Raw genomic sequence first — 129,267 nt, forward strand, 5'->3', positions numbered from 1 at the left:
GGCTACATTAGCTGCTAACATCAAACACTGGTGTCGTAGGATGTGGCTATATTCGCTGCTAACATCAAACACTGGTGTCGTAGGATGTGGCTACATTAGCTGCTAACATCAAACACTGGTGTTGTAGGATGTGGCTACATTAGCTGCTAACATCAAACACTGGTGTCGTAGCATGTGGCTACATTAGCTGCTAACATCGAACACTGGTGCTGTAGCATGTGGCTACATTAGCTGCTAAAATCAAACACTGGCGTGGTAGCATGTGGCTACATTAGCTGTCACATGCACTCAACAACACATAAGAAGATGTGACCTATAAACACACACTGCCAGGATGTCCATATAAGGAGTTGTGTATAAGTAGTCAGCACTAAGGGTTAATGTCACTACAGTTTCACTGTGTGAACATTTGTAACACATAATGATGTTAAAATGTTGATTTCTTCTTTTTACACAAACATTTTCTGCTTCACAATCGTTCGTCCTTCAGTGGTTTTTGAGAATATGAAAGGCAGTGTCTTCAGGAGAGTGTCAGGTGTTTGTGTTTCCCTCAGGGCAACACACGACAACAACAGCAGAAACAGAAACGGTGATTCTCTGTCACCCTCTCACCAAAAAAAACCAGGTCAACGACAACGTGAAACATCATGAAAACCACCGTCTGATACTGTTTCTGCACGACCACAGATCAAACGATGCCTTCAGTGTTTGACTTAAATACAAGAAAGATGTTTTTGGCCTGAACTACAGCAGCGAGAAGACTGATGTGAACCTGCTGGAGATCATCGGTCTCACCCTGTCAACTGTCAGAGACATTCTTTACTGTCTTCAATGTATGACTTTGTTCTGAGGACAAATGTCCTCAGTCTTCTGCCATTATTTATTTATTTATTTGACCTCTTTAGAACATTTTACAGAGACCAAAAACCTGGTCCTCAATGTTGCAGAACCCCCCTAGTTGTTTGATGTTAGCAGCTAATATAGCCACATCCTATGACACCAGTGTTTGATGTTAGCAGCTAATGTAGCACATGCTACAAAACCAGTGTTTGATGTTAGCAGCTAGTGTAGCCACATGCTACGACACCAGTGTTTAATTTGAGCAGCTAATGTAGCCACATGCTATGGCACAAGTGTTTGATGTTAGCAGCTAATGTAGCACATGCTACGAAACCAGTGTTTGATGTTAGCAGCTAATGTAGCTACATGTTATAGCACCAGTGTGTGATTTTTAGCAGCTAATATAGCCACATCCTATGACACCAGTGTTTGATGTTAGCAGCTAATGTAGCACATGCTACGAAAACCAGTGTTTGATGTTAGCAGCTAATGTAGCCACATGCTACGACACCAGTGTTTAATTTGAGCAGCTAATGTAGCCACATGCTACGGCACCAGTGTTTTATATTAGCGGCTAATATAGCCACATGCTGTGGCGTCATCATGTGACATTAGCAGCTACGCTTGTGGCTAGATTAGATGGCATTGGCGGTTGACGTTAGCAGCGAATGGCCTCTGGCCATAGCATAACATTACAGTAAATGCCACAGCATGTGGTTAAACTAGCAGCTAATGGCTACATTTTTCTTTCTCTTTTATTTTTTCCTCCAAAATATATGAAAATTAAATTAATTAATTAAAGAATTTATACTGAAGAAAGAGCCTGATCATTGTTGTGATGTGACCAGGTTAACTGTGACTGCCCCCTAGTGGTAAGGAGGTGAACTACAGCGATAGTTTGTTGTTTTTGAAAATCTAAAAGGATATGAAGATAAATAAATGTTATCTGAGATTAAAAATATAATCACTTTCAGTCATGTGATCCAGTGTGTGTGTGTGTGCCTGGTATTTCTTATGTTGTGGGGACATCTGTTAATACAGTCACATTATGGGGACTTGTCTTCCTCATGGGGACAAAAATCATGTCTTCATCTTAACGTAAATAATTACTTTTTAAGATGAAGACATGTTTTAAAGTTTGTTTGTTCAATGTTTAAATGTCAGGATTAGGATTAGGCACAGTAGTGATTATGGTAAGTCTCCAGGAAATGAATGTAAATCAATGTAATGTCCTATGGAGACATGGAGACCAGTGTGTGTGTGTGTGTGTGTGTGTGGATAATATGGATGTTTTTCTTACTCGTTCTCTCAAAATTATGATTATGGACAAAAGATTCCTGGAAGTCAACATCGTCTGAGCTTCAGTGAGACAGTAATGAGACAGAAATGACGTCCACACGAGTCTTTACTGTGTAAATGTCTGGACGTGTCCCTGTGTGAGGACGAGTCCTCGAGAACACAACACTCACACACACACTCACAATCCAGTAAATGGAACAATTGTGACTGTTAGCGGGGGGCGGGGGTGGGGGGGTCAGAGGTCGACAAAACCTATTTCCCAGCCAGACTACGAAAATACGTATAAAAAAAAAAAACCTGCACATGTAACAAACGGGGATTTACTGCAACATGAAAGACACATGAGAGCAGGTCATGGAAGGGACATACGTTTAGATTTATAAGACACTCGCTGTGTGTGTGTGTGTGTGTGTTTGCAGATTTTAAAAGCCAAATAACATTTTTGTCTTCCATTAACGGACTTTTAAAGCTCTGTGAGTGCTTGTTACTTATATAAGAAGCGCAATATCAGGAATAGTTGGTTTCCATCGTCCTCGTTGACCAAGCGTCCGCTCACTCTACACACACTAAAGTCAAGTAAAAGTATTTTCACTACTTCATCTCGTCGTTTCCCGACACTTTTGGTTTGAGAACCGTTTCTGCTCCTGCACCAAATTCCATAGAAAATATCAGCGTTTTTAGCTCATGGTGAAACACAACATTTTTATGACTCAACTGCAGCCATCCACTCGAAAGTGACGTCACTCCCAGTGCTGACCTCTGACTTCCCGTGTATCAGGTAGTTCAGGTATTCATCATTAAGTTAATAGAATTCTTATTTTTGAAATAAATAAGTTAATTTTGTTAGAAGACGCGTGAGATTCCACTCGTGCGTGAGAAGAATATGAACACGGGCATGAACATCTGGAGGAGGCGATAAGAAGCAGCGCGAGATGTGGAATCACAGCTGGATCAAATGAAACCGTTTTGTGCGCGAGTGGGAAAAAAACTGAAGAAGAAGAAAAAACCTGGAGATGAAAAGATGAAGAAGAAGAAACGGAAATGAAGGGAGAGAGAGAGAGCATCAGTAGGTGATGAGCGTGGAGCAGAGACACGGGGGGGTGGGTGAGGTGAGGGGCGCGTGTTGGATGTTATAAGGCGCGTGAATCTGCTCCACTGTCGCTCAGACCAAGTTGGAGTCGCGCGCGGCGGAGCGTGAATGAAGAGGGAAGCGGGATTTGTGAATGAATGAATCACCGAAGTTGATTCACAGAATGAGGCGCGTGACCTGACGATCCACTGACCGGGAACAGACACCGGGAAACCGCGCGCGGCACCAGTTTGTGCGCATTTTCAGCGCGCGCCTCTCTGAAGATACTCTTATGTCGAGTCTCTACAGGACTCATCCTATTATAATAACAACAATAATAATAATAATAATTAAAGTCACGTGTCCAGCAGCAGCGGGATGCCGGTCACTCCAGCGCCAGTCGCTCCGGTGCCGTCGCGCGCAGCCGTGCGTCCTGGCCGCGGCGCGTAATCCTGGAGAGTGGACAGACGCTCCGCGCCAACGCGACCCGATGAGACTCGTCGACGCGCGGCATCTCCCGCAGCTGATGTCGCTGGAGGACCAGGAGCCCACGATGGTGGGAGGAACCAGCATGGGCGCGCGGAACTCCACGCCCGCGGCGACGGCGGCGGCGGCGGAGGAAAGCGCGGGCGGCGCCGGGCAGCAGCCGCAGTCTTTCCCCTGGGTGGTGACGCTGTTGGCCGGCGTCCTCATCACCACCATCGTGGTCGATGTTATCGGGAACCTGCTGGTTATCGTGTCCGTGTTCAGGAACAAGAAGCTCAGGAAAGCAGGTAAAGTAAAAATTAAAAAGTAAAAATAAAGTAAAAAATAACAATATATCGTTTCGAATATTGTTTCTTACATTTGACAGTTTATGACTGTAAAAAAAGTATCAAATCACCAGAAAATCGATAAAATGTCATAATTACACTGTAAAAAATAACTTTACTTATTCACTGAATTTACTTAAACACAAAATAATGATTATGAAATTTAAAACTTAAATATTGTGAATTATCAGTGTTTCAGTTTTACTTTGTTAGTTGAAAGAAAATCTTTGTAATTTTATAACTTAAAGTTTTAGTGTAATTATTTTTCATTTAGTGTAAAAAGGTTTTTCTGAGTAAAAAGTTGAAACATTTTCAATTTATTTAAACAAAAAAAACACTTGTTAAACAAACATTTTGCAAAAACTTAAATCGAGATTATGTCACAAACTGTGTTTTTAACAGTGCAAAATAATTTTACAGTGATAAAGTCAACTGTTAATTTATTTGATGTAAAATTATTGAATCATTTAGGGACGAGGAAGTCCTGTGAAGTTGAAGTTCGAGCACAGACAGGTTTAAGTTTTATTTTATAATTATCATAATTTTGCAGTGGTCAGAAAACATTAGTTTTCTGAAAAAGTCCATTCACACAGAAACTGAAGAGGAAACATTGAGTTTTATCTTTCATGTGATTTTTCTGGCTGACCTTGTGACCATGTGACTTTTCGCTCTCAATACAAAACTTCAAAAATATAAAAAATATTACGAGAAAAAAGTTGTAATATTAAGAGAATAAAGTCGGAATATGAGAAAAAAGTCGCAATATTATAAGAAAAAACTTTAACATTACGAGGAAAATTCAATTAAGAGAAAAAAGTCGCAATATTATAAAAATAAAGTATAGGAATATGAGAAAAAAGTCACTATATTATAAGAAAAAACTAAAATACTGTATTACGAGAAAAAGTCAATTATGAGAAAAAGTCGTAATATGTTTTCACATTAAACTTGGAGTACGAGATTCTTCCACGTTACACATCTAGGGGGTAGAGTGGCTCAGTGGTTAAGACCAGTACCTGTGTGCAATAGACATCATGGTCGCAATGGTCGCAAGTCCGACTCCACGCCTGGCTGATTGTACTCAATTCCATTGTAAATCGCTTTGGATAACAGCGTCTGCTAAATGACATGTAATGTAATGTAAAATCAAAACACACTCACACAGCGCCCCCTGGTGGCTAAAGTCAGTAAAGCAAGGTTTTTTCCTTTGCAAATGATAAAAAAAACCTTTTTCTCTTCTTGTTTTTATTCTCAGTGAAAACAAACAGCAGATGTTTTTAAGTCAATAATAATAATAAAAAAATTCCGTCTTAATCTGCAGCGTGTGCTCGTAGTCGTCATGGTGACAAATTAACAAACAACCACAGCCTGTTTTTTTCTTTTCTTTTTGTTTCCTGACAGTCGTTCACTCTCCTTCACTCCATCCTAACCTTCATCTCCTTCCCTCCATCCTAAACTTCATCTCCTTCCCTCCATCCTAACCTTCTTCTCCTCTTATTTCCTTCAGACTCTTCTCCTCTTAATTACTCTTCCCTCACCTCCTGTGTGACCTTGTCATCTAATCTTGTTTCCTCTTCCCTTCTCAATTATCCTCCTGTTTTCCCATCCGCCCTCACCATTCATCCATTCATCCACTCATCCATTCACCAGTAAACGGTACTGTATATGTCGGAACCTGGAAGTCGTTAAAACAATAAACTCAGTGTACGACTGAGTTACTGTGAAACAAAGACGACACAAGTGTCGCCCCCTACTGTTCCATTTCTGTATCTAACGTATGAATTAGCATTTCAGTGAGAAGAGAGAGGTTAAAAAAAAGAAGAAAGAAAGTGCGGCGTTGTTTTCCACGCGTTGGAAGGTCAATGTCTCGCAGGCAGATAATTAATTCATCGTTTGTCTTAATGAACAGGTCAATTAGCATAACAGGCAAGGTTCCATTTATCACGAGTGACCTTGGTAACGGTGCCTAACAACGTCCGACTGTGTTCACCCTTTACTTTACTGTAAAGTCACAGTGTGACTGTGTCACAGTGTGTGTAATGTAAGTGTTTATTAATGATCAACCACTCCTGTGTGTTGTGATGTTAAAACGTGGATTTTCTCTATGGGGTTTGGTGTGGGAGGGTGACACAAAGAAGAAAAACAGATTTTGGCCACTTAACCAAAGACTTGTGTTCTAAAATCTACCTCAGCTTAAGTTTACGATATCTTAAGACCATGTTAACATCTGTATCTCACTGTTGGACACACATTTCCAACAGGAAACAGAAGTTTATAAACCACTCCCTCTCCCAAACCAAACCCCATAGAGAATATCAGTGATTTTAGCTCACTGGGACACAGGAGCTGTTGGTCCACTGCTGCCTCCATCAGTGACTTTAAATGTCTTATATTGTGACATCGGCATTTAAAATCCTTTGTTCAGATTTACCTCAGGGACACAAACTGACCACACGAGGCAGCAGTAGACCAGCAGCTCCTGTGTCCCTGCGAGCTAAAATCGCAGATTTTCTCTCTGGGGTTTGGTGTGGGAGAGTGAGTGGTTTATAAACATCAGTTTCCTGTTGGAAAAGTGTGTTTTACATTAAGAAAAAGTGGAATACAGTTGACATTCAGTTGCTGTAGTTTGTATGTGGAGTTAATATGTTATTTGTGTTCTAGAACAAAGCGTAGGGCAGTAAAAACATGAGCGGAGCCTCGATATTTTTTTGTATTTTACGTTGTTATACCTGAAGGTGCATTCACACAAATGAAATATGCACAGAGGCCACGTCTGAGTGTGCAGAATGATTTATGCCTCTAATGAGAGCATCTTTTTTCTTCAGTCAGTGAAGCACTCTGGGAATTGAACCTCTAATCCTGGCAGCCACTCACACTCACTCATTAACATACGGAGAGAGTCGGAGAGTATTTGCAAAGGCCAAACGCGGTAATAAAGACAGAAGCGCGGACTAATACGTGCTGACTGACAGTTGTGTGTGTTTGTGTGTGTGTGATGAACCACAGACAAAAAGACGTCAAAGTTTAACGACGAAGCTTCTTCTTCATGATGAAGAGGGTGATAAATACTGAACTGTAACTCTCTTTGTTACTACCAAATACAATCAGAAGAAGAGTTAGTATTATGGTCTGTATTTCTATAGAGCTTCTCTAGTCTCGATGAGCTGCTTTACACTACGGTTTTCACACATTCACTCACTGCAACGTGGGCTTAAGTGTCTTTGCAGCCGTGATATCGTGACTCCGCCCCCGTTGAGGACGAGCTATGAAGTCATAGAGAACGACGTGAATGATACCAAACCGAGTAGAGCTAGAACCATACAATGAAAAAGCGTCATTAGACTCACCGACTTGCAGAATTAAAGCAGAATAACTTCTCTCTTTCCTCCTCGCTTCCACAGGAAACGCCTTCGTGGTGAGCCTGGCGCTCGCCGACCTGGTGGTGGCCATCTATCCCTACCCGCTGGTCCTGACCGCCATCTTCCACGACGGCTGGATCGCCGGCTACATCCACTGTCAGATCAGCGGCTTCCTCATGGGCCTCAGCGTCATCGGCTCCATCTTCAACATCACCGGCATCGCCGTCAACCGCTACTGCTACATCTGCCACAGCCTCAAGTACGACAAGCTCTTCTCCAACAGCAACACCATGTGCTACGTGGTGCTGGTGTGGGCGCTCACCATCCTCGCCATCGTGCCCAACTGGTTCGTGGAGTCGCTGCAGTACGACCCGCGCGTGTACTCATGCACCTTCGCGCAGTCGGTCAGCTCGCTGTACACCATCACCGTGGTGGTGGTGCACTTCATCCTGCCCATCGGCATCGTCACGTACTGCTACCTGCGCATCTGGATCCTCGTCATCCAGGTGAGGAGGAGGGTCAAGCCGGACTCGCGGCCCAAAATCAAGCCGCACGACCTCCGCAACTTCCTCACCATGTTCGTGGTGTTCGTGCTCTTCGCCGTGTGCTGGGCGCCGCTGAACTTGATCGGCCTGGCGGTGGCGCTGGACTCGCGGCTGGGCCGCTCCATTCCGGAGTGGCTGTTCACGGCCAGCTACTTCATGGCGTACTTCAACAGCTGCCTCAACGCCGTCGTCTACGGCGTCCTGAACCACAACTTCAGGAAGGAGTACAAGAGGATCGTCCTCATCGTCTTCAATTTACGCTGCTGAGACGTTTGTGACTTTTAACGAACAAGGAAAAACAGCCGCGAATGGAAGAGAGTGGACTTGGCAGAAAGGAATAAATGAGGCTTCACAACAGAGAAAGATTTCCTGGACGTTGGATTATCCAAACACTGTGACGCACCAACTCCTCCATTAACTCAAGTCGAGGCAGAAACACAAACATTGACGCTGTTCCTGTCGCCTCCATCGAGGTTCACGGAGGAGAAAAAGTGACTCGTAATAAATTACTTTTTTCTTTCTACGTTAACGAGAAAAAACTAAAATTGTGCTGTGGGGAAAAATGGTTGATTTACATCTGAACGTCAAAGTTTAACACGAGGCTCTGTTTCTTTACACAAACTATTTCCATCATAATAGAAATTGAAATTTTTTGGTACGGTGGCCCTGAGAGTTCAAAATATGTCAGAAAAGACACAAAATGACACGACAAATATTAATTTAGCTCATTTTTCAACACAAACCGATGAGTAGTGATTTCATATTTATTGTGTTTTGATTATTTTCATTGGCAGCAGTTGAGTTGAGCTCTCAGGGCCACCGTAGATCTGAGGAAGAAGCCAAACTCTCAAAGAAAGAACTAAAGAAAAGTGGAGGTTGGACAGAGAGGCCACAATTAAACTCAATCCATCTTAATCCAGCGTAATTTCCCCTCGACAAACTTTCTCAAACTGTGTTCGAAATCCACCAAAAAAGGTCCTCAAAATCATACAAATAAAACCAATTGACATTGTTGGTCTTGCTCATGCAAGAGCCATGTAGAGACAACTTCCTCTTACTCCCAGATTTCAAAATAAAAGCACTTGTGCCATATTTGGGCTCCCACAAATCTTAGTGCCAGAAGAACTTTCTGAGCTTCACCATTTTTACATAAATGTGACAAAATTCATCCTAATATGTCCAGATGTCGCTGAGATAAACACATATGAAGTCGTCCTGTGGGACTGAACCATGTTTTGCTCAATAGGACGTCATCGGTGGGTCGATTCTTACCAAAATTCAATGGGAACATACTTCCTGTGATCACCTACCCATCACAAAAAAAAATCACATTGATCTGTCAATAAAATGCAGACAGGGAGTTGCTAAAAGAAGGACAAACTTTCAGAAAACAGTCTTAATCATTTCCCGTCGTTTCGAGTATGATTTTATTCTTAAATCTGTAATAAAGCCATGTTCCTGATGCAAAAAGACGACCTCAACACCATCGTTCACAAACAACTGCACCTCGGTTATTGACGAGTGAATTTACCTTGTAACGTTGAGCGGTGTAGCATCTACCTCATCATCAGGACTCATGCGGGACACAGGACAGAGCGTTGGACGGGGTGAAGACAGTTTGTTTGTGTCCCAGTTTCTTCTCCTGAGAGCGACAGAAAAAAACAAAGTGAGTTTGAAGAGATCTCAGGTTTCACACGTTTAACACATGATAACAGGATTGTCAAAGACGCAACACTGTGAATCCTTTATTTTTGTAAGTCCGTCATATTTACTTTACTTTAAGTTCCTACCTCCAGTTTTAGTCTAATTCAGTGGTTCCCAAAGTCTGGGTGGGGACCCACAGATGGGTCGCGGGAGATTCTTTTTGGGTCCCCACACAAATCCTCAAACTTTCCGTGAATATTTATGTGAATGTGTCATACATACATAACATACAATGAAGTTTTAAGTCATTTCCACAACACATCTTGGAAGTTATTTGTTTAGCGATGCTTAGCGAGTCTTTCCGTTCACATCACACCTCCACCGTTTCTGCTGCTCAGGCCCCGACAACGTGTTTCCACAGCGACGCTACGCTGAGACACTGAAGCCGAGGAAGAGACGGGAGGAATCTGTCAAACTGTCACAAATTACATTTACACCTGTCACAGTTCAGGAGTCTGACAGTGGAGACAGTGATGGACAAGCACATGTTAATGTCACTGCGTCTGACAGATTTACCACGTCTGAGGGAAAGGGTCACAGCAGCAGACTCCATTTACACCTGACGGAGAGATAGATGGATGGATGGATGGATGGATGGGTAGATACCCTGAAACAACACCTTGTGTTTTCACTGGCCATTGGCCGCTAGCAGTTACAGCTACCTCACTGATTTAGAACGTGAATTCACTGTGGTCACGATGTGTCTAAAGACTGTCCTTTAGCTTCCAATTGTTAAAATTCGGGTTTTAGACGAGCGTAATCGGCCGTTCTCAACCGTCGTCTTCGTCTACTGGACTTTAAATGGGTCAGTGAAGCTGGTCTGTAGTTAGGCCCACTGGATCGCGATCCATTGCCGGTTTATCTACAATAGTTTCGCATGGTCGAGCTAAATCTGATTTCGAAATGACAGACGTTAATGTAAATAAAAATGTTATCGTCTTGTTATTGGGTTTATCTTGCACCAGCTTCTTAATCGAACCCAATCCGTTTGCTCGGAAAGTCTGGTTCGTTTGGGGAGGTGGGAACACGCAAACAAACTCTGAAACGTAGGTCTCGGATTTGATGCAGCGCCATGCCACAAAAAAGCCAAAAAATGCCTGGTAAATGAAAACCTGGAAGTGTCGCACAAACGTCTACTTACTTGTTTTTGCCGAAAGTAAGCTCAGTGACCTCCTTCTTTCTTTCTTTGTACCGTCAAACACAGAGGACGTCGTCTGTGACCACCTGAAACTCCACAAACACGTGTAGAACTCAAGAAAACAAAAGGCTTTGTTATGTTGCTGCTTGAAGCGTGGACTTGTTTATCTCACCCCAGACTCTTTCACCTCCTCACATCTTCGGGTTTCTTCCTCCCAGGGACACGAGCAGCACAGGTGCGAGGGCAGGACTCTCCAGATCCCGTGATAATCCGATGTGAAGGCATTTCTGTCACACTCCCACAAACGCGTCCGTGTGTGACTCTAACGGCATAAAACCAGACGGGACCCGGCGTCTCTGCCGCTCAGAAGCAATACTGTGTTTGATCGCTGCTGCACACCCGCTCTCGATCTGAATATTCGACATGAGAATGAGCCAAATGATGGTTGTTATGAGCAGGATTCTGACCACATCACTGTGTTTCACACTCCGAATGTTGCGTGTGTGTGTGTGTGTGTGAATCAGCAATCCCATTTCAATGACCTCGCTCTGTGTGTGAGACTTGTTCTTCCTGAATATAAAAAAATGGGTAAATTAGGACCTTTAAAACAGCAGCAGGTTTGGTTAATGAAGGGACACTGAGTGTAAACAATATATTGTCTTATCCTAAAACCAGGACATTTAATCTGAGGGGGGGATTTTGACTATAAATGCTTTTTTTGGTCTGATATTTGGAGAAGGTACAGTCACTTCCTGCCCGGCCATTTCCAGTAAAGTGTCGGCCAAAGATGTAGAGATGTTCAGCGGAATTTAATGTTGAATCCCTCAGTGCTAACTGCTTAAAGACAACATAAACATATGAAATCTATATTGGATGTTTTAACAGCTAATGTTAACCTTAAAAAGTCCCAAATTTCCACTCAACAAAAACCAAGGAGCTAGCTTAAATTTTGACAGGAAGTGTTAAGTGATTCGTAGGGTCAAGCGTGAGCTTATAGTTGTTACTTTTGGGGACAGCCAGGCTAGCAGTTTCATCATGTATCTAGAATTTATGCTAAACTAAGCTGCTACTTGCATATTTTTGGAATACTTTTATTTTATTAAGAGGGTTTTTTTGAGATTAAGGACAACACAGAGCTACAGATAGCAGCTGGTTAAATTAGCTTAGCATAAACAAAAATAATTTCATTATATAATGAAATTTATAATTTCACGTTGTGATTTACACTTTATTGTGAAACATCTGCTAAATCTATACCCGCCCAGAGGATTTGATCATTTGTTTCATTGTTGGCAGTTTTTCTTCAATTTTAATCCATTTTTATTTGTTTAAATAAAACAAAAATAAAACAGAAAGCAAACATTTCTGGGGGGTTTTCTGGACACTGCGTTGCTACGTTGACTTGCTAGTTAGCAAACAAGGTTATAATGATAAAAATGTACCTCAAAATCACTTCTAAACTTAACTGCTCGCCTTGCTTTTTTCGACATTCAAAAAACAAACAAACACTGTGTACTGACTTAACTGTCGTGATTGTAAACACTATTGTTTAAATGAAGAGGAAGCAGCCATTATCTAAGCCTCCTGTATCCAGTGTTTCTGCTATGCTAGGCTAATGGATTTCCCAATGTACCAAATGTTTGTCTACCAACATTTGCTCATAAATGTACTATCTCCTCTTTGAAAATACTATGAAAATAATCAGTAATAATTATCATAATAATAAGTCCACTTAGCATAGCTGTGTTCTAACTAGGGATGGGACGATATCACCGATAACGATATCACAAACTCCAGTATCTACAGGTACCGAGATTATTTTGATAGTCATTTTAGACCATTTATGAACGTGTGAAGCTGTTAACAACCAATTTCAAAGACATAATTCTACAAATGTGTAACGTAATAAGAAGAAATAAACAGCCCTAACATGCATACTGAAGCATGTGACATATAGGCTTTTTGAATTGCATCGGATTTTACGATGTCCAATCCAGTGATTTTTGACCAGTATCGGACAAATACCGATTCCCATCCCTGGTTTTAACTGGACTAAAATGAACCATATTCTCATAGAATAGACCACTTTCACCTGCAAATGACCAAAACCACTCGTACAGGGTAACAACAGCATGCAAAATGTGTCGTGTGGGGAAAAATAAAACAATTTCTTTAAGTAATTTGCTTCCTCGTGTGTGGGGACATGGAATAAAACACTGAGCCTAAAGGAGTAAAACCAACAGTCTCAGAGCTGAAAAGTGTACATTTACATTCACAGCTGCTGCTGTTAGAGAACAGACTCCAGGAGAAGGCTGATTTAAACAGTAGTAGAGATAATTGGTCCGCTGAGGGTTTGAAAAATTCAGGATACGGACGTTTTACCTGCGGCCGTGCAAATCCAGATCCTTTTTTCTTTCATTCTTTCTTTAAATTCAATGCAAGTAACTGTTGTCAAGTGAGTTGAAACAGTTCACGAGAAGATGTTTGTGAAGAATGAAGCGAGTAAACAGTAAACAGAGAAGGTACCTGTTTTTTGTTTTTTTTCTTTCATACGCCGTTTTGCACATCGTCGTGGAGAATGTTTCCTCTGAATGTCTGGACAAAACCAACCGAGCCCTGGTCAACATGTCTTAATAAAGGAGCGTTCACTGTGAGACACTGCCTCCTGTCTGTCACTTCACACACACACACACACACACAAGTCCCCAATCTGATTACATTAGTTGATTAAGGTCCAACATTTCTGGCTTACTGTGGGGATTGAGTCGGTGATCTTATGGTTACAAGCCCAATTCCTTTCCGCTTGGCCATTGGCTGCCAAAAACCTTATGTTTGCAGCTACAGATACAGTAAAAATACAGTGTAACAAATGTATTAGAGAGTTGGTAATTATCAAAATCAATGAATACACCAATGTATCACCAAAAATGATGTTTCTAATACACAAATACAATTACTATTGTTATCTGTGAATTTTCAAATGATTATTTCATGATTACGATGTAAAACTATAGTTATTTTCTTGCATTCCTGAAGAGAAAAAAATTAGTGTTAGTGGTTGAATGTTATGTTTGATTTCATTTCGGACTCAAATTTGCAAATAAAAAGGTGAATTCATTTCTTGTATTTATGACAGGTGGTCTAAATACATTTGTTAAACACTGTATATATTTGGACAGAGACACGCACATATACATATATTTAGTATGTACAGTACCCAACTGTATATGAACAGGTATTTCTATACTGTTTCTATACCTTTTTTAAGGATTACCTGTTAATTTCCAGTGGACTCCATTCGTTTTCGGTTTTCAGTTTCCGGTTTTGAGTAAAAGATGCAGAGAAGTTAATCAGGAAGTTGCCGCTCTGGAATAATGTCTCCTCTCCACCTGTTTATAAACTTGTAAAAAGCATCAGATAAATTCAGTCTGTCGAGTTTCGTGACATAGCGGTCGATCTCCGTGGATTTAAAGTTGAATCCGGCACCACTCCCATTCATTTTTGCCACACTCTTGCCTGCCAACATGGCGGTTCACAGAAACCTCAACCGGATTTGCATCAAACCTTCAGGAACAGAAAATTGTTGCTGTAGATTCACTGAAATTTAAATTAACGGTGTAAAATATCTACAAAGACTAAATAAAGGACTAGAAAGAGAACAAGTGGAGAGCAGATGTGTGGTGGTGAGGGAAGACGACAGAACAGAGGTGACAGTCGTGGAGCGATTGTGATGAAAAAAAGATGAGACTAAGGAAGAACTGAAGAAAGAGGGAAGAGAAGGTCGGAGATTAAATGGATAGAGACGAGAGGAGGGGAAGAGTCAGGAGAAATCATTTATTACATGAAAATAGTCTAAACGGGAGACACAGGACCATCATGAATTCATCTCCTCGGTTTTTCATCTCCTTCATCTCTTCTCTGTATAAACAAGAACAAATCATTCAAGTTCAATTTACTGGGAATAAATAAATATAAAAGAGAGGAAGTGCGGCCGCATGTGTGACATCTGTCACGTACCATTCTGCTCACATTATAATCACGTCGTCAGCGGTGAGATTCAATTCTGCGGAGATGAACACATTATTATAGAAGAGATGTAAACTCATTCTAAAGGAAATCGGTAAACGTTGCATCGAATATCGTTCCTGCCAATTCAGACGCTCATTTAGCTGAGAGAATTTTCACTGTCACTGTGTTCCTGGAAGTATGTCGTGTTGACATTGAACGTGTCGTCTTGAGATCGTCTTGCCTGCCAACATGGCGGTTCATAGAAACTGAGCCACGTTAAGTCATGTGCAGTTCATTGTGATGGTTAAATGTCTTGTTGTGGGGAGATTGGGGGCTGTCTCCACTGCCCCCTACTGTCTGTCAGTGGAAAACCAGCCTTGCAAGATTAGAGCCGTCAACCCAGAGTCCTCAGGATCAGGAGTTGTTGCCAAGTCTTGGGTCTCTTATATGTGAGACAAAGGAACTTGACCTTGACCCAACAGGAAGTCGGCCTTTTTAAAACAGGAAGTTCACTGTAACTTTGCTGCACATTTACCGATCTGCGTGAAATTTGGTACGGGAGACCAGGGACCTGCTCTGTCAGTGGTGAGTTTTTTAGGATAAAGACATGGATTTATTTTTACGGTGGTGTCGTACTTGAAACTGTAGGGGGAGCTCCGTTGAGAGAAAGATAAAAACAAAGTGACAAAATGGTCCCAAAGATGCCTTTGTTCAACCCACCACCGTAACTTTCACTCACTCTCACTTATAAATGTAAAAGCTGCTGCTGCTGCTGCTGCTGCTGCTGCTGCTGCTGCAAAAGACCGTGTCAATTAGCGCATGATTGGCCTCGCCGCTCCGGGGCGAGAAACCATCGTCCTCTCAAAGAGAAAAATACACATTGATTATTTTCCGCTTGGTTTTGAAGTGGAAGAGAGCTTTCTGAAAGATGGGGGGGAGGGGAGTCCTTTAAAGCCAAGTATCCACACAGAGGCTCCTCCTTATCTTCACGTTCTCAGTTAAAGGTGGTGAAGAAGCTGCTCACAAGCGTCTGTTCAGTCGTGTTAAACAACCGCAACTGAGGCTGGAGAAGGTGTGATGGTCTACATTTTAATTCTGTAACTGCATTAAATATTATTAAAAAAAGGTAGAGGAGTTCAAACGCTGCAGCTTGAGGACTTCTTTTCTCGATTCAGATAAAACATCAGAAAATGTTGAGTGTTTTCCAAACCTTGGAGATCATGTCTTGTTTTTGTCCACAAACCAAAAGTGATCAGTTTTAATGGTCTCATAGTTTAAAATGGAGCAAAGAAACCAGATACTAATCACTTTTATGAAGCTGGAAATCTTAAATGCACGGTGCTGTTGTCCGAATACATCGGGGTTAATGAGACTCCCGTCTTTGGCTGAATGTAAAAGTGCAGCTTCACGCAAAAGAAAATTAACCCCAGTGGACCTTTAGCCCATCCCATCGGCTTCCGTCTCATTTGTATCAATTAGGCAGCGAGCGAGATCACTCAAGAGTGCTTACGTGGCAAATGTCGGAGAGTGTTAGCACTTCAGGGAATGTAAAGAAGAAGAAGAACAAAAGGTGAGATGTCCACAAAAGCAGCTCCGACCCGCAGGGCTCCAAGGTCCTTCATTTATTCAGAGTTACGCTCTTTTCCACGCTGACACAAAGAAGTGAAAGTGTGAGTAAAGCAAAACGCAGAGTTTAATGCTCTTTACACAGTAAATATGTTAGAAAACTGTAGTGGTGTCACCATTCGATTTGATCGGATTAGGACTTTTTCAGAAGGTGACGACATTTTTCGTTTGGATTGACGTTTGATTTACAATCGTAAATCAAACGTCGTAACAACACTGGAAAACAGTGGCTGAAAACATGACAACTGTGGAATAAATAATTATTTACCTTACCTCGAAGGAAATGACGTAGACTCCTGCTGGGATGTTGCAGTACCACTGATGGAGGGATAGAGGGCGACAGAGAGCAGGACTGTAGCTAAACCTAATCTCATTTTAATCTGATTTTCTGGGGAACGTCATCGTTTTGACGTTGGATGAATATTTCTCTACATTTTCAGATTTTTTTTGGGACTAAACAACTAAAATAATGGATTTTGAAAATGATCTTTAGTTGCAGCCCCATCTCTCGCCAAAACGTGACCTGTTCTGCTCAAGAATTACAGTCGTACGTGTAATTTACCATAAATAAATAGACTTATATATGTGATTGTATGTGTGACATGAAGAATAAAAACAAATGTGACAAAAAGACATTGTTTTGGCATTAAAATACATGTGGCCATGTTTAATGTTATATAATCTGAGCAGGGAATGAAAGAGATTATTATCTGTTTTAAGTCACAATTGAGCAACACTTGAAGTCATTTAAATCTGACTTTTCTTTTTTTAACTGTCAGCCTTTGTGATTTTTATCAATTTCACAACTTAATTCAAGAAAAAAAATCAATTTAATAATGGAAGTTGGTTTTCTTTGGATAGCTACACAAACATTACGTTTTTGTGCGCGTGAAACAAATGTGCATTTTCACGGAAAAACAACCTCCTTCACACGAGATTTCTTTTAAACCGATTGCAGCGGGTAAACATTTTGTCACATAAACACTGACGACAAACAACGGCACGGACGATTTATGGCGTATTCATCACCTGTTTGTGACGCAGACGTAGCTCGTCCTTCATTATACATATAATCTTACACTATAGTACATGCAGAGTCTCTCTGGTTAAACTGTCAATCAGTGTTAAGTCCTAAAATATTGCATGCTGTTGGAATTAAAAAAAACAACAAAAAAAACCTATTAAATATACAGAAATTGCTGATTTAGTAAATATTTGAAAACATAAAAACACATAAAAATAACAAGTGTTTTTTTTATAATAAAATAAAAGTTTTAAAGACGATGACAACACTGTGTTAGTAGAGGAAGAAAAGGTCCCACATAAAGACAGTAACTGAATCTGAAATGTATTTTTGTGTTTTCTTGGTTTGTGTGCTATAGAAAAAAACACTTTTAAAAGCAAACATGATTGACATGTTAGTTTTCCTCAAATGTCATTAAGAATAGACTTTCTTTTTTTTTTACTATGAATTCGGATGAAAAACAAACTAACTTTGCTTTTTTTCTACATGATTTGGTCTGAAGGTTAAATGTTTTTTTTTTCTCCAAATCGACACCGGTGAGTGAGGTAGTTCGACTTTTCCAACTGCGATATTAAATACGTGAACGTTAAAATGACAAAGTACCCTTCAATTTCTTTCGAGGGAATCTCCTTCGTAAAGGAATCATTTAGCTTTTTCATCATAGCCACGCTAACACGTTTAACGATTGCACAAATCTCTTGGACTTGATGAAATGCGAGTACAGTAGAGCGATGAAATAACGACGACAAGCAACCTTTCACGCCTTCATACTGCCGAGACGTTTGACAGATAAATCCTAAAATGGCTGCCAACCGTATCCAACAGCAGCGAGTCAGAGACTAAAACATTAAAATGTGTCCTAGAATTGTTCGTAAGTGTCCCCGGGTGAGTCAGTCCCACCTGCCAAAGAGTCTCTGCGTCGCCATCACTGCACCAGGTACGACGAGGACGCGTCCCCGTGTTTGAGCGTGTTGCGGGCGATGATCTCCACGATGGCGATGTACGTCCCCGTGAGGAAGCCGACCAGCCCCACCACGCTGATGACCACGTTCTTGATGGTCACCAGCGGCGACAGGCCCTCTGCGTGGAAGGCGACGAGCTCGAGGAGCGGCGGGAAGATCAGCGCCAGGAAACTGCTGCTGACCGAGCCCACCAACGAGATGACGAGGTCTAGCTCCGGTATCAGGATGGCGAGGCCACCTGGTGGACGAAAGGCACACACACACACACAGACAGAGAGAGAGAGAGGACACGGTGAGAGGCAGCGGAAACTCGATTGTCCCAAATTTAAAAAGATTGATAGAATTGTTGGCGTTTTAAGTCAGGTTTGATAGAAATATGGGTGAAAAAGTCGGGTTTAATTGAAATGTTGGCGTTTAAATTCAGGTTTGGTAGAATTGTCTGCGTTTAAAGTCAGGTTTGATAGAAATGTCTGCGTTTAAAGTCAGATTTGATAGAAATGTCTGCGTTTAAAGTCAGGTTTGATAGAATTGTCTGCGTTTAAAGTCAGGTTTGATAGAAATGTTAGTGTTTAAATTCAGGTTTGATAGAATATTCTGCGTTTAAAGTCAGCTTTGATAGAAATGTCTGCATTTAAGGTCAGGTTTGATAGAAATGTCTGCGTTTAAAGTCAGGTTTGATAGAATTGTCTGCGTTTAAAGTCAGGTTTGATAGAAATGTCTGCGTTTAAAGTCAGGTTTGATAGAATTGTCTGTGTTTAAAGTCAGGTTTGATAGAAATGTTAGTGTTTAAATTCAGGTTTGATAGAATATTCTGCGTTTAAAGTCAGCTTTGATAGAAATGTCTGCATTTAAGGTCAGGTTTGATAGAAATGTCTGCGTTTAAAGTCAGGTTTGATAGAAATATCAGTGAAATAGTCAGATTTAATAGAATTGTTGGTGTTTAAAATTGGGGCTGATACAATTGGTGTATTATGTTAGGATTTTAATTTGTAGGAAAGATTTTACCTGAAAAACAAAAAACAAAACCTCATAAAAAACATTTAAGACTCAACGTGCGAGGTTACCGAGGCGATGGACGGCTTCAAAACCCCTGAACTCAGTGACCCTCACCCATGTTACTGCTGGTTCCTTTTCATGTTGGTGATTTACTATTTCAATCATATTCCACCTCTTGTCACCTACCTGTCACACCTGAGCGATCATGTGTGATAGAATAGCGAGGATATGGAAAAGCAAGTGGAGAAGAAGTGGAGGGGAGACAATTTTTCATCTTCTCCGCTGTGCGGGAGTGAAAGGAAATTCGGAACCGTGGTAGATAAAAGGTTTAAAGACCGAAAAAAGAGAAATAATGTGAATCACACATAAGGCCACAGAGATGGCAATTTGATGGGAAGAGGAGGAGGAGAGAGAAAAGTGACAGGGAGGGCAGAGACTGTGGCTGTGAGAAATAAAGCTGTGATTGAGGGGCCTGTTTTTCACATGTTGGAACTGGTGACCGTGCAGTTGAAGCCGCCAGGGACAAGAGTCACCTTCATTTGTTTCTTGGAGATGGACATAAACTGTGTGAGGCAGCTGTGATTGTGAACTGAGGTGTGCTTCATTTCTGTGTTTGCTGACAACGAACGCTATAGATGGGTATTTAGAGCGCGAACTCAAGCAGTGACGGTCCCTCACTGGTCAAATGCATCTGGACAAATGGTGTTATTATCAATATTTATGTGACATTTGAAGCTGCACTACAACTCAGGTCATCATGGTAAGAGATGGGTGTTAAATTTCTTAAAAATGACTAATCATGAAGTGAAAATGTCATTAAGTGATTCCCAAAGTCTGGGTCAAATCTGCCGAATTTTCCCAAACTTTATTTATTTAAGTTTCATGTGTGAATGTTTTAAATAATATTAGTTTAAGTTTTAATTATTTTACCAAAAATCTACTCGAAATGATTTGTTCTACCAATTCAAAATAATGTTATGTGTTTCAGATATGGCCGTAAATGTGTTGCTACATAATGCAAACCTAAACAAATCAGTCAAGTAGCAGCCACTAAAGTCAGTACAAATTCCACCACCTACATCTGCCTTCAGGCCATCCATCTTCAGCCCCCGAATTACAGCGCAGGATCAATAGGAGTCGATATCACTAAGCAGTACCTGCATCAGTGTTGGTTCTGATAAAATCCTGAAAACTGTGTGGTTTGATTTCTTACACACTGACCCAGAGCGGACGCGTCGGAGGCTCCGTTTCTCCCTGCATGTCGGACACCTGTAACTACCTGCTGATGAAACACAATCAATCGCTTTTCACTCACTCAAGTCAATCAAATTAACCTAAGGGGGCGACGGCAAGGTTGAGCTTTCATGTGACAGGAAACCCGAGAGAGCGCCTCCCCACCGCACTCCCAGTGTGTAAACCCTCTTCACCTCTGAGAAAACTCTCTTGTTATTGAAGGATGCTCTTCAAACTGCATCTGAGGCATCAAACAAGGCCATGTAGGAGGAAGGTGGTGGTGGAGGAGCCAAGCCGAGCCGAGCCGCTAACGCACAGAGAACGCTGAGCTTTCATAGCAAACGAACCACAGGGCTTGAGCTAAAAGCCCCGGCTGCCGTCCCCTCGAGAGGACGGCAGAATGTGCACAATAAGGCTCCTTCAAAGGGCCGGGGATGGAACGCGGAGAGCACACTGATTTGGCCTTACCATCTCCAACTGTCAAAAACAAAGGCAAAGAAAATACTGGGCTCTCCTCCTCTATTAAACCTGATAGGAATGCCAGAGAGCACTTCACACGGCCAGATGCTCCTTCAGAGAACGACAGAGATGTTGAAGAGGTAGAAAAATGTGAGGGGAATCATGACGATGACGGTTTTATCATGCAAACTTGAAAATTTAGAGTGCTTTTTGCAATCCCCGCCGAGTGACGCGAAGGTCAGACAAAGGCATCGGCAGAGTTTTAAGTGTTTGTGAAATGACAAAAGCCATGAAAACAATATTCATCTTGATTATAGTATAGTTCACAGCACATTTGAAAACATGAATGAACAAAGAACCTTGGTCCCGACATCCTCTGGAATTTGCTGTTCACGTACTCTATGACCAATTAGGTGTACTTATATTGGCTGATATTTGTTGAACGTCAGAGTTTAATAGAAACCCAATGTAACCTCTTTATAGATTCTAAATGAAAATGAAAATCAAAGTGCACCTGAGCTCATGGTCAAGCTTGTAGGCCACTAAACTGTACAGATTGTTAATTTAACTCATGTTCTACAGCTACAGGTGTTGCTCAACTTTAATTTCATTTAATTTAACTACTTTACCCAAAGTAAGCGGTGAAACTTGCCACGTTGTGTTGTGAAACCACACAAGACGACGGTTTCTTCTCTGCAAACGTTGCATACAGCTCAGAGGGTCCATACACAATAATATCTGGCTAGAATCTGGCTGCTGGCAAGTACGTGACATCATCTGGAGAATCTCTACGCTGATTGGCCATCGCGTCAGCACGTTTTTGTCGCTAAAAGTTGAACATTTTGAGCGTGCGATAGACGGGATGAGCACAATTTGAAGCACGCCTTTCGCACAAGTATCGCATCTGAGAAAATGAGAGAAGTGGGAAGCTTGGGAACCTAAAAATAAACTTTTATATCTGCTGGGAGAAACAGCTTCTCAGCTGGGTGGAGTCAAACATGGAAGCAGGGACTGCTCTGAGGAGGCATCAAAGACTGGAACAGATCATCCACAGTCAACTGGGATGTACCAAACACTGCCTTCACCTTGCCGCGAGCAAACACCACAGAGGAATGGACCACAGGACCCGGCTGCTTCCAGCTCCTGCAACTGGAGGCCAACGTTCATCTGTTGCACCCAAAGCTGCCTGATCTGCTGCTCATTAAAGACGATGGGAAGCTCAGTCCCGTTGGCGCGCTCCCAAGACGCCATCACCAAGACCAACAACAAGTAAGGGTCTGCATCATATGCTAATGTTAATTAGCAAGGAATGGAGCTGATCAGCGTGGAGCCAAGAACAACTTCCCCAACACTCTCAAATAAAACAATCAGACTGACATTATTATATAAACGTCAATGTCTGAAGCCGCGGCACCACAGCAGAACGAGAGCTCACACCAGTTCTGACAACCTCTCCCCTCAGGAAACGGAGCCTAAACGCAATAAATTATAAAGGTCAGGGATTCACCAACGTCATGTGCAGCAACAGGGATCCCAACACATCACGCTCTGTGGTCAATTTAACCAGAAGACAAGTCACGACCATTTAATGAATGTCACTCGCGTGCAGGGAGGGAGAATTTGACAAAGTGACACAACCGTCAGTTTCCCGTCAGAAAATTATTATTTTTTGTCTTTATTTGTGTCTTTACCTTTTAGCTTTAACTTTTTACCCTTCAATTGGAATAGGGAAATAACTGCAATTAAAGATCTAACGCTGCTCAGCAGACTTTGCCCGAGGATAACTTTTCATAGAGGTGATTATTTTCCTCTTGTATGCATCCTGTAATAATGAAGCTGTGGACTAAATGCCTCTTACAAAGAACTTATTTCATTTCCTTGGACAAGGTGCTTTGCAGAATTATTGGCGAAGCTTGTGGGATGAAGCGTTGGGGTTTAGAGGTGGTCAAGTGCAGCCTATTTGTCAGTCTAACCTGCGGTCAATGATGAAACTATAAACCACAATGCTGAAAAGAAAAGATAATAAACCTCTGAAACACGGTGATTTACATTTATCGGATACAACATAATTATTGCGAGCAAGAAATACCATTGAGCTCAGCAGTCATTATCTCTAATGATAATTAATTTGGCATCAAACGAGCCTCCTCTGCCATTTTGTCTAAAATGACTCCAATGTTTTATTTGCTTTGGCACTGCCATAAAAACCCCCACCTCATTTCCCTCATGAGTTCAAAAAAGGTGGACTGTTCTGGGTTAATGACTTTCACTCACACTCTTTCTTTGAATAACTGCATTTCAGAAGCACTTGACACTTCTCTGTGCACAGGCCACACGCGTCCAAAAAATTCCAAACTTTCCTGTCAGACCTCCTTCAAAGCTCCACCCCTAAAGATCTGGAAGATCTAAAATGCCTAGACTGCAGTCAAAGACATTTGTACAACTTTTCCCTCCACCAGTCCACCTCAGTCCACCAAAAAAACATTCACTCTCAGACTCACACATACTGCCAATTTCAAGTGCAATCAACTTAATCCCCAGTTTTGCATGTTTTTGGACTGTGGGAGGAAGCAGGAGAACCCTGAACATGCAAACTCCTCACAGAAAGGCCCTGGGTGGATCACACCCATGTCCCCTAAGTGCAACTAAACTCTAAGCCTTGGACAAAAGCATATAAACATGAGATGACAGGCCCTGTCATTACAAGCAACAATAAAACTTCAGTGAGCTCTCTACTGGTTGGGTGAGTGGGTGAGTGCCGGCAATCGAAGTTAAAGGGGAAAAAAAACCAAATCCTCTAAAACAACGGTTTCTTGTCGGAGTGATCCGTCCTCTCTAATCTCTTCCTTCTCTATCCTCTAACACAAATAGTGAGAATTTCTTGGGGAGGCCAAATTGATTTATTCCAGCCCTTGGGATAAATTGTGAGCGCAATCAAACGCCTTTCGCCAAGCGGAAACAGGATGTGCCTTGATCACATTTACCAATTCAATTAATCATAGCTGATGGTTGTTTAAAAATACAAAAATAATCAGGTTGCACAAGCTGTCGTTATAACTCTCTCCAAGGAACAAATGAAGAGAATAAAAAAGGAAAAAACAAGGTGAAATGAGCTTGTGTTAGTATTCTATTGAAGGAGCTGTAATCTGGTATTTTTAAGTTCCATTTGACCTTTATTGAACTGACTGGGATATAAAATCTGTTTTCAGGTACAGAAAACACAAAATATGGGTTAATATGTCAGCTATGTAATCACTTATAGCTGTAGTGAGTCCGTTTAAGTCTCCTCACAAAACTGTAACTAGTTTAAAACTCTATTTAATTCACTTCAGGGCCTCGTCACTGCTCCTGACATCCCTCAGGATCTGGTTCATCCTCACTGTACGTAATTAAAACTGTCAAAAATGACACGGATTTCAACTAAACGCTAATAATGTTTGAATCTCTTTGTGATGTATACTTCCTGCTTCTTGCCTCGGTTGTGTTATTTTGTCTTTTATATATACTGTATATATGCATATATATATATATATATATATATATATATATATATACATATATATATACATATAATGTACGTGAAAGTACATAAAGTTAAAGATAAGGTTGTATATGCTTAAAGTTGCTTTTTACAATGCGTTTAGTTCCATTTGTACGGCGTGTTTATTTAAGATAAATAATACTTGCTGTAATATAAAATTAATAATTTTTCATGTTAAATTCAAAAGGTAGCAGTATAAGTAGGAGAGAGAAACCATTTTGTTTCATCTTTCTTTCTCCTGTTCTTAAGTTAGGAGTTTGGTAATTTTTTCTATCATTTATTTTCTTTTTGGGAGGTAATATCAGGTTTATAGCCAAGCCAATGATACATCATAACATCTACATTAACATCGACTCCCCATCCCCTAGTAGAGGCTCTGGTCTTCTATCTAGTGGAGTTCTTTCGGAGACTACTTCTATGTAGCTTATTCCTCTTTTGTAAGCCTCTTTGGATAAAAAGCTAAATACTTAAATGTCAATGTTATAAAGACAAATTTTGGCATTTGTTCCTCTACGAAGTCAATAAACGTGCCACACCTGGTCACGCAGACTTTTGACTTATTTGGCTTTCTTTGGAAAGAGGAGTTGAAAGACACACACATATACATTACACCTGGTTTCCCCTTCGAAAATACGTCCGAAAATCACAAACGAGGATTCAACTCCGGGTGACAAGAGGACAAACTATACACAGCAGCATGATGAGCTGCCATTCTTTCTTTGTTGTGCATTGTGCAGCGGTGGGGAGGGGGGAAATGTCATTATAGACCTTTTTAGTCTGCCATTTCTGTGGTGGACATGTAACATTTCATTGTGTGATACATGCATATTGTTAAAAAAAGAATAAAAGAGAAGAAACAAACAGAAAAGGACAAGCTTGGGTCTTTCAAAAGGTAACAAGTAAACATGGATGGACTCCAGTGTTCATAACTGAAGAGAAAGAAAGCAAAAGTAAGGGAAAGGGAGGAGTTGGAGGGAGAGGATGACCTTCCCTGTCCAGTGGGAGTTCCCTGTTAAAGACAGAAATCCTCAGGCTGACCTGTCTTCATCACACTCACACTCACAGGCTGTGCTGCTTTTAGATCAGCTTGAAAAATGTCAAGCGCTGTTTTCCCAAATGTCTTTATTTGGCCCCAAATCTAAATAAACTTAATATGTTTTTCATTTGTTACGTGGAGCAAAGAAAATAGAAAACATTCACGTATAAGAAAAATTAGAAAGCTTGTTTTAAAAAAGAACAATTGATAAACAAAATAGTTAAGAAGGGAACCAAAATAATCAATGTAATTGTGTTTCTTGTTGTGATAGCATGTCGCCACCTGGCCCACTCACAGGGATCAGGGTTTACTGTTCATAATCACACCGTGGTGAGCTGAACTGCCCTGTGAAAACACAAGCTTTTGTTCCTATAAATAAACATATTAACCCTAGTGTCAGTAAGTGTAGCATTTTGCAGGCCCAAAAGTCCAAAGAAGTCATTGTCTGAAGTAGAAAATGGGATTTGTGGCCGCACTTTCTCCTCTTAATACTCACACTCATGTAAAAATGATGATTTAAAAAGGAAATTCATTTTAAGTTGCCTGTAATAGATAAATATCATCACATCATCATCGTAAGCAGGGCGGTAAGTGACAGAGCCGCCATAATGTGGTCAGAATGAAGTTATTGTAGAGATGCAATGACTATTTTGATGGTCGATTCGTCATCCTCTCAGATTTTTCAGCTACTTTAATGTGAATATTTTTCCTGTCTATCTGCCCATTTTTGGTTTGTGGACCACACACGACATTACAGAAAATCATAATTTCCAGGTTTGGGAAACAACAAATCAATCTTTTTCTACATTGTCATTCACTGTGAAGATTTCAGATAAGAGCTTTAGGAATCTACTCGTCTATTATCAAGCTGCTTCAGATGAGGTTGAAATTGCTGTAATTTAACGTTTCACTCCTATAATTTTATAAGGTTTTTTGTGTCTGAATGGGAGCAGGTTCAAACAGACAAATTGTTTTCGCCAATATGGAGTATTTTATATACTAACTACAACAGGAGTTTCTTGAGGGTAAAAATCTGTATCTGTATTTATTTATTTTTTTGTTATTATCATTCCAGAAACTGATGATGTACTCTCTAAAATATATCTTTAGACTCATCACGGTCTGATCTTGGATTCACTGCTGAAACGGGCACAGAAAACAAAGGCCACAGGACATAAAGGTGAACGTGGTGCATGTTTCTCAAAGGGTAAAAAAAAATGACAACAGTGAAGTTCGACAACATGCAGCACTCATCCCCCAGTGGCACGCCACCTTTGAGCCACAGGTCTCCAGGATGAAGTAGAAAAGACTCACACGATGTCGTCACGTCCTCTCTCGTTCCCATCAACAGCTTAAAAAAACCACATGCAAGCTGCTCAGTTCCAGCCTGTGGCAAAGTGGCTCAGACAAAGAAAGCACTTCCAGAGAGGAAATTAAATGGCCAGGGCCGGCAATATCGCTGCTATACAGGCTGGAACAAAACACTGAATACTTTTCATGGTCTATTTCGCAGCCACTATGGGAACAAGTGTAGAGAAATATCTGGTGTACTTTGGAAAGGAAAAAACTGCCTGGAGGTGTCTGATTCATAACCATTTTTATTTCAAAGATAAATGTAATTTCAGCACAAATCACACAGCTCCCTCTGCTGGACAACTTGTCAATTAATCTCTAAGCATCTCTTTTTAAGCATCTCTTTTTTTTTTTTTAACACTGGATATTTTGAACTTAAACAGGTAGGGGGTTTTTGTTGAGTTAAGGTCTTTGCACACCAGAGGCAATGCAAATATACGGGACGAAAGTACGGATAGTTATCCGTCCGCTACCTGTACAGGTCATGTCAATTAAACATTGCTCCGAAGTACTGCGTTTGTAGTTTTATTTGTGGATAAAAAACGGACAATTCAGTACGCAGCGATGTCTAAGAGTGTAGTCCAAGTGTGTAGAATAAGAGTGTTGTCTAGGCATGTAGGATAAGTGTGTAGTCTAAGCGTGCAGGAATAGGTGTGTAGTCTAAGTGTGCAGTCGAAGTGTGTAGAATAAGTGTGTAGTCTAAGCGTGTAGTCTAGGCATGTTTGAATAAGTGTTTCATCTAAGTGTGTAGTCTAAGCGTGTAGAATAAATGTGTAGTCTAAGCGTGTAGAAAAAGTGTGTAGTCTAAGTGTGTAGTATAAGCGTGTAGTCTAGGCATGTTTGAATAAGTGTTTCATGTAAGTGTGTAGTCTAAGCGTGTAGAATAAGTGTGTAGTCTAAGCGTGTAGAAAAAGTGTGTAGTATAAGCGTGTAGTCTAGGCATGTTTGAATAAGTGTTTCATCTAAGTGTGTAGAATAAATGTGTAGTCTAAGCGTGTAGAAAAAGTGTGTAGTCTAAGTGTGTAGTATAAGCGTGTAGTCTAGGCATGTTTGAATAAGTGTTTCATGTAAGTGTGTAGTCTAAGCGTGTAGAATAAGTGTGTAGTCTAAGCGTGTAGTCTATTTTCATACAAAGTTTGACGTCTTGTTGAAACAAACAGCCATAATCAGGGGAAAAAAGAGCTGCTGGATGTCCTCCACTGTCGTCAGCGCTCACCCCGTCCACCAAGTGAAGGTACTGTTCCCAGTCGAAACACAAGCTTGACACAGGGCTTTACCATTCCAAACTGCACCATACTTTACTAAACCAAACTGTACCATGATGGAAAAATAGCATTACTGTCAGAGCGTAAGACTAAAGCACTCAAACACTCTAGAATAATAGTAATATAGAACTGTTTAAGACAGACTTTAAATCAAGTCTTTCACTGATGACAGCTTTAACTGATCAAGCAACAACTGAAGGACTCGGCCTTGAAGACATCCTCATTAAACCCTGCAAAATAATGTTGATCTGGAAAGAAACAAAGCAAAGCTCCACAGCATACGTTCAACTGCCACTCAGAGACTCTCTAATCCAACGGTAATAGAAACCGTAAGCTTCTCCAACCCAGCGAATTACAATACAGTTCACTTCAAAAGAAATCTCTCTGCATTGAAATGAACTGACCTTTCGAGTGGGACTATAAGTCACATGGCACAGTATAGAAGAGGGGGAGAGTTAGCTCAAGGCTGTCCTCTCTTTTAACTCTTATACGACTGACGCGGGAAAAAGATGAGGGCGCTGCTGTTGCAGCAATCGGAGGAAAAAACAGATGAACATCAAGGTTTGTGGAAAATCAGTCACTACTGCAGTTCCTGTGACATTTCCCCATCATTTCAAAGACATTTGAAAATGGTTAAAGAGGACATTTCCATTAAATGATTTCAATTTTTTGCCTATGTTTTACTTTAACATTTCTCATTTCTTCTCAAAGTAGACATTTCTGAGATTAAATATTCTTCACACAAACATTAACCCTGAGTGCTCATGCGGCACAGATCTGTCAGAGGTGTACTCCTGGTAAATTGCAAGAATACACAACTCCTAATATAATATATATATTATACAAACTAGGGTTCGATTAAGAAGGGCTGGTGTGAATGCACCCTAAAATGATATTTGTGCATATTAAATTTAGAAAATTCTCTATTGGATAATCACAATCCAAATTAAAACCCAGTTCTTGGTCCACCAACACCTCTGACCAGACCAGTACAGGTCATGGAAGTTCAGAGGTCACAAATACTTTTGTCCATATAGGACTGTATATCTATACTATATATGTGCTTTATCTGGAAATCTAAATCTCTCCCTTGTCAGAGTTGCACATTCACACCTCCCCACACAAACCGGACTTCCCAAGCAAACAACCCAGGGTTCGATTAAGAAGGGCTTAGACGCAGCAATTCTCCCTCCAGCCAATTATGATTTGGTCTCTATTCAAAGACTAAACCTCTCAGAGGTTTTCTCTACAAGATTTACTCAACACATACGCAGATGATGTACTCTTCTTTTTGAATTTTCATCCTCCATTTGGGCTCCAGACTAAAAATGAATCATTGATATGTACACAGGAGTGGTAACGCAATTAAGCGGAACCCAATTCCTCTTCTTATTCATCTAAACGTGCATCAGTGTCTGTTCTTGTTGCTGCACACACTCCTGCTCAGCACCAGCGAGACCAGAGGCTGCTTTGCAAATGACCCGCGGGCATGAAGTGGCCGCATGTATGCATATATTCCCTTTTATTGGCTTATCAACATGCATGTGTGGAAACCTGTGCGGTGTACCAAACGTCATCTGCATAAATTCTCTATAGGTACCAATCACGGCTAATAAAGGAAATGAAGATCCTGGGGCTAACAAGGGCCGTCCGTGGTCCTGTAACTGAATAACTCCGGCGTGACTTGAGATATTATTCCAAATGAAATGGTGTGAACAGAATGGCAATGAACTGAAGCTGGACCTTTCCTCGGCGCGAATAAGATTTACATATTTTCCATCTAATTGTTTATCAGGAGCCACAACTGACAATATCTGTATTATTAGCAGTTTGAAACCACTAATTGCTGTTTCCCAGGCCTTTAGGAACCAGGACGTGTTAACATTGAAGAAATCAGATTTTTCTTGTGTGTTTAATTGCTACAATCTGATTAATCAAGCCTCAAAATAGCAGGCAAGTCATTCATTCTGACAGTGGCTTCTTGGTTACACTTGGAATAAAATCTGGAGCTCGCAAATGTACTTTTGTAAGATTCTGTACAAATCTTACCCTGATGAGTTACAGTCTGCAAATACTATACTATACTTTTAAATATAAGCTTAAAAAAAAAAAAAACATTCCTGTTTTCATTAGCGTGTGAGCTGAGTTAGAGTGGGTGTGTCTCCAATAGACTGCGAGGACACATTTTGATTTAAACCTATCTTAATGAGGTTATTATGTCTGGTCCTTGTGACTTTAAGGGGCTTTCTGAGAGTTAAGACTTGGTTTTAGGGTTAGAACTGGGTTTATGTTTAAGTGTTGGGGGTTAGATATTTATCTGTCATGGTTGAAGTTAGTGTAATGTGGGGATAATTGTTTTTTTTATCTGTGAAACTTTGTATTTTGCTTTGGAATTTGGCTTTCAGAATACTGTTGTTTTATTTTTTGTATTTACAATTAATGTAGTGTTAAATAAAATTAAAAATCGAATATCAGAGTAGTAACTAAGTAATCTAGGAGGCAGTAACTCAAGTAATGGATGATAAAATACAGAGGACGGCAGTAATGCAACACAACAGATTCCAATTGCTGTAAAACACCACCATCAGCCAACCGACAGACCAAAGTCTCCACAAAAGTCTCTACATGGACTGGTGCAGTTCAGGCTCTGTATTTTTTAAACTCTAGAATATTGGGTTGGGGATTTTTGGAGAAATGTATGTCAGGACATTTGTCCACTTGCTTGTGAATTATCTTCGGCTTTGCCTGCTGTGTCCCCAACTCATCACCTGGAACTGGCTTGAGAATTTCTGAAAGTTACCCGAGGTGTGTCTTCTTTTGGACAGTTGCAGTCTCACAAGCAGTCCCTCGCGGGCAATTTCTGGAGAAAGTCCAAACTTCAGTGCAGGCCTGAAAGCAGATTTAGTTAGTGTTCCATCCAGTCGACATGGTCCCGGTGGCCTCAGAGGAGACAAATCTTTGTGGCTTGTGGGGTGGAAACCCGACACTCCTCATATAAATGGAGCCAGAGTGTTTGTGTTTCTGGCAGAGGGTCAAGCATATTTATTTGTTGGGCAGTGGACTCTGCCAAGTGTGGTCCTTGTGACCAATTATTTATGGTCAGAAACTCGAGATGCAGCTCAACAGTGGAGTGTGTCCACTCTTTTGACCCTGGGATCAAATCACTGCTTTCTCTGATGATGTATTCTTGTTGGCATCCTCTGACCGTGGCCTTTAGCAGATGCAGTAGTAATGTGTGCAAACCTCTGTTTGTTTTTTTCAGACACAGAACAGGCTTCTGGGTTTGTCTGTCTGCTACAGTGATTTCTAACATTCAGAAGAAACAGGGACAATTGTGTCCCACTCCCACTGTCTGGACAATTTCAATTGGAAACAATTCAATTACAAAATGACAAAGGCTGCAATTTATTGTTCTATTTTGGATTGTTCTGTGCCAATCACCACCTTTTTATTTTCATTATCTCTTGCAACATGCAGATTATTTATTTGTGTTCACAATGCTCAGTTTAAAGGAACCACAACACGGACATAAAGCGTGTGAGCGATTGGCTCAGTAGTTAAGACCGGTACCCTGTGTGCGAAAGACATCATGGTCGCAATGGTCGCAAGTTCGACTCCACCCCTGGGTGATTGCACTCAATTCTATTGTAAGTCGCTTTAGATAAAAGCGTCTGCTGCCAAATGACATGTGATGTAATAATGTGACTCATACTTGGACAAGTCAGAATATGGATCTCTTCAGAGGGGTCTGGATTAGTTTGGAGGGCTGAAATGGAGCAAAACATCCGTGTGTTGACATAAATCTGTTGTGCCACCAAATTATGGGCAAAATCAATGGTGAACTAACGATTATCGAAGCTCCCGCTACAGTTTTGGAGTACATGCTTTTTTTTCACCATAAACATCCATCGTCTACCTCTTTATCCTGACTGTTGTAAAAACTCACCCTCACTCGGTAATTTCCTCTTCCTCGCTTCATCCAACAACAATTTTCTCGGCTCATTTTTCACCGGCTCTGCCATGATGAACACACTTTTACTCAGTACCTGGCTGAGTGTGTGTGCGCAGTGCTGTGAAGCAATTGTTGATACTCTTGAGACCTCTTGATTCTGAGGACTCCAGGTGGGCAGCACTGAACTTGCAAGGCTGGAGTTAAGCCAACAGACAGTAGGAGGCGGTGGAGACAGGCCTCAATCGCTCCAATCACAGCAAGACATTTAACCATCACAATGACTCCAAAGCTGTTAAATTAGGGTAAAAATGGTTTCAGTTTCCCGTTGAAAGCACATCACTCGCTGTGATGGTTAAGTGCTTTACACAAAAGCCTCCATGAATGGAGTTAAGACCACAGCCGTCTGTGGGGAGCAGTGAAAAGGATCTAAAGTAAAGCAGATGAATGTGACAATTCTCAAGGTGAGTGAAACTCTTGTGCTTCTCTGAAGTGTCTCTGCACTAAAAGTCTTTATAGAGTATGCACGCTTTATTGGACTGTAATGTATACAGTGCAAGAGAAGATATACTGTTCCGACGTTATAGATGTATTAAATCTTTTTTATTCCACATAAGAAATGGCACCCCCCTTTTATTAGGTTCTGCGTGTTTGCACAATGGACATTTTTATGAAAGATGCTCGAGAATACAGCTGTACACACACTCCCTGTTACTCTCAACCCTTCTTCATTTTTCACCTCCTTTTTTTTTCACATAATAAACTTTAAATGACTTCACCTTGCCTCTGCACCTGCACACATTATCACAGCAGTGCAACTGAGGAGGCACGAGACAACAACAATAGAGCTAAAAAAAAATCAATGGGAATCAATGGCAATTGAATGGCAAACAGGATTATTGCTGCTAAAAACAGCCCAGCAGAGCAATTAAAGGTTTGCTGCCGTCTCAGTAGGTGAGGAAGGAGAGCGGCAGAGTCCACGCGTGATTGTTTAGTTATTGGCTTTAATTCCCGTCCATGTGACAAACAGGAGCACAAGGAACAATTGTCAGAGGTAAAGCAACAGCAGGTTTTCAGAGATACACGCACACTTAGCACGAGTGGTCATTTCTCTCTCTGCTAACTGGTATTAAATATTATTTATTATCTATAATATGGGGCCAAAATAAAGATATATAACTATGATATTATATTGATGGAACCAAGAGAGCATTATTCCAGAGATAACTCGTTTTTCATTAGTTTCAAAAACGGATTCTGTTTACGCGCCATGCTCGCTGATGCCTGCTGTTCCCACATGTATTTAGTTTTTTTCCTTAAGTTGATTAGGGTTATAGATTTTCTTCATTCAATGATAGTTTAGCTCTTTCTTTTTGAAGAGTTCTTTTTTAGTTATATATTTGTTTATGTCCACTGCAAAGGGGCGGAAGATTCCCGGTACATTTACAGAAACTTTACATGGAACTGGTGGTTTGGTTATTGGTTGGTTGGATGATTGGTTGGTTGGTTGGTTGGTTGGTTGATTGGTTGGTTGGTTGGTTGATTGATTGGTTGATTGGTGGGTTGGTTGGTTAGTAGGTAGGTAGAACTGTATTTGCATGCATTTTAGCCAAAGATTAAGCTATAATTTATTACCTACCAAATATATAAGATCACATTTTTAAGGGACATTTTTATCCACCCTCACTCACTCATCTTCTACCATTTTATCCTCCACATGAGAGTCGCCAATCTCAGCTGAAATCGGGTGAAAGGCGGGGTACGCCCCCCGTCATTTCCCATTTTGAAAATTCCCAGTATTTTGCAACCTTCGTTGGGTCGTGTCATGGGCGCCTGGAATCGCCTGACAAAAAAACAAGACTAACTTTTGAGAAGTCAAACTGTGCTCACTGATTGTTCTGCTGCGCAGTTGTACAAGAGGAGAAAAGAAAACACGGGTAAGCCACGTCAGAGACAGGAACTCTGGAGTCCGTCATCAGACGTCTGACAAAACCTCCTCATCCTAACGCTCCCTCACTAACAGAAAACCACAAAGGGGAACTTTAGATTTCCAAGTTTCCATAGCACAGTATGTGGAGTAATTGGTTGCAGAGGGCTTCCAGTAGCAGCTCAGAGACTGCTGTTTAACTGACTGAGGAAATCACTTGCCACTACTTCTGCTTTGGAGTGAGAGGCATCTTTGAAAAGGATTTTTCAGCTTGTTTGCGCTGCCAATCAAAGATTAAAACCAACAATATTGTCAGTATGAAGTGAATATTTTTATTTTATTTTATATTTGCCTTTGTATGATGTTTAGGCAGTGAACAAAAGATACAATAAAAGAATCATGGTGTACCCCAGAATAAAGTTGGCAGTTATTGTTGCTCAGGATTGAAATGAAAGCACTGAAATGAGCTTTACTGCAGCAGAACATCCAACTATCTAAATCCGTCCGTCTCCGACTTCTAACCCCACATCTGCGTCCACTAACATTCGACTTTTACTTTTACTTACACGTGAAGATGACCAGGACGGTGCGGAGCAGGAGGTTGACGGCCATCTCCCATCTCTCTGAGACGCGGGCCAGGACCGGAGGTATGAGGATCTCAGCAGGAACGTAGAACTGCAGGGCAAAGGAGATGAGGATGCCGAAGGAGTACAGAAGCTTCACCGCCTGATAAGTCCTGGAGAGAAAGGGGGGGGGGGGGGAGCACAAGGTCTTCAGTCAACACTGGGCATCTCCTGCACACTCACAGAAATTAGTAATTACAGTCTTACAGTTTTCAACACTTTCCCACTGAAGTCACAATCTGTTGCACTTACTGCCGCCATCAGTCCAGTCACGGGAAGCTGGTTTGACTTTTATCCAAAATGCTTTAATTTACTTTCTGGATTAACTGATTAATTGTTTGGACTTGTTTTGTCCCCAAACCAAAATGATTCAGTTTTAATGATTTCTTTGTCACACGAGGAAACAAATCACATTTAAGAGCTTGTTTTACAAAACGAAAATGATTTATGAGATTGGTTGGCGATTTATTTCATAACCGAGTAACATTGCAGTTCTAGATGTATATAAAATGAAATGGGGCTGCAATTAACAATTCATTTCAAAACCTATTCATTTGTTGATTATGTTTAAGTTTTTTGTGCCTGAAAATTGTTGAAAAAGGTTAATCGTTTTGTCCCCAAACCAAAATGACTCAGTTTTTAATGCTTTCTTTGAAAAAAGACACAAAGGAACCAAGAGAATATTAACAATTAAGAAGCTGAAAAATGAGATAACGCTTTAAAGTTTTAATAATCACTGGATCAGAAGGTTTAGAAGCTTTTTTGTGTATGTTTTAAAAAGAACATATATGGATGTGCGACCTTACCAGCAGTTTGGCAGGTTGAGCGTGATGCTGCCTCCGATGTTATCTCCAAAGCACATGTATCCAATGGTGCCGAGGCTGATGTAGAGGAAGGTGACGATGCCCATCCCCATGTACAGAACCAGAGGGAAACTCTGAGGCCGCTGCATCTTGTTCTCCAGGGGAAGAATCTGACGACGCCCACAGAACACACATTTGAACGACGTTAGACATGAATCATCCAGAGAAGAGACAAAAATAATGCCTTCATATACTGTTCTTATATCGTACGATATCGACAGATAAGTATTACAGGAGAACAAAATCAGTTCTAAACAAAATCCTCCTCAGTGTGTTTTGCTGTTGACTTTCTTCTTTCTGAATTTTTACATTTAAAAACCCTCCACACGATGGAAAAATGGTCGTACGTACCACTCCGATCCCTTCAAAGGCAAAGATGGCCGTCCCGAAGAAGAGAGGGTAGTCCTTAGCCCTGCCCACTTTAGGAAGGTCGATGGGATACGTGATGTTCTGGAGAAAAAAAATGGGAGGAAAAAATGTAATGGGTTGCCAAATCTGCCACAGAAACTGCGTGTTGCCATTTCGCGTTATTAGATAAGTTTGTTGCTTCTGAAGGACAGCGTGGACAGACTCGCTCCATCTCCAAGGACAGAAAGTGATCAAGTGTTGCAGAGAGAACGCCTTGGGCTGCTGGTCCAGTTTGGACTCATCCGTTTCCTAATGCTCGTTATTTATATTAGCTGGTAATAGGATCATTTATCATGATTATAGGGTCTGTGAGGATCAGACACCGTCCACTTTACTTCGCTTGATGACGATAGTTTAAGTCTACAGTGTCTTAAGAACATGTTTGCCACTTTATCTCGTCATTGGACAACATTGTTGGCAACCTTTTACTCTCGCTGCACCAAACTCCATAGAGAAAATCAGTGATTTTACAGGACTTGTTGATCCGCTGCTGCGTCCATCTCCAAGTTCAAATGTGTTCTTTTTTTCCCCACTTTGGGGTTCGAATCCCTTCCTTCGTATTTACCTTTGAGACAAACTCATATAATTGACAATGGACTTTGGTAGAGGAGAGTGAGCCTTCTGACAGATGACAAACATCTGTTTATCAACCTTATTTCCACTATTGTATACTCAAACTATCCCTTTAAACAATTTAATTAAAATAATCAGCGTGGGGTAAAAAAAAAGAGGAAACTTCAAAAGACAATATTACAACATTAATGCATTGAAAAAAAAAAGTCACAATACTCTTATAATGCAGTAAATAATGGAAAAGTTGAGAAAACAGCAGACAAACAGACGACTCGGGACTGTTTTGGGATAATTTTGTAGACTTTCTGCTCTAGTTTTCCCCTAAATCACCTGCTCAGGTGACTCATCAGTCCCAGTTTCTAAGGTTTCTGATGCAAGAAATTACTTTTTTCCCCCCCATTTTTCAGTAAACACGGCTGCTGTGTATCTGCAGTGAGTGAGTGAGAAGCTGCAGGATGAAATACTCCACAGCTGGAGAACGTGCAATCTGGAGTCTCTGTCACTACCACTTGTCCTGTTATCCATAACATCACCCTGAAGCAATGAATCAGCAATGGAGGAGGAAAAAAAGAGACACAACGGGAAAAAGAACAACAACTCACTTCACTTATCCTCAAAAGGGAAAAAGGCTTTTTGTTATAGTCGCAATCGCAACAGCATTTTTGAATAGAAACAACTGTAAATACACATTAAATTTTTTGTACCATTAGTAACTTCAGTTCCATGGTTCCCAACCTGGGGTTCTGAGAGTTGTTTCTGCTCTGAGGTTGTGAGATTATTAAAATTATATTTGTGCTTATTAAATCCAAATGACACACTCTACTGGATCATCAGAATCCAAATTAAAACCCTTTTTTTTTGGTCCACCGTCACTTCTGGCCAGACCAGGTTGTCACAGAGGTTCTTATGGCTCTTTATCAGGATTTTTTGTGAAGAAATCTCAAATTCTCACAGGAATAATAAATCATATTGTGAGACATTTGCTTGTTAGGTTGTTTGTACCAACTATACGTCTAGCTTTGTATAGACTCTGGTATCCCAAGGTAAAGGTGCTGAAAATGGAAGGGTTGGGGCTGTACCGTACGAAACTGAACTGGGCGGTGACTTTTACATCAGGGATGGTTTACCATGAGGGAGTAGAAGTAGATGAGGACCAGGCTGATGGTCATGACCAGGTTGGCCACCAGGGACAGGGGAGCCAGGTACTTCAGGTTGGGGGTGAAGACCAGCAGGACGACGGCTGGCAGGAAGCACAGCATGTAGAGGCGGGAGTCGAAGCTCGGCACCAGGACCTGCGTCTGGTTGGTGTAGTTCACGTGGCAGTTGAACGTGGTGGCGTTGGCCGCCTCGACCACCTGGTGGCGGCGGAGAGGAGGAGGAGGAGGGAATCAGAAGGAAGAACGAGTTAAATATTGGCAAATATTGGTACCTGTGATGACTTTTCCTGGTGTTAAAGGCTTTTGTATTGCTTAAAAATGCATGACATTGACACAAATTACACTTCTTATTATACTATTGTTATTTTTAAGCCTAATTATTTGGGTTATATAGCAGAATTTGTCCATATTTATAGTCAATTTCATTGTTTCTAACACACATTAACATTAAAATGCCAAGGAAATAAACCAAGGCAATAATGAGTTTAAAGGTCATAAACAGTGGATATTTTATTGTAGAGTGTATTTACAGTGTGTTGTCACACATACAAACATCTCAAAAGAAAACTTTTCACGAGTCCAGAGAAAAACCAACCTGTGTGCAGCTTTACACACACAAATATCTCACATATTAATGCGAGATATTTGTGTGTAAGAAACAATGAAACTGCATTGGACTAAATGCCTCAATATCAGTCATTTAACCTAATCATTTACATGTGCTACCTTTAGAATATAGACTTTTGTTATTTTGCACACATTACATTACATACATACATAACACTTTATTTATTTTTGCCGTTTATATACATTTTTCTTGTAATGTATTTACAATTTCCACCTATTATTATTAATACTATTATAGAAATTTAAATCCAATCAACTCTTGACTTGTGCTTGGTGCAGTGTGGTTGATGGATGTACCAGATGCCACTGTGGCGGACAGACACCACCATCTAGTGGTAAGAAACTGCACTACAACCTAAATATATTCAGTGTTTTTAGGACAAGAAAGACATTAGGCAAATATGATGTGATTTGCTTTAAATCAACTTAGCTGCAGGTGACATAATACTAATATAATAATTTATTTAACATTACGTACGCGTGATTGTATATCTATTTTAACTTTTTATAGTCGTATTAATATCTTTCCATGTTGTACTTTCTTAGAAATGCATGTTTATTATTTATTGTCTTTATCTTTACCGTCTTTGCCGCCCCACCACGGGACTAATCTAACTGTATCTCTAATACTGTATCTCTTACCAGTCTGTACACTTTGTGGACAACACACGTGGATCAGCCCCTTGTTTTATTGTTGTAATATTTTTTTTTATCCTCTGCTGTGCTACTGTTCAAAGGTCACAGCACTCACAGACAAAGTAAACACTCGTGTGACATCACAGGTATGTGGCTGGAGACACGACGGCAAGGAAAACCACTGTCAAACTACACTGCATTTATTCATATCTGCTGTGGTATGTGTAAACTTTGAACGTACACCGAGGCGTATCTGGTCGCAGCGGTGCATGTGCACACACAGGTGTGATGTAAGTGCGGAAACTGCCGCTTCGACTAAAAATGACCTGTGTGTGACTGAGCTGAGGCCATAAGTCCACAGACGGAGTAAACACACACACACAAACACACACACAGACACTTTGATTCTTGTTGGTGTCTCGTAAAAACTCGCGGGGTCAAAGACACAGTGACCTGTGTGTTACACCGACATGAGGACATTTTATCAGAGTATAATCATGGGTTGTGCAAATTTTATACAAAAAGGGCCAAAATACACGGGAGCAACTTTAACTGAATCTGCACAGGTTTTGTATCGAACCGGAGTTTTAAAAGCAATAAATAGCCATACATCCATCTCGTCGTCGTCGCCTTCTTCCTGTGTTTGGAGTCTGTAAACCGCGCACTAGATCTGTTTTTGCTGTGTTTCTGTGGCAGCGTTACAGCGCCACATACAGGCCTGGCATGTACACTACAGCACTTAGAGTCGTTTCGTACATTTCTTGAAACGGGGAAAGCCTTATGAATGAAAAAGAAAAAGATCGTATGGTTCGGCTAAGTTCTGTTTACCAAGGTTGTAAGGTCATTTTCAGATTTAGGTTTAGGTTAAAGCGTCTTTTTTAAAGAAAAAAAAATACATACAATAATATGTTATATTCTAAGACTCCATACAGTAACAATCACGCATGGAATAAAACTAATTTCACACCAAAAACCTGTCTCCTGGGGACGACTTGTCCCTCTAGGGTGACAGAACTTGATTTTTGAGTGATTAAATGTGGATAAGTTTAACCCTGCGGGGGATAAGGGTCCGTCTGTAACCTTATATGATGTATATTTGTGCGTGTGTGTGTGTGTGTGTGTGTGTGAGCTTGACCTGCTTGACATTGTCACTGAGGAAGACGAAGTAGACGCAGCAGAAGCCGAGCTGAGTGATGATGAGAAACAAGTTGACCGTGCGTCTGACACAAGGAAGACGAAGAAGAAAAAAGAGGGGAGAGAGAAGTCAGACAGAAGGTGAGAATCCCCATGATACAATAAACAAACTCATATATTACGCACATATGAACCACGTGACCTTTTTTTGAAGTAGTTCCACATTTTGGGAAATACGCATTGTTTCTCTAGTAGACACACATTAACCACTTCCCTAATAATAAGCTAAACTAACTTCCTGCTGCAAACACAAGAGAGTACTAGTGGACAAGGATTAAATAATCTGAGTCATTCCTGTTATCAAGCAATCAGTATTTGCTGCTTTAAGCCTCTTAATTAAACATGTCAATTGTTAAATCATGTCTTACTTTCCCCACTGCGAGTGTCTCCTCAGCCACGGAACGTTTTCCATCCCGTGCTGCACCGCCTCGCCATAGGTCAGAGACGGCACGTTCGCCCTGGACCAGAAAAACAATCAATCAATGACTTTATTCACAGTCACACAAGAATAACTCAATGAATAAAAATAGTATGTGCTATGCACATGCTCCGTGTCGTCTCCGTTTTATTGGTGGCAGTGTTTCAGCGCCACATACGGACTAAAAACTGTGTCCAACGTCTAAAATAACGCTCACCGCTGCCTTCATCTTACAGCCGATGAGAATAAATAAAAGGATCATACTTTGGGGTTTGTTGTCTCATTGGTTTAATGACGCTTTATGCCTCGTTGCACAGTAGAAACAGAGTGTAATCTGTCAGCAAACAAGTCACTTTTGGCCCAGGAGGAAGTAACGTAAACATGGCTAAAAAAGGAAACGCATACACAGAAAAAACCACACATTTTCACTACATTTGCATGAGCAAACTCACACTTACTTTGCACTGAGGTGGTGGGAACATAAGACCAGCAGCCTCATACAGTGAACTGCAATCACACCCATACACAGCAGACTGATGGGCCCCAGCTGCACAGAGGAAGAGAAACACATTTAATCTTCTCAAAGGAAAAACGCGCGCTATTTAACATCATTTGAGCAGCGCCACCGCGAGGAGAAATGAAGTAGTGACGCCCGGGCGAGTGAAACCGTCAGGGACTTTTTATTAAGATATAGATATTCTCCCAAATCCACATTCTGACTCACGCCTAGACTCGTCATTTAAAGTAGGGCTGCAACTAACTATTGTTTTCATAATCAAATCAGCTGTTATCTGGATATTTTCTTGATTAATCGAGTGCTTGTTTGGTCCATAAAATGGTGTTGAAAAGAAATGTTGTCCCTAAAATCCTCGACATGAGAACATCATTATTTCGAGGACAAAATAGACGACAGAAATAATTGATAGCTTTAAGCTTAAAGAGACTCGATTATATATAAATATATAGAACAAGAGAGTCCAAACCTCCAACTAAACCATTATCTTATTTAAATATTCTTTATCATATCAGGTCTACACTTTTACTTTAAAAAAAAAAAAAAAAGTAGGTCGTCTGCACTCAGCTCCTAAATGCTCCTGGTACCCGTTCAATACGAGTCTGTTTTGTGTGTATATTCGGGTTTGTGGAGGGGGGCGGGGTTTATTTGTTTGTGACATTTTAGTTAAAATGTTGCTGTTGGAGCTTTCTCCTGTTGTCAGTGATTTACCGTTTATTCCATTCCTACTCTAAGGGGCCGTCCTCACAGAAATGGTGTTACTCAGTCTGACAATCGATCCTCTCCTCCTCTTTTGCTAGACGTTGGAGATGAACGCATGTTTTTGGGTATTTTTAAGTATTTTTAACCCATCTACAGTTCGGCATTGTTCGCCTGTTCAAATTTACTCCACTGGATTATGTGTCATTACCTAGTTTGAAGCTTGTCACGTGGCCTTGTCACATTACGCCTCTAACAGACAGACGTTATTTGCATTTATAGATACACGGCTAACGGCTCTTCGGCTAAGGCTTCTCTCCCTTCCAGGCAACAATGCCCACATTGTTTCAAACTTCCAACACACGAGCCTGACCACGTCTGTGTCGCGTACTGAATATCCGATAATGTCATTCTGGGTGATAATGTGCGGGTGAACTTACCACCAGACCGGCATTTTTGACGGCCAGAGGCAGACCCAGCAGCCCCGTGCCGATGTTTCCCTTCAGGAGGTGAATCAGAGTCTGACAAAAACTTGAGATGAAAAGTGGGGGGGAGGGGGGAGAAATTATCTGTATCTGACAGATAACGACGACAATTTGTCAGGAATAACAATTTCCATCATCAAGAGACTTGTGAATGGGGAAAATCGATTATTTATCTCCTGTCCTGTCATTCAAGGAGATCATTTCTGTGCACCTTGGATATCCATATATATATGTATATATATATATATATATATGTATATATATATATATATATATATATATATATATATATATATATATATATATATATATATGTATACATTATATATAGAAAACTGCATACATATTTTCTGGATGGTTCCAGTAAAGTGAAATAGAAATAATGATCCTCTATTGTCGTGATAGCATTGCTAAAACAACAAACTAATGGTGGCCTAAGACTTCTGCACAGTACTGTAAATATATATATACATGTTTTCTCTGAACTCTGAAGTTTGTGCTTCTCAAACAGTGACAGTGAAACACTGTGAATACACTCTAAAATAAAAACTGTTTATGATCTGTATTACACAATCTTAAAATACACTTATTGTTTCCTTCTCATTTAAGGTAATAGCTGCTTTTCTAATGTTAAATGAAAGATATTTACATGTAAGAGTATGTTAGAAAGAATGAAACTGACCATAAATATGGTCCATTTCTGCTATGTAACACAAATAATTAGGCTTAAAATGAACAAGAAGTATAATTTGTGTCAATGTCGTGTATTTTCAATCAATGCAAAAGCCTTTAACACCAGGAACAGTCATCACAGATCCCCACAATCGAAGAAGCTATTACGATATGAAGATATAATATAGTTGTTCAAAAAAAATGTCAAGCAAAGTTTCTGAATTTGCATTTCGTCCCATTTTCGATAATACTTACGAAGTTCCCGTCTGTCCTCCAAACCGCTCGTAAGTACGCTGGGGTCTGGACGGTCCCGGGGGAGAGGGACACAGAGCGTCCATCTCTGATGGGTGGTGGTCAGAAAACAAAGACCCTGGGACAAAGAGGGGAGAAAAAAATAACTATATATCATATTTGGATCAGGAACAGAGTAGTCACATTTATTTTTAACTTTCAAATTCTGTCATATTCTCTAAAGGGTTCCTCACGATGCGATACACGGTCCATGATACCGATAATATCACGATACAACGATCGCGCGATACTCAATATATTGCGAGACAATTGTTTTCATAATCAATTATATATTTTCTCAATTTATCGAGTACTTGTTTGGTCCAGAAAATGTCAGAAAATGTCGAAAAATGTGGATAGTTTTTTTTCCCCCAAACACCTCGACATGACGAGGTTCTAAGATTTTCTTGTTTCGGCTCAATTTGATAATTAACATTATCGATATTTGCCCTGGGGTATCCATGAGGACGGACAGCGGTGTATGACCAAACTGAGAGTAGGAGGGGCTTTTACAAAAGGGGGAGGAGTCTGGGACAACGGCAAAGCTTGTATGAGTGAAGCAAGAGTGGAGTCAATGCACAGCAAGGTTGGGCGATGTGTCTTATTAATAATACCTGGATATTTTAGTATATATATTATATACTTTTACTTTTATTTTAATGTATAATATTTCACTAATGTATTCAATGTAACAAACCTTTAAAACCAAGAAAAGTCAAATCACACCATCCGAAAATCTCCCTCGAGTTTAAATTGAAATTTAAACTTTGGCAAAAACTTCATTAACCGACAGATGTCACGTCCGTATCCGGTTTTATCCACAGAGAAAGTCGGGTCATTTGCCACCATCACAATTTTTCAATCATTTCAATACTTTGAGCAAAAGAGCAACTGTTTAGTGACAGTTAATTTTTTTTTTTACTTCCATTTTTAATATTAACACGATACAAACTGAAAGGAAAGGAGACAACCAGTCTCCTAACCCTAACCCTGAGTCATATTCTACAATATATTATAATGTAAGTAATAAATATTTGTAAAAGTGTGTCATGCTACGAGGTACGTGTACAGTGTCCACATATTGCGTCATGTTAGAGCTGCTCTGAATCCCATTTACCACCACTTCTATCCTTTTTAGTTCTACTCTAAGATTAAGAAATTCAAACCATTGTGAATCTCTTGAGAGAAACACTTAAAATCTTCCATTTTTTCAATATAAATCTATGTTTTTTTCGCTCGTTCATGAAGCTACAGGGAGTTGAGGAGTTTGAGAGTCAAATGAAATTGTAATAGGTTTTTTAAAATGACGATGTTCACAAACCAAAATTGTTCAATTTGAATAATTTCCTTGTTTTCCCGAGCAAAGAAACCACAACATATTCACATCAGATAACTTTTTAATTTTTTTATGTGACCACAACCCGACAAAACCCCTCTCATGTAAAATCAGCTGACAAGACGATTGGAACAAAGACATACGGGGGGCGCGGTCCACAGAGGTGTCCACTTCATCCACGGAGGCCCGTGACTTTACTGCATGTCTCATGTGAATCTTATTATCTATTTTACAAGTATGACAAAAGGGACAGCGGGCGGAATGTCGACTGGCAGTGTGAGGCCTTTTCCCACACAGAAAACAGAACTTTTATCTTAGGCAATCCTTTTCTATTCCGTGTTTAAAGTCACTCCCAAAACAACAATTCTGTGAGGGACAAAAGTGGTTGGTCTGATTTGTCCTGCACCCATCACTTCATGTAGTCATGACCTAAAACTGAAGGAGCCTCATGACCAAAACCACCTAGAGCCTCTGGCTGTGTGTGTTTTTTTATCTGTTTAACTGGTTTTAATGTCTCTGAGTGTTTGTACTTGTACAAAACAACCTGCTTTAATCAACTTCCTTTCTTAAAACAACACTTACTGATGAACAGGTGTACTTAAGAATTTGGGAACGCACACTGTGTGATGTTGTTTTGTTTGTCGGGACCCGAGGCACTCAGACTTACCAGTTCAGTCCTCGTTAGATCCAACAGAGACCTCTATATCCACTATATATGAAACCTGAGAGGCAAGTGATCTAATACAAAACTGTATAAACACGGCAGCGCAAGACGGTGGCCTCTGTAAAGCAGGGCCCTTGCCTAAAATACACAAAAAACCCTCCTAAATGCTACACACCAGACCTTTAAAGCATACTTCAGTCCGTCAGAGGTATTCAGGAGCTCAAATAGAAAAACTAGGTTCTTTGTGTTCCAGTAAAGACTAAATAAGTGTCAGGAATCACTGTCACAACAATTGTGAATATCTAATTTGCTGCTGGGAAGATGTCTGCTGATGATGATTCAGTGTCTAAAGCACACCGACTGGGGATTACATATAATCCCAGTGCGTACACAGACCTGCGGTACATGAAACTGTGTTTACGAGGTCTTAATACCTTCGCCTCGCGTGTCGACGTCGCTGGAGGAGGTCATTACAGGTCAGGCGGTTTTGTCGGCGGCCCGGGTTTCGTCTCCGGTCCAGCCTCACGGATCCTAGTGCTGGTGGATCGGGGGAGTCCAGCACCGACAGCCTCCTGCAACAAAAGAGAGTGACATTATAATGACTGAGATCTTTTTAAAGACCCTGTAAAGCAAAAGGAGAGTTTCTCCTCTTTAATCGTTATTATGTTGGCTGAGAACAAATATTAGTCCTGAAAACGTGTCTTTACCTCGATGTAAAGGACACACAGACAAGCTCTGACTTCTCTGACAAGAACATCAACACAAAGAAAAACACATTTTCATGTCTTTAACAAAGACGTCCATTTCAATTCCTCAGTCAGGTGTGAGATTTCGCTCGTGTATTATCACCTGCTCGGGAAATCGTTAACCTCATTGGCCGCTGATGGTTTCTTTGCTCCTCCTTCATAAGGAAACCTGAAGTAATTGATCTTGTCTTTGTATTTGAGGCCTAAATAAGAAGAACCTTATATGTGTCCCTATTTCACTAGACATAAACAAAAGACAAATACAATAAAGTTCAGGTTGGTTGTTGGTTATTCACTTTTCATTTCTCTACATTTAAAAGTCAAATGGACAACTGGAGTAAACAACCAGATTAACTTTTACTGATTAATCATAGACATCTTAATCCCAAAGCTGAACTACACAACCACACTGTGGGACAAGATCGAACAGAACTTTTTGACTTTTTTATTATTATAATAAATGGGAACATACTTGGGTGATCACCTACCCGTCACAAAAAGGATTCACACTGATCCGTTTAAAAACTGCACACAGGAAGTTGCGAAAAAAAGGACAAATTTACAGATAAACCCACGGTGATGAAAACATGACCCACGCGGTGGAGGAAATAATGAGCCATGGTTTGCAAAAGTTTGGACTGTGCAGATATTTTCCGGATCCTATGCTTATCCTCATTTTTCAGTAGCCGTTTCTCCATTTTAAATGTTCTTCTGCAATTAGGTATTACACAGCAGTGTATGTCTGTCAGTCAATGACTTCACAACCAGTTATTGGATCTGTGGGAAAGAGAAATAAGAAATATAATACGATTTCTTTATGGACGAACTGGAATGGAAGAACAGAGACATTCTATCCAACATAAACTATTGCTTGAAACTCGATTCCTGAAGGCAGTTCCTCTTCAGGATGAGACAGCATTTGAACATTCAGAGAAAAAACAGAAGAAGAAAAAACGTTGCTGTTTTTTACAGTGCGTGACCAAAGTGTCCGTGTTATAAACTAATCAGCAGTTTTCACAATGTGCGGTGAGACATCAGCAATAATGTGTAACGTACACTGCGTGTAGTGTGCATCTTTTATTTGAGTATCAGTTGATTATTCTCCCGATTAATCAAATAGTCGTCATATCCAAAAAATGTTGGATCAGTATTCCGTTTTAATGATTTCTTTGTTATATGGAGCAAAGACACTAGAAAATATTAACTTTAATGAAGCTGTCATGCCAATATGATACTCAGTATCGGTCTGATAGGGGCAAAAATAACTGTATCGGATAGCGGAAAATAAAAAAGTAAAATCCAATTCAATCCATAAACCCTAAATAAGGCGTAAATGCATCAGCACAGACGTTATTACCAGACTGATAGGAACATGCTCAGGGTTATGATACTGGTATCATAGCGGACACAAAAAAGCGGTATCAAGCCATGTGATCAGAAACGTGGGACTAAAAACGAAAACTTTAACATGTCAGCGTTTAAGAAACTGCTGACACATCACATCCTGGTTTGACAAGGGCGTGGCCAAAATCAGCTGAGTTTAAGTACTTTTATACGATGTACACAGAGGTGTTGACCTTTCTCAGCAGCACACACACACAAGCTTGTGTTTGTATCTTGGTGAGGACACATCATAGACATGGGGAATTGCCTAGACCCTTAACCCTAACCTTAACCATCACAACCAAGTGCCTAACCGTAAAAAAACACAGGTCTTAATCCCGAAAAAGCCCTTTAAAGTGGTGGGCCCAGACATTTGTACATTCTCGATAGCATTTCCCATCCCTATTAATGGTGAATGATTTTGGTTTGTCGACCAAACATGACATTTGAGAACGGTGTCACTTTGAGGTTTTAAAAACACTAGACTTTTGACACTTTCTGGACCAAACGATGACTCGATTTTGAAAACGATCATGAAAACATGTTTGTTTCGATTTCAAAAATGAATGGTGAGGTGATTACAGGGTGTTTTACACTTTATTTTACTACTATTCTAAGATAAGCTAATTAAGATTAGTCATTTTGCCTCCAAATGTTGCCTCCTCCTGTGCACACTGGTAATTAACAGGTCATTAAGCAGTATATTTGACGGAGACATCTTATGTCTACGTTATGTCTGTTTACTCACAGGTGACACTCAATCAAAAGAGCGTATCCTTCATTATACTGAACCAACATAGCTGATTTAAACTATCACACAAACACACACACAAACACACACACACACACACACAGAAATAAAGCTGACATGAGCAGCAGACACTGCTCACAACCTGTTAACCCCTCAATTACGCTTAATCATCCAAGCTAACTCAGCTACCTGGAGATAAAGCTGGAGTTAGCAGCGGCGGCTAACGCTAGCATCAAATAAAAACATTGCTCGTGAACACGAATAAAACAAGCGACGCAGGAACGAACGTACCTCGTCTTCTCTCTCTGTCTCTCTCTCCTGTGGCCTGGTTTTACCTCACGCTACCGTCACCGTCACTGCAGAGCCGCAGGCTTCATTCCGTAATCATGTCCGGAGGTGCTTCGAAACAAACAGCGGAGCAGCGGCAGCACAAGTGACCGACAGGGACTCGGCTCCTCCTCGGCTGCGCTCGGCTCTCAGCGTCGTCGTGGTGGTCGCGCGCTGGCTCAGAGAGCAGCAGCGGTGTTGTCTACCGTATTTCAAAATAAATTCCCAAAAACAAACACATTCTGTGTTTTTTGTTTGAATTTTTGTTTTAATTTTAACCAAATGTATCGCCACCTCTGCTTAAAACATCCCTGCCACTGCTTATATCACACTGAAACTTTCTGAACATTTGAGTGAGATTAACGGAAGAAAGGCTCACAATAATCAATACGAACAACAATAATAATAATAATAATACAGCTTTGTACAATAGTATGGTACAAAGTTGTATTCATTCACTGCGGAGGCCAGGTAGGGTCATGGTGGGAAGTATTTTAAGACCGAATTTTTGCGTTCCCTCGCAATAAGTCTTACAATAACTTTTGTAATAACGGGACATTTATTTGAACTTAACTTAAATAAATAAAATGCGACGAAATACTACTACTAATAATACTTATAATAATAATTGTCATAATAATGTATTTGCCAGTGGAATTAAAAATGACATAGACTTTTAATTTGAAGAGAATGCAGCGGAATGGCTCGCTTGATTTGAGAACCGGGGCCGCACGATGATTGTCATATGGGCGGGGCACTAGGGCTCTCTGTGCTTTTCATTGTGAAATAAAAATCTTGAATTGTGTCTCGTTTTAAAACTCAATAAACACAAACCTGTGTGTGTGTGTGGGGGGGGGGGGGATTTTTTAAATCACAGAATTTAAGACACCGTAGTGGACGTTTGTTGTCCGTCAAGTTTGCCAAAATGGCTTCAGTTTCAAGGCGGACGTGAGGAAATGTTCCTGAATTTTCATTTCAAAAGCACTCAAACAGCACGCGAACATTTTATATTGTTGATAAATAAATATAAAATGTTGAATGTAACATAACAATAATAATAATACTAACATACTCGTAAAGACCACAGCGTGAAAAATATGTTTAGGGTTATTGTTCATACCGGAAACGCTGCTGCTCATGTGTGTTAGCTTGACGCTAAAGCAGGAAGTGACCACTTCGGGAGATTAACTTACCTTTTCCTACATCTTTCAGTCAGAAGCAGCAGTTTGTGACACGTCACTTCAAACATGACCGTAAGTTCTTACTAACCGCCGTTTTATTGTTAATAACTTAGTTAAGATGCGTTTTTGGGATAGCATTTCTGCTCCCGGATGCTAAGTAGCCTGTAAGCTAGTTGCTTCAAATGGATCATTTCTGTGTTAGCGAGCACTTTGATTGTCAGGCTAAAAATATATTCTTTTTACTGACCTGATCGAGCTTTAATCCAACACTTCATTGAGTTGGCATCAATAATTTACAATACATAGTGACAGATAAATAACAAAAAAGCGAAATCAATCTAAATAAGTAACCATTTTTGGCATTCCTGAAAGAATCTGACTAATCTGCGTGTGCACGAGCTTCATTTAAGTAGGAAATTACAGGGATACACACAGACAATAACAAGTTAAAGTACAATTAAAAGTGTAAAAACATTCATCGCATGTGTAAAATAGTTGAAAACATTCATCTAAAAGATGAAAAACACAGAATCACAACACATTAGGCTATACGTGATAATAAGGGATGGACATAAATCATATTAATTAGGATTTGATCAGAACTTTGTGAAGGTTCCAAACAAACCAAGAATTGCTCTAGGTCTGCAACTAACAATTATTTTCATAATCGATTGATCTTCTCAAGTCACGTATGAGCTCATTGCTCAGTTTTAATGATTTTTTTTCCTGTGATGATGTGGAGCAAAGAAACCAGAAAATATTCACATTTAAGAAGCTGGAATCTGAAGTACGGTAATCATTAATGTCACAGTTCTCAGAATGGGATATGTGAGCTTCCTCTCCTGGTACTTGGAGGTAAATGATTAATACTGTTCCACTGTATATATACCAGTGTATGTGATCAGAGGTGGAGCTGAGGAATTGGATTAATGGATTGATCTCTGCAGCCTGACTAAAGACACTAATGTGCAATATTGAACGTTTGTGTAACAGAAGCACGAGTTTCAGGTGGAGATGACGTGTGAAGGATGTTCAGGAGCCATTTCCAGAATCCTCAGCAAACAGGAAGGTGAGGTGTGTCGCCGTCTTCTTCAAACTATAACGTGACTACCGGAAAGACTTGCCGTCACTTGACCGTGATTTGAATCCTCAGTTATATACGACAGCAAAGGAACAGGAGGACAACAAAGACATTTAAGGGATGATAGTTCTACACTCATAGAGGACAGTAAAAAGGCTAATAAGACCAAATACAACTAAATGTTGCAGACAATGACCACAACTATTCAAACTTAAAAGCTAAATGACCAAGTGTAGCAACAAAGTGGATCATCTACTCAAACATAAAGCAGAATGTCTCGTGCTGTTCTCCTCAGTAAAAGAGAAAGTGCTGCTTCAGAGTTTCCAGAGGTACCTTGTGACTTCTTGGCTCTGAACGTCGAGTCAACTGAGTCCAGTCACATTCTGGGGTTTTTATTTGTCAAAAGGACTCTGACAAGGGTGTGTTCATTTGCTAACTCGTTTATTTTTTCAGCTGGTTTGGTTAACTAGGCCGGTAAAAAGACAAACCCCTCACAGTCTCTACACCGTGTATCATCAGTGACTAGCAGCTCCACCCCGAAGGCCAGCAGGTGGCGTAATGGGGCAGATAGAACATGGGGGGGGGGGGGGGGGGGGGTCCCACACAAGACCTCAGAGTCAGAGTTCCGACTACAAATGGAGCGCAGCAGTAAACGCGACAACTCTTTTGTTCTCACAGGCATGAAGTTTGAGATCGACCTGCCGAAGAACCTAGTTTGGGTCGAGTCCGACAAAGACTCGGACTTTCTCTTGGAAGTGCTGAAGAAAAGTGGGAAGAAAGTCACGTACAACGGCACCAAATGAGCGGAATCTTGCTCCACTCATGTAGAACAGGTGATGTGATGCCGGGTTTTCCTACAGTGTTCTGCATTCTGACTCCTGTTTGGATAAAGTAGAGACATTTGTCCAAAATGGAGAAGCTTTTCCACTATACAGTTCAAGCTCGACTCGACGCTGATCTACAGTTAGGCAGTTTGACTCTTGTGTCGGACGTCGCGCTCGTGACTTCCAGTGACGACGCTCTCACTAATCAGTGGCCGGCAGTTTGTCGACGTCACATTTTAGTTTTGGCTCAGCTCGCAGCAGGTACCAGGTACCAGGTACTAACCGAGCCGAGTCGTGCTAGAACTGCCTAGTGGAAAAGCTCCTTTTGAGTATCATTCAGTCTCTAGTGGATTCACAAATTGTTGTCCTCATCTGTGTTTCTGTGCGTCTTTAGGAAAGTTCTTTATTGGTCAGGAGAAGGAGGAGTCTGACGCATCACCTCCCTCCTTCAAATCTCCTGAAGCTGACACGCACAAAAATCTTCCCTGAATGCAGATCATCCTACATTGTTGTCATTTTCATGTTTTATATTTTGAAAAGAGAAAAAACCTGAAGGTCTAAAGCTTTTTTGATTTCTTTTAACTCAGCTGAAACGCATAAATTTTGCTGTACGACACTACATGGATATGTCTAAACGTTAATTCAGTATTACTGCATTTTCCATTGAAGTTAACGCCATCGTTGATTATCATCAATATTATTATACTCTTGATTCTGCACCAGGGAAAACTCAAAACTCATAAACTGATGATCAGATTAGTATTTTCACATGTGATTTTATTTTTGAAAACCATTTTTTCTTTTTAAAGAGCCACAATTCCGACTGAAATCTCAGATTAAAGACGGATTTCTGAGTTCTTTCCTCAGAATTTTGAGATTAAACTCTGACTTTAATCTCAGAATTCTGACTTTTCTTCCTCTGAATTCTGATTTAAATCTCAGACTTCTGGCTTTCTTGTTCTAATTTTGTTTCAAAAAATAAAAGATATTCTCATATGACTCTAATCCTTTGACGTACAAGTGAAGTAAATTAATATTTGCTAACATCTATTAACGAGCTGTAATTTACTTTTTTCTTGTGTTACTTTGGAAAAATAAGCTTGTCTTGTTATAAAATAAATAACATCAGTTCTGTTTCAGTTTGTCTGTTTCTTTTTGTCCCTCAGACTTTATTTGGAGTAAAAGTGATAGTTTACAATTTAAGTGTAAATTGTCTGGCCATCTTATGGACTTAAAAATAGTTGTTATTCTTATCTTGTTTTACATTTTGTATCATGTTTTTCCAAGGCTTTCCACATCTTTCTCTTAATGTTATGGTCCTATTATTCCACCAGGTGGAGCCATTGGGTGTGAAATTATAGGTAAACATAATTTTTTACACTAGCATTTGTTTATGGAAGTCTGAAAACTTGATAAGTTACCTAGAAACAAAAGCGAGAAAATTATATCCCTTCAACTTTCCGAAACAAACAAATTTTGTATACAATTCCATGACCTTCAGGTCACTAATGCTGTATTTCGTCGTTATCAGAGATCATTTAAGATCACCCCACCCTCTGCGACTGGCTCCTTGACTTCCTGACTGGCAGACCCCAGACTGTCAGGATTGGCAATAAAACATCAGCCAGCATCATCACAAACATTGGCACTCCACAAGGATGTGTCCTCAGCCCCATCCTCTACACCCTGTTCACACATGACTGTGTCGCCTCCCATAAAGACAACATCATCCTGAAGTTTGCTGACGACACTGCAGTGATAGGATGCATCACTGCGGCGGACGAAGCGGCCTACAGGACGGAGGTGGACAGTCTGGTTTCTTGGTGCGAGGACAACAACCTCACCCTAAACACAGACAAGACGAAGGAGATGATAGTGGACATGAGGAAGGAGAGGAGACCTCACCAACCACTGTTTATCCGGGATCTTGAAGTGGAACGGGTGAGCAGCTTTAAGTACCTCGGGGTCCACATCACTGAGGACTTCACATGGACCACCAACACAACACAGCTGGTCAAGAAAGCACAGCAACGTATTTTCTGACCTGTCACCTGGTTACACTGTCACTTTAATCTGTTACCGTCACTTTAAAACCTGAAACATTGTCACTTTAAATCTGTGTGTCACTTTAAATCTGTGTTCACTTTATGTACAGTTCATATTTTTACACTTATTTTATGCATATATGTTATTTTAGTCTCTTGTAATATTTATATTTTTCTTATGTATATTTATACTTTTTTTACAAAAGCATCTCTTTTTTACTTTTTACTTTATGCTGGTGTTTTTTGAGTGGACAGCAAAGTAAGAATTTCATTGTACAGGGAAACGTGTTTCTTTACTGTGCATATGACAATAAACACTTTGAATCTTGAATCTTGAATCTTGAATCTAAGATGATGGGCTTTATTTTCCCCAAACAAAATTGAACATTACGCAATTTAATTGGAGGAGAAGCATGGATTTAATTTTTTTGGTGCTGCTCAGTATTTCCTCATCGTTAAAGGTAAGTGCTTTTCAGACAGTTGGAGCATCTGTGGATTTTTCGGAAATATACATACATGACAGTTCATCTGAAACATCGAGATAATATTTGTGATTGAATTTTTCTCTAAAATACATTCTAGAAGGTGAGTGAAATTGTTCATACACGACATCTGATATAAATTAATTATGATAAATCCAAAACTTTGTAGATAAAATAGCCGCTGACGCAAAGATTTTCGCTAAGACGCTTTGCACTCACTGCAAAAACAGCACTACAAGAAATAAGCCATATATACTTAACATTGATTTAAATACTTACCTCAGTGATCTTTTAAATCCTTACCGTCCCAATCACCGAGGTCTGCAGAAAGATCTTTTATTGTAGTACCTAGGTCGAGCTCAAATCACTAGGGAGACGGAGCCTTTGAAAGTGCTAAATTGTGGAACAAGTAATTACTATTACACTTTTTTTTTAAACCTCAGCTAAAAACCCACTTCTTCTCCTTGGCGTTCCGTGTATAAGAGCTGGCAGCTTTAGTGTTTACCCTGAGGTGTTACACGTATAAAGCTTTTCATGAGTTGCAAAAGGTGAGATACACAAACGCTTTTTTAAGAAGTTGACCCGTCACCACATGAGTTGGCTCATGGCTTCTCGCCTGCGTGAGTTCTCATGTGGACCTTTAAGGTTCGTTTATACCCAAAGCAATTCTTACAGATGCTGCAAACGTACGGCTTTTCACCCGTGTGAGTTCTGTTGTGCTTCACCAAAGTCGTCCGTTGCCCAAAACACTTCCCGCATGTTTCACAGGAATGTGGCTTCTCGCCCGTGTGAGTTCTTTTGTGGAGTTTCAGGTGCGATTTCTGTCGAAAACACTTCCCACACGTTTCGCAGGAATGAGGTTTCTCGTCCGTGTGAGTCTTTTGGTGCATTATCAAATTCGGCTGATGCTGAAAACACTTTCCACACGTTTCACAGCAATGCGGCTTCTCGCCCGTGTGAGTTTTCTTGTGCATTATCAGAGTGGGCTGATGTCGAAAACACTTCCCGCAGGTTTCACAGGAATACGGTTTCTCGCCCGTGTGCGTTCTCATGTGGATCATTAGCGTATGCTTGCGCCCAAAGTCAGTGTTACAAATGTTGCAGATGTAAGGCTTCTCCCCCGTGTGAGTCGTTTCGTGGGTTTTTAAATGCCACCTCCGTTGGAAATTCTTTCCACACGTTTCACAGGAGTACGGCTTCTCGCCGGTGTGAGTTCTCGTGTGGACCATCAAGGCATCTTTGCGTGCAAAGCCACTCTTGCAAATGTTGCAGATGTGCGGCTTCTCGCCAGTGTGAGTTCTTTTGTGGACGATCAAAGTCTGTTTTTCTCCAAAACACTTTCCGCATGTTTCACACGCGTATGACTTGTCGCCCGTGTGAGTTATTTTGTGGGCTATTAAATGCGAATTTTGCCTGAAAGTCTTTCCACATGTTTCACACGAGTAGGGTTTCTCGCCGGTGTGAGTCCTCGTGTGAATCAACAAAACACCTTTGTTTGTATAGCATTTGCCACATGTGTTGCAAGAAAATTCTTTCTTTTCTGTGTGGACTTTCTGGTGTAAATTTAATGCACACTTATGTGCATATTTTTTCCCACAAGTGTCACATTTAAAGGACTTTTTAACCGTTTGAGTTTCAGTCTCAATCTTTGACACGTTGTCCACTTTATTGCCGCGACTTTTCCTTTTGTGACGTGTCTTATGTGGCTTCGACACAGAGTCGACGTGGTTACTTCCTGTGTGATCTTGCCTCTCAGCTACAGGAGAGCTGTGGGAGAGGAGCGGTTGGTCACTGTCTGGTTCTGGTTCCATGCGATCACTTCCCACATTATCCAGAGTCAAAATTATTATATCAGCCTCCTGCTTTAGTTCTAGCTGTTCTCCCACATGACTGGTGCAGATTTCCTCCTGCTCCTCTTTAAGCGACTCTGGTTCCTCTTGGTCCAGACTGGAGTTCCTCTCCTGGTTCCAGAGCTGCTTCTCAGTGAGAACCTCCTCTTCTTTACAGACATGCTGCTGTGGAAGCTCTACAGACACAAGAGACACAAAGGAATAGGTTACAACTTCACTAACACATAAAAAAAAAATAAAACAGTCCAGTTGCAGCTAGGTTAGAAAAAAAGTCAGTCACTTGTCTGAAATAAGTCTTAAAAAACCCAATTTAACAGCGTCATTGTGATGGTTAAATGTCTTGTTGAGGGGAGATTATGGGCTGTCTCCACTGCCCCCTACTGTATATTAGCGAGAAAAACAGCCTTGCAATATCACGGCCGTCGACCCGGAGTCCTCAGAATCAGGAGGTCTTGCGGGAAACACAAATTGCTACGACCGTGAGTCGAATCACAAACCTTTCAGTCGTATTTCAGTTCAGTGACTGTGTGAGGCAGACATTTTCCATCAGTGACAGATCCTGGCACCTGGTGTTTTTTTAGTACCTGCTCTGACGAGGATCCAAGCGAGCTGAGCCGATACTAAAATGTGACGTCAACAGACAACATTTACTTCAGTACTACTCTTAATAGACTTCATACATAATGTGTGTTGGATTTGTGTTTTTATTGTGATATTGTGAGAACAGAAGCCACGTCCTGGCTATACAGACCTGTCCTGTGTAACTTTAATAAAGGGCTCCACTTTATATTGAACAGTCTGTGCTGAAAATCCACATCTTCCTCATGTTCAGTGATGTTTTTCTCCACATGGTCACTTCCTGTGTGATCTTGACTCTCAGCTACTGGTTCCATGTGGTCACTATCCTCATTATCAGGAGTCAACATGAATGTATCAGCCTCGTGCTTGACTTCAAGCTGTTCTCCCTCATGACTGGTGCAGATTTCCTCCCACTCCTCTTTAATCTGTCCTGACTCTGGTTCCTCTTGGTCCAGACTGGAGTTCCTCTCCTGGTTCCAGAGCTGCTGCTCTGTGAGAACCTCCTCCTCTTTACAGACATGCTGCTGTGGAAGCTCTACACACACAAAGAGACACAAAGGAACAGGTTTATAACTGGCATAAAAAGCTTCAGATTGGTTAGTGATGAAAAAGTGAAGACTATTTTTGCCTTATGTTCAACATAACAATGACCATTGACCACCAATAATTTTACAACACAAAGTTCATGCAATAAGTTGACCAATCCAGGATACACTCAAGAGTTGGGTGTGAAACTCTAGCCTGCAGATTTGTGTATCATACCATTGAGGACACTTTCATAAATCATCTTTAAAGTATCCAAGGCGTCTTTCGCGTCTCCTGCATCCGTTTCCCACGGACAGAAGACTTCTGCTTGAAAACTGTCCGTGGTTCTTTCGCCCAGGAGGAGGACTGGATGCCGCTCTAAAAGATTCCACTTGTGGAGCTGGAACAAAATTAATTGACGAAAATCATAAAGACACGCATACAAATGCAGAGCACAGAGGAAAAACAGCTGATGTCACTCAACTCATGCTATCAACGTATCATTTAAAATAATATACACATTTATTATGATTGGGATGTGCCAAGGAAAGGCATGAAACCTGTGAGGGCTTACATGAAAACCTCTCCCGTGAAGACGTCAATCAAAGACCACATTTGTTGTAAACAAAGACAAAAAAATAAAAATAAATAAATGATAAAGAGAAACCGTAGAAGAAAGAAGCGATCGTCTAAGTGACTATACAGTGAATATAGGGAAAAAACAGATGACTTATTAAGTTTGATGGTACATTGTGTGACTGACGAGGTACCTTTTGAGTGCCTTTTTCAATGATGTTAAACAGTTAAATTTTTTCAGATAGTCAGGCAGCAGATTTCAGAAACGGGGACCTTGATAACGTATTACAAATAGCCCAAGAGTGGTCCTAAAAAGGCAGTGTGGAGATCGGGAGAATTTCATGTCGAGTAGCTGTGGACCTGGTCGTTAGATACAAATATATGACAGAAACTTGGAGGTAAAAGATTCATTCTTTGCCCCAACAGAAATAAGCAGATCTGATACACATTAGGGCTGCTGGAACGAATTTCAGGAGTCCAATATAGTTTGAATATTAAAAAAATCAATGATAATCGAATGCTGTAATTACTATTCGAATGTGTATTTTTTTAATACACATGTTAAAACGTGGCGACGGAAGCCTGGTCCTTTTGTGTGTGTAGAAAATGAAACAAGTTACACAAGTTAAATAGTAATAAATAGAGTCACCACATGGCAGTGGTAGTGATTTGTTGAAGTGAGTGAGTGTCGTGCAGCGAATTGTATTAAAAGTCAACCCACCAGTAGATTTGTTGCATCGTATAATTTGTTGATGCCGCTGTTTTTTTCTTGGGCCCTTTGTTCTTTATGATTCTCCAGTGTTTGTTTGACGGCTCGCTCGGCTCCACAGTGCTGACACGACTCACCGGCACCTGTGGTGTTCTCGTGGAAAACGTGGCACTCGGTTTGAGTGGGCATCTGGAGAGGAACACACGGATAATGATTAGAACAGTGTACGCTGTGTTACGAAAGAGACAGGCTGTATATTTTTCTTCAGTTCACACTAGCTATGTTGCATTTTGCGAGCAACACACAAAACTTGCCAAAACTTTTTTGTGTTTATAGGTCACATCTTCGGCCGATAATTGTGCAGATGACACAAAATAGACAGTTTTGTGATTTTTGTTAATGAAAACAAGCCAAGCAAACTCTCAAATGTAATGCATTTACAAATTTCACCAATTCAATCAGATTTCATATGTATAGGTTGTGCTTAAAAAAGGATACAAGGCACTCTACATGGCACATCTTCTTTTATATAATAACTAACTTATGGAATAGCATATTATTCTGATTTCAGCATATCTTCCCTTAATTCAGTACTTCTCAAATAGTGGGGCAGGCCCAGGGCAGTGAGGTATCAGGGGGGGCGGGACTATATACTATGTACTATTTACAACTATAAACATTGGTTTATACAGATAAATAAATAAATATTATCAGGTTCTCAATAGTATTTCAATTCAAATAAAAATGTCTGTCTTCTAGGGGGGCAGGACAGATGTATGTATTTCCAAACAAATTAATCCTCTTCTGAACCTTATAACTTGACTTGAAAGTGGACCTAGTCTAATGTGGCCTGGATGCAGAAAAAGCTGTTAAATGTCTCCACAAAGAGGTCAAATGTCTCACAAGTCAGAAACTGTTTTGTTTTTAGAAAAATGTACAGTACATTTGACAATATTCAGAATTTGACAATTCTAAATATAGAGATTTGGCATTTGGACTCGGTCCAGTATGGTCCAGATGCAGAAAAGGCAGTTTAATGTTCCGTTTTCTCCTTGTTTTTTTTGTTTTACTTTCAAATATCACAAATAAAAATGTTGGGGCAGGGGTTCAGACAAGGTTACTGTTTGTTTTAAATGCCTACAATTCACGATCCAAGTAGTAAGGGGTGAAATCAAACGTGGGGTGTTTATTTACACCGACAGCCGAAAGGAAAAGAAGAAGAAGAAGAAGAAGATTCTGATGACTGCGACAAAACGTATGCTAGGGATATTAGCCGGCAGGCTAGCGGTTCGTATTAGGACGATATTAACTATTCAACCACAAATACGTAAATGTTTTTGGCTTCACTATGGTGGATATATTCGACAACGTTTCCATGAAAATACACCGGCGTTCCAAAATGACATATGAAGTATGTAAAGCACTTTACCTTAAACGGATCAGGGAAAACTGAGCAGCACTCGACATAACGCCATTCACGAGACACAACGAGAACGCGCTTCAGTAGTGTGCACGTACACAGCGTGACGTCACTCGGAAAAAAAGTATAATTCTGGACATTTTTATCGCCTTTAGGACGCTTTAATGAAAATAAAACCCAGCGAATTAGAAATATAGATTAAAAACATTAGTAAATCTCTCGATTCGTCCTGTGAACTGTTTCGACTATCCCAGCGGAAGTAGACCAACACAAAGCGGAAGTCTAAACAAACCAGCTAGCAGCGTTAGCTCCGTACTGTCGGTGTTGTGTTGTGTTGGGTTGTGTCGTGCCGTGTCGTGTCGTGTCGTGCCGTGTCGTGGGTAAAAATCCCATTTTTTAAACGACGCAGCGATGTCTTCTTCACGTCAGTATTTGAGACATTTAATCACCGAGCGACTAACTGCTGCCGCTGAAGAAATATTCTCAGCCTTTGAACGAACAATCGTCGACTACGAGGAAGAGGTGAATCGTCAGCGCAAACTGTTGGAGATCGTTTGCAAACCTCGAGTAAAGTTACAGCGACTAGGTCTGTAAAATCACAATGGTCTTTATAAATACTCACAACTTATTTCACTGTGTTTTCTCTGAATCCTAACCCAACAAATATGACGTAATTTATTGTAGACTTTGACTTATTTTGTATCCACGAGAATAGAAGCTTAACAGTAAAGTGTCGTCAACAGAGTAAGTAGTTTACCTTTACACAGTGAACTTAGTGCTGCGTTGCTATGGTGATGTAACAGTTTAGGGTTTATTTACAGCCTGTAAATGCACAGCTTAGCTCGACTTTTTTGTCTCAAACCAGGACACGCTGTTTAAAATGAGTATATGCGTTTGTAAACTCTCTAAACTCTGTAAAGTTCACGTGATCTTTGAAGGACGCACTGGTCCAGCACTGTCCTCATGTCCTCAAAGGAACTCATATGCTCCAACTGCTGGACTATAATGGTCATTTGAATGCAGGGTTTGGTAGGTTCTCCAAACTTAGATCAGTTCTACTGAATTAACCTTTTTTAACAGTTTCAATTTTGCAGTCGTTTTTGTAAATGAACCAATAACTATGCGATCTGAAGCTAACCTCCTTCTTATTTTACTTGTATGCCAATTGTAACCTATTTCTTTGTGTGTGTAGAGCTTCCACAGCAGCATTTCTGTAAAGAAGAGGAGGTTCTCACTGAGCAGCAGGTCTGGAACCAGGAGAGGAACCAAGAGGAACCAGAGTCAGGACAGAGTAAAGATGAGCAGGAGGAAATCTGCACCAGTCATGAGGGAGAACAGCTTGAAGTCAAGCAGGAGGCGGATTCATTAATGTTGACTCCTGGTAATGAAGAAAGTGACCACATGGAACCAGAACCAGACAGTGACCACAAGGAACCAGAACCAGACAGTAACCACCAGCTCCTCTCCCACAGCTCTCCTGTAGCTGAGAGTCAAGATCACACAGGAAGTGACCATGTGGAGAAAAACATCACTGAACATGAGGAAGATGTGGATCTTCAGCGCAGACTGTTCCAGATGAAGTGGGGACCTGTAATAAAGTTACACAGGACAGGTCTGTACAGCCAGGATGTGGCTTCTGTTTTACTTTGTTCTTCCCCTAAACCTTTTTGGTAAATCACAATATATACAACTGAAACCAAGACTTGTGAAAACTTAAACCTTCCATGTTTTTTTTGTCTTGTTTTTTTCAACAATATGTTTATTAACTCATAGTTTTCTTAATTTTCCGTACACTTGCACATGTGCTTTTCCTCATTTTCCAAACAACTATAGTATAAGAACACAAAACTTAAATATAAGGAGCCAAAAAAAGAGACAAAACACAAAAAAGGCATCAAATCAGTCACAAAATTTGATTTTTTCATTTGTTAGATTTATAGTTTTTACAAACATCTTTTCAAACATGTCCTGCTTTCTTCTTCATATAAACAACTCCCTAAAGAAAGGGCTGTCAGTATTTGCCTGAGCCAAAACCTAAAACTTGGCCCATTTTGGCGCTTCACCAGCATGACTCAGCACGGCTGTGTGAAACTGCCGTGACATGGTTTTCTACGCGACACAAAGTAGTGACTTGTAAAGCAGTTGTTTTTGGTGTAACTGAATCATTAGAATCAGTGAATTGGAAGATTTGTTCACAGAATGGATCAGTACTTTCTGCATGAGCTGAGCGCAGACTCCGTCTGACACAGTCACTGGGCTGAAATACCACTGAACGTGGTCGTGATTACGCGCCACGATCGCCAGCTTTCAGCAGTGCTGTCTCTAAATACACCAGACTCCTCTGTTAAATATTGACAATTTAGACATTTCCGTTGCTAAATGTTTTCAGGATTTTTAAGTCTTTTTAACTTTAATCTACGGCATCGTTCGCTTTGATTCTTGTGTCGGACGTCGTGTACCGGACAGTACCAGCACTACTTTTAGTTCTCTATTATTTATGTTGCTGTAATCCAAGTATTATTTGTCAGTAATTGAAGTTGGAAACCGACGTCACTGCGGAGTGCAAGTGATGACCAACAAATTGGTTGGATTAGCTTGTTATGCCTTGATCTTCATAGACAGGTGTGTCCAATCATGAGAAAAGGTATTTAAAGTACCTGAATGCCAGTTGCACTTCTCTTTGACTCTGCTGGAGTGAGAGGGAATGGGATCATCAAAGCAGCCCTCAAACGATCTGAAAACAAAGAGAGTTCATTATCATGGTTTAGGGGTACAAGAAGCTTTTGCAATGGTTTCAACTGTCAATTTGGACTGTCAGGAAATGGAAGGCCACAGGCACAGTTGGAGGAGCGGCATAGGCGGAGGATTGTGAGAACGGTTGCACTCAACCCACAGATCACCTCCAAAGACCCGCAAGAACATCTGGCTTCAGATGGTGTATCTACATGGTTCCACAATTCAGCGCAGTTTGTACAATAAACATCTGTGTGGCCGGGTGATGAGAAGGAAGCCTTTCATTTTGGAAAAAAACTCTTCAGGATAATGATCAAGCATCAGTCACAAAGTTGAAGTTGTGCGGGGGTTTGATATTCCAACAAGACAATGACCCTAAAAACTGAACTGGAGAGCTCCCTTTTGGAAGAATGGTTAAAAATACCTCCATCCAGTATCCAGACACTCATCACAGGCTACAAGGAGGCCGATTAGTTTCACTGTTCTAATTTATCAACAGATGTCTGCAATAGGTTTGTTTTATCTTTAAATTGTTGTCAGTAACCAATCCATTTGTGTCTCTTTGTGTGTATAGAGCGTCCACAGCAGCATGCCTGTAAAGAGGAGGAGGTACTCACTGAGCAGCAAAGGAAGTCCAGTCTGGACCAAGAGGAACCAGAGTCGGGACAGATTAAAGAGGAGCAGGAGGAATTCTGCACCAGTCATGAGGGAGAACAGCTTGAAGTCAAGCAGGAGGCTGATTCATTAATGTTGACTCCTGATAATGAGGAAAGTGACCACATGGAACCAGAACCAGACAGTGACCACCAGCTCCTCTCCAACAGCTCTCCTGTAGCTGAGAGTCCAGGTCCCACAGGAAGTGACCACGTTGACTCTGTGTCTAATAAAAATGCAGAGACAAATCCACAGAAGAGAAGTGACGGGAACAAAGTAAACAACTGTCACACATCAAAGACAGGTAAAACTGTTAAAAAGACTTTAAAATGTGACATGTGTGGAAAAGGGTTTCCCTTTCAGTCTCAACTCAATATACATATAAGAGTTCACACCGGAGAGAAACCATATTCTTGCGAAACATGTGGAAAGTGTTTTGGACAGAGATCAGCTTTGACAGAACATGTAACAGTTCACACAGGTGAGAGGCCGTATTCCTGTGAAACGTGTGGAAAGTGTTTTAGACTAAAAATGTATTTGACATGTCATGAAATAGTTCACACAGGTGAGAGGCCGTATTCCTGTAAAACATGTGGAAAGGGTTTTGGACGAAGGGCACATTTGACACGCCATGAAAGAATTCACCCAAGTGAGAGGCCGTATTCCTGTAAAACATGTGGAAAGCATTTTAAACTAAGCACGCATTTGACAGAACATGAAAGAGTTCACACAGAGAGGCTGTATTCCTGTAAAACATGTGGAAAGGGTTTTGGACGAAGGTCACATTTGACACGCCATGAAAGAATTCACACAAGTGAGAGGCCGTATTCCTGTAAAACATGTGGAAAGCATTTTAAACTAAGCACGCATTTGACAGAACATGTAAGAGTTCACACAGGTGAGAGGCCGTATTCCTGTGAAACGTGTGGAAAGTGCTTTAGACTAAAAAAGCATTTGACATATCATGAAAGAGTTCACACAGGTGAGAGGCCGTATTCCTGTGAAACATGCGGAAAGTGTTTTGGACGAAGATCAACTTTGACAGAACACGAAAGAGTTCATGAGATGAGAGGCCATATTCCTGTAAAATTTGTAGAAAGTGTTTTAGACACCGTGCAAATTTGACACAGCATCAGAGAGTTCACACAGGTGAGAGGCCGCATTCCTGTAAAACGTGTGGAAGGTGTTTCAGACAGATCACATTTATTAGACCATGAAAGAGTTCACACAGGTGAGAAGCCATTTTCCTGTATAACGTGTGGAAAGCGTTTTGAACAGAGAATAACTTTAATGGACCATGAAAGAGTTCACACAGGTGAGAGGCCATATTCCTGCAAAACATGTGGAAAGTGTTTTGGACGAAGTACACATTTGACACGCCATGAAAGAATACACGCATGAGAAGCCATTTTCCTGTAAAATGTGTGGAATGTGTTTGGGACACAGTCAGAGTTTGACAAAACATGAGAGTTCACACAGGTGAGAAGCCTTTCTCCTGTAAAATGTGTGGAAAGAGTTTTGGTCAAGCTTTGCAATCGGAGCCAGAGTTAAGTTAGTTTAGTTTGGGGTTAGACCGGGTGGCTGATGCTAGATTTAACACTTGTTACAATGTGATTTAACAGATTTGTTCTATAGATAATAGCTACCATGGACACTTTGATTTCTTTAATGGCTATGATAAAGGAATTGGAAGATGTGTCCTAAAAATGATCTTGCAGTTGAATGGATGTGTCCGTTTAGAAGTTTACTTTCACTACTACATTTGCCTTTGGTAAGGCATGTGAGAACTCACACAGGTGAAACGAGGAAAATGCTATCGTCGAAGTCCGCATTTGATAGCCAATAAAGGTCTCTTAAAGGTGGAAAAACCATATTCCTGTGGAACATGTGGAAAGTGTTTTACACCAAAACAGTTTTAAGTGTTTTAAGTGTTTAAGAAACTCATTTGGTAACAGGTCCGGTTTGAAAGACATTTATGTAAGTAAGTCAATAAAAGGTTTATTTGTGTGTCACAAGCAAATTAGTGTTAATAGTGTTTCCACGATATTTGTGACACAGAAGAACCCATTAGGTATTAACTTCAAAATGAGAAGTCACAGTATTTCTCTTTATTATTATTCATTGGCTATGTCATTGTTTTTTTCTTATTGTGTTTTATTGTTATTACATGAAAATTTTACTTTGAAACTGTTTTTTTAAAAACATTCAGTCCTGTACATGGACGTTTTCTATCATACGTCCCATTATTTGCTGAATAAATAGTTTGTTGATGCCAAGAAGTGTAATTTCTATACTGTCATCCTGTCATTTAAAGTATTTTAAATTCTCCAGAAGATGCCCTTTAATTCATACGTGAGAAACCATGTCCTTGTGAAACATTTGGAAGGTGTTTTTCATGTGTTCCTGTAATTTAGAAAATGTGCATGAGGCAGTGAGGAGTTCTCTTCACTTAGATGAGTAACAATGTCCCTCTACATATTGTTTGTCTTTTAAAATAACCACAAGGGGGCAACAGAGGTCAGTTTACCTGGAAAGCCCTGCTCCCAAAAACATTAGATACCTAAGAATAAGAAACAGAACAGCTGAATTCTTCAGGTTTGGGATTCTGTAAATTTTGAGCGTTTTTGAAATGCTGACCCACGTAAAGAAACGTTGGCAAAATGGGTAGATTATTTTTTTTATTTTTTATAGAAGTGTACGACGTGTCAAACAAAATAAATCATCTATGAAATGAGGCAACATGTGTAAAATTGAACAGTGACAAGAATCTCCTTTTTCCTGTTGAAATAAAACCTCAATCCTCAATGAAACCATGTGTATTTCAAGCAAAAGTAACCAAAGTACAGCAGCCACAAATCCCTTTTTTAAGTAACTGGATTTCAGTTAGTCAGGATTTCTTCATTTATATTACAATACAATTTCCCCACAGCTTGTCTTTCCTGTGGAGCCAGAGCCAGAAGCTCGCCTGCGCGGCCTCCTTCGCAATCTCTGACGGCCTTGCTTCGGGACTTCCTTGGTACCTTTAATCAGTGGCCAGCCACACCCTAACCACACCCCATATGTTTCTAATTCAGAATCACATGTTAACGCTTCCTCAACAGAAGCAGAGAGTGGTCCAAGTGCTGAGACACCCGCAGATGCTGGGAAGGTTTACCAGACAGGTGAGCAAGCGAAGACCCCGTTTACCCTGCCCAGGTATGATCCTTCCCCACAGCAGTGCTGGCAATACTGAGGCACGGCCTAAAGTCCGCCTGACTCGGCTGCAACTGGAAGCACGTGAACGGGAGACTGTGTCACTGACTGGTGAGTCAGCCGATAAAAAACCCATACATGCTTTGAGAGACACTGCATGCTCTCAATCTGTTATTCTAGCATCAGCTCTGCCGTTCTCCGATAACTCTGCTTGTCATTACAGTTCAGTTATTAGAGGAGTTGAAATGGGACACATGCCAAGGCCAGTGCACCGTGTCCATATTCAGTCCTCCCTAGTTACTGGATTCTTCCCAGTAGTTTGTAGGTTTGTGATTGCGGACTGGTGCCAGTCCGCCTCCCAAATTCAGAGATGCTTGCTAACCTGTCATCCTGCTTGCAGCATTTAACCACTGCACAGCAACGTGATCTGGAGGTGCTAATTGGCCAGTATTATTGCCTATTTAGTGATGTTCCAACCCGCACAGCTGTCTTGAAACATGATATAGAGGTAAAAGATACGCGCCCCATAAAACAACATGCTTATCGTGCCAATCAGACTAAACGTCAGTTAATGAAACAGTGTATATATATATATATACATATACATATATGTATATATATTATTGAGTGTATATATATATATATATATATATATATATATATATATATATATATATATATATACACACACATACATATACATAATATGTCTCATCTGTGTAATCAGGAATAAAAACCTAAAAAGAAAGGCCACACGCTCCATAAATAAGAATAAGAGACTTTTTGTAAGAAATATATACATAAAAGTTTTATTTCCAGGACTGTACAGACAATTACAAATATACAATTTCAGGACAATCATCAGTAAAATAGCAGAAGTTTTGACTCGGTGGTTTCTTCCGTTTGTCGTGATTCTCTGCAGCTGCAGTTATGGAACTGACAAACTGAGTCTTCTAACCGGTGTGAGTTGTTTTGTGCTTCTTCAAAGCCAGTCCATGAACAAAGCGCTCTCCGCATGTCTCACAGGAATACGGCCTCTCGCCCGTGTGCGTTCTCGTGTGGATATCCAATGATTGCTTACTATTGAAACTATTCTTACAAACGTTGCAAATGAGAGGCATTTCACCTGTGTGAGTTTTTTTGTGGGATTTCAAATCAACAGTTCCTGGAAAACACTTCCCACACGCTGCACAATAAAATGGGTTCTCCCCCGTGTGGGTTCTCATGTGGAGTATTAAGTCATCTTTGCGCATATAGCTACTCCCGCAAATAGTGCACATGTAGGGTTTCTCACCTGTGTGATTTCTCAAATGGGACCGCAATTCCTGTTTGGTTTTGAAACTCTTTTCACACGCTCTGCAGGAAAACGGTTTATCTCCTGTGTGGACTCGCGTGTGTGCGACGAACTGAGACCTATAAGGAAAACCTCTCCCACAAAACCCACAGTTATAAGAAAAAGGTTTACCTGTGTGAGTTTCAGTCTCTGCATTTCTATTAGACACAGAGTCAACGTGGTCACTTCCTGTGGGACCTGGACTCTCGGCTACAGGAGAGCTGTGGGAGAGGAGCTGCTGGTCACTGTCTGGTTCTGGTTCCATGTGGTCACTTTCCTCATGACCCAGAGTCAACATTATTATATCAGCCTCCTGCTTCACTTCAAGCTGATCTCCCTCGTGACTGGTGCAGGTTTCCTCCTGCTCCTCTTTAACCTGTAATGATTGTGGTTCCTCTTGGTCCAGACTGGAGTTCCTCTCCTGGTTCCAGAGCTGCTGCTCCGTGAGAACCGCCTCCTCTTTCCAGACATGCTGCTGTGGAAGCTCTACACACACACAAGAGTAAAATGAGAATAAAGTTAGCTTCAGTTTGGGTAGTTGTTAGTTAACCTTGTCCCACACAAGAGGATTTTAAAATCTGATTTAAAACACGTTTAACCCTCTTATGACCATCATGATAATTTTTTTTTATTAATCCCCTTAGGGAAATTATTCTCTGCATTTTAACCCATCCTAGCATCAGGAGCAGTGGGGATTGGGTACCTTGCTCAGGGGTACCCCAGCCCTTTCGACCTGGTGGGGACTTGAACCGGCGACCTTCCGGTTACAAGCCAAGCCCCTTTTTCCCAAGATAAACGTGTGACGCGCTGGTGAATCTTGCCAAATGTGTGTGAGATGTGGAGAATAATATGTCAAATAATAGAAATGCTCAAAACAAACACACACTGTTAATAAAAATATAATAAATGTGCACCAGTCCAAGAATAACTACTTCTTCTTTGAGCCTAACATGTGGTCATATGTTGTTATTTGAATATCAATTAGTGTTTTGTTTTCCTCTACACAAACACGTGTCAGTTAATTGTCAGTTCGAGCAAATCATATTTTTTGTGTGTTGATCACTAAATAATTCAATAAAAATCAGACTTTTTTTGGAATCATCACTAGTAGCTGACCACTGACCTAGAGTTAATAATTGTCCTATTATAATCGATAGTTTCTCATCTCAAGTCAAAAGCTTCTCTAATACAATTAATATCTCGTAGTAAAGAGAGTACAACACTACATCTAGTGTTATGTGGACGGAGACAAACAGTGAAAGGCCAACGTGAGTTACATTCACTTGTTAGTATTTATAAAAACAGACCTATCCGCCGTAACTCCACTCGAGGGTTGCAAAAGATCTCCAACAGTTTGCGCTGACGATTCACCTCCTCCTCGTACTCGACAATGTTTTGTTCAAAGATTGAGAATATTTCTTCAGCGGCAGCAGTTAGTCGCTCGGTGATTAAATGTCTCAAATACTGACGCGAAGACATCGCTGCTTCTTTAACAACTGGAATATTTATCCTGCGACAAACGAACAAACCACCCACCGTTTTCCGGGAGCTAACGCCACTAGCTTTGTTTTGCTTACTTCCGCTGGGTGTTACAGTTGTCACGTCCCGGTGTAGTGCCGAAAAGTGACTGCTTGCCGAAAAACGACTGCCCCCGACGGGAACGCCCATCAGTTCAGAAGAAGTGAACTAGATAGACAGACAGACAGACAGCCAGCCAGCCAGACAGCCAGCCAGCCTCTTCACTTGGGCTACAGTACATTTCTGCACAGTAAAAAAAAAAACATTTATCTCGGTGCTGCGCCTGCCAGCTGATAGATGCGCGTTCCCGTCGGGGGCAGTCGTTTTTCGACAAGCAGTCTCTTATCGGCACTACACCGGCAGAGGACGTATTGACTCACTTTCTAGAAGACGTAAATATCACTCATACAGCAATAATTAATTTATTTTAGTACATGAAACGGACGGTAACTAGTGAAAGAGTGCGTCGTAATTGTTTATGTAGAGTTAGCGATCGCAGAATACACTGGTTACAGAGTTGTTTCCACCCGAGACACTGAGGAGGGTGCACACCAACATCGTTGGCACTAAACAATACATGAAAGCGTCCGTATGTCGGTGTTTTTCATACACTTATATGAAATAAGATTCTTGAAAAAGAAATAAGTGGCTCCACTTTCACTGAATACGGGACACGCGCGCTCCCGTGAGGGGTACTTGCACCACCGGAACGTCACAGTTGTAGCACCAGCGGAGGTAAACAAACACAAAAGCTAGCAGCGTTAGCTCCAGTCCGTACTCGACGGCTCGACATCCACAGCGGGAAGGCGGTGGTTTGGTCGTGTGTCGCAGGGTAAATATTCCAGCTTTTATCGACGCAGCGATGTCTTCGCGTCAGCATTTGAGACATTTAATCACCGAGCGACTAGCTGCTGCTGCCGAGGAAATATTCTCAGCCTTCGAACAAACAATCGTCGACTACGAGGAAGAGGTGAATCGTCAGCGCAAACTGTTGGAGATCGTTTGCAAACCTCGAGTAAAGTTACAGCGAATAGGTTTGTAAAACCACAATGATCTTTATAAATGTTAACAAGTGAATGTGACTCATATTGGACTTATTTCACTGTGTTTTTCCTCCATCCACATTACAATACATTCTGTCTTATTGTTTTATCCACCAGGTTTTGACTAAATTGTAGTCATTAACATTCAGAACAGTAGAATGAAGAACAAAGAAGAACGATAGAAGCTAATTGTAAAGTGTTTTTACCCACAGTGACTAAATATTTATTTTAAGGGCGGTTTCACCCATTTTTTAAACGACCAATATACTTAAAATCATTATAATGCTGTTGTGTTTGTTTATTTACATTATATTATAGAGTCTGATTCAATTTGATTCATTTATTTATTATATATTTTTCAGATGATTTACTCATAAAAACACAGAGAAACCTAACAGAAACATGTTTCTCACACATCTGCACAAACATCACACTCACAATCATTTAAAATACAGTATGTTATTCAAATGTAAAAGTTATCATTCCCTCTTATATCGGAATTATAATCACAATTTGATATCTATTCAGAATCGTTCAGCCCTACTTTAGTCTAATCCCACCTGGACTTGGGTAACAAGTTGACTGGATTCACCCTCTTAATTGTGATAATTAATAGTTAATTGTTAAAATCACTGCAGGCTTTTTTCGATTGTCGATATGGAAGACGATTGTTGTAGCTTTTGTGTGAGCTATACTTTTATAGTATCGTATATCATGGAGACGGGCTGTGGTACATACGTAAACTTTTATTGAAGCTCAACAACAACAACAACAACAACAACGGGACATGACAGACCCCAGCAATGAAACACAAGCTGGATATGTTGTGACCCAAAGTGTGAACAGCCCCTCAACTTTGTGAACGCATATAACATCTGCCCTGTTCTGCATCATCCAGTCCTGTGATGTACTGCTGCAGAAAGCGAAAGCTCTGGTTTTATTAAACTGATCACGTTTATACAATATATTATCACGTTACCTAATCCTTATAACGTGATACTGATCCAAAAAAAATGTTCCTACTGTGACAGCAATATGCTTCCGTAGTGGGTAGCACTGTTGTCGGTTTGAAACCCTGCTCTCTGTCCAAAAACATGCAGAGGATTTTAAATTAAATTGACTGCAGGTGTCAATGCGGGAGTGAATGGTTGTGTGTTGCCCTGTGATGGACTGGCGATCTGTCCAGGGTTTTATCCCCACCTTTTGCCCAATGTCAGCTAGGATTGGCTCCAGTCTCCTTCAGACCTTCATATGGAGCATAAAGCTGTAGAATAGATAAGAAGCTAACATCCTTATCTTTTTACTTTAATTCCTGTTTTAAACATTCCCTGTTCCTCTTTGTGTCTCCAGAGCTTCCACAGCAGCATGTCTTTAAAGAGGGGGAGGTTCTCACTGAGCAGCAGCTCTGGAACCAAGAGAGGAAGTCCAGTCTGGACCAAGAGGAACCAGAGTCTCTACAGATGAAAGAGGATCAGGAGGAAACCTGCACCAGTCATGAGGGAGAACAGCTTCAAGTGAAGCAGGAGGCTGATATAATCATGTTGACTCTTGGTCATGTGGAAAGTAACCTCATGGAACCAGAACCAGACAGTGACCGCCAGCTCCTCTCTCACAGCTCTGCTGTAGCCGAGAGTCAAGATCAGACAGGAAGCAAATATGTTGACTTTGTGTTTAATAGAAATGCAGAGTTAGAGAGAAGTGACGGGAACAACATGGACAACTGTCACACATCAGAGATTCGGTTTGAAACTCAAACAGGTCAAAGCTCTTTAGAATGTGAAACTGGTGGAAATGAATACGTCCATACGCATGAGTTTGATTTACATCAGAGAGAGCAACCATATTATTGCAATATATGTGGCAAATGCTTAACAACCAAATCTGGTTTGTCTTGTCACGTGAGAACTCACACGGGCGAGAAGCCCTACACCTGTGAGACGTGCGGACAGTGTTTTAGACAAAGTTCGACCCTGATGAAGCACAGGAGAGTTCACACAAACGAGAAGCCATTTTCCTGTGAGACGTGTGGACAGCGTTTTAGAGAGAGATCGAATTTGAAAGTCCACATGAGAACCCACACGGGCGAGAAGCCGTACTCGTGTGAAACGTGTGGAAAGCGCTTTCTACGAAGATCAAATTTGAACGTCCACAGAAGAACTCACACAGGTGAGAAGCCACATTCCTGTGACATGTGTGGAAAGTGTTTTGGACAACTGACTACTTTGGTACGGCACAAGAGAACTCACGCAGATAAAAGCCTGTATTTGCAACAATTTTGAGGATTCCTTGGGGTATAAACATACCTCGATGGTCCAGATGAGAACTCACTCAGGTGAGAAGTCATACCTCTGCAGCACCCGTGTGAACTCATTTGGAGACAGGAATAACAAAAGGAAACTGTATAGTAATAAAAAAAACTAACAAACAAGACCCATAAGAACTATAAAAATACTCAGAAAAAGACACTGAATGAACAGTAATGGCGGCAACCATGGCTCAACCAAGTGCCGTGGCTGTAAAGTGCATGTTTCCTCTAATCATGACATTTTAATTCAACAGTCTCTGCATCCGAGAAGTTTTTGACCGGATGCCGTGTTGCCGTCTGCTTGATGGCAGGGGTACAAACAGCATGTTCTGGACAATTAATTGGAAAATTTGCAATACAGCCCACTGCAATTTTCAAATCACAGTTGTCTTAAAGCCAATATTTGTGAAATATCTGCACAAACATCACACGGTAAACATTTTAAATATGTTATTCAAATGAAAATGAAAATGAAAATTGTCCAGATTTCTGCTGGCTGGTCTTTCCAGCCCAATGCTCCCAAGGGTAACCAGAACAAGTACGGCGGGCACAACTCGACTGTCTTTCTGAAGGTTTATTCCACATACACAGTTAAGCAACAGTTAAGTTAAGTTGAAGTTAGTTTGAAGTCAGTTAGACGGTCAGTTAGACAGTCAGTTAGGTTGTAAAACCGACAAGTCGTACAGGTTCTAATGATAGATAGATTTACAAAGGCGCATATGAAGGCAATATATAACAAAACATGGCTTTGACGATGCACCTTAAAGGCACTTTAAAGGCAACGGTGCTTTGATGCCAGTTACAACAATGAACAAATAGAATGAAAGACAAATAGCTTTGCCTGCTAGAAAGTTCTACACCTCCCACTTGGCCTACTGATTCCTAAATCCAAGTAGGCCACAACAACCACAAACTTTGCCTTTCGAAATGGCTACATCGCTGGGTACGAACTCGTTACACACAATTTTACCTTTCAAATGGGTACTTAAAGCTACATCGCGGGGTATGAACGTATTACACACACAATTTTTACCTTTCAAATGGGTACTTAAAGCTACATCGCGGGGTATGAACGTATTACACACACAATTTTTACCTTTCAAATGGGTACATAAAGCTGCATCGCTGGGTACGAACGTATTACACGCGATATGAATAACAGATATAAATGACAAATAAAGGTTTCACATTGTCCTTGACGACACAGTGGCGCCCTTTACCGAAACACACCACCAGCCTCTCGTGGAGGATGGTGGAGGGGGGGTCTTGATCCTTCTTCTTTCCGAAACACACCACCACCTCTCGTGGAGGATGGTGGAGGGGGGGTCTTAATCCTTTTTCTTTCCGAAACACACCACCACCTCTCGTGGAGGATGGTGGAGGGGGGGTCTTGATCCCTTTTTCCGAAACACACCATCATGTGGTGGGGAATCTATTTCTGTTCCTCCACTGGCAACAGAACCACCAGCCTTCTGACATCTCTGTGAAGGATGGTGGAGGGATGGTTCTCCTTCTCTTTGCCTTTCCCACCTTGTCCACTGGAAACCGGACAACTTTGGCACGTCCTCACCTTCACATCTCGTACTATGCCTTTTGCATCAGGATGGGCCTCCACAACTCGACCGAGCCTAAACTGGCCTCTCAGTGCATTCTGGTCAGCCAACCACACTAAGTCTCCCACTGTGACGTTCCTTGCGGGTGCGTGCCACTTCTGTCGAACGAAGAGGCCCGGGCCCGCCAGCTGGCTCCACCGCTTCCAGAACTTGTTGACCTCGATCTGGACCGCTCTCAGGCGTGCCACGGGGTAAGTCAGGTATTCAAACCCTTGAGAGTCCCCACTAGGCCCAGCACGGCCAAGCAGAAGTGAGTTGGGAGTGATGACTCCTACAGTCTCGTCTTGTACCTGGACTCTGGCGCCGATTGGTCTTTCGTTTGACAGATTAGCTGCCAGGTAGAGGAGAGTCTGGAACTCCAGTGCTGTCAGGTGACTTTCCACCCCGATGTTGCTCAACGCTCTCTTGAGCATATGGACTGCTGCTTCAGCTGCTCCGTTTCGATGGGGAGAGTCTGCTGGGTGAAACACCCACGACCAGTCGGTCCCAGCGGCGGTTGCTTTCTTCTGGACTTGATCCTTGTCGATGTTGTACAGGAATTCGTAGAGCTCCTTTAAAGCTGGTTTGGCGCCCACGAAGTTGGTCCCTTGATCCGACCAAAGTTTCCTTGGGTGGCCCCTGAGAGCTGTGAAGCGCTGGTACGCCTTTAGGAAGCCATCGGTTGACAGGTCTTCCACGATGTCAGCATGCAGTGCCCTGGAAGCCATACAACTGAATACTACTCCCCAGACTTTCATCTTTGTTCTTCTCTTTACAGTGTCTCTGACAACGTAGGGGCCAAAGAGATCCAGTGCTGTTAGCTCAAACGGTGCGGCTGGTTCAGATCGTTCACTAGGGAGCTCGCTCATCTGTTACCTGCATAACCTTGCCTTGGTCTTTCGACAGTGCACGCAGGAGTCAATGTTGCTTCTTGCGATTCTTGGCCCCCGTACTACCCATGCTTTGGACCACACTCTGAGGAGTGTGCCAGCGATGCGTTCATGGTTGGCTCCGTGGGCTTCCCGTGTGAGGAGGGTGCTGATGGCTTGGACTCTGCCGTAGCACCGCAGGAGCCCCGAAGCTTCGTCCTTGTTGACGACAAGTCTGTTCTTTATTCCCCGCCTCACAGTGTCTCTGATGACGTAGCGGGATGACGTAGGGGGATCTTGGAATGCAGTTTCAAGTTCGGTCACTGTCAGTACTACCTCCCACTTTGCTGGAATAGGGGCTCTCCCTATACGAGCAACCCACTTCTTCACAGCCTTTCGGGCATAACTGACCCCCCCCACAGAGCTTAGCTAAAGGGTTGTACCTTTTCAGACCCACTTGGACTATGAGTGCTGCTCCCCACAGTGTCTCATCTTTCTTGGTCTCAACAGGGATCGATTTTGTCTCATATCCTGCCGACCGGAGCCCTGCTAGAGACCTGCTATCTCCATCTGTGAAATTCCGGCCTTCACTACCAGAATTTAACAACTTCTGCGCTTGGGTTCTGGTGAGAGCTGCTGTAAAGTCTTTCTTCTGGAGTTTACTCACTGTCTCTGTAGCATCAGCCGCCACTTTTGCTGCAGATTTCATAGGCCAATCTTTAACTGGACTAGACAGGAACTCGGGACCCTTCTGCCACGCGGAGTTGTCGTCTAGTCGCTTGGGTGAACACCCTCTCGTGACGAGATCAGCGACGTTGACTTCACCTGGGATCCACCACCAATCAGTTACGGGCCCAGCCTTCTGGATCTCCCCGACCCTATTTGCAAAGAATGTTTGAAATCCGTAACTGTCTCGCTGGATGGCTCCCAGCACAGTCTGACTGTCTATGAAGTGGTACCACTTTTCTACAGCCAATCTTCCATGCTTCAGCATGTATTCCTTCAGGCGTGCGGCGAAGACAGCCCCACAGATTTCGGCTTTGACTGCGTCACCTTTCTGGCTCAAGGGGGTTAACTTGGCCTTTGAGTCCACCAACCGGGTAACTACACCATCTGAAGTTTCCCATTGCAGGTACAGTATGGCGCCGTAAGATTCACAGCTTCCGTCAGAGAATGTGATTCCCCAGGGCTCGCCCCTCCAGCCGGAGGGTGTGAGGCTTCTGTGGAACTTGATGCTCCCTAAGCGAGTGTACTCCTTGAACAGCTTGATTGCTTTCCCTCGGAGTTCGTCAGAGAGGGACTCGTCCCAAGTGTCCTTAGTGAACTTGACAGCCTCCTGGGAGGCCTTCCTCACAGGAATCACACCTTTTTGCTTCACAGGTGTTGTTAGATCGATTGGGTCGTACAATCCAGGGATCTGGCTCAGTAGGACGTGACGTGTTAATGGGTTTGGTGCTTTTACAGCCCCTTCTTCTTCATTAAGGAGAGTCATTTGGTCAGGCTTTGCCTCGTCCTTCCTCCCACTTTGACCAGACCGGACCCAGGGCTTGAGGTAGAAGCCCCTTGCTTTCAGGATCTTCTCCACTCCCTCTAGGATCCTCCTCCAGTCGACCGGCTTCTCATGGTAGCTGGGTCTCTCAGAAGTGTAAATGGGGATTGGCTCGCTGAACTTCAAAAGCTCTACTCCTGTGAGTAATGACTTCTGGTCTTTCAGGAAAGGCACCAGGAACAATAAGAGCTTCTCAAAACGGTTACCCGGGAAGGCATAGTTTTTGGGGCTGCTCACATGTGCAAGCCACTGGGTTAGCATTTTCTCAGAAAGTCTGCTCTCTAAAGACAGTATCACCAGGTGCTTCAGGTGCTTCAACTGCTCTTGTTTAGTGAGCTCCAACTCCAATGAGCTGTGGCTTCTCTTCAGTTCCTTTGTCTGAGCCTCCAAACCTGTCTGGGTTGGAGTTAGCAGTGGTGTGGTTAGCAGGAGTTGGCTGGTGTTGGTAGCCAAGTCCTCCTGTGCTAAGCTCAGTCTTTCTTCTGGTGCCTTGAGGTCTTGATGCAGAGTAGACTCTTCTGACTCTTTCTGGTAGAAGTCAGACTGAAGCTCCTCCTGATTTTGCACCAAGGTCTCCTGCAGCTCATCGGTTTGGGTCTTTTCAGAGCTCGGCTCCCTGCTGAGCTCAGACATCTCGGCCCTCAGTTTACTCTCCTCCTCTACCTTCTTGACATTGACTTCCGTTACTTTCTGTAACTCTGTCACTTGACCCTTCAGTTTATTCTGCTCTTCTTCAAAGGACTCTGTGGGACCCGCTTGCGCCTGGATACTCTCCCAATCAGCCTTCCTGCTCCCGGAAATCTTAGGCAAGCTTATCGGTGTGATCTTTGCTATGGGTTGGGCCCACTGAGAGCTGTCTTCTCCCCCTGTGACTGTACCAAAGTTGCTGGTGGGCACAGTTCTCCTTTGTCCAATGCCGGTGTTGGTGGGACTGGTGAGGGTTGGAGGCTGAGTAAAGCTGACAGTAGGTCCATAATTAGGTTGTCGAGGCTGTTGAGGAGGTTGATGAGGGGGACATGTGCCAGCTATGGTGCCCTGCCTGATAGCTGAGTGGGTGTGAACAGGTGGGGTGGTACTAGCACAAGTTACTGGTCGGGTAAGCCCACCTCCCCGCTTGTTATCCCGGCGGCGTGCCCACTCCTCCATCAGTACCTTCTTTTTAATTTCCAATGTTAAAAGGAGTCTCCACTTTTCTTTACCGTATGGCCGATAGTCTTTCCAAACATACACCGTGTCTCTTAGTTCGTGGAGTTCTTGATCCAGTCCCTGCCTTCTGGCCTGTTGCTGACACCACTGTAGTGCACTTTTTCTGCCGAGTTCCTCGGCCTGGTCGAAAGCTGAATTGAACCGTGCCACGAGGGTGCTTGTATCCGGCTCAGCATCCTTGAACCACAGCATTTCCATAGTCTCACAGTACCTTTGCACAATGGCATCCCTTGTTGCTAGGGCATTGCTCAGTTCACAGTTATCGTCCGTTGGGTCTATCTGTCCCAGTTCTTCAATATATTCATTGCTGGCATCGACGAAGACTACATAATCACTCTTCAATCCTGTCACCTCTTTCGACAGTTCATCGAGGTGGCCAGCTTTAACTTTGAGACGATTAAAACGTGTTGTCAAGCCCCGCTGCGCATTCAATAGCCTCCGCTGTAGGCTTTCCAGATCTGGCTTGTCATCTGCCATTTTTACTCCTTTGAACTCCTGACTCGCTTCGGAATTGGAATTGATTGGAGTTGACTCTCTGGTTCGTTGCCAATGACTCGTCCAAAGGGTTCAGTTCTTTGCAAACGACACGTCCACGAATGGCACACGAATGTCCACGCCCCAAGCTGTTGACGTTACAATGTCACAGTCTGTGAGGCTCTCTGCCCAGAAGAGCTTTGCATGTATTCCTTGTGCAATCTTCACAGCCTTTCCCTCGGCTGCGGCACTTCCTTTAATCCTTCAACGGCCCCGATAGCTCTTTGCTCCGGCTTTTCCGTTGAGTGATTCACGACTGATCCACTTCACCAGCGTCCTGGTACCTCACGATCGTCGTCCTCCGCTCGGCAGTCCGTACTCCACTGATACGGCGCCGACAACGGTTTTACAACTGTCCAGATTTCTGCTGGCTGGTCTTTCCAGCCCAATGCTCCCTTCTGGAAAGGGTAACCAGAACAAGTACGGCGGGCACAACTCGACTGTCTTTCTGAAGGTTTATTCCACATACACAGTTAAGCAACAGTTAAGTTAAGTTGAAGTTAGTTTGAAGTCAGTTAGACGGTCAGTTAGACAGTCAGTTAGGTTGTAAAACCGACAAGTCGTACAGGTTCTAATGATAGATAGTAGTGATGTGACGTTCCGTTTCGAGGCTTCGAAGTGTGTGCCGAGTAGGGGAGGGGGCGTTTCCGCGATGCGCGTATCGAGGCTTGCTTCATTTAGGGGAGGAGCCAAAAATGATGACGTCCGAAGCCTCGCTGCCCGGCTGTACCACGTGATTACTTCGTGAAGTGGTTCAGATTTAGCGCGAGGTTTTACAGCTATATAGACCCCTATATAGGCTCCATTCAAAATGTGGGTTTTTGAAGGAGAGTTGCGGTCAGTTGAGAGTTTGGATCGTTTGGAGAGTTTGGATACTAGAGTTTGGACAGCGTTTATATAGTTTGGAGAGTTTAGGGAGAGATAGAGATTTAGGAGAGGGAGGAGAGTAGGATAGGTGATATAGGATGGAGCCAGCGAGGCTCATCATTGTCCAAGTTTCACAAGCATAATCTGTGCCCTTTTCCTAGTTCCACAAGCACTTTCACTGTCCTCTGCCTGATTACACCCATGCCATTTTCAGAAAAACATTGCACAACCTGCCATATTATGATATTACCATTTTGGGAAGACTTACACACACAGAATACATTCAAAGAATTTATTAAACACATATGTACAGAAATGATTTGGTCATACATTTTTTGTAATTCATAGTCATTTCTAACAGACACAAAAATTCAATTCATCACACATTATGTGGTTCACATACAGCTGCCTGTGATTATACACTTGGCCAGTAGGTGGTTTCGTGTGCACATGAAGCTTCGAGAAATGAACCCTTTCTCGAACCAATTGGCTCAAGTGGTTCAATGCCTCATGAGGCTTCATCTCACCATCACTAATAGATAGATTTACAAAGGCGCATACGAAGGCAATATATAACAAAACATGGCTTTGACGATGCACCTTAAAGGCACTTTAAAGGCAACGGTGCTTTGATGCCAATTACAACAATGAACAGACAAATAGAATGAAAGACAAATAGCTTTGCCTGCTAGAAAGTTCTACAAAAATACTTATGTAAAAATAAACAATTCCCCCTTTTATTGCAATTTAATTCGGAATGATCACAAGTTGATATATATTCAGAATCATTCAGCCCTACTTTAGTCCAAACCCAACCTGGACTTGGGTAACAAGTTGACTGGATTCAACCTTTTAATTGTTTTAAATGGGCCACTTGGCCAAGTTGTGGCTAGCGCTGTTGCCTTATAGCAAGGAATCTGTCGGTTTGAAACCCTGCTCTCTGTCCAAAAACATGCAGAGGATGATTAGACACTTTACATTAAATTGACTGCAGGTGTCAGTGCGGGAGTGAATGGTTGTTTGTGTTTGCCCTGTGATGGACTGGCGATCTGTCAAGTGTTATATCCCCACCTTTTGCCCAATGTCAGCTAGGATAGGCTCCAGTCTCCTTCAGACCTTCACATGGAGGATAAAGCTGTAGAATAGATCAGAAGCTAATTTCTTTCTCATTTTACTTTTAATTCCGGTTTTAAACATTCCTTGTTCCTCTTTGTGTCTCCAGAGCTTCCACAGCAGCATGTCTTTAAAGAGGGGGAGGTTCTCACTGAGCAGCAGCTCTGGAACCAGGAGAGAAACTCCAGTCTGGACCAAGAGGAACCAGAGTCTCTACAGATGAAAGAGGATCAGGAGGAAACCTGCACCAGTCATGAGGGAGAACAGCTTCAAGTGAAGCAGGAGGCTGATATAATCATGTTGACTCTTGGTCATGTGGAAAGTAACCTCATGGAACCAGAACCAGACAGTGACCACCAGCTCTTCTCTCACAGCTCTGCTGTAGCCGAGAGTCAAGGTCAGACCGGAAGCAAATATGTTGACTTTGTGTTTAATAGAACTACAGAGTTAGAGAGAAGTGACGGGAACAACATGGACAACTGTCACACATCAGAGATTCGGTTTGAAACTCAAACAGGTCAAAGGTCTTTAGAATGTGAAACTGGTGGAAATGAATCCGTCCATACGCGTGAGTTTGATTTACATCAGAGAGAGCAACCATATTATTGCAATATATGTGGCAAATGCTTTACAACCAAAGCTGTTTTGTCGGGTCATGCGAGAACTCACACGGGCGAGAAGCCCTATACCTGTGAGATGTGTGGACAGTGTTTTAGACAAAGTTCGACCCTGATGAAGCACAGGAGAGTTCACACAAACGAGAAGCCATTTTCCTGTGAGACGTGTGGACAGCGTTTTAGAGAGAGATCAAATTTGAAAGTCCACATGAGAACCCACACGGGCGAGAAGCCGTACTCATGTGAAACATGTGGAAATTGCTTCCCACGGAGATCAAATTTGGTACGGCACAAGAGAACTCACGCAAGTGAGAGGCCATATTCCTGTGACATGTGTGGAAAGTGTTTTGGACAATCGACTACTTTGGTACGGCACAAGAGAACTCACGCAGATAAAAACCTGTATTTGCAACAATTCTGAGGATTCCTTGGGGTATAGACATAACTCGATGATCCAGATGAGAACTCACTCAGGTGAGAAGTCATACCTCTGCAGCACCCGTGTCAACTCATTTGGAGACAGGAATAACAAAAGGAAACTGTATAGTAATTAGTAATAAAAAAAAACACCCATAATAATTTTTTTCTCTCCGGGAACCCAGAAAAAGACACCGAATTAACAGTGACAGTTTTTTTTCTCTCCGGTACCATGCAGCTACTGTACCACACAGTGATGCAGGAGGTGAGGATGCTCTCCACAGCAAATCTGTAGAAGGTGGTGAGGAGGGCGAGTCTCAGTCCTGTCTGCCTCAGCTTCCTCAGTTTTTACCAAACTGCAGGATCTTTACCCCAATTCAACAACTTCGGAGTCAACAGTTTTCACAGTTATGTGATAGTTCTGCCACATGTTAGTGGAAAACCAGCCTTGCAAAATCAGGGTCGCTGACCCGGCGTCCTCAGAATCAGGTTCAGGTCTCACGAGAAACACAAATTCCTTCAAGTACCAGTTATAGGGCAAAAAAGAGGCAGAGAAAACTGTTGCTGGAGGAAGATGAAGAAAGTGTCAGCGATGACTTTGTGCTCGATTTGTTTGCTGCGGAAGCTTCTACTTCCTGCGCGTGTCAAAATACTCGTTCAAAATACGTTCAGACTGAATTGATGCATGTTTGCGCACACTAGGATCGTTCGATTTCGCGTCCCTGCAAACGGTACAATTGTAAATGGTAACAATTTTTCTCGGAATTAAGAGATTTTGCATGTGTAATTAGAATTACTGTTCGTATGGATGCACTGATACAGTGCCGGGTCCGATGCTGCCCTTGTGTTCTCGTAAAACTGCAACGATACTGAAGAAGATGCACTTTACGTATCTTCAAGTGAGCTGAGCAGGTGTGTCAAACAAAATGTGGCATACAATACTGGAAATAAAAGCTGAAATACTGATCTCTTGTCTTATATTTATCTTTTAGAATGATCTATTGTTGTATTTTGTTCATAGTCAAAGTGTGGCAGATAAAAGGTTATTAAGTTATAAAGTACTCAGTACTCGGGAAAGACATCGTACCGTACTTGTACTCGGTGCGAGTTAAAGCGATATCGCTGCATCCCTGATTGTTCGTGATGGCTCAAGTTGTTTCAATTTCTCATGTTGTGCCATTTATGTAGAATAAATGTTAATTTATAAAGTGTGTATAAAGTCATTGCCCTGGTTTTCTTTTATCTTAAATTTGATCATAATGTGATGACTATTCTCATAATATTACCACTTTATTCTCTAAAGATTTGTTTTTTTTCCGCTTCAGTTTGGCCCTCATACTCTGTTGTAGTTAATATTTATGGTGCATCATTTTTATTTTCACACAACATTACAAAAATGCTAAAACATTTTTTAAAAAAACTAAAACATCAAGAAAACACAAAAAAAACCACATTACAAAAAGGCTACAACATTACAAAAACGGTAAAACGCAAAGGACAAATCAATGTTCATCAATGTTGTGGTGTTTCTTGAATGTGTTAACTGCCTGCCTGCTTTTGTGTTTTCCTAAACGCTGTAGCGTTTGGCACTGCAGGGCCGCCGTACCTTTGAGCTGAACGGGACTATCGAACATGGATCATAGTGCAGCTTCCGGAATGCTTTTATGTTGAAAGGCAGTCACCGGATGTCCTTTGCGACGTCTTATCGCGACCATTGACGGACTGATGACTGACAACAGGTGAACGAGAGTTCAGAGAGAGAACAGAGCGAAGCATCAGGACACGGCGGCGGCGCGTGTATCTTCGCGGACGGAGGGAACAGGAACGACACGGTAAATAACAACAACATATTACAATGTAACGTTTCTGTAACGTTCGTTCAAAGGCCGCAGATAAACCGCGTCGTCTCGCACTGTTGTTGTTTCTCTAAACGAGGCTTTCGTAAAAGCCCGCTGTGTCGCCGCTGTTTGCTAACGTGCACGCGCAGGTGATTTTTTAAATGAACACAAAATACCTTTTTAACAAACATGTCCGCCGACTGAAGACGTGATGATGAAATGAGAAGACAAAATAAACCAAAGTGTCGCCTTTTATGGTTTCCGCCCACATTTCTTTACCTCACTTTCTCAATAAAATGCACATTCGTTGCAGGTTATGACGAGTTTTGCCGTCATTTTAACATAAAAACACGTTTTTAACGCATGCTTTATGTAAAAATTAGACATTTTTGGGCACACGGTAAAAAACACCTTTCACATGTTGTTTACCTTTGAACACACGGAGAGTGTGTGTACAGTCTACCAGTGGCGTGTCCAGGAAATCTGTACTAGGGTGGCCAAGTTGGGACGACATTTCTTAAACCTGTAGGACTATAACTCATGTTCACTGTCACTGAATAGTCTTGGTCATTATCTTAAGAATTCATTAATATTGTTTCCCAACCTGGGGTCCGAGCCTCCCTCAAGGGGGCGCCAGAGATCACATGGGGGGGGCACAGAGCTTTTTCTGCTCTGAGGTTGTGGGGTTATTAAAATTTTAAAAATTCTACAGATAATCAGAACTCGGTATGACCCACATTAAAACTAGTTTTTCTTAAAGTTTACTTTTAAATGTATTAAGCTATGCATTACCAACACCTCTGTGACCTCTGAACTTCTGTGACCATGTCTGTTGTTTTTTGCATATGGTCATTGCGTTTGTTATTATTCGCTTAAGTCTTTTGGTGTCTGTGCGTGGACAGGGGTGCTTACCCTAATTATTTGTCAAAATTAGGGTAAACGGTCCTTAAATCAGTATAAGCGAATGACCTGCTCTGTCGTCATTGGTTAATAGGACACTTACGATGATGTGGAATTGCCGTGATATTTTCTTTTGACGTTTTGATCAGTTTGGCTGATTTCCTTTGTAGTTTCTTTCAAAGCACACCTCACGCACCAAATGCGCCAAAATTCCAATGGTTGCTGTGGCCACGCCCCTTTTGAATCTGCATGACCTTATGATTAACTTTTCATCTTTGATGTGTCCACCACAAATTGACAGATTTTTTTTATGCAGGTATGATTAATGTGCGTGGATGAGTTTGTTTGTTTACGAAGCGTGCAGATCGCCAAGATGGACGCCAAATACAAAATAGCCAACTTCCTGTTGAATTGAGCCATTTATTTCCATTATTTTATTAACTTTATCGCCTGTTCACCTGATTTGGGTGCCAATTTCTGTTTGTTTTCACCAACCTTTAGTACCTCAACAATGTGATCTATTGGGGAGAATTCCAGGAATACATCGTGGTGCGAGGACAAATTGGTTGGCATAAATACAATGTGTATATATAATTGTTTAATTGTAAGTGGTTATTCTATGATTCTATGATTGTATTCCATGATTCTAAACCTTACTTAAGGTTCTTTCATTATGTCAATGTAAATAAATCTGCCACAACATTTAATTAAACCAGTTACCAATAAAAAATTGTGCCAATAAAAATTGGTCCATCTACAGTAAAGCAACAAGAACACAAAGGTGTGACAGCGATCACACCTGTAATCTGTTGTCATTGAGCCTAAAATAACTCGCCTCACATCAGTCACGCTGTCGCAACACCAGAGTATTAAAGTGCTGACTCATGACTACATGTCATCATCATTGTTGGCATTTCTTCCCCTCACTGGTGTGTTTTGTCGTAGCAGGAAGACTTTGACCGGGTCAGCTCTTACTTTCTGAGGCCTCATAAGTACAGAATATTAATTAGGTCCAATATTTGGCCCTTTTTTGATCATTAAAAAACATTAATCAGCCAATAATTGCTCATTTGTTTGTCATAAACATGACAAATGTCTGGAGCTCTGTACGATTAATTATTGAGAAAGTGAATATTCACAATATATGATCTAATGCATATTCCTCACCTTCATCTTCACGACATTATTTTTTTTTGACATTTCTTCTCAAAAACATCCGTGAAACAAACCCACAGACTCAGTGTGGGCCTTTTTGAGGATGATTAGATTATGAATATGTTGGCATGAACCCAGAGTGAGACCGTGAAGAAATTCACCGCAGTCAGACAGCAACGACTCCCTTGAACGAGGGAGTCGGGAAGGCAGCAGCTAATCTGGTTCATTAGATCGGAATGTCAGGGAGGGAATGCTGCACGACTGGATTCTTCCATCAGCTGGTGCTTTTTTAAAGGGCTTGTTTCATTTCTGTCTCTCTGGATCTGTGGGGATCCGGGTAAAATGTTCTCTTTTGGCACAGCATTTCTCCTCGATCTCCACTTTTATGATGAAAACAGTTTGTCTGGTTTATGTGTCGTCGGGTACAGAGGTGAACAGCGTTGTTACCTGCCAGAGGACGTCAGTTACTGGAGCTCCATAGGGACAAAAAGATATGGGTTAATCACGTTTTACATAGCTGAACAACATACGTAAATCCCAGGAAAGAACATAAGCACAGTGTTGACATCATGGCTCAGTGCTAACATCTCCAACCTGTTTTGGGATTTGCAGCGACGTCACCTGTGTGCACTGACTCAAAACCACAGGTTTACTTTCATGCAAGTCACATCTTGAGGGTGATGCTCGTCGCATAGCTTGAGGTGGCATTCATTTTCACTTAATCAAGCTAAGGCCTTAGTCGGACTAAGACAGACTTGGCCGAGTCCGAGTATATGTGAGAAAATTGATTTATTGGCCGTGTACGTTTGACTCTGTATCGCTATAAGCTGGTGCGAATGGTGAGATGCTTCTGTGTTGAAGAAGCATAAATCTCGTCTCTTCGTCAGTCCAAACGTGGGTCATCTCCTTAGCCTTCATTCTCGCCGATGCCTTGCGTTGTTCCCGCAACAGTCCTGCACTTTATACGTCGTCGTCTCCTTCTATCTCTGGCTCACAGACCGGGGAGGACATTTTGGTGCATGCACAGAACGACAAGTCCGACATAAGTCGGACTATAAATCATGTTATCCAGCTTTGTAAGTCCGACTTAAGGCCTGTATGTACTCTGCTAGAACAAGAACAAAGCTGGTTCTGGTCAGCACTTAACATACTTCACGAGAAACTCCTGGGAAGTCCTCATTTCCACATTAACCACACCCACTTCACATTTCTGGCCAATCACGCAATAGTTGTCGGACCCTGCACAAGGAAAAATAATGACGTCGAGAACAAATTTCTCCGTTCTTGCAGAGTGTGTACAGACCTTAAGACTAGCTGGAGTTTAGTCTTTTAGTCGGACTAATGTGTTTACAGGACATTAAGAAGTCTTAGTCCGACTAAAACCTGACTTACATGCATGTGAACTCTAACAGTTGGCTCCATCCGTCTGGTAAAAGGACATTTTTCTGCAGATATCAGATGAAGAAGTATTTAATCTTATCTCGTGCCAACAGCAGGTTGATATTTGGCTTTCAGTGAAAAGTCTATATGATCTTGTGTAAGAAGACATGTCAATATTACATCAGGATAGTTCTGTTTCCGTGCGGATACGGCAAAAAACTAACTTTTCTTTTTTCTTTTTAACTTTTGAAACAGATTAGAGCAAAATATTGGCAAAAGTTTCCCGACTGGGACGTTAACGAGGAAATTCCGGGTGTTGTCACCCTTTACTTTTACCAACTTTAGTGAATGGATTTGTTGTGGACTCCCAAATTACACTGTCATTAGTGTAACTTGAGTGTTTTTGTTTTTTTACGGGCTGAACAGTTTCTTTAGAGACAGAGAAGCTTAGGACACAACCCGTGTAAACCTTTTATTTCCGGCTGACAGACGCTGTAATAAGTCTCTCTCTTGTGGATCCTCCCGCTGCAGTTGGAAGAGGATGATGGTACGCCCCGCGGTGCTTTTGTTTCCTGTGAGAGGAGAACTTCAATCGCTTGCACGCCGCGTCCTCATTGGCCTGCTGAGTGTTTCATGAGGGCGTCCCCTGATTGGTCCGTCGTTCCACTTGGAAGACCGGCTCGGCCAATCGGCGTCTGTCTGGGGTGAGAGAGGCGCTTCCTTTTTTTTTTTCTCCCCCACCAGCTGCTGCAGTCAATCAGCTTATTCAGCGCTGTGTGTGTGTGTGTGTGTGTGTGTGTGTGGCCACCCTTCCCTCTCCCCTCCCTTCTTTTTCCTCTACAAAACAGTCAGCCCACCGTCCTCTCCACTCCCATCCCCCTTTTCCTCACACACACTTGTGAATACACATTGAAGCTCTGCTGCCACATGAGGCAGAGTGTGTGTGTGTGTGTGTGTGTGTGTGTGTGAGAGTCACTGGAGAAAGTTACACCAGCGTGTGTGTGTGTGTGTGTGTGTGTGTGTGTGTGTGTGTGTGTGTGTTTCCATGCAGCAGCAGCAGTTGTGTCTCCACTGCAGCACTTTTTCTGCCTCAGTCAGGACGGCGCTCTGCGACGGAAGGAACTGCAGCTGAATCAGGGAATCTGCACAAGGTAACAACATCAATAATAACAGTCTGTTCTCATGTTGATGAGACACAGTCACGTGTTGGACAGTTGGTCTCATCACCTTATATTTAGACTTATAAACATGCTTTCCTAAGTTAGTTTTCATTTAAAAACCGTACGCCGTTAACCGAAACCTTCTGTTGAAAGGGAAGATGACAACTCTGTGAGGGAAGATGAGATTTATTATTAGTAATAATAATAATAAGAAGAAGCAGAAGCAGAAGCAGCATTTAAAACGAAAGAGAAGGAGATAATCCAGCATGAAGGAAGGCAACTATCGTATAAATCACTGACGCCTCACAGTGCAGTAAACAGAAAAGCTCAAATAAGTACATATCAACTCAATAAATATATAAAACAAATAAATGAACACTCAATTATTTGGTGGCCTTGTTGTAGAAAGTATTGCCCACAAATGACTCTTTGTATGAAACTTGATAAATGTTGTTAAACTTTATTTTTGCACCCACAAGTTGATTGTTTTTAAGTTTTGATGACCTGCTTTGTGTAGTTTATACAATATGTTTATTGAAAACACATTGTTTTGTACTATTTGTTCCCATTTAAAGGTTGTATTTTATCAGAGAAAGCACAACGGCATCAGTAATTGGTCGTCGGCTGCCAGGATTTCTAAAAATATTACATCTGGGTCGACCTGTCGTCGAAGATTCACTTGATTTAACGCACAGTGACCTAAATCCTCACTCACTCACCCACTCACTGTTTGGGAACAGCAGAGAAAACATCAGAGTCTTATCTTAACTACACTGTGTACACACAGAAAATCAAACTGTGAAACTCTGTTTTACAACATGTAATGAGGACATTTGATACATGGAAGAAGCTCCGAGTCTGCGGCTCGTGACTCACTCTTCAGTCAGACGTTAAAATTAAATCACAAAATTAAACCTGAGAGACTCAGAGTCAACTCTTCCAGTGACGGCGCGTGCGTGGCTGTTCAGCTGAACCATGTAACGACTCATTTTCACAGCAGTGGAAAGAGTCGCGGCAATAGAAACCGAGTTTCTGTGCAGCCTCAGTTCTACACAGGTGAATTCAACATGTTTTTGGCACCAACTATTCCACCTTAAATCAAAGCGCAGGAATGTTGTTATCTGCCTCAAAAGATTCCTCAGATCTTCCTGCTGAAGAGAACATGAGTTAAAACTTTGCCGCATGTTACATATATTTAGTCAGTGGCCGCTTTCAAATTGACCATGAAAAACCATAAATTGTGCACGTCATTGTTTCAATTACAATTATTGACGCAAACCATTACAAAAACAAATAATCGAAAGAAAACTGCGCCTTTTTATTCTGAAAAACGGGGTTAAGATGTATACACGGTACAATAAATGATAGTTATTTTAATGTAAATTCACAATTTTATCTGCAATAAATTCTATTTGTTTCAAGTTCAAGTCGATGAGTAATCGTTTGAAGTAATTGTGATTGATTGTGATCAAAAAAGTGTCGGGTCAGCCATTGGTGGCAATGGTAGATGATAACCATGCTCAAATGAACAGCACTATGTGTGCGACTAATTTACAACTAAGACAGAACTGCTATTTGATGCAAAGCAGCACTTTTGCATCTGTTACAACAGTAACAGCGTTAGTACTGTGGTAGTCATCGATGAACCATGGGAGGTTTCTCGGAGCTGGAATTCTGAGTTCCGACTACAAATGGAACGCGTCGTGAAGGCCATGATATTCACACGGAAACAGAGCAAAACATATGGGATCTTTTTCTTTGTCATTTTGACAAAGTTAAGTTAAGTTTCAGGAAATATCTACACCCCTAAAACCACTAAAAACACTGTCGTCCATGTGCCAGTCCTGTACGCTCAGCTAATAAGGCTGTAACACCGTCTGCTTGCCGGTTTGCTAAAGTCAAATTTTGTCCATGTTCACAAAATGACTAGTATTTACTTTCAAAGTCCTCAATTAGCACAATTTGAAGGAAACAATGCAGTTTGTATCAGGAAAGGTTGAATTTAATGGCACTAGTCCTTCTTATGCTATGTTTCATTATAGTACAGTACAGTTTGGAACGGAATGGAATGGTAAAGCCATGAGATATTTGCACCGATCGCACAGGCTTGACTGTACCAGACCATTTGACTCTGGTACCCCAAGGCAAGGGTACCAAAGGGTGGAACGGTTGGTCATTTTGGTACTATTCCTAAAAGGAAACCCAAAAAATATGTACCCTACTGTACCAGACCAACTGAACGGTTCCTCTCGGTGGAAACACGGCTATGAAGTTTCCAGCCCAGAATCTAAACAGTGTCTCTTTCTCTTTGACAGTGAACTCCGTCATGGAGGTGCCCAGGAGGCTGCATCCTTCCTCTTACACTCTGGCTCTCCCAAAACAATCCTCCTCGATGGCTCCCCTTGTCACTTTACAGAATGTCACGAAGAGAGATTCCTTCCCAGAGGACGGACCCACGGAGGAGAACGTCTTTGGTGAGGAGACGTTGGGTACAGAGGAGGATGTTTCTGCGTCTGTCGGAGCGTCTGCCGAGACCTCGGAACTTGGAGATACGAGGTCCATACTTTCCTCGCAGGACAGTTTCTCAGAGGATTGCCCTGTTTCAGAGGAGAGGTTGGCAGAGGAGGCTGAAGAGGCCAAGAAGAAAGCTGAAGAGGAGGAGGCAGCAGCGAAGGAGAGAGCAGCCCAGCGACAGCTGATGGCCCTGGAGGAACTGGTGCAGTCTGAGAGGAATTATCTGCGAATGCTGCAAATTAGCACGGTAACCATCAGGAGCAGCCTGCAGAAAATACAGGTACTAAAGCAATTTTTGGACTTGGATCCACTGGATCCAGAACTTTCTGAGTCTGTATGGAACTTATAGAGCTTAGGATGTTGCCATGGGGGCAGCGGGGCCTAGGGCTGGGGCTGCCCCTGAGCAAGGCACTCAATCCCCCATTGGTATTAAGGGTTTTTATGATGTCATCAGTGGGTAGATTCTTGCCAATCTTTGACGGGAACATATGTGGGGTTTTTTTGGTCACCTACCAATCACAAAGAATTCTGGTTGATCCGTAAAAAACTGTAGACGGGAAGGAGAAACCTATCGATAAACCCAAGCTGGTGAAAACACAACCCTCCTTGGCGGTCCGTAGTTCATCAGACATCTTAGATTCTAATTCTGTTTCTGACCAATCACAAACACACCCTCATTTTTAAACCTTGGCTTGACACTTTTGATAATTGTCACTCGACAAAACTTAAAAGAAGTCTGACACAGTCAAATTCTACAAAAAAAAACCCTGAATAAATGTCACTTATTTCCATTTTTTCTGTGTCACACGAGAATTTTGTGACCAAAATAACCGAAGGAAGGTTTTTAATTGCTCACAATATGAAAACAAAATAAATCTTCTGGTACGTTGCCCTAAATCATCTTTGCTTGTTAAATTTAACCAGCCATTCCATGTGGAATTGGCTCTGCAGCGTCCACAGATACGGTTTGTTTTTGTTAGTTTTTCATTATATTCTAGTTTGTTTGTTACTGTTTGCAGCAGTAATTCAATGAGACCTCCATAAAAAAGCTGTCGATAGATGAGAGCATGAACATGATCAAGCACCGAGAAGAAAAAGACAAGAGATGGTGTGGAGAAATAAAAGTGTGGTGAACACTAGCTTGAAGGTGAAAAGTAGGATGAAAATCTGGGATGTGATGGACGGTTGGAGAAGCAGCAGAGTGGAGGAGTGAAAAAGAGAAAACAAACGAGGCCATTGTGATGTAGGAACGTTGCTGTGTTGTTTTCTGTGGTCTCTGTGTTCGTATTGTTCGCTCTGTCACTGCTCGTCTCTCCCACTCGTCTTTCATTAGAACGGAACGGAGCAAGTTTATCAGCTGAGCATTAAAGTGAATGAGCCCGTCAGCTCCTCATGACCTCATCTGTCTTCCATTCTTTGTCCACATGTAGTCAGTTTTCATTAAGAATAGAGTGTTTTTTTATGCGTTTTCTTCTTTCGTACACACGTAAACTTGAATTTTTTGTCATTTAAAACTGAGACTGTTAAAAACTCAGGACCAGTAGTCCTCATGGAGACAAAAACCTGGTCCTACTGAAGCAGAACCGCATTTGTGAGGAGCAGGTGTTTAAGTTTAGGAGAAAGATTTGAATTGTGGTCATCAGTTAGGGTTTGGTGGCGTGGAAGAAAATTGGGCATGTAACCCTTGGAGTCCGGTCCAAATCCTCACCAGTTCAAGGTCTGGGGTAGTCCTGAGCAACCTCTGTTGCAACCTCTGTTGCTACCACGATGGAAACATTGGCTAAACACAAATTTAAAAGCTACTCCAATTGTAATTTCTCGTTCTTCTTCCTGCTCTCCTTCAGCCTCCTCTACCAAACCTGGACAGCATGTTTCTCTACATCGAGGAGGTGATCAACGTGTCCACGCGGCTCCTCAGCTTGTTGGACCAGAAGCAGGTTCAGCCGGGAGATCCTCTCTTCCTGGAGACGCTCTGTAAGAGGTTTTCACTTCACACTTAGTACCACCGACGTAAACTGAGCTCTGCTCTCTGCCTGTAAAGTTTATTACTCGGCTTGTTTCGCTGTAAATGTTTGCTTTGCCTTTTTATGGCTCTGGTGTGTGTTTTTAAAAACTTCCTTCTGCTTCTTCAGCTCCTCTGTGTTGTAATGTTCCTGATTGAATGTGTTGCAATAATAGAATGACTGTTTATCTTGTTTACCACATACAGAGCTTCTTTAAACAATCAATAATCAGGTGCAAACCAGTTTTATATGTGTATCTAGTCATGTTATTTATTGGTCCTGGTTAAATGTTAACTATTTTGTTAATCGATAATGTGAATATTTCCCGGCGTGCAACACGAGAATCATTAAATTAAATTAAATTAAATTAAATTAAATTAAATTAAATTAAATTAAATTAAATTGAAAAACACTGGAGAACATCATCATTTCCAGGTTTGATCAACATTGTTTCAACATTTCCTGACATTTTAAGGACCAAAGGATGCATTGATTACCCGAGATTACAGTTCAAATTAAATCTGCGCCACTATTGAACCATTTAAATTACTTTTCAAGATCTCCTCTTCTTAATATTTAACCCAGACATGTTTTTCCTTTCCTCCCCGACAGGTTCTTCGTTCCTCAGCTTGTCTTCAGACATTGAGGCGGCGTATAAAGAATACCTGGCCAACTACAACAACGTGACGGTGGTGGAGAACAGCTACAAACAGAGGGAGGCGCTGTGGAACGAGCTCGTCATGGTCATCAAAGACGCGGCGTAGGTTCATATTCCTCATAACCACGTAACGGGAAAATCAAGTGTATAAATGGGTAGAAACGTCGAGTAACTGTCCTCATCTCCAGGCCTGAAGTCAACGCCACGTCCCTGAGCTTCTTCCTGGTGATGCCAGTGCAGCGGATCGCCCGCTACCCCCTCCTCCTGCAGACCATTCAGAAGCACACGGATGCCGCTCACCCGGCGTACGCTCTCCTGGAGCGCACCGCTCACACCTCCATCGCCTTGAACTGTCGCATCAACGAGTACAAGCGCTTCAGAGAAGTCGGTGAGTTCCCACTAGTTATAGCTCTGTGAGGCTCACACTCAGGCTCTCAGTGACTAGAGTTGTTGCCTCACAGCAAGAGGGTCACCGGTTTGAAACCCGGTTCTGACGAGAGCGTGGAATCGACAAAATTATATTTTAAAAAGCCACTTAATAACATGTTTTTGTAATTTTAGACATTGGAAGTTTGTTTTGAAAACAGAAAACCCCTTTGTCAATGATTAGAGAGCAAATTATTTATATTTTTGGTTCAGTTTTGTTGCAGGTCATAAAATCAGTGTTTAAAATCGTCACATGTGTTTTTTTTGTTTTTTTTTTTTAAGCCGACAAATACAAGAAGACGGAATCGTTAACCATCATCGACAAGATCAACCGCCTCAGCACCCACAGCATCGCCAAGAAGACGGCGAGACTCGGCCAGCAACTCAAACACGAGACCGGAATCGTGCCCAAGGTAACGCGGATGTTTAATAACATCCCCACACACACACACACACACACACACACACACACACACACACACACACCCTGTGCTGAAGTGTCCTTGAACGACACACACACACACACAGGATTTCCTGCTCTGGAAACCAATCACTTTAATGTGTCAGACATCACCGAGACGAGGCGTGGACGTAGAAATAAATGAAGAAACGTGTTAGAGGTGATGTATCGGGGAACTCACAGTGCACTTGTAACTCCTGAGAGTCATAAATAAGCTCCCAGTCCGCACCTTCACTTCACTGCACCTGCAAACACACGAGTTGATGATTTACTAGTGAGCCGATTGGGATTAAACGTGCTGCCTTTGCTTGTCCGTATCTGCTGTTTCAGGCAATTTCAAAAGACGACATTTGCATATTCTGCACCAATAAAGAAGAAATAATAAAACCTCTTTTTATTATGAAGATAAATAATAAAGGAAACACTCTGTGCTTTGTGTCGTAGCTGGTCGATGAGGAGTTTGACGCGCTCGAGGGCTTATTCTACGTTCTGGAACACGGCATCCTGCAGCTCCTGGACAACGTTGAGACATACCTGCACCACCTACAGGTGAGCTGAGGACGCACGAGGTGCGTGTTGTGCTCTGAATTAAATAAAAAATATGACACACGCACCTGTAGTGTAACTAAACTCTTCATCCACTTTCTTTTCTTGTTCTTTTTTAATACAACATGAATGTATTCTGTACCTTTAAAGTCTGTTTTATATCTGACTGGCTCTGTATCGTTGTGTTTTTTCCCGGTCACTTGTGACTCACAGAAAACTTGGAATGTATATTTATTTTTGAACATTTCTCGTGTTTCTGACTCACGCTGTTTAAACTTGTCCTGGAGGTTAAACACATCAGTTTGTTCTTCCACTGTGTGGAAACTTCCTTTCCTCGTTGTTTTTTCCGTGCACAGAGAGAAACACATAAATTCAGTGGCTCATTATTCATTCGTGTTTTTTTTTGTTGAAGTTCCTTCCTCTGTTTTCATCTGCAGGCGTTCCTGACCTGCAAAACAGAGGAGTTTGACTTTGATATGGACGGAGAGAAAGCGCCCATTTGCTACAAGGAGATCACGACAGCACTGAGACAGTGGATACTTCCGACTTTTGTGAGCGTTTTCCTCATATTTTTATCCAAAGTCAAACTGTAATGAAACAAAAGCAGCAAATGATAAACATTTTACAGTTTTGTCGTCATGCTGAGATAATGTTTTCCTGACTGAAATGTCCAAGAATGAAGGAAATCTAGTTGTAAAAACATCAAAATAAAGCACATATGCAACATAAGGGTGTCAAACATGACGTGAGCGCCTATGAACATCTATTCTGGTCAAAAGGGGGCGGGTCTAGAGACATTCTGGTTGATATTTCACACAATTTCAAAGTAAAAGTGTTTGTACACAATAAAAAAAACATATTTATAATGCAAAATTAATCTATTAATAAGAAAAACAGACAAAATAAACAACTAAACAATCTTATGTTCTCATAAAAACACGATATTAAGTGTTGGGTCGCCGAGTTTGACACCTATAGCCATTCATTTAAGTACATATATACTTGTTTATCCTTTGCTGTTGTGTTTATTATGTGTTGTGTCATGTCATGTGACTCAGTTTGTTTACGCCTTCTTTTTGGCAGGAAAAGCTTCTGAACAACAGTAACGGACGCTCACACAATAAAATAAAAGCATTCAATTCACAATAAAAGCATGACAAAGAAACAAGATATTGCAGCCAGTTAGCGTTGGATTCTGTCCCTGATCTGAAATGAGTGGAATCACTTCGGTGACTGTAATCATTCCTTCCATTCACCAGTTTCTTCTTTTCTTCTTCAACAGGAGAAGAGGATGAGGACGTTGATCCACAAGCCCCTGTGTGACCTCCGCGACCTCCTGGTGGGCCCGAGGAACCTGATCAGGAAGAGGCTGGACAAGCTGCTGGACTATGAAGTCCTCGAGTCCAAATCTAACCTGAGCTACGAGGAGCAGGCCGTGGCCAACACGTACAGGTAGTTATTTAAAAAATGACAGACTGAGCTCGTGGTTGAGACAGAGAGACTAAGAACCTGAACTTAAGATATAATTACAGTCATATCTCTGTCCACGTGTGCATTTAACCTCTGACACACCTGAAAACTGACCACAGCAGTAATGCTGAATCATGAAAGCAGCGGTTTCTCATATTAAGCTGAAGCTTAAATTAAAATAATAAGAAGAAAAACCTTATTTGTATTTACTCTATGCCCAGTTTTCAATAATCCAGCTCAACTATTTTCAGCCAACGATGCCTGAGATGTTCTTGCAGAAGTTACAAAAAGTATAACATAATGTTATAATAACCTAGCGGGAACATTTGTGCTAAAATGAACAAAAAGATGTGTTTTTATTGTTATTTTAAATTAAATGTTAACACTGGTTTACAGCTGAAGGTCGAGTTGTGACCAATCAGGAAGCAAATGCAGGAAACTATCTGCTTCTGTCCGTTCACATGAATGTTTTTAAGGTCCTCCTCCTCTGTTTTCTTCTTCTTCTTCTTCTTCATCCGTTTCTTCTTCTCTCAGGACAATCAACACGTTGCTCCTCAATGAACTTCCTCGGTTTAACGGTGTAGCTCTGCAGATGATCTGGAGAATGTTGGGGACGTTCAGTTGTCTTCACAAAGACCTCACGTCCGACATGGAGCAACTCTTCCAGAGCTTTGCACAACAGGTAAATAATCTAATCCAATCTAATCTGATCAGAGTGTATATATTCACCGAGTCTCTGGGATTCCAGGATTTGCTTCTTTTTGATTTTTTTTATTTTTTTTTCTAGCTGCCTCACAGCTCTCTCAGCCCCGGTGCATTCTGGGAGTGGGCGGAGACCGCGGTGTTGGAAGGCGCGAGGAGGCTGGACACTCTTGGTCGAAGTGTGCAGGACACACTCAACGTGCCGGCCGTCCAGGTTTGAGTTTAGATCAAACTGTTGTGTTACATTCACACAGAGGGGTAACACACGTGTGTGTGTGTGTGTGTGTAAAAATATCATTATTAATGTTAAACTCTTCAAACTGCAAAAACAACCCCCGCAGGAATAAGCCAGATAAGAGCATACATTTATTTCCCAGAATGCCGACGTGTCAGCACTTCATACAAACACACTTCACGTCTTCATAAGCTGCTGTCAAAGTTTCCGTGTCGTGACGCGGCAGCTGCTCGACTTGTTCTGCAACTTTTCTTAATCTTTTCGAGAAAAGCGCTGACATTTTCAGTAACGAGGAAACCCTGTACATTTTTTCCAGCACCTGTCAGAGACATTAATTGTTTTCCAGTGAGTTTCTATGACTCGGCACAAAAGAAAATGATAGTAACTCCTCCTTATTTCCTGATGCTCAGCGACAATTAAATGATGTCATTTCAGGTCAGAGGTCGGACTTTAGTGAAAGGTTTTGTTTTGGTTATATATTAGTATATAATCTTCTATATTTATATCACACTTACATAGGATTTGAATGTGTTCAACTTTATTTATGAGGCACTTTTCAAACACAACGGCAGGTTGAACGTGCTGCTGCTGCTGTACAGGCACGTTTATGTAAAAACAACACCGTGACACAATTCTGAGAAATGTAAATTGAAGATTCCAGTCTGTACAAATGTTTAAAAAAGAGGCTTATTATGAAGATTCACATGGTAAAAATGAATAAGAAGATATGAAGAGCCCCTCCCACAATCACCAAACCACTAAAAAATTATGCTTGTGCAAATTTAAGATAGGTTTTAAGCAGGATTAGGCCCCTTAAAATGGGATTAATTGAGTTATAATAGGGCTCAGACCATAATAAATTAGAAAATATGTCCAAATTAAATGAATGCAAGGTATTTAAACAAAAGAAAAGCAGATTAAAAAAGCAGATTAAGATCCCATGTTCTCCTCCGCCTCTCTCCAGCCTCTGAGTCCGTCGTCCCAGCAGCGTCTGCAGCAGCTCATGCACAAACACGGCTCTGGAAAGATCTACCAGGTGGTCGGTGCGGTGGTGGGAAGCCGAGACCTGGACCTGAACCTGGTCAAAGGGGAGCTGGTGGCCATCGTCAGTGAGATGGACAGTCGAGGAGACAAGAGGAGGTGGCTCGTCGATGCCGGAGGTAAAAGAGAAACGACTCAAAAATAGACGTGAAACTGATCTGTTTTTCCCAAACGTCTCATTTTCTCCACAAAAAACAAATTCATTCAGTTGTAATGATTTCTTTTTTAGTTGAGAAACCAGAAAATATTCACATTTAACAACAGAAAAAGAACACAACACGGTAGTGTGAGGCCGCTGCAGGCAGCTCATTGACACCATCTTGTGGCTGATCTCTGTAATGACTCTGCACTGCTCACACGGATGAATCATTGGATTACAGGTTCCACCAGATTGACTCATGAATTAGTGTTTTAAATGTTGAATAACTAGTAACTTAACTTAATGTAGGCGGGGAAATGTATCCATATTACATCTATATTGTGACATAAGATGATGTTAGTTTTTTTCAATATCGTCATATATTTATTATTATTTATTATTTCGAATACATTTGTGAAATACACAAAATATTAAATATTACATATATATGGATAGAAAATACATGAAATCGACATAATTACTTTTAAAAAGTCACTGAAGCCTAATTATTTGTGTTATATCAGAGTTTGACCATGTTTATGGTCAATTTCATTCCTTCTAACACGTAAATGTCCTTCATATCCTTCAGAAAGTGTCGTTTACTGACACGTATGAATAACATTACAATACTATTTCCACTTCCCGCAGGCAGACGAGGCTACGTTCCTGCCTCGAAGCTCGTTCGCTACCATCAGCCATCAGAGGACCCGCCCCCTTCGCCACACCTGACCCTGCCAGAGAGCATGATGGGAGTCAGAAGACACTCGTACACTCCAGAGAGCCGGCCACTGACGGTCAGGAGCCAGCCGTGCTTCCAGGTGATTGAGTGACTTTTCTTTACTAAGACAATAAATCAGTTTTCCTCATGTCATGTAAACACAAATTGAGCTAGTCTTAGTCAGACTAACATACCTGGATGATGTGACTCATAGTCCGATTAATCCTGCTTGTATACGCTTAGTCGGACTGGAGTTGGACTTCTGCGCACTCCCCAGTCTTTGACCTGGAAGTAGAAGGAGACGACGTCTAAGCTGCAATAAATCGATGCCCGTCTTAGTCAGACTATGGCCTTAGCTTGATTAAATGGAATAAATGAACACAAATGTAAAACAGTAGAGGTACAAATACTCACTTTGTCACTCACTGTAGTGACTAATCACTCCACCGGGTGTGACCTCAGTCTTGGATTGAATTCCCTTTGTTCATCGATCACCTGCTTTAATGCGGATAAACTGGCCATGCATGTATTTGTCAACATGTCTTCAATAGTGTTAAAAAAAACAAATAATCAATCGTCTCGTATTGAGATCTGTTCTTTGGTTGTTGTTGTTGTTGTTGTTGTTGTTGTTGTTGTTATCGTGACACACTTTGATTTTATGTCTGTGAATTTGACTTACTTACTTATAACATGACATAACAATGTGCTACCAGCAGGTGGCGGCGTTAAACAAACACGTCTGAGTATACATTTTACTCCTGAATATTACGTTTGTGGCATTTTCTACCAAATATTTCTTTAAGTAAAGCTATAAATTCACATTGGTGTTTTACATGAAGACACATCAGCATGTAAATTAGAGAAGCTGGAGGTCGAACCACCAACCTTTTTTGGAGAGGGGACGAGAATAAAGGTGTGTTTATGTATTTACTGTCCTTGTCTGGATCAGTGATCGTCAGTCGTGAGATGCGGTGTTGGTTAAGGTTCAGATTAAGACCAGATTATGGTCAATTAGGCAGGAATTGACTGTAGTTACGGTGAGATAAAGGGTTTGAGAGAGAGAGTACAGTGTTGCCATGCTAATGTAAGTGTGTGTGTGTTAATGTAAAGGTCCATAATTAGCAGTTTAACCTTGTTAAGTGGGTTACTGTCCGAAAGGTTGAGAGGTAATTTATGCGAGGCAGTGCTGCAGGATCAGATAAAGTGTGTGTGTGCGTGTGTGTGTGATTTACAGCGAGTAGAGTGTCATGGCTGGGAAATCCATGATGGTTAATGGGGGAGTGTGTACATGAGAGAGAGAGAGAGAAGGGGATTCAGTGGAGTGGATGGGAAGCAGGATTGCGTCGGCCGTCGTGAGTGTGTTAGAGAGACTTGTCTCCTCGGTGCCTGTTAAAGTGAATGATTGCTCCAGTGACCTTACAGAGGAGGTTCCTCTCACCTCCTCCTCCTCCTCCTCCTCCTCCAGACCCTTAGTCTGAGGAACCATGTCCCCACTGATCGCTGCAGAAAATCAGGTCATGAAAAAAGACTCACAATAGAGTAGAATAGAACTTTATTGTCCACCATGGTGGAAAATTCACCTTTTTCCTGGTTCTCACAACTTTAACCCTCTCAGGAACGTCGTGATAATCAGGCCGCCTGGATTTATTTTGATTTTAAGGCTGTAGAAGTGTCCAAAAATCAGTGATTCTCATTAACGTAACTCCATTTTTGTCCCTTCTCCACCCAAATAAATGTCATCTGGAGCCACAAAACCATAAAAATGAAGATTACATCAGGTATAAAGGTTTATATATAGATGTAATACGTATACAAAACAGAGTTTGTTGCATCAATGAAATTAAAATGAATGAAAGTAGGAAAAAGACGACATTCACCAGCGGGTCACACGTTTGTGACTTCAGCTTCTCTGAACCGTGATTCCTAAACGGTTGAATAACTGCCAGATATCGAAACGTGAACGTTATCTGAGGAAAAAAGGGGCAGAAGAACTCAATTATTGACATTTTTTTGGACAATTCTACAGCCATAAAATCTAAATAAATGACTGTCAGAAGAGGGTTAATCAATCTGAAATCTCCTGCGACCCACCTGTTGGTCCTCGACCCAGTATTTGGATAGCTTCCTGTTTTTCTGCCATGGCTGTTTGTGTTTTTGTCGTTTTTGACTCAGTTTTCCGTCTCTTCCAGGTGTTGGCAGCCTACGACTTCTCGGCCAGAGGGAACCACGAGGTGTCCATCCGGGCCGGCGAGCCGGTCCGCGTCCTGGAGCATCACGACAAGCGAGGGAACGCCGAGTGGAGCCTGGTGGAGGTGAGGGGCGGGCAGAGAGGCTACGTGCCCTCCAACTACCTCATAGTATCGCCGCTGAGGATGTGAGCCGCCGGCTGTGACGCTACTTCCTGAAAAGAAGGAAGTAAAGAAGGAAGTAAGGGTCAGGTGTCGACGCTGCTTCTCGAACTCAAAGCCTGTATAGCTTTTTTTTACTTGTTTAGATTTTATCTAAAAGGCCAAATCTTCTTTTTGATTTTTACAACTGGAAGTTTTTTCTCTCCGTGCCTTTTCCTGCTCCCACCCTAAGATTAAGATCGCTTTTACTTTTCCCCAAGTTTTCCATGTTCATTGCGCAGTTTTGCATGTGCGGTTTGGACTAGAGGTCGACTGTTGGGCTGATTATTGGGGCCGATATTTGCAATTCTTTTTTTAAATTAGGGTTGTCAACTCATAACAGCTAATCTTAATACTCCAATGATAACCCACTGTTATTTGTGGGGTGCAAATGGACTTCATGTGTGTTTGTAGAACTGATGAAATTTACAAGGTTTCTTGAATGCTTCTCGAAGCCACTCCTTTTACGATAGCATAATAGCATTTTTCCTAGAAATGCCCATCCCCATTTTAAGTCATCATTAATTATGATTTATTAATCAGCCTATTATGCATTTTTTTATTCTCAGAAACCTGATCAATGTTGCTAAGTCACTACAACTTTATTTTTTCATCCCAAAAAAGCTATTTTTTTGTATTTTTAATGACGTTTTCCATGTATTATTTAGTTAATACATTATTTCTTACTGTATATAATTGCACTGAACTGTAGATTTGAGAAACGGACCAACAAGTTACTGTAGATAGATTTTATTTGTTATCATTAAAGCGTTATATTTGATCAAAAAGTGGGGGAAAATTAGCCTAGCTTAACTATATGAGCCAAAAAAAATCTGCATCAGTTATCGGCCGTCGACCTCTAGTTTGGACGATCTAAAAATCTCAACAGTGAAAGTGTGTGACGTTGTTTTTACCGTTTCAGCACGGACGATAAAACCTTTGCAGAACAATCTGAAAAAAAGGACGAGCTTTCAAACATAGCAACAGTGTTTTTCTTATTTTCCCTGGACACAGAATCTAAACCAGCAGATTAGTGAACGTGTTATTGCTGGAAATAAAGGAAAACCTGAATAAATATGAAGGATGATGCATCACCATGGAACGCTCATGGACACCAGCACGAGACGAGACGACGCGTCTCTGCTGACGGAGCAGAAAACTCAACCCGGCGTCTCAAAGGCTGAAGGACGATGTTTAAAGTTGCACTGTAAAAACTTTACTGGACAATTTTGTCAAAGTGACGGGAAGCGACTTTCCAAGGCTGAGTCGTGAAGAGAGACACGTTTGGACACGAAGACCCGACGGGACACAACTGAACGGAAGAAAGACGTGTGTATGAGTGTGTGTGTGTGAGAATGTACCTCCTCTTCCTCACCTGACGTAGACAAGTCATGTGACAAGAAGAGATCAATCAAATGAGGGCTTCTCAATCAAATGATCATTGACATTGTCCACAAACCAAAATGATCCAGTTTTGATCCAATGATTTTGTTACATGGAGCAAAGAAACCAGAAAATATTCACATTTAAGAAGCTGAAAAATCAAATAGGCTAATTAATTGATTTGATAAAATACTTGTATCAACAGAAGGGGACGGACGTATCGTACCGAAGCACTATTCTAACGCCGTGGCTAATTGGTCGAATAATCGGCGTCACGCGTGTCTAATTGACTAATTTCTCATTTTATTTCTAGTTTTTCTTTTTTAACTTCCATTTGTGCATTTTCTCCATAGACCGTACATCACGTAGACACGCCTCTTGAGCGCTTTTTACCTTGACTTTTTTAATCAAAATGACAAATCAGTGATTCCATAATCGCGAGCCATCCCTCATCAACAATCGAGTCTTCTAGGAGCGACAGCTGTCCAGTAATGGGGTCTGAGGACTTTTGTCCCTTTTTATAATGGAAGCTACAGCCGACTCCAAGGACAGCTGGTCTTCGGTGGACGCCTTCAAGACGTCGCTTCTCTGTCGTCTTTGCGTTAAACCCGTCTCCAGTGCCAGGAGATTTCATAATCCCATCCAACGATTTTGACATTCTGGTGTTTTTTTTTGTTTTTTTTTAATGAACGTGGGGTAGTGTGGACGTTATCGTGTGTGTGTGTGTGAAGTCTCCTCCTCCTCGTCCTCCTCACACTGACAGGGACACGGTACTCTCATCATCTCAGACTCTGTAACGTGATGTTAATGTGAAATGTCTTCAGGCCTGAGTGGAGACGGAGACACGGAGGGAGAGAAGAAATGGAGGAAAGTTTCCTCATCAGCCTGGTTTTTTATTTTTAAAGGTGAAGTGTCACAGCTGCTCGTTCTCTCTCTGTCCTCATTACAGTCCCAATCATGTCCCTCCTCCTCCTCGTCCTCCGTCAGGGTTTTTTTGGGAAAAGTCGAACATGGCAGATGTTACGACGACACACTGACAGGACAGAATCGACCCACTTCTGTGCTTCGTTGGACACCTGATGATGCCTGTTTCCATGGATACCGCTCAGTCCATGCAGGTCGCGGTGGCTCTGTGGCAGCTCCTCACGCCGCTCTTAATTGTCAAAGCTTTTTTTTATTTTTTTTTACACGGATTAGTGGAAAATGTGCCACTTCATTATCTTCACTTTTTTTTTATAGAAACGACGTGATCTGTGATCCGTGTCAAACCTCGTCTGTTTTTTGTTTTGTTTTGTTTTTTTGGGACGAGGAAGATTCCTGTTTTGGTCCAACACTCATCAATCTTCTTCACGCAGACAGATTTAATTAAAATTTTTAGATATTAAAAAAAGGGCCCTACTCTATGGCAGTTGGTGACAAATTGGCGAAGGTAGCGGAGCGTTGAGTCGCTGAAGAGACGGATATTTCCCCCAGGATTTTTGGTGGAGACCAAAACAGAGATAAAAAAGGGAGAGAGAATGTTTTTTTAATCTTCTGTCAGAATAAAATCCAGTTGCCTGCGATGTGATGTGAGAACACAAAACTGCACAAGCCAGATGTTTGGTGGTAAATGTCGGCGCTACAGCTAGGCACTGTCGCAGTGAAGGTAAATTTACTTTTATTCCGATATTATCGCAATCCACGATAATAGTATATTTAAAGTAGAATAATAGTCACACGGGTTGAACGCAAAATCAGTCGAATTGTGGTAGTTGGGGCTCGCCACAACCCTAGTTACAGCTAGGTGTGCTAACTAGCAAGCTAATCTAGCCCTTTTAAGCACTACGCAACATTCCGATTTATTATTATTGACGCCAGCAGGACAGGAATGTGTGTGGACGACTTAATGAATTGGACACAAAAACACACAACGTCGGGTAGCGTTTCAATCGGAACTTGACTCTCAGTTGGATCTACAGTATATCCTGGCAGAATCTTAGCTAGCTAACTATAGCTTTCTTATCTTAGTGATTTTTAAATCGGAGCTTTGCGCCCAAGTCCTACATCTTATGCCACATGCTCCATGTAGCACAACACGTTCCAGCCCAGATGGTGGCGCTCTCTTGAGGAAGATGATAGCCTCGTAGCGATTCTTCGCGGACGCTAAACGCGGAAATAATCACCGCTGTGTTAAACTCATCTTTGACTGAGACGACTTTTTTGGTGTGATAACTAACAAGCTAATATAGCCCTTTTAGGCTTTACGCAACATTCCGATTATTATTGACGCCCACAGGAAAGGACCGTGTGCGGACGACTTAATTAATTGGACACAAAAAAAGTCGGGTAGTTTTCAGTCAAAACCGAACACTCAGATGGATCTCCAAAATCTTAGCTAGCTAACTATTGCTAATCCCAAAATTGCGCCTAAATCCTACGTCTTATGCCACATGCTCCATTTTGCACATCACGTTCCAGCCCAGATGTTGGCGCTGTCTTGAGGAAGATGGTAACCCTGGAACCGCAGCCATGTTAGCCCACGCAGAACCGCTTAGCGACTCTTCGCAGACACGTAACACGGAAATAATCACCTCTGTGATAAATGTAGACGACAAAAGGCGAGGATGGCTTTTTAAACAGTATTAAAAATGGGAGAATCTTTGATTTCACGCTTATTTTTTACTATGATCCCCCTTTTTTTTGTGTTTCCGCGTTTGAGTTTAGACCCTGTTGGTTCTCGCTGCGTCAGCATTAGCTGCTGTGGATGTGAAGCAAAGTGAGGAAGCTGGAGCTGAGCGTTAGCATCCGTCTGAATGTCAAAGCAGCAGGAGGACACTGTGTGTGTGTGTGTGAGATGATACTTAAATACCAAACGTCCTCGAGGTTTGATAAATGGAACATTTTACCAGCTTTCACCTTTTCAAACGCCACTTTTCTCTCCTTCCTGTCAGTGAATGAAGATTCTAAAGCTGCTGTCGCTGATTCACACTCACAAGTATTTACTTATTATTCACTCACGGAAAACCTGAAACCAAAGCTTTCTGCACGTCATAAAAACTCAAATATTACTTTTAATGTTGTGTCTGACGAGTTTGAAAACGTGTAGAATTTATGTGTTTGATCCAAAACTGAACAAATCGTACGCCATGTTTACTGAAAAGGAGGGCGAATCATTAACTTTATATATGAAGTACTCACATGTGTCCACTAGAGGGAGCAGGAGACTGTTTGAGTGAGCCTGTGTGTGTACCTCTGTCAGTATTAGCATTTGTCTGAACTCACAGTTGAATCAAATCCTGTACATTTGAAATATTATCCCGTTTTTTTCAGTTTAACCTGCTGATGTTGTTGCACAAAGTGTCGAATGATAACTTATTGTTTTGTAACTGTGTGTTTTTGTTCAAGTTTATGTTATTTAACGCTGCCGCCGCTGAGCAACGCGAGGTTTTGAAGTGTCGATAAAAGTTCTGGTGTTGAACTCATTGACCTTAAACTCAGATAAAACTAAACAAAACCTGTGTTAAGTCTTTTTGTCTCGTGTACGTTCCAATTTTTGTCGGAACTTCCACGAGTTAGCATTCCAAGATGGCCGTTTCCACCGAGTGTGACGGAACAACACGGTACATATTGAAACCAGAATTGTGCCAATGCAGGAGATGCAGACCTGCTCAACAAAATAATCTCAAATCTTATTCCTAATCTCAAGGTTCTTCCTCATTAGGACCAGGTGTTTGGTCTCCATGAGGACTACAGGCTGGACGAGTTCAGTGTTGATGCCAGAAAAATGTCCTGAAGAGGTAAAGAAGAACCCACACAGACATTTATATGCTGCGCTGTGCTTGGGATTCAGCGCTGCCTTCACCTGCTGTGTGAATGTAAAGCAGCGTTTCCACAGAAATGAAAATGCTGTCACAGTATTTTTATACTCCCCACACAGACACACACAGAGTTGTGTTTGCGTGTGTCCCAAACGCCTCATTAACGTGTTCCTCTGGCTGACAGATGTGTTCACCGCACGACAAACAGCCACTCGCCGGCGCCGCGATGTGTTGTTGGTCTGTCGTTAGCGTCGTTTATGTTTATTTTTAAAACTCGCGCTGTTGATAAATACGTGCGTACACTTGCGGAAAGTACGAGTGACTCGCATGACAAAATCAACACTAGTGTATTTACTGTGTTAGCTCTGCTCACGCCCCCTGCACCAAACCCCATAGAGAAAATCAGTGATTTTAACATCACCGCACACAGCAGTTATTAATCCACTGCTGCCTCCATCAGTGAGTTCAAATGTCTTATTTTGTGACTTCCATGTTTGAAATCCTTCCTTTAGGTTTTCCTTAATGACACAAAGTGACCACACGAGGCAGCAGAAGACCAGCAGCTCCTGTGTGAGTGAGCCGTGTCCAGCTGCATCTCCGTTTGAGCCATTGTTTCTTTTCTAATTTCTAAATATCTGATCTATGACGACTTGAATACACTTACCTGCCACTTTATTAGGTACACGTGGCACCTGCTGTGGTCGTCTTTATAGAGCATGGATTTATTCATTGGCTTTAACCTTGATGTTTGTGCTGCTGCTGCATTGGAGCTGCTGTACAATCTCAATGTGTGTGTGTGTGTGTGTGTGTGTGTGTTTTCTCTCCACAGGCAACATTAAGCAGCTTCAGTGGCCACTGGACCGTGAAGTGGACAGAGCTGGTGCACGAGCTTTTTACAGAGGCACTTAGTCTGTGTGTGTGTGTATGTGAGAATATTTTATTAATATATATTTGTAGATGTTTCCTGTTCATGTTCTATTTTTACTCAACACACACGTGTCTATTTAAGCGTAGGATTAACCTTGTGTGTGTCTGTGTGTGTGTGTGTGTGTGTTGCTCACGTCAGCAAAATCTTTTTTCGTCAGCAGCAGCTCGATATATTAAAACTCCATCAGGCGTCTGAAAGCCTCTGACTGTGTGTGTGTGTGTGTGTGTCGTGTTGTGTTGTGTTTAGAAATTAGTCTTGGAATCACAGTGTGTGTGGGAGGATGATGTGTGTGTGTGTGTGTGTGTGTGTGTGTCTATAAATACCTTGTCCTCCAGCTGAAGTTCAGCTAAAAATAGATTGACAGCTCTCGTGGCCACCTGGAGGACAACAGGAGAACTGCACCCTGACTTTTTTATTTTATTTTATTTTATTTTATTTATTTATTTTTGTTCTTAATCCTGAATTGTGTGTGTGTGTGTTCTTGTATGTGTCACCTCTTTAGGACATTTGCCATAAACACTGACCCTGTCAGGACCAGTAGTCCTCACAGAGACCAAAACCTGGTCCTAATGAGGCAGAACCTCATTTCTGAGGAACTGGTTAAGGTTAGTGATGAGGCTGACTGTTACACGGTCACATCACATGGATTTGAGGTCAGATGTTAGGTTAAGGTTAGGGTCAGGATTTATGATTAGGCACAGTAGTAGTTCTGGTTAAGGTTAGATTATAAATCTCTAGGAAATGAATTTAAGCCTAAATGTAATGTCCTCTGAAGACATGGAAACCAGTGTGTGTGTGTGTGTGTGTTCTTGTATGTGTCACCTCTTTAGGACATTTGTCATAAACACTGACCCTGTCAGGACCAGTAGTCCTCACAGAGACCAAAACCTGGTCCTAATGAGGCTTAGTGATGAGGCTGACTGTTACACGGTCACATCACATGGATTTGAGGTCAGATGTTAGGTTAAGGTTAGGGTCAGGATTTAGGATTAGGCACAGTAGTAGTTCTGGTTAAGGTTAGATTATAAATCTCTAGGAAATTAATTTAAGCCTAAATGTAATGTCCTCTGAAGACATGGAAACCAATGTGTGTGTGTGTGGCAGCCTCAGGGTGAGAGAGGGCCATCTGTGTCCCTGCACACACACACACACACACAGTCATGTGACGTCTTCATTCATGTTTAAACTTCACACACATTAAAAAATGTTGCTGAAATTAAATTAAACTTAATTATATTTGGGTCCAACAGGATTTTGTGTTAAATGAACTTTGTTGGTGAAACAGTTTCTCTGCGTAATCTACAGCGAGAGTGAGTTTGACGTTTACGTTGCTTAGAAAAAACTAAAGAGAAAAGACAAATGTAATGTCTGCTTTGTTTGTTTTTCCACAGGAAAACGGCTTCAAACTGGTTTATTGTGTCTCACGTGACGTGACGTGACGTCTGATATGTGAGGCTGTGAACGGACCTCACAAGGCAATAACTGCAGGTCACGACCTCCGTCTGCCTTTCCTAGAAAGAGTTAAATCCTCGCCGTGACCTTGTTCTGCTCGACTCACCTCCAGATGAAATAAATAAAAAAGATTTAAGTGGCTATCTGTCTTACAGAATGAAGAGGAGCGATGGAGGAGGAGAAGAAGGCGGGACCCTAAAAAAAAGCCCTTAACCTTGGATAAAGAAAAATATATGCTCTCAAATATCACATCAAATAACAGCGCTTTGGTTTGCTTTGGTTGCCGTAGTTACACAGTGTAGTCTGACTCCGCGACACTAGGTGGCGATACTCCCCCGCTCTTAGCGTGTTAGTTTTCAGTTTTTTACCGTTCTTAGTCGTTCCTTTTCTACCATGTATTCATTTAAAAGAGCATAAACGTGTGTCTTTGAGCGTCGCTGCAGTACTCATGCCAGGACTGTGGGCGGCGCTGTGACGTTACACCAAAAACAGAGAAGAAGACGTTTTGCACAGATATAATAAGCGAGGAAAGAAAGGGAAATAATGTCTGTTTGTTTCCGTGGGAACATTTAGCGACAAATTTATCGACTTTCTGTCGTAAACCTAAATATTTAACGAGAAGGAAAAGCACAATTCTGCCGCTCACTACATTTCCTCTATCGTTGTTACTCGTTAATACCAAAAAAAAATCAGAAGAAGAAGAGTTGGTATTATGGTCTGTATTTATATAGAGCGTTTCTAGTCTTGATGAACTCCTTACACTTCAGTTTTCACCCATTCACACGCTGCAACATGAGGTTAAGTGTCTTTGCTCAGGGACACATAGATGAGCAGAGCCAGGAATTGAACCCACAACCTCCCAGTTGAAAGACAACTTGCCCTACCACTGAGCCAGCATGGCGCAATCCTAACTCCTCGCTTTTTTTATTTTGTTTTATTTTTTTTTTATATTTTTACTTTTACTTCTTAAACTTAAGTACATTTTAAATCATTAAATAACTTAAGTGATACGCCGACAAAGGCCGAAGCGCAGATGAAGCTCCCGTCCACAAGAGGGCGCTGCTGCCATGAAGAAAGAGGAAACATCACACGTGCTGAGAGACCGACGCTGATTAGGAAGCTCAGGGTCAAGTAAACTGTCACATTAGCTCCGTTTGTGCTATATTCGGGATCTGCTGCTGCTGCTGCTGCTGCTTAGCACCCGCAGCCTCCTCCCACCTCGTGCGCTGCTTATTTTTGCCTCCACGCCCTCAGCGGAGTCACAAACTCCCCCGATGATGCTGCACAGACCTGCTCACAGAAGTGTCTCGGACGCGTCGCTCTGTGTTTATCAGTAAACGGGAGTTTTAGGAGTTGAAGGTTGTTTTAGTTCGTCGTCTCTATATTGCCGAGATGCCCTTGAACGGCTCACGTAAACGCTGTTATTATGACTGCCCAGTGTACTACACTGAATAATAATCACGCTTTATTTTTGTCGTCAAACAGTTGAAGGTTCTTTACAAGCAGAAAAAAACACTTCTGGACGATGAGAAACTTCCCGATGTGTAAAATGAATGTGAAGGATTGTTGTTCACTGCCTCAGAGGCCCATATTTTTATTAATATTTCCTATATTTTGTTAGCATTTTGTTAAATAGCTAAACCTTGTTTTCCCCACTGGCAGCTTTCTTTAAGGTCGTGTGCGTTTAAGCTAACAAACAAACAGTCGACTCTAATGGTTTTTTTTACTCCGTCAAACTCGTTAAACTTGTTAAACTTGTTTACAGGAAGTTAGCAGACTGATGCCAAACACGGTGAGTTAGCATATTCTGGAGGCGTCACATATAACTGCCACGTCATCCCAGACAGAGACTGACTCGGCAGAAACACTTAAGGCCTGAATTTAACTGAATCTGGAAAAGGTAAAACTGGTTCCAGAATGAAATGATTTTCAAATGCTAGCCTTTTGTTTTTGTGTAAACAACCCATGCTACTTAATTTGCTGTAGCTATCTTTGTCGTGATCTTTTTCTTATTTTTATAATATATATATACTTGTTTTACTGATGCTTTATGTACTCGTTCCACAACTTCTTAATGATTTTGTATTTCTGTCGCAGTGTTACAGCTCCACATACAGGCCTGGAGTATGTACTACAGCATTTAGAGTCATTTTTTAGATAAAATAATCCTTTATTATTTACTATCCTCCTAGAATAGACATTGAGTTACCAGATTATACTGTATTACAGCATGACTTTGATACTTACATGTGTAAACATTGTAAAATAATTATTATACACTTATTTATTTATTTATTGGCTGCTGCGACGGTGACGGAGTGAGACTTTAATCCCAGCGTTCCTTTTTGGAACGAGTGTGTGACACATGCTTCCACTGGCTGCTGGCCAGGCCACACACACACACACACACACATACAGTGAGTACAGTGGATTTTTAAATCCCAGACAGATACAAACGTAGTTAAGCAGATACACAGATACACACTTTCATTACATGCTCACATTTTTCAAAACTAATCTCAGGCTAGCCATTGTTAGCCATCGTTAGCCACTGTTAGCAATACGAGAACAGCGCTCTACGTGGTATTTTTTGTACACAAACAGTGTAGAAACAAGTGTACTGTTAAAAATGAAACATTACTACGTGTGCGACTGATTTATTGTGAGACAAATGCCACAAAGGTGCTATTAGCGGTTAAAAGTAGCAGCCATTTTGTCATTTGTAAGATTACTCCGTGATTCTTCTTCTACTGCATTTTTCTTATGTTACATGACTGAAAACCTGTCATGTGACATGTTCTCATATAATATCAAAACTCTGTGAGTCAGCATCTCGCTGCCGTTTCCCATGGACGAGCATTAGCTCCGTGTCGTTGTCAGTCGTGTGTTTACACTGCAAACACCTTTGTTGTTTAGCGACAGAGCCAAAGTCTGTTGACATGTAAGCTTCAATCAGACAGATTTAGAGGGAAATGTGATCCGGGGTTTATTTACAGTGGTTGTATATGCACTCCTTCCACCAGGTGGTGTTTTTAGTTCAAACCAGGGAATTTTTCATCCTTTAAAAATAGCTTCTACAGCTTCGCTGCTCGGCGACTCTTTTTATCTGCGAGTTTTCTCATTATAGAGAAGCTGTCATGTGATTTACAGCCCGACAACGTGCTGCAACCTCAGCCCGGCCGTATGAACTTTGCATCGTTGGTTTCTAATCTAGGTTATTTCACAGTGGCGCTCGTTATACTAAACATGAAGTGAGGTTACAGACGCCGTGTCTTCTGAAAATATCATCTCTGGCCCTCAAACTAATTTTAATTCAATGAAATGTGTCTCCTGTGACCATATCTGTCCAGATCTGGGCGTCCCTGACCCTCATGTGGACGATAAAGCGGTAAGAGATGAGTGAGAGTGAGAAAATAATGTCTTGTCGTGTGGAGATTGGGGGTCGTCTCCACTGCCCCCTACTGTCTGTCAGTGGTCCTCAGAATCCCAGTTTTTACGTCAGTGAGGATGAAGTGGTAGACGATGGACGGATGGTTGTTTATGGTGCTGTTGTAAAAAAATATGTACTCCATTCTGAGTTATACCCCCCCCCCCCCCCAAAATATATAAGTGCTTGTTTTTGCCAATAAATGGCTCAGATTGGAGTCTGGCAACGTTCCCGGAGCAGAAGTGTCACTCAAAGTCTGTCCTGGTCACTCCCAACAAAAATCCCATCATCTTCTACCTGTATCTTGTAGACTGCCTCTGTCCCATTTGTGCGCACAAAACTGCATTTGTGTTTTAAACTGCTTCTGTTTGCGTCTTTGTGTTTTTTTGGACTAAACAGAAACGGCACCTGGAGACAGTGGGGACGCTTGTTTCTGCAGCATTAGCTGTGCGTCTCACCTGACTCTGACCTATTGTTCTGTTGGTAATTTTCTTTTCTTTTCTTTTCCTTTTTTTTACGAGCTTCTCCACCAGGTGATTAAGTGTCAGGCAAACAGCACAAACAGGCTGGAGGCGAGCGGGCGAAGGGGAACATACCGTGTTATGGCCCAGCAGTTATTATTATAACCAGTAAATCAACCTGCAGAGTCTGAGCTGCATGTTTATCACAGGGAGTGTGAGGGTTTGTCACATGTACTACACCATTAAGTCATTTGTAGATAAGACAATCCCTTATTTGTTCCACAATGGGGACGTTTATGGTATTAAAGTGATATATGTGTTACAAGTTCTTTAGTAATATTTAACTTTATTGAATTGTGATGGTGATAAGTTTACAGGTTTCTCAGAATTCAGACTTTTATCCTCAGAATTCAGACTTTTATCCTCAGAATTCAGACTTTTCCCCTCAGAATTCAGGCTTTTTTTCCTCAGAATTCAGACTTTTATACTCAAAATTTAGACTTTTAATCGCAGAATTCAGACTTTTACCCTCAGAATTCAGACTTTTTTCCCTCAGAATTCAGACTTTTTTTCCACCAGAACTCAGACTTTTATCCTCAGAATTCAGACTTTTTTTCCACCAGAACTCAGACTTTTATCCTCAGAATTCAGACTTTTCCCCTCAGAATTCAGACATTTACCCTCAGAATTTAGACTTTTTTCTTCAGAATTACAGACATTTATCCTCAGAATTCAGACTTTTATCCTCAGAATTCAGACTTTTTCCCTCAGAATTCAGGCTTTTTTTCCTCAGAATTCAGGCTTTTTTTCCTCAGAATTCAGACGTTTATACTCAAATTTTAGACTTTTAATCGCAGAATTCAGACTTTTACCCTCAGAATTCAGACTTTTTTCCCTCAGAATTCAGACTTTTTTTCCACCAGAACTGAGACTTTTATCCTCAGAATTCAGACTTTTCCCCTCAGAATTCAGACTTTTACCCTCAGAATTTAGACTTCCCCTCAGAATACAGAGTTTTCCCCTCAGAATTCAGACTTTTCCCCTCAGAATTCAGACTTTTTTTCCACCAGAACTCAGACTTTTATCCTCAGAATTCAGACTTTTACCCTCAGAATTCAGACTTTTACCCTCAGAATTTAGACTTTTTTCTTCAGAATTACAGACATTTATCCTCAGAATTCAGACTTTTTGTCCATCAGAATTCAAACTTTTTTCCTTCAGAATTCAGACTTTTATCCTCAGAATTAAGACTTTTTGTCCATCAGAATTTAGACTTTTATCCTCAGAATTTAGACTTTTATCCTCAGAATTCAGACTTTTATCCTCAGAATTCAGACTTTTTGTCCATCAGAATTTAGACTTTTATCCTCAGAATTCAGGCTTTTATCCTCAGAATTCAGACTTTTATCCTCAGAATTCAAACTTTTTGTCCATCAGAATTTAGACTTTTATCCTCAGAATTCAGGCTTTTATCCTCAGAATTCAGACTTTTTTTCCCCTCAGAGTTCAGGCTTTTTTTTTAATATTTGAATACATTTTGGTCATATGTGGGACTAATCGTCTTCCGTACCTTATAACTTGACGTTTAGTGGTGAAATCGCATGGAGGGCTGTATGTGGCCCGCGGCCCACAAGTTTAAGACCTTTACTCTACCAGTTAAAAAAAATACTTTTTTTAACATATTTAAATGTGGAATATGTGGGAAATCATCTTCATCTTCTACTATATTGTTCTTCTTGATTCTTGCATTAATGACTTCAGACTCGTGTGACTTATTCTTCCCTCATCACAGAAACACGAGCGGTGAATAACCGCGTGTAAATGTACAGTTTTGTTGTCCAGCACGGAGACGGTCGCCGTGGAAAACATCATTCCAGGAATATTCTGGACGGCGTTCTTCCGATCCCGTGTTTTTCTTCTTCCACGTAACTCGAGCAGATTCCAGACAAGACAAACATTTCCATGCTTGGTAGGATTTCATCGCAGGCAGACGATGCTGGAGTTCTCCGTCTGTGTGGTGTGAGTGTGAGTGTGTTTACAGACACACACTCACACACTCACACACACACACAGACAGAGACGGATGAGCTTGTTGCTGAACAGACCAACTGCGAGAGTTGGTAAGACAAGATCTGACCTCAAATCTCTCTGTTGTTTATTGGAGTCGGTGGAACTGTCCTCCCTCTGTCCACCTGCAGTACCCAGGTGTGGCCACTATGGGGCTGCGTGGAGTCGCTGTCTTCCTCACATTGGTACGGTCCAGTAAACAGAGCACTCTCTGTCCGTCTGTCTCTCCCTGATGCACCAAGGCGTCGTTTGATGTTTCAATCTCCTACACAGACACTCTATTAGCACTCAGTGATGGGCTGTTACCACACACACACACACACACACACACACACACACGCACGCACGCACGCACGCACGCACGGGGGGAAAGTGGAGCAAAGGTGGAAAATCAAGTTTGAACAAACGTACAGAAGAGAAACACAAGCAGACGATCGATGACCGTCCCCAGTTTGTGTCGTGGTTCCGGATGTGTGTTGGGCGTGACCGAGGGAGCACTTGTGTGTATGCAGCAGCAGAGCAGAAGTGGGCGGAGACCAGAGGTGTTTATCCCATCAAGCTGCTGAACAACCGGGGATTTTTCAGCATCAGAATTCACTCGTTGTGAAACTTTTCTTGGACGTTTCTTTGTGTTTTCAGTCACTTTACGAACGGCGGGAGTGTCACCGGGCGACACAAGATCTCACCGCTTCACTGAGAAACACTACAATTCTAGCAAAAACAAACACGGCAAACGTCTGCTTATTTAAAGATGGAGGACGTGACACTGTAATCTAAGATGGTTATCATAACCAAAGCGTGGGCTGGGGCCCCCTGGTTGGCCATGAAGGTACTGCAGGATGTTGACTCGATGAGGTAGTTCCATGATCTTAATAACCAGCAATAACCAGGTGTTTTTTTTTGCCTAAACCGAACCACGTTGAAGCAGAACTCTTGCCCTTTTTTCTCTACGGAGCTCCCCCTACAGTTTGGGAGTATATATTCACACAGCACCACCGTAAAGATCCATCTATCCAGTCAAAAAAAACAACCCGATGTTTACTCGTGTAGTTTATATTTGTGTGTTTCTGTTCTCTGTTTGTTTGCTTGTAAACAAGCCGATGAAAAACAAATGGGTCGACAGTGAAGGGGGCGTGGCTTCTATACTACTATACTATACACACACGCACACAGAGCCAGACATAAACAAAAACAGGCGTGACATAAAAACATCCATGTTTTCCTGTGTGTGTGTGTGTGTGTGTGTGTTGTCCCACATCCACAAAGATCAATATAGTTAAATTAGTCTTTCCTATTCCACTCACTGGTCAAACAGGGTTGTGACCTCTGGGTCTATACACTCGTACTGTAATGCAGGAAAACAAACAAACATCCATGTTACATTTAAATAACGTGTGTGTGTGTGTGTGTGTGGTTTTGTGAGCTGATATATATGTATATATATATAGATAGATATAGATATACATATATAGATAGATATATGGATAAAATAGTATAATTAACGAGTTTCCTACATGTGGAGGATTTCATTTAAGTATAATATATAATAATATATTGCAAAAAAACATATATATATATACATATGTATTTTATATTCAACTCAATTTCAAATAATTGATTTCTCCATGATAGTGGCAATTCACAATGAGGGAAAAAAATAAAATAAAACAAGACTAAAAATACAAACAAATGTAAAATCCTTCGTAAATGCCGAGGTTAAAGTGCAAGTTAAAAGAAATGTACTCGGTTGATGTTTCACCCTGAGATTAATGTTTAAATCCAGCTTCCTGTCTGAAAGTGTGAGCGTGTGGAGTTTAGAGGTGAAAGTCACATTTGTGCAACCTTTAGCATTTTTTAAAACAGTATCTGTAAAACATAGTTCACGTAGGTCGCCAGATTTAGACAAATTACTAGAAAACATAAGATTATACCCCAATTATTTTTTTACCATTAAGCCTTTACATCATTTGTTGTATGACCTCTTAGTTCTACCAATAATCAGTTTTATGTCATAATACACATTCCACCATCACATTATTGAGGGCTGTGTAACATATGGATATTATATCTATATCGCAGGGGATTTTGGATATTTATTATATTGAATAAATACACTTAATATTATACAATAAATATTATATAATGATTAAAAATACATGGTAAATTATACATAAAAAAAAAAACACAAAATAACACCATAATTATTTGTGTGCAGCTTTATATCCACTTATATCGCCTATATCTGGATATAGACTCAAAATATACATATTATTTATAAGACACGTCGCCAAGCCTGACAGAAATATTGATTTCACTCATATTATGGTATATATTGTTAAAGAACGCTCTAAATAAAAGTATATCTCGGTTGGTTTTTGGTGATAACTGGAGGTAAAACAAGCACATAGTGGTTTAAAAACAGCAGCTGCTGTTAAAAGAATAATAAGTAGAACAGAGAAGCAGCTGGTGAGTCTGCTAACCGAGCTTCAGAAACAAATCCTCCGTGTTTCTGCAGAGAAAGTCGATAATAGCTTCACCTGTGAGTTGATTTCGTGCTTCACAAAGACGGTTAAGTTGCTGAGGAATGGCGCAGCAGCAGCAGCAGCAGCAGCCTGTTGCCTGCAGCTCCTCATCTAATGACTCGTGTGCGTCCGCGTCATCTTGTTTTATTACTGCCTGCGATATTTAAAAGTGATCTGAGCCGTCTGAAAATGACAAGAATGACATGAAGGTTTATGACGGGCTCAGAACGAGAGCTTTATTCATTCTGAGTGACAAAAACACCACTAACGAGATCCAGCAGATCCTGTTTAAATGCTAACTTCTCACCACGCGTTTACGCTAAATTCTGGCGAATCAAAATTGTGCTAAACAGTTGCACATTTGATTAGAGCGCCCCCTGAAGTGTTGTTTGATCTCTTCATGCTGAGTCAATAAGCAGACATCCAGTTTTATCTAATATCTTACTAGATCTTTTAGCTAAAGTTTGGCTAATATCTTGTGTTGCTACAAAACCATTTGTGAGGTAGCAATTTCCAAGTGATGAGATAGAATGTTGATTTCAGCGCCCCCTAGTGTAGTAATTCCAGGTCACTTTCATGTTGGCTAACAAGTTACTACACTTTTGGCTAAAGTTTGGCTAATTTCCTGTGTGTTGCTACCATACGCATTTGAGAGGTTGCGATTTCCAAGTAGGAGTGTTGATTTTAGCGCCCCCTAAAGTGGTAATACCTGGTCTTGAACTCATTTTAACTCTTCACGCTCCCCCTTGGCTAACATCTTACTCTGCTAATTCCTTTCTGCGTTGCTAATGTAAGAATTTAGGAGGTTGCAACTTCAAAATAAAGAGTACAGCGCCCCCTGAAGTGGTTATTCCAGGTCGTCAATTCATTTTAAGTCTTCATGCACAGAAATCCTTTTTTTATGCTAACATCTTACTAGATCTTTTGGCTAATGTTTGGCTAATTTCCTGTATGTTGATTTTAGAATAGAATAGAATAGAATAGAATAGAATAGAATAGAAAATACTTTATTAATCCCTTGCGGGAAATTCTTTTGTCACAGCGCTCCAGTGTACAAAGGTAATGAATGTTGTAACAGCAATTTTTTTTGGAAATTACAAAATTACAAACTATAAGAAGAAGTAGGAGTAAACATAGAATAAAATTACAAAGTTAGAGAATACTATTAAAATAAGAATAAATTTACAGAGTTAAACATTTCCAGAATATACTTCAAAACTTGTACCTCCCCCTCCCCCCATATTAACAATATATACAGAGGAAGTATAAGCCTATTTATCATACAGAGGAATTGTACAGCTTAATGGCCACAGGCAGGAATGATTTCCTGTGGCGTTCTGTGGTGCAGCGTGGTAGAATAAGTCTCTTGCTGAATGTGCTTCTGTGGCTGGTCAGCACATCATGGAGAGGATGGAGGGAGTTGTCCAGTATGGACCTAATCCTGGACAACATCCTTCTCTCTGACACTGCTGTCAGGGAGTCAATCTCCTCTCCAACAACATGGCTGGCTTTGCGGATGAGTTTGTTAAGTCTGTTGGCGTCCCGCACCTTCAGTCTGCTGCCCCAGCACGCCACAGCGTAGAGAATGGCACTGGCCACCACAGACTCGTAAAACATCCGCAGCATTTTCCGGCAGATGTTGAAGGACCTCAGCCGCCTCAGAAAATAGAGACGGCTTTGACCCTTCCTGTAGAGTGCGTCTGTGTTTTTAGTCCAGTCCAGTTTATTGTCCAAGTACACCCCTAAGTACTTGTAATCCTCAACTATGTCCACGTTAACCCCACGGATGGAGATGGGGGTCACTGGAGCCCTGGTCCTCCTCAGGTCCACCACCAGTTCTTTAGTTTTTGTCGCGTTGAGCTGCAGATGGTTCTGCTCACACCACGTGACAAAGTTGTCCACCACACCCCTGTACTCAGTCTCCTCACCCTTACTGATAAGTCCAACTACTGCAGAGTCGTCAGAAAACTTCTGAAGATGGCAGGTCTCTGTGCAGCAGCTGAAGTTCGTGGTGTACAGGGTGAAGAGGAAGGGAGAGAGGACCGTCCCCTGCGGTGCCCCGGTGTTGCTGATCAGTCTGTCTGATGTGCAGTGCTGCAGGCGCACATACTGTGGTCTGCCAGTCAGGTAATCCACAATCCAGGACACAAGGGGGGGCTCCACCCGCATAGCTGTCAGTTTCTCACTCAGTAGAGCTGGCCTGATGGTGTTGAATGCACTGGAGAAGTCAAAAAACATGACTCTTACAGTGCTCGCCGGCTTGTCCAGGTGAGCGTAGACACGGTCTAGCAGGTAGATGATGGCATCCTCAACTCCTAGTCGGGGCTGGTAGGCGAACTGGAGGGGGTCTAGCAGTGGTCTCACCATGGGCCGGAGCTGATCCAGGATGAGTCTCTCCAGGGTCTTCATTATGTGTGACGTCAGTGCCACCGGTCTGTAGTCCTTGGATCCGCTGGGGCGTGGTATCTTGGGCACAGGAACGATGCATGACGTCTTCCACAGCACGGGGACCCTGTGAAGACTCAGACTCAGGCTGAAGATGTGTTGTAGCACTCCACATAGCTGGAGGGAACAAGCTTTCAGAACCCTGGGGCTCACACCATCAGGTCCTGCAGACTTGCCTGCATGGAGTCTCTTCAGCTGCCTCATGATTTGGTCAGCAGTGATGTGGAGTGAGGGGGTGACCTGTGGGGGAGGGGTAGGGGTGTTGTCTTGGAGAGTGTTGTCACTTTGGGAGCCAGGGGAGGAGGAGGTGTGTGGGGGGCCATCACTGGGGGAAGAGTGGCTGTAGGAGGGGGGAGGGAGAGAGAGTGGAGTGGGCGCTAACTGCAGGCATGCAGGAGAGGAGCCCATGGGAGGATGAGCCGGGGTCACAGAGTCAAATCTGTTAAAAAACAGATTCATCGCGTTTGCACAGTCCATGCTGCCCCCAACTCCTCTATTGCTGGTTGGTCTGAAGCCAGTGATGGTTCTCATTCCACTCCAGACCTCCCTCATGTTGTTCTGCTGGAGCTTCCACTCCAGCTTCCTCCTATACTTCTGTTTGGCCTCCTTGATCTTCACCTTCAGCTCCTTCTGGATTGTTCGCACCTCCTCCCTGTTGCCAGCTGTGAAAGCCCTCTTCTTCTCATTGAGGATGGTTTTGACTTCCTTTGTTACCCACGGCTTGTTATTTGGGTAACAAAGGACAGTCTCCGGTGGGACGATGGTGTCAACACAGAAGTTGATATAGTCCGTTACACACACTGTGAGCCCATCAATGTCCTCTCCATGCGGCTCACAGAGCGTCTGCCAGTCTGTCACTTCAAAGCATCCCCGCAGTGTCTCATAGGCCTCATCAGACCATCTCCTCACGATCTTTGTGGTTACAGGCTGGCTCTTCACCACCGGCACATAACAGGGTTTGAGGTGAATCAGGTTGTGATCTGACCTGCCAAGTGGGGGGAGAGGAGAGGAGCTGTATGCCTCCTTAGCATTAGCATACAGCAAGTCAATGGTTCTCTCCTCTCTGGTGGGACAGCTCACATACTGTGTGAATGTGGGGAGTGTAGTGTCCATGGTGATATGATTAAAGTCACCCGAGATAGCAATGAATGCACTTGGGTGCTGAGTCTGTAGCTGGGCTATGGCAGAGTGAATAGAGTCATTTGCCGATGTCGGGTTTGCAGAGGGGGGGACATAAACAGCCACCATGATTACCTGTGAAAACTCCCTGGGCAGATAATATGGTCGAAGTCCAACAGCACAAAGTTCCATGTTCGGGTCACAGATGATCTCCTTGATGGTGATGTGAGCGGGGTTGCACCATCGGTTGTTTACCAGCACAGCGACACCCCCACCTTTGCGCTTGCCGCTCTTGGCGCAGTCTCTGTCGGCCCGTACGGTGTGGAAGCCCGCGATGGAGACGTTGTCATCAGGAATATCCTGGTGCAGCCATGTCTCTGTAAAACACATTATGCTGCATTCCCGATACTCCTTCTGGCTCCGGGCTAGCGCTGTCAGCTCGTCCATCTTGTTGCCCAGGGACCTCACGTTCCCCATGATGAGAGAGGGGAGACACGTCTTAAATCTCCGCTTTTCTAACCTCCGCTGTCTCAACCCGTCGTTTTTCTTCTGTTTCAATCCTCCTCTGCGTCCCCGATGCGTTTTTCTCCGTAGCTCCGCTGGAACCTCTGCCGGTCTGTCCGCTGGGCCAGCCGGCTACAGGTCGATCAGCTGTTCTCTGGAGTAAACAATCTGATCGGCTTGGACTCGTTGTGCTGCGATGCCGGTTTGTAGCAGTATCACAGCGAGCAAAAAGGCAATAATATTAACAACCAGCATAATTAAATAGAGGGTTTTAAATAAAATAAAATAGTTTAAAAGTAGAGAAGTTTAACAAGAGAAAAAACGAATAAAATACGAAAGAATAGGAAAGTTACACGGAGCGACTGCAACAGGCTGCACGCGTGTTGACGCATGCGCACTAAAAGTACCCCTAAAGTGGTAAAACCAGGTTTTTTAACTAATTTTAACTTCTCATGTTCAGGTTGTCAATTAGTTTTCATTCTTCATACCGAGACAATAAGCAGACGTCCCGGTTTAGCTCACATCTTACTAAATATTTTGGCTAAAGTTTGGCTAATTTCTTGTGTGTTGCTACCATAAGCATTCGTGAGGTCGCAATTTCCAAGTTTAAAGTTTATGTCTAGTTTAATAAATCGTACATACATGAGCTCATATGTCACTACCGTGTTTTTATGTATGAAATACTGTATAATGTCTTTAATAAATGGGGGTAATTAGCGTGCTGGGTAGCTAGCAAACCTAGCAAGAACGATTAGCCACACACTGTGGAAACTAGAATGCACTTGAAGATCTAGTGTGTAACATTTAGCAGGGTTCAATACTTATATATGTATGTGTATAAACACTTTAAAATAAAAATATTGGTTTGCGTAGCCTTAAAAAAAAGCCCTTTTTTATGAACTGCAAGCAAAGAACAAACACATCTTTGTTTGTTACAGTCTACAGTCTCAACATTTAATGTCACCAGACTGATCAAAGATTAACATTAACATTATATTTCAGTTTTTCCCTCTTCACGATCGATTCATCCCGCTCTTATTGCTCTCGCGGTCATTTCATTATCTCTACCCTGACATTTACTTTCAGATAATCTCTCCACATAACTGACTAATGCTGGCACATTTCTAAATATTCTGAATAATGTACATTGTCCCGGCTATAAATTAAATTTATGTAACGACATCATTTTTAATGGGATATACACAGTACATTGAAATAGTGAGACTCTGCCGACGTGCTGAGGAAATGGAACAAATAAATAATGGAGACTCTGCAGCAGAGTCCAGTCTGTTCTTTGCTGACAGGAGTTTCAGCGAATGACAGCGGGGAGGAAAATAAAAGCAGGTGTGAAAGCTCGTGCCTTGTTGTGTTTCTTGTTGACACGACGACCGCGGTGCTGATGATGGCTGACACATTCGAGGTCAGAGGTCACCGTGAGTGACAGCTCGGGCCAGGCGTGTGCCTGACAGCGACGACAGTGAGAGAAGTGAGTGACTGGATCTGACATGACAGTGGTTTGTAGTGTGGATCAGTTACACCTGCGATGATGATCTTCACAAACCTGAACCATAACCACAATTCAGATCTGAGTCCAGGTTTTGGTCTCCTTGAGGACTTCTGGTCCTGACAAAGGTCACTCAATATGTCTACACATACAGTTTAATCGAGTCATAGTCTGACTAAGACGATCAGACAACTTGCAGAGTCCGAATATACTCCGCCTCCATAGGTGGCGCTGCGTCTCTCTATAAGCTAGAGTTTAGTGACTCAGTTTCCTGTTGACCTTTATGTCACAGAAAAACAAACAGTGGACGGTGCATGTGCAGAAGTCCAACTCCAGTCTGACTAAGCATATACATGCTCCAGTAATCAGACTATGAATGCATTTATTGCTTTTTTTGTATTTTTCTTTCTGTAGATAATTTGGTAATATTGATTTAAGTTTCCAAATGGTAACTTTTCTGGCATTTCGAACAATTAATATTTGTACAACGTAATTTTTTTTTTAATTATGACCACTTCCTGTTAAAGCCTGTATATGGTGATGCCACTTCCTGTTCGGCTGAGACCTGCTGTCCAGGAATGTTTGATGTGGTAAAAGATCGCAGAAGCCGTGAGTTGATGAATTTGAAATGCAGTTAATAGGTGAATTTAAAATGATTTATTTATAATTCACGTCTAAGTGTGCTTAAGTTAAAAACAATGATAGCAGTCATACCAACAGTTAATTTAAGCAATGTATACCTATTATTATTATTATTATTATTATTATTATTATTATTATTATTATTATTATTCATAAATTACTTTGATAAGTTGCCATTAAGAAATCTGACAATGCTTTTCTATTATTTATTTGTTTCACCTCATGCTTCAGCTTTATGACAAAGTCTTCACTTAAATGCTCAAAGTTCGTACACCCTGCACAAGAACACTACACAGGTATGTTAGTCCGACTAAGACGAGCTCCATTTTAGTCTGACTAACGTGTTTACATGACATTAAGAAAACCAAATTATTGACTTAGTCTGACTAACATCGGACTTTTAACATGCATGTGAGTGTTTATGCCAGGTCCTACAGAGGTAACAAATACAAGAACACACACACACACACAGAGACACCAGTGACCTCTGTGACTCCCTCTCTCGCTCCTGTCCGTCCTTCATGCCTTTGACGTTGTGCGTGGTTTGCTTGTCGTGCTGCTGATATGCTTACTGCAGCACTCTGTTTCCTCAAAGGCGAAGCATTAACGGCAACACAGCAGCAGCACGACACGCAGATAACCAGGCTACACGCACACACACACACTCAGGAGAGCGACTTTGTCAAAAGATCAAGTGGTTCACGATAAGAAGCTGAGATCGACCTGACATCAAAGTCACAGCTGAAGGTTGTGCTCGGTCCTTTTTTCCCCTTTTATTCACATTATTGAGTGATTTGAAGCAGAAATCATCAACAGCTATGTTTACATGTGTGTGTATGTGTGTGTGCTACAGTAACTTGTGGTGTATTGATTTTAGCGCCCCCTAAAGTGACAGTTCCAACTCGTTTTTTATGGCGCTTTTTCCCCCTATAAAGTTGTAGCGCGGCTCATTTTGGCTCAACACAACATGGTTTGGCATGGTTTTGGTATAGTACCTCCTCAATGTGGGCGGAGTCATCATAGCAACGGCTGTGCGAACCTGTGCATGTGCATAGTAGACGCTCACAATCCATATGGTGTTCCAGTTATATGTTTGTTTTTTTATTATTGCTGCAGATTATACACAGAGATGATAAATCACAGACATGTTTGCACTATTAATGTTTTTTTTTTATGCACATGTGCAGTTTGCACACACACACACACACACACACACACACAGCTGTGCAGGTGTATCACACTGCATGTGTATAATTAATCATGAGCAGCCTGAGAAACACATGGCAACACATTTTAACTTCAGATAACTACTGTAGTTGTGTTACAGACAATCTGCAGTGGTTTTGAGCTCCACGCTCATTTACATAAATGAGCCAAAATGGACGCCAAAATTCAAAATGACCTATTTCTTGTTGAGTTGAGGCGATGGTTTTTGGTTCGTCTTGGTCTATAACATCTTCCCACCAAGTTTCGGGCGATTTGGTGGAACGTAATTGTTAGTTTTTGCAGGATTTATGTAAGAATTTATGTTTAAATAATGACGTGAAATGAGCTTCAACTGTTTCAAAGACCAGCACCCGCCACTGCTCTATCTGTACCGTACCATTTTACTCTGGTACCCCAAGGGAAAGGTACTTTAGTACTATTCCTAATTGAAACAGAAAAAAACCGTCCACTTTCCATTCTCGGGGTACGAACAGAATGGACTGGAACACAGACTGGAACAATCTACTGAACCAAACTCCAAAATCTGGCTCCTGTGGATCATTTTAAATGAATTCTGAAGGATTCCGAGTCTTAATCATTGGTCTGTTGCAGCTTTAAATACAAATGTCTTCTCTTTGAATTATTGCCTTCATGGCATGAGGAACACAACATGGCTGTTTGAACATGTCATACATGCAGCACAGCTGTCCCGCCTCTCCTGTCACTGTGCCATAAAGTCTTCTGAATCAATGTAAAGGTTTTATTGCTGCTGCTTTTTTACGGCCCTTCCTGCATCCCTGACCTTCTCGCTCTGAACATTCCTGTTCACACCAGTTGTTGCTGACTGTCCACGGCAGAGCCACGCCGGACATCCAGAGCTCTGCGGAGCTTCTCCTGAATCTCCATTAAAGCGCTTTATTAGCCCGTATTAGTCACGTGAGATCTCCAGTGAGTCACGGCTTCACTGCAGAGCAGCTGAGGAGGAGTTTAGCAGCCGAGAGTGAGCGGAGATGAAACTCCAGAGTAAGTGAGAGACAGACCAGGAGACAAATGAAATATTTAGTGCAATAACGTTCGGCTCTTGTGGAGCGGAGCGTGCAGGCGGAGCAGAGGAAGCTACGAACGCTGAGTGTAAACACTAAACAACAATATCTCAAAGCTTAATCGTCTGTGAAACCAACAGTTTTGGTATGTTTGTGGAGATGAAAACCATTTCCTGGTTATTAAACCTGAACCATGCTGGATCTTTACCCTGATTTAACAGCGTCTTTTACCGCTTTATCCTCCACATGGGGAGATTGGGGGCTGTCTCCACTGCCCCCTACTGTTCGTTAAAGTAAAACCAGCCTTGCGACATCAAAGCCTTCGACCCAGAGTCCTCAGAATCACGAGGTCTCGGAGGTCTTGGGTCTTGTGAGGACCCCAAATTGCTTCACGGCTATAAGATGAAGGATGTTCATCATGATGGAGTTGGTGTAGACTCAATGTAGAGACGATGGATGGATAGATGTTGGCGGTCGTGTCGTAAGAATATGTACTCCCAAACTGTAGGGGGAGCTCTGTGGAGACAAATGCCAAAAAAAGCGTCCAGACTTGCAGAAATTCTGCTTTAACGCGACTTGGTTTAGGCACAAAAAACACACCTGGTTAGTGCTAGTTAATAAAGATCATGGTACTACCTCATCAAGTCAATGATGGCTACACCTGCAGTACCTTCATGACCAACCAGGGGGCCACAGTCCACACTCTGGGTATCACAACCTTCTGAGACAACGGTGGGTTTCTCTAACGTCTTCCATCTTTCCCCTCGCTGTGGGACTATCTTATCTTATCTTATCTTATCTTATCTTATATTATCTTCTCTTATCTTCTCTTATATTATCTTCTCCACATTCTGCAGAATAACAAAGACATTCAAAGTCATTTCCACGAGCTCATCTTAGAAACACTGAGAAAAGTGCTTATGGAGATATACAGTATATGTGTGTCATCTTTCTTCACTGTCTTTTATATTTCACACACACACACACACCGCATACCCCCCCCCCCCCCCCCCATAAAAGCAGTCCAATCTATTATTGAGTAGACTGCCATCATTTCAGGGCCTGAAGGTCAGCGGCATCAATAAACTCTGCTGAAGCCACTGGGCAACGTCGTTACACACATACGTTCACACAGCTGGTCATGTGACGGAAACACACATGTGTGTGTGTGTGTGGCGCTCCAGACTCACGACGAGCCTCATTATCTCCATCCAAGGAGGTTCTAAATGTTTTCATCAGCGTGCGATGGGCCGGTGATCAGCCGAGTTCTCCCGTTTCATTTTGGTAAGACTCTATGCTGATGACGATGCAAGGAATGATCACATTTTCAAGAAATCCCACTCTGGATTTGAACAGAAGTTGGTATGTGGCTGCAGGATCACACCGGCTACCATCAGACCAGGTTTCATCATGCAGTAGCAATTTAAATGCCACTGAAATGGTTCACGTGTGACGTGTGAGCCACATCTCAACAGATCAGGATGAATTTTGTCATGTTTATGTAAAATCAACAGACTGCGAACACTGAGTGGTCAGAGAGCCGTCACTGAAGAGTCATGAGCTCGACGTCCGACACAAGAATCAAAGCAAACAATGACCAACTGTAATTTATATTTCCAAAATCCACTGATAATTCCAAAAACTACTTATAATTCAAAAAACTACTTATAATTCCAAAATCTGCCTATAATTCCAAAATCTACTTAAAATTCCAAAAACTACTTATAATTCCAAAATCTACTTAAATTCCAAAAACTACTTATAATTCCAAAAACTACTTATAATTCCAAAATCTGCCTATAATTCCAAAATCTACTTAAAATTCCAAAATCTACTTATAATTCCAAAATCTACTTAAATTCCAAAAACTACTTATAATTCCAAAATCTGCCTATAATTCCAAAAACTACTTATAATTCCAAAATCTACTTAAAATTACAAAAACTACTTATAATTCCAAAACCTGATTATAATTCCAAAATCTACTTATAATTCACACGGTGGTGTAGTGGTTAGCACTCTCGCCTTGCAGCGAGAAGACCCGGGTTCGAGCCCCGGTTGGAACAAGGGCCTTTCTGCATGGAGTTTGCATGTTCTCCCCGTGTGTGCGTGGGTTCTCTCCGTTCTTCTCTAAATTGACCATAGGAGTGAGTGTGAGAGTGAATGGTTGTTTGTCTCTATCTGTGTGTGGCCCTGCGATGGACTGGCGAACTGTCCAGGGTGTACCCCGCCTATCGCCCGATGTAGCTGAGATTGGCACAGCACCCACCGCGACCCTCTGGTGGAGGATAAAGCGGTAGATGATGACTGACTGACTTATAATTCCAAAATCTACTTAAAATTCCAAAAACTACTTATAATTCCAAAACCTGTTTATAATTCCAAAATCTACTTAAAATTCCAAAAACTACTTATAATTCCAAAATCTATTTATAATTCCAAAATGCAGTTATAATTCCAAAAACTATTTATAATCCCATAATCTGTTTATAATTCCAAAAACTATTTATAATTCCAAAATCTGCTTAAAATTCCAAAAACGATTTATTATAATTCCAAAATCCACAGATAATTCCAAAATCCACAGATAATTCCAACATCCATTTATAATTCCAACATCCATTTATAATTCCAAAATCTGTTTATAATTCCTAATCCCACTGATCAGAGGTCAGAGAGTCGGTAAACAAAGTTAAAAAAGTTAAAAAAAGCCTCAAAAATCCCTGAAAACATGCGTTAATCTCCAACATTGAGCAAAGCAAAAGTCTTTTTATGTGCGCATTAAAAACCGGCTGTAAAACTGTAGATTTATCATTTGAAACCGAGCTGATGAACGGCTGAATCAGATTGTCACATGTTTAACACTCGGAATGTATTATTCAGTCATTATGACCCGGGTTTGGAGACGTTCTGTCCTTCTCTCACCAATGAAATCACAACAACAACACTTGTGTTGACACACACTCACACACACACACACACACAGAAAGAATAACTTCTTAAAGCTGAAAACAAAAGAAACATTTAACTTTATTTGACCAGTTATATCTTACAATATACACATTTTTTATTAAAATGAATTAAAGTGCATTTAAGACATTTTTTAAAAATACTTAAAAGATTTGATACTTAAGTACATTAAATGTCTTATACTTTAAGACTTTTACTAAAAAAAAGTAACTTCAACTTCTAACAAAGTCATTTCTAGTATCATATTTGTACTTTTACTCTAAAAGTATCACCTTTAAGGTACTTTATACACAGACTGATTGTGTGAGACGTATTTCCTGTTTTATTTTGACACATCCCTGTCTTCACTTCCTGTCTGCCCTGTGTTTCCCGCCTCTTTTAATCACCTGCACTAATGAGTCACACCTGCATCTCATTGTCTGTTTCGTCTCTTCTCTCTCGGATTTCCTTTGACCACCAGCGTCGTTTAGTGTTTGGTGTTGAGTTTAATCCGACGCGGACGCGTTTAAACGTCATTTCCTGTCGGAGACGTCGTGGATTTGTGTCTTCACAAGACAAAGTGAAGACAAGTGAAGACAAACGTGGATCTACGAGGACGCCGTCTGACGGTGGAAGAAAACAGCTCTCGGCTTCGGAGAAGGTAAGAACCGTGTTCAAACGATGCAGACTCAAACTGTGGGTCTCAAACACTGGGTCGGGACCCACACATGGGTCACGCAAGGATATTTTTGGCTCCCCA

At 41.6% G+C, this 129,267-nt stretch overlaps 9 protein-coding genes across 13 annotated transcripts; 5 read left to right on the top strand and 4 right to left on the bottom strand.

The window, feature by feature from the left end:
- Positions 1-3,197: 3,197 nt before the first annotated feature.
- Positions 3,198-11,914, top strand: mtnr1al (melatonin receptor type 1A like). The gene is made up of 2 exons (XM_058648995.1): positions 3,198-3,981; positions 7,422-11,914. The coding sequence occupies exons 1-2, from the start codon at positions 3,501-3,503 to the stop codon at positions 8,189-8,191; spliced, it is 1,251 nt and encodes a 416-aa protein (XP_058504978.1). The 5' UTR covers positions 3,198-3,500; the 3' UTR covers positions 8,192-11,914.
- A 5,119-nt stretch (positions 11,915-17,033) lies between these two features.
- On the bottom strand, positions 17,034-48,671 carry slc36a1 (solute carrier family 36 member 1). The gene is made up of 12 exons (XM_058650505.1): positions 48,477-48,671; positions 45,740-45,877; positions 43,270-43,384; positions 42,298-42,388; positions 41,103-41,191; positions 40,595-40,684; positions 40,168-40,252; positions 37,740-37,967; positions 35,983-36,081; positions 35,575-35,741; positions 34,712-34,881; positions 17,034-18,624 (listed from the first exon to the last, which is right to left on the bottom strand). Exons 2-12 carry the CDS (start codon positions 45,774-45,776, stop codon positions 18,350-18,352), a joined length of 1,446 nt encoding a protein of 481 aa, XP_058506488.1. The 5' UTR covers positions 45,777-45,877; positions 48,477-48,671; the 3' UTR covers positions 17,034-18,349.
- Positions 48,672-49,628: 957 nt separating this feature from the next.
- Positions 49,629-52,603, top strand: atox1 (antioxidant 1 copper chaperone). The gene is made up of 4 exons (XM_058648938.1): positions 49,629-49,765; positions 50,687-50,762; positions 51,453-51,607; positions 51,993-52,603. Exons 1-3 carry the CDS (start codon positions 49,760-49,762, stop codon positions 51,575-51,577), a joined length of 207 nt encoding a protein of 68 aa, XP_058504921.1. The 5' UTR covers positions 49,629-49,759; the 3' UTR covers positions 51,578-51,607; positions 51,993-52,603.
- Positions 52,604-54,048: 1,445 nt separating this feature from the next.
- On the bottom strand, positions 54,049-63,245 carry LOC131472169 (zinc finger protein 436-like). Of its 4 annotated transcripts, XM_058649069.1 has the most exons (7): positions 63,135-63,245; positions 62,442-62,518; positions 58,377-58,553; positions 57,317-57,479; positions 56,727-57,089; positions 56,560-56,595; positions 54,049-56,151 (listed from the first exon to the last, which is right to left on the bottom strand). In XM_058649069.1, the coding sequence occupies exons 1-7, from the start codon at positions 63,220-63,222 to the stop codon at positions 54,728-54,730; spliced, it is 2,328 nt and encodes a 775-aa protein (XP_058505052.1). In that variant the 5' UTR covers positions 63,223-63,245; the 3' UTR covers positions 54,049-54,727. The 4 variants fall into 4 exon arrangements, with proteins under 4 accessions (XP_058505052.1, XP_058505053.1, XP_058505056.1 ...); XM_058649070.1 differs by lacking the exon at positions 56,560-56,595; XM_058649073.1 differs by lacking the exons at positions 62,442-62,518; positions 63,135-63,245 and adding an exon at positions 61,020-61,138.
- On the top strand, positions 60,152-61,486 carry LOC131472195 (uncharacterized). The gene is made up of 2 exons (XM_058649104.1): positions 60,152-60,370; positions 60,977-61,486. The coding sequence occupies exons 1-2, from the start codon at positions 60,196-60,198 to the stop codon at positions 61,456-61,458; spliced, it is 657 nt and encodes a 218-aa protein (XP_058505087.1). The 5' UTR covers positions 60,152-60,195; the 3' UTR covers positions 61,459-61,486.
- Positions 63,246-67,109: 3,864 nt separating the features above from the next.
- On the bottom strand, positions 67,110-69,351 carry LOC131472183 (gastrula zinc finger protein XlCGF52.1-like). Its single transcript, XM_058649090.1, has 2 exons — positions 69,004-69,351; positions 67,110-68,182 (listed from the first exon to the last, which is right to left on the bottom strand). Exons 1-2 carry the CDS (start codon positions 69,173-69,175, stop codon positions 67,317-67,319), a joined length of 1,038 nt encoding a protein of 345 aa, XP_058505073.1. The 5' UTR covers positions 69,176-69,351; the 3' UTR covers positions 67,110-67,316.
- Positions 69,352-69,455: 104 nt separating this feature from the next.
- Positions 69,456-82,549, top strand: LOC131472176 (zinc finger protein 436-like). The gene is made up of 3 exons (XM_058649081.1): positions 69,456-70,248; positions 71,608-72,423; positions 80,402-82,549. Exons 1-3 carry the CDS (start codon positions 70,077-70,079, stop codon positions 81,328-81,330), a joined length of 1,917 nt encoding a protein of 638 aa, XP_058505064.1. The 5' UTR covers positions 69,456-70,076; the 3' UTR covers positions 81,331-82,549.
- Positions 73,122-75,191, bottom strand: LOC131472187 (uncharacterized). The gene is made up of 2 exons (XM_058649094.1): positions 73,596-75,191; positions 73,122-73,532 (listed from the first exon to the last, which is right to left on the bottom strand). Exon 1 carries the CDS (start codon positions 75,021-75,023, stop codon positions 73,995-73,997), a length of 1,029 nt encoding a protein of 342 aa, XP_058505077.1. The 5' UTR covers positions 75,024-75,191; the 3' UTR covers positions 73,122-73,532; positions 73,596-73,994.
- Positions 82,550-87,125: 4,576 nt separating the features above from the next.
- arhgef37 (Rho guanine nucleotide exchange factor (GEF) 37) lies at positions 87,126-106,211 on the top strand. 2 transcript variants are annotated; one of them, XM_058649075.1, is made up of 16 exons: positions 87,126-87,303; positions 87,651-87,750; positions 90,075-90,553; positions 92,118-92,247; positions 92,889-93,036; positions 93,123-93,322; positions 93,643-93,773; positions 94,265-94,369; positions 94,804-94,917; positions 95,649-95,818; positions 96,371-96,518; positions 96,624-96,752; positions 97,738-97,933; positions 98,602-98,771; positions 100,861-101,098; positions 106,142-106,211. In XM_058649075.1, exons 3-15 carry the CDS (start codon positions 90,086-90,088, stop codon positions 101,047-101,049), a joined length of 2,298 nt encoding a protein of 765 aa, XP_058505058.1. In that variant the 5' UTR covers positions 87,126-87,303; positions 87,651-87,750; positions 90,075-90,085; the 3' UTR covers positions 101,050-101,098; positions 106,142-106,211. The 2 variants fall into 2 exon arrangements, with proteins under 2 accessions (XP_058505058.1, XP_058505057.1); XM_058649074.1 differs by lacking the exon at positions 106,142-106,211 and having other exon boundaries at positions 100,861-104,555.
- The last annotated feature ends 23,056 nt before the right edge of the window (positions 106,212-129,267 follow it).

Source organism: Solea solea, chromosome 14, assembly GCF_958295425.1.
Source record: "Solea solea chromosome 14, fSolSol10.1, whole genome shotgun sequence".
NCBI lineage: Eukaryota > Metazoa > Chordata > Actinopteri > Pleuronectiformes > Soleidae > Solea > Solea solea.

Bases quoted from the DNA above. Each gene is read 5' to 3' on its own strand.
- mtnr1al (XM_058648995.1), top strand. From the start codon at position 3,501: ATGTCGAGTCTCTACAGGACTCATCCTATTATAATAACAACAATAATA. The intron at 3,982-7,421 runs GTAAAGTAAAAA...TCGCTTCCACAG, and splicing joins CAAGAAGCTCAGGAAAGCAG to GAAACGCCTTCGTGGTGAGC.
- slc36a1 (XM_058650505.1), bottom strand. From the start codon at position 45,776: ATGACCTCCTCCAGCGACGTCGACACGCGAGGCGAAG. The intron at 42,389-43,269 runs GTAAGTATTATC...TTTCATCTCAAG, and splicing joins GGAGGACAGACGGGAACTTC to TTTTTGTCAGACTCTGATTC. The intron at 34,882-35,574 runs GTAAGGTCGCAC...CTTTCTCTCCAG, and splicing joins CTCAACCTGCCAAACTGCTG to GACTTATCAGGCGGTGAAGC.
- atox1 (XM_058648938.1), top strand. The intron at 50,763-51,452 runs GTGAGGTGTGTC...TTGTTCTCACAG, and splicing joins AATCCTCAGCAAACAGGAAG to GCATGAAGTTTGAGATCGAC.
- LOC131472195 (XM_058649104.1), top strand. From the start codon at position 60,196: ATGTCTTCTTCACGTCAGTATTTGAGACATTTAATCACCGAGCGACTA. The intron at 60,371-60,976 runs GTCTGTAAAATC...TTGTGTGTGTAG, and splicing joins AGTAAAGTTACAGCGACTAG to AGCTTCCACAGCAGCATTTC.
- LOC131472169 (XM_058649069.1), bottom strand. From the start codon at position 63,222: ATGACTGGTGCAGAATTCCTCCTGCTCCTCTTTAATCTGTCCCGACTC. The intron at 57,480-58,376 runs GTGGGTTGACTT...ATTTTGTTCCAG, and splicing joins ACGATGCAACAAATCTACTG to CTCCACAAGTGGAATCTTTT. The intron at 56,596-56,726 runs GTCTGTATAGCC...GTCACATTTTAG, and splicing joins ATTAAAGTTACACAGGACAG to TATCGGCTCAGCTCGCTTGG.
- LOC131472183 (XM_058649090.1), bottom strand. From the start codon at position 69,175: ATGTCTTCGCGTCAGTATTTGAGACATTTAATCACCGAGCGACTAACT. The intron at 68,183-69,003 runs GTCTGTTTTTAT...GTGTGTGTGTAG, and splicing joins AGTGGAGTTACGGCGGATAG to AGCTTCCACAGCAGCATGTC.
- LOC131472176 (XM_058649081.1), top strand. From the start codon at position 70,077: ATGTCTTCGCGTCAGCATTTGAGACATTTAATCACCGAGCGACTAGCT. The intron at 70,249-71,607 runs GTTTGTAAAACC...TTGTGTCTCCAG, and splicing joins AGTAAAGTTACAGCGAATAG to AGCTTCCACAGCAGCATGTC. The intron at 72,424-80,401 runs GTGAGAAGCCAC...TTGTGTCTCCAG, and splicing joins CCACAGAAGAACTCACACAG to AGCTTCCACAGCAGCATGTC.
- LOC131472187 (XM_058649094.1), bottom strand. From the start codon at position 75,023: ATGAGCGAGCTCCCTAGTGAACGATCTGAACCAGCCGCACCGTTTGAG.
- arhgef37 (XM_058649075.1), top strand. From the start codon at position 90,086: ATGGAGGTGCCCAGGAGGCTGCATCCTTCCTCTTACACTCTGGCTCTC. The intron at 96,519-96,623 runs GTAAATAATCTA...TTTTTTTTCTAG, and splicing joins TCCAGAGCTTTGCACAACAG to CTGCCTCACAGCTCTCTCAG. The intron at 96,753-97,737 runs GTTTGAGTTTAG...GCCTCTCTCCAG, and splicing joins TCAACGTGCCGGCCGTCCAG to CCTCTGAGTCCGTCGTCCCA.